At 35.2% G+C, this 144179-nt stretch overlaps 2 long non-coding RNA genes across 16 annotated transcripts; one reads left to right on the forward strand and one right to left on the reverse strand.

Moving 5' to 3' along the window:
- Positions 1 to 28193: 28193 nt before the first annotated feature.
- On the reverse strand, positions 28194 to 49040 carry LOC102154090. Of its 3 annotated transcripts, none has more exons than XR_005376303.1 (5): positions 48364 to 48960; positions 42124 to 42181; positions 40987 to 41027; positions 38176 to 38293; positions 28194 to 28842 (listed from the first exon to the last, which is right to left on the reverse strand). It is a non-coding gene; the product is annotated as an uncharacterized LOC102154090 (long non-coding RNA). The 3 variants fall into 3 exon arrangements; XR_005376302.1 differs by lacking the exons at positions 28194 to 28842; positions 48364 to 48960 and adding exons at positions 36911 to 37071; positions 48967 to 49040; XR_005376301.1 differs by lacking the exon at positions 28194 to 28842 and adding an exon at positions 36911 to 37071.
- A 202-nt stretch (positions 49041 to 49242) lies between these two features.
- Positions 49243 to 105480, forward strand: LOC102154168. Of its 13 annotated transcripts, none has more exons than XR_005375998.1 (8): positions 49243 to 49437; positions 59665 to 59902; positions 62612 to 62748; positions 72395 to 72508; positions 74605 to 74713; positions 75171 to 75354; positions 104023 to 104146; positions 105261 to 105480. It is a non-coding gene; the product is annotated as an uncharacterized LOC102154168 (long non-coding RNA). The 13 variants fall into 13 exon arrangements; XR_005375997.1 differs by lacking the exon at positions 49243 to 49437 and adding an exon at positions 52864 to 52911; XR_005376002.1 differs by lacking the exon at positions 59665 to 59902 and having other exon boundaries at positions 49254 to 49437; positions 62615 to 62748.
- The last annotated feature ends 38699 nt before the right edge of the window (positions 105481 to 144179 follow it).

A 144179-nucleotide genomic window follows, 5' to 3' on the forward strand; every position in this document is an offset into this window, starting at 1 on the left:
ACTTCTTCCTTCTTGAAACCCACTATTTCTTTGGACTTGGTGATACTTCCCCTTTTATTATGGTTATTTTCTGTCACATTCAAAGAATATTTGTCTTCCTCCACAACCTCTAAGTGCTATTCCCTTAACCCCTATCAACCGTGACTGTCTCATAAGACAGTCTCTTCCAAACACACAACTGTGGTTTTCACATAGAAGTTAAAGATTTGCAATTTTATCTTCAGCTGAGATTTTTTTCCCAGGGCTCCAGATTTATATTTCGACTGTTGTCTTGGTCTCACCACTTTAACACTCCAAAATCTCCCCAAACTAGTAAGTCAAGAATTGAATAATGCTCTTCCTCATTTCTCCCTGAGAGCCATTTCTCTTCTAGTGTGTCCTGTCATGATGAATGGCAGGTACTCTTAGGTGAGACAAAAAACAAAGAGTTGTTTGTGACAACTTTTCCTTCTTTTCCCATATCTGTGTGCAATGTTGTCCTGTTAATTTCATTTTCTAATTGTGTGTTGAATTCATTTTTTTCCATGTCTAATATTGTATCCAAACCTGCTGCTCTTGTTCATGCACTATTGCAATAGCCTCCCAATTTCTTTTTTTGTTTGTTTGTTTTTGTTTTTGTTTTTTTTTTTTAGCCTCCCAATTTCTTGATTGCTTCTATTCTAGCCTTAGCTACTGTACTCTTCTCTCTTAGATATTCTTCTCCAGTCATTTAGAGCTGTGGTTATAGTTGTGCAGGTTGTGTTTTGGACAACTTTAGATAGCATCCTTCACTTAGTAGTCTTGTTTATATAAGTATTTGACCATTTTCCTGCAAATGTCATTAAATTGTCTTGGAGAAAGGACCCCTTTGCTTGATTTACACAAAGTCACCCTTTGAGCTAGTAGTTGAGTGCATGTCCCTTGCTCTTTTGCTTAAAGCCATTCAATTTCTCCTCATTTATTAAGGGTTAGGTGTAACATACTAAACATGCATGCACTAGAAATTTTCACACATGGACTGACCCTGCCTTTCTTTCCTATTTTATTTTATACCATACTCCCCTTATTCTCTTTGGCTCTATCATCTTGACCTTTTTAAACTCCATGAAACGTTATCCACTCTGCGGTCACTTTGCGTTTTCACCTTTAACTTCTGCTCATGGAGTGCTCTTCCCTCTCTGTTCACCTAATTAACTGTAGTCTTTCTTTACATCTCAGCTCTACTTTCAGTTCCCCAAGAGGATATTCTCCAATTTTCTGTCTGGGTCAAATTTCTCTGTTATGTTCTCTGATTGATCCACAAAGCTCCCTACTCATAATATTTAGCACAGTTAATAATTTCAAAAATTTGTATGGTTTTTTTTAAGCTTTATTTTTTAAAAGGTTTATTTATTTATTCATGATAGACATAGAGAGAGAGAGAGAGAGAGAGGCAGAGACACAGGAGGAGGGAGAAGCAGGCTCCATGCCGGGAGCCCGACTTGATCCCTGGGACTCCAGGATCGCACCCTGGGCCAAAGGCAGGCGCTAAACAGCAGAGCCACCCAGGGATCCCCCTTGTATGGGTTTTTGATTAACATAATGTATTCCTTTCTAAACTGGAACATTCATGAGGGACAGTGACTATGTCAGTTTTGCACAACACTGTATCCCTAATTCTACCCAGTTCCTAGACCCACATAGATTGGGCCTCAATAAATATGGAAGGAAGGAAGGAAGGAAGGAAGGAAGGAAGGAAGGAAGGAAGGAAGGAAGGAAGGAAGGAAGGAAGGAAGGGTCTTTGCTACAAACCGTTGTTATGAGTGATAGAGATGGATAACTGAATTATATAAAAAGTTTTATTAGAAGTTTTCTGAAAATAATGGCATTAGTTAGAGAATAGATATTTATGTAAAATTTAGCATATAGAGAACATAAATAGGTAAAGGTTTCTATTTAATGCAGTTTACAAAGTAATTTTATGTTAAAACCATGATAAACTATTTAGAATTCCTCACACAGATATGAAATCGAAACTTTTCAATTGTGCATAATGTACTTTGAAATTAAAAAAAAAAAACATGTTATTGACAATAGACTGGCTTTAACTACTTAACACATTAAATATGTTTCACACATTTTCCATTGAGTATACTTATTTTTTTCATATAAAGTTTCCTAAGAAGACTTTCATTAAAATTTTACACTTCAGTAGCTGGAACATTAATAACAGGTGAAGATATCTTTTCATTATCCATTTTGGCTTCAGAAAATTAGTAAGAATGTTATATTTGAATAATACTCAATTTTTGTGGATGCTAATGAAATAAGAATTCAACCTGCCTGTGACTTCATTTTTCTTTATTATGATTAAATAATGTGTTAAAAATAAATGCTATGTAAATTCATTATATAAGATAGGTTTCCTTTAGATTTAAAACCTGCAAAATTAGAAAGATGCAATAAATTTATTAAAGGGATTACTAGGATTTTTATTGGCCAATAAAATGGACAGTATATTCTAATGTACATTCTTCTAATTGCTCAATAAATGTATACAAATTTAATATATAAAAATATTATCATACATGTATTTATGTACATATCTGCCATATATATATGTAACTATAGTCTATGCTATGTCATAGACTGGGTTATTCAGCACTAACTGCTTTCAGATAGCTTACAGTTTCATTAAAGAGACATGAAAGACTGCCATAACCAAGGTAAAGGGCCAAAAACATGAGATAATCCCATCTTAAGATCCTTGGAAGTCTAAGTTACCTATTAGAACCTAGAAAACCATCATGGTCCTTGACTGATTTGTTTGTTTTGAGGAGACCATGCAATTATTGAGTAAAAGGACCTTCATAGAAAAAGCAGATAAATAGAAAAAAATTAATAAACGAATCTTAGTTCAAGGTAAGGCTAAAGAAAGGATTTGAGAAAAATGTAAACACCATATTCATATTTAAATACAAAAAGCAAAAGTCATACTTCTAAGCAAAATTCTCTTAAGTGAAAATTTTTTTAAATGAAGTAGAAATCCGAAAGTAGACCCTCAGGGCTGAGTTCCTCAGTAATCCAGAATATCTGTAGCATTCTATTTAAAAATAAATGTGTCATTCCTTGACACATTTACTTCTTCATCTTGATCAGAATTTATACTAGCAGGACTTAGTAGTAGGTTAATAATAGGTTTTCTTTAGAGCCAGCAAGAAAACTTGAGTCAGTCTTGAAAAAAGGATCCTCAAAGAATATAGAAAGTAATGGTTGCTTTAAAGGAGAATAAAAGGCAGCTTTGGTACAGAAATAAGAGAGAATGTGTTGCCACCTTGGGGCTGAGAAGTAGCCCTTGGGCCTACTGGTATATAAACCCACAAGATTAGGAACTGCAAAGACAAATAGCTCCCCAAAGCCTATAAAGATTATGGAGAATTGAAGGCTACAGCCAAGCTAAGAACTATTCATGAATGATCAGCAATGCTCTTGCAAAAGATACACTAATTGACAGAGAAGGAGGGAAATTGTTAATGCTTTTTTGACAGAATGGCATCTGACGAGCCAGTGAGCACAAAAACAAGATAAAGGTCAATAAAACTGCAGTGCAATCCACCAATCATACAAATGTCAGATTTGGAAGCCCAATGTTGTTAGTTTAAGTGCCAAAGAAAATTCTGAAATCAACGTACTTGAGTGTGATCTGTAACCTGACATAATGCAATACGTGAATCTTCTCTTATATCAAGTGGCAACATATTTGAGATGTGTTATGTACTTTATAAGCTATGTAAGATGAAGATTTTATTTTAAAAAAAGCTAATCAAATGAAAATTTTAGAAAACCCACAGAACACCACATAATAGGATAAATTAATATAATGTTTATATATCTGTCAATATATTTTAATATGTTAACACCTTTAAGGTTAAATTCAGTAAAGTGAGTTTCAATGACGGAGGTGAGTTTTATGGGGACCTGAAGGATTATGGAGATAGACAGATGGCTAAATAAATAATAAATAAAAAGATAGACTATTAGGTAAAAAGGAGATACTCCCCAAAAACAAAATATTGCCTCCACTTAAATAGTTTTTCAATGACTATTAACTCCCAAATCAACTGCCAGGCTCTTATACTGGGAAAATGCAAAAACAGCTTTCTTTTGTTTAAAAAAAATCACTCTTACACATGTTCCCTTTAGAAGAATCTCTTTGTTAAGTGATTCTTTCCTACTGTTAACCTTTTGAAAAAATAAAATAGAATATTAGTTTTCTATTCTTTGAAGAGTTTATTTATTTATTCATGAGAAACACAGAGGCAGAAGCAGAGGGAGAAGCAGGCTCCCCGCAGAGAGCCAGATGTGGGACTCATCCCCAGACCAGAGATCAGAACTGAAGGCAGACACTCAACCACTGAGCCACCCAGGCGTCCCATCTTCTGTTTGTTGATCTCATCATTCATTGGTTCTAGCATATTTGGGACTTTTTCAAGATGTAGAATGTAGCAGGGCATCATTTGAGTATTCACCTTTCTCATAATGTTTATTGATGCCCTTCGATTTGTATTAATAGCATCTGAATTGGCAACTTTATTCATCATGAAGTGAATGTCAATACAAACCTTTGCTACCGCCCTGGTGTCTGATGTCCCTGAGTGGGCCCAGCTGCCTCCAGCTTTTGTACTCAGCACCCTCTATATGCTTATTCCCCGAAGTAGAGGGATTTTCTTGATCTCTAGTTTGTACCCTCTAGCCTATTTGTATGGGGTTCTTAGAACCGGTTTTGCCTTTTCGAGAGAGAGAGAGAGAGAACAGAGAGCGAGCAGAAAATTTTCCAAAAAAGCTTCAAGAACTGGTTGGGTATTACTTCTACCAAAACAAATTTTATAAAACCTTTCAACAGATGACTATCTTACTATATTTAAGACTTGTATACTTTTATGTATTTGTCAGTAAATGATACCTATGGACACTGGGATCTGGAAGGAAGACCATTCTCAAGGAAGACAGTCAATCCCACAACTAGGTTGGTTTATCTCAGATTCAGCCGTAATCTTCCTCAGATTATTCTATCTCCATACTATTTTGTCTCGCACATAGGACATAATAATATGTCTGTAGTTTTCAAAAACACTTGGGTCATGTTTCCGTATTGAGTCTTTGTCTTGTAACATTGTATAATTTATCTATTTATAAATATGTCTCAATCATGGGCTTCTCTAGGGTAGAGATATCTTTTCCCTTAATATCCACATCATGTAAGAGACAATGTGGTAAATATTTAATAGACTGCTAAAAGGATGCATGTCTGAAGTGTACAGCAATGACAATAATACTGGAAGAAATAAAATTAAATCTTTGTTATAAAAGTACTTAGATAACCAGATCTATTACATCTTAAAGTAATTACTGAATTTCGATAAGAGATCCATATCAAAGAGTTATCCTTTTTCTTTCATAGAACAGTTGTCTTTTCTTTTTGTTGAATCATTAATACATGTTGCTTAATTTCATAGCTAAGAGAAAATTACTATCAGAATTTTATTTCTAAATATCCATTCAGTTATTCTCTATGTATGTTACATACATGTGTGTATATATATATTGTGCAAATTCTAATTTATTATCTGATTTTTTAACGTAAAAATAAAATCCATGTTTTTCCCCCCGTGTCATTATCTTCACAATGTAATTTATAAACTTTGCTCTTAAGAAGTCTTTTATAGTTCATGTAACCAAAAATGAACTAATCACATATTGATGTATGTTTAGGTTTCTTAATCTTTCCATTTTTTTGAATAGTGTGTTGATGAATGTAACACAAGCTTTGACCTGAGCCTTATTCTTTCATGATAAATAGCTCTAAATGTATTGGTGGGCAAATGATATACATTTTTTAAAAATCTTAATATACATTACTAAATATATAAGTATGCTATCAATTTAAAAATTCCTAACAGCAGTTTATCTCTCACTTTCTATTTCCCTCATCTACTCATGCTCAGAAATACACACTTATATTGATCTATTCTTCAGATTATTGCACACTACAATCATTGAGTATCATTTGCTTTATTTTAGTTTTTCTTATTTCCCCTCCATCCAGACTCTCCAATCCTATCTCTCTCCCTTACACAGATACCCTTTTGAATATATTTGATGTGTGTATTTCTAAGGATATATTGAATATATTTGATGTATGTCCTTAGAAATACACACCTCTAAAATATTTCATGCCCCTTTGTATTTTTGACCTAAAGAAGTGATATCTTGCTATGAAGCTCATTCTTTTTTTATTCAATTACTCTCAACAATATGTTCTATAAAATCTATTGGTACTTCTGAGAGTTCATTCTTCTAGCACTGCATCCTTTATATTTGCTTCTCCAGTTCCTTTAGTAATAGGGAACCCAGTTGTCTCCAACCCCTTCCACCTGGAAGAGTGATGCAATAAATGTACAAATATACTTTATACAGAGCAATACGAATAGTTTTTAGGACAAATATTCATAATAGGGTAGTCATAGGTTTTAGATATATTTAGTTTGAATGATTTATCACACAATTTTCTCTAAGATGGATAATTGTCTAACTATGCTTCACTCTTAACTGCAAGATATTCATAGTTCCTTTCCCCCCATCTTTATCAAAACTTGATGTTATCCGACTTTCTCTTTTTTGCCAACTTGATGTATATAAAGTGGTATCTGATTGCCTTCTTATTTGCATTACCTTAATTAACAGTGGGAATGAACACTTCTTTATAAATGTGTTAGTAATCTTATTTTCAGTGTCTGCTAACTCTTATAGCTGAAATTGTTGAGCATCTTGCAGGGCAGCCCGGACCTGTTACACAGCTTTCTCTTGTGTGAGGCCCCAGTCAAAACTAGCAGACTTTCAGGCCACTTGCTAACTGGCTCAGAATATAAAACCAAGTGAGGGAGGGGATCCCTGGGTGGCGCAGCGGTTTGGCGCCTGCCTTTGGCCCAGGGCGCGATCCTGGAGACCCAGGATCGAATCCCACGTCAGGCTCCCGGTGCATGGAGCCTGCTTCTCCCTCTGCCTGTGTCTCTGCCTCTCTCTCTCTCTCTCTCTGTGTGACTATCATAAATAAATAAAATTAAAAAAAAAAAAAAAAAAAAAAACCAAGTGAGGGATACATTTCCACAAAAATCCAAAGAGGCCCACTAGCCACTGCTTCTTTTTTTCTTATGAAAGCAGAACAGATGCAACAAACTATCCTTCACCTTAGAAAAAATGTCTCAAAATGCCCCACATTGCAGGCCTCCTGGAAATTGTACTAAGGTAAAAGTCCCCTAAATTTTTGTGGAATGTATTTCTCACCTTTTGACATGCAAATGTTTTAACAATAAGTCTAGATAGTAGCTACTTCTTGCTCATTATACCTAATCAGCATAATATCATCAATATAATAGACTGGTATAATATCTTGTAAAAGGGAAAAGCAATCAAGCTCCCTACAGACTAAATCATTACTCAGAGCTGGAGGTAACCCTGAGGGAGGACAGTGGAGGTATATTGCTGGCCCTGCTGGCTGAGAGCAAACTGCTTCTTGTGATCTTTACTACCACTCCTCAAGGAAAAAAAAAAACATTTGCCAGATGGATAGCTACATACCAGGTACCAAGGGATGTGTTAATTTCCTGAAGCAATGAAGCCACATCTGGAATAGCAGCTGCAACTGGAGTCACCACCGTTTGGTTAATTTTATAAAATTCCAATGTCATTCCACAAATCCATCTGTTTTCTGCATGGGACAAATAAGGTAATTTGAATAGGGATGTAGTGGGTATCAGCACCTCTGCAACTTTCTAGTCCATGATGGTGGCATTAATTTCTGAAATACTTCCAAAAATGTGATATAGCTTTTAGTTTACTATTAATCCTAAATAGAGACAGTTCTAGTGGTTCCCACATCACTTTTCCTACCACAGCAGTCCTCACCCCACAGATAAGGGATCCTGGCAGTTGCTAAGTATGTCTATTCCAATTATACATTCTGCAACTGGGGAAATAACTATAAGATGGTCTTGAGGACCCAATGGGCCCAGTGCAAGATTAATCTGACCTTAAACTCCATTGATCATTTGACACCCCCCCCCCCATAAACTTTTGCTCTGAGTTATAAACCACAATGACATATGGATCTCCTGGAATTAGTGTCACTTAAGAACCAGTGTCTAGCAATCCTCAGAAAAATCTGGATATTTCCTTTTCCCTTGTTTGTAGTAAATGTACTAAAAGGCCATATGTCCCTTTTAAGAAGTCTAGGAGAAAAATCAACAGTATGAATTTTTGGCAATGCATCTGGACTCTTTCCCAAAGGAAGCCGGCCTTTTCTGGGTCTGTAAACTGGTTCACATCTGGGAATTGACCGAGTGAACATGGTTCTCCATTTTGGTGATTCAAGGTACTCAACATAGAACTCTTCCATTACACTTCATTAAGCAAGAATTTCATAGACTCCCTATCTCTTTCTCCACTATTCTTGTTACTGCTCTGACTCCACTGTCCATTTTGGTAACCAGACCCACCTTGTCTTTGGCAGTTGAGCTCTGCTCCTTGTTCTCTGGCACCCTGACATCAGTTATCCCCCTTTCACGTAAGGATCACTGTCCACTAGCAGCACCATCCACTGTAATTTCTGGCCCATATAAAAGAGAAACCAAAGACCACTTCAAAGAGTGAAGCTGGGGCTCACCTCAGAAATTATTTTTCAAGGTAATATGAGAGGCAGCAAGGCGTCAGGAGGGCCACACTCCTTCCGGAGGTTCTGAGGGATTACCCATTCCTTTCTCTTCTAACTCATTGTTGCTATTGTCTTTCCTTGGCTCCTGGCCCCATCTGTCTTTCCTTGACTCACTTTGATCCATCTTTATATCACTTTCTTTATGGATTTGTGTATGAAAACTCCTTCTGTCTCTCTCTCATTTATGATGGCATTTAGAGTCCACCTTGATAATCCAGGATAACCACTTCAAGATCCTTAACTACATTTTTTTTTTTTTGCCATATAAAGTAATAGTCACCAAAGGTGATATTTACAGGTTCAGAAACTGGGTTATGACATGTATTTTGAGGGATCACCATTCAGCCCCCTATACTCATATTATTTATAAGGCCCTATACCAGTCAGTTTCACCATTTTGCTTAAAGCATGGCATTGTCATTTTGCCTTAGTATTTGATAAGAAAAGTTGTCTGTCTGTATCAACTCATTTTATTAGGTTATAAATAATATTTCATTTTTAATTGACTATTGATGGTAGAAAAAACACAGATGGCGGGACGCCTGGGTGGCTTAGCAGTTGAGCGTCTGTCTTCAGCTCCAGGCATGATCCCAGGTCCTGGGATCGAGTTCCACATCAGACTCCCTGTGAAGAGCCTGCTTTTCCCTCTGCCTGTGTCTCTGCCTCTCTTTCTGTATTTCTTATGAATAAATAAATAAAATCTTTTAAAAAAAAAGAAAAATACAGATGGCTTCATAAGTTGATCTTGCACAATAGGATATTTGCTAAATTTTCTATAGCTCTATAAATATATTTTGATCTAGTTGAGTTTTCTATATAGATAATCATATCATCTACAAATAGAACTTTGACTTTTCTATACCAATCCTAATAACTGTTATATCTTATTTTAAAAGATAATGTTGCTGGCTATAAATTTTAATCCTATGTTTATTAGTAGTTGCAATAGTGAGAATTCTTATCTTGTTCAGGACCCACAGGAAATATTTCCAACAATTTTCTATTAAGAATCATGTTTGTGGGCAGCCCAGGTAGCTCAGCGGTTAAGCGCTGCCTTCAGCCCAGGGCATGATCCTGGAGTCTCAGGATCAAGTCCCACATCGGGCTCCCTGCATGGAGCCTGCTTCTCCCTCTGCCTGTGTCTCTGCCTCTCTCTCTCTCTCTCTCTCTGTGTCTCTCATAAATAAATAAATAAATAAATAAATAAATAAATAAATAAATACAATGTTTAAAAAAAAAAAAAGAATCATGTTTTTTAGTCAAACACATAGAAGCAGAAAGTATAATGGTAGTTACCAAGGGCTGGGCTGGGCAGGGGGGAAATGATGAGATGTCAGTCAAAGCATACAACATATCAACTACACAAGAAAGATAAATTCTGGTGATCTGTACAATACAGGGCCTCAGATTAATAATACTGTATTGCATATACTGAAAAATTCACCAGGGAGGTAAATTTTATGTTAAATGCTCTTACCACAAAAGGAAAAACAAAAAGAAAATCATTTTTCTTATTAATTTTTAATATACACATTAGGTCAAGTTAAGAAAGTCTCTTTTTATTCTTGGTTGTGTTTTTGTTGTTTGGTTTTATTTTTTTGGTTTCAAGGATATTAATCACATTATTATAATTTTGTATATAGATTTCTTTTTATTATGTTATTGGGCGTATTTCTTTCTGAGAGGTAAATTTATTTTTTTAAGATTTTATTTATTTATAATAAATATATAATATATAAATATAAATAATAAAATTTATAATAATAATATAAAGAGACACAGGCAGAGGGAGAAGCAGGTTTCATGCAGGGAGCCCGATGTGGGACTCGATCCTGGGACTCCAGGATCACACCCGCTGGGCTGAAGGCAGGCGCTAAACCACTGAGCCACCCAGGGATCCCTGAGAGGTAAGTTTAAAACTGTAATACTTTATTTGTTCTTTTTCCCTCTCTAACTTTAGTTCTGTATTTATAAAATTGGGGGCTATATATTAACAATTTAAAAATGTAACTTCTTAATCTATTTTTCTATTCACATGTATTTAAAGTATTACTACTCATGATACTTTTAGGTTAAATTATGTTTCATTTGATATTAAAATTTCTACAATGAGTTATTTTGGGGGCTTATATTTGCCTGTTGTATCTAGCTATAACAATTTATTTATTTATTTATTTATTTATTTATTTATTTATTTATAAAGATTTTATTTATTCATTCATGAGAGACACAGAGACAGAGACAGAGACAGAGGGGCAGAGACATAGGCAAAGGGAGAAGCAGGCTCCATGTAGGGAACCTGATGTGGAACTTGATCTCAGGACTCTAGGATCATGCCCTGGGCTGAAGGCAAATGCATAACCACTGAGCCACCCAGGCATCTCTACCTATCACAATTTAGATTCAGAATTTTGTATCTTTTTTTGCTCAATGAATTTCTTACAGACAACATATTACTGGATTTCTGGCCCCCACTTCTCATATACAGCTCTTCTGATTGATGGGGTCACCCTATGTAGTAGGCTAAATGATGGCCCTCAAAAAGATGTCTACATCCTAACCTAGGACTTGTGAATATTATTGTTCATAGCAAAGATGGAATTAAGTTAAGATTATAGAAAAGAGGAGCTTATTCTGGATTATCCATGTGGGTTCTGAATGAAATATAAAAATCATTAAACTGTTTTGTGTCCATTTTCTTATATCCTAAATGGGAATATTAGTGCCTAGCTAGTCTTCCTGATAGCTTCTTAGTTATTAAGATTCAGTGGTTAATTGGCCCCAAGTCATTTGGCTCTACCCCAACATGGCCCCTCTTCCGAAATCTACAACCTTAGCTTAAAACCTTGGAAAACATAGGCTTACATATTAGATATAGAGATGCTGATTGTAGAAAGAAAAACACTCTTATTCTGAGGTTAATTTATATGAAAAGTTAGTCATGAAATACATGAAATAACTGGGATAAATATGGAATGTATATATAAGTACAACAATATGGTAAAATAGGTATGGTAAAAGTATTCAAAGCATAAAATGCAGCAGAAATATAGTAACCTAAGCAAACCAATATGAAATAAATGAATATGATAGAGTACCCATTACAATTACTTATGGTGTTTCATTGAAGACAAAGATTTGTTACAAACACAAAGAGTAGCCATGAACCTCAGTAACCAACATAGAAGCAACTTCATCAAAAACTATTAATATTATACTCTACATACCGCCACGCATTTCATAAATGCCTTGGAATAATCGTAGATCACAAATGTAACTATGTCATTGGATTTTTAAAAAAATAAAATTATGATATGACATTTGGATGAAGAAGAGGAAAAATTAAAACCTACATGTTTTAATGATCGAGAAGTGATAGAAAATTATTTTATTCTTGTTGGTTTTATCTCTTCTCAGTTATACAGAACAACATAATTAAATAATAAAAACTATTAAAAGTATGGTTTTTAGTACCATAAAATTTATGTTTCTTGGAATTTGAAATAATTAAACATATGTAGAGTACATGTTTTATCTCTAAGTAGATGAAAGCTTCATGAAAATATAAGAGCTAAATTAATTGAAAACTGTTAAATTTAAATTAAAAATGTTTAATATGTCATAAAAGGATGGGAACATATGCCCACATTTATACAAGTCTGTGAAGTTCAAATCATAGTGAGATCTTAAAATGGCACACTTAAACATAATTTGGTTAGTGTTCATAGATTTTTTTTATGTATATAGAAGTTTCAAATTTATACATAAACATAGGTAAATCTAGCCAGAAAAAAAAATATTGCTAAGGATGCATTTGCAGAAAGTACTACTGCAAATAAATAAATATATATAAAGGTTTTATGTTCTTGGCAGATTTCAGTCTAAGCAATATGTAGCGTAAAGCCATATGCATATTACTAAATATCCACCATATTCACTATTTTTTGAAACTTGGTAACACTTACTCCTTAATTAAAATGGGCTATGCACTGTTATATTTTTTTATTTATTAATATATTTAATATTTAAAATAACCCTGTAAGATATCATCCACATTTTACAAATGAGGAAATAGTGAGAAAAAAGTTAAATAACAGCCGAATTCACACAAACTAGAAACAGTTGCCCAGATTCAAAGATTGGTAATTGGGTTCTAGAATAGACACCCTTTGTCATTTTGTGACATGGCCTTTGCAGGCTTTTAACAATTAGAGTCAGTTCTCCAGTAAAATGTTGATAGAGACAAAGTTTACAGTCCACACACTCAACATTTTTGTCAAACCCCTCTGCTCCCATAACTCGAAGTTGCTCTGAGGTTGCTGCCCTTTCTAATTACTCCCATGGTGATAATTAATAAGAGAAGTATCACTAACTGCTACATTTGTATTTAATAATCATACTAGAGATGTACCAACAGATTCAAAGAAATAGATCTGAAACTGTTAAATTTGCGATGCCATGCAAGTCAATAGGGATGATAAAGATAGAAGCTTGGCCGGTACATAACTCTAAGCAGATCTTATTTAGTTCTCTTGGACTACACCATAGTATTATTTAATTTTTTAAATTTATTTATATTATTTGGCTAGCACTGAAAGTATAATATTCTTGCATATTTGTGTTAATCAGGGTTCTTCAGAGAAACAAATCTAACAGTCCAGTTCAAGGATAGGAAAAGCTGATGTATGTAGCAGCTCAATCAGACAGGTAGGCAGGCAGGGAGGGAATAAATCCTTCCTTCCTCCACCTTTTGTCCTGTGCAGGCCCTCAGTGGATTAGCTGATGCTTTACATGAGGAAGGGTAATTTACTTTACTGAGTCAACCAATTTAAATGATAATCTCATCTGGAAATAGCCTCACAAACACACCAAGAAATAATGTTTAATCTGAATACACTGTGTCCTACTCACATAGACAAATAAAATTAACTCTTAGAAGTCTATCCCTTGTCAACTTGGAACTCATATGAATCTCCTTAAGCCATATTTTTTTTCCAAATAAATAAAAGAACAAGGTCATCATTCTGCCTAACATGTCACAGCTATCCAGCTTAAATTAAAAGTGCAATAATCCCCCTCCAGAAGAGAGGAAATAAAGTCCTTGAGTGATATTTAATCTTCAATTTGGTGCCTCTTAAGTTAAATAAATAGTACAATGTAAAATTAACAGTAATTAATGCAGTGATGTAAAGTCAATACATCTTTTATATCCGATGTTACATAATAAAGGAATAGGAGACAAGGAAAACAAATAAATCTAATCTGTGGGAGTCACATGCTCATGGTTAGTTACTGACAACTACCTTCTTTCATTACTCACTCTGTAGTCCCATTGATTTCAGCAAGCCTCAGGAAGTTGTGGTTCTTTACTGGGCATGGTGATCCAAACTTTCATTCCTGAAGAATTTTTGCCATTGGCAGTATTGTCTGGATTGAATTGCTATATTTTTCTATTGACCTTAATTGCAGAGCATGGTAATACTAAGAGATCCCCTAAGGAACCTCTTGTATTCCAAACGTCCTCTTCCTTTACCTACACTGGAGTAGTAGTTCAATTTCCCTTGGAAGTCAGAATCATTCCCCCCAGTCAGTACAGCATCTTCCTTATTTGCCTGATGATTCAGAGGCATGAGAAACTCAAACTGCTTGAGTGGCAGTCTTTACTTTTAGTTTAACAGATTATTTTTGTGTCTCCTGGTAGAAGCATTCCTCCCCCTAGGACTAAGACTTTTGGGACAGCAGAACATAAATTCGTGAGAAAAGCAAAAATTTTTGCTGCTTCAGGATGGTGGGGAACATGATGAGACCGGTGAATTCCATGAGCCATGTGGCAGCACATATTTTGTGGTGAAGTGAGTTCTCATGGTTAAGCATTCAGTCTCTACTAAGACCCAATAGCAGGCAAAAGCTATTCCTCAAAAGTAGAATAGTTATTTGCTGAGGATGACAGTTTTACTTCAAAATCCTAAGGGTCTGTCTTGCAATGCACTTAAAACAGCGTGCCAAGGGCTTCAAAAGCATTTCTATCTGCCACCAATTCTTAAAGCACCATAGAACTGCTGGATCCTATGACCCAAACTACAGAAAATCTTGTTCTGTTGCAAAGCCTTCTCTTTTTCTGGGTCCCACTCGAAACTATGAGATTTTCAGGTCCTTTGGTAAATGCACCGGAGTAACACATCCAAATGAGGAATATGTTGCCTCCAAAATCCAAAGAGCTCCACTAGGCATTGTGTTTCCTTTTTGGTTGTAGGAGGGACCAGGTGCAACAACCTATCCTTCATTTTAGAAGAGATATCTCAACATCACCCATACCAGAGGGCTCTTGAAAATTTCACTGAGGCAAAAGTTCCCTGAACTTCTATTGGATTTTTCACCCTTGATATGCAAATATATCACTATTAAGTCTAGAGTAGTCGCTCCTTCTTGCTCACTAGCTGCAGTCAGCATGTCATCAGTGTAGTGCACTAGTGTGACATTTTGTGGAAGAGAGAGGTGATCAAAATCTCTGTGAACTACATAATGACATAGGGCTAGTGATTTGACCTAATCCTGAGGTAAGACAGTGAAGGTGTATTGCTGGCCTTGTCAGCTAAAAACAACTGCTTTTGGTGGACCTTACAGAAAAGGTAGAGAAAAAGGCATTTGTCAGATCAATAACTGCATACTAGGTACCATGGGATGTGTTAATTTGCTTAAGCAATTAAACTGCATCTGGTACAGAAGCTTCAATTTGAGTCTCCACCTGGTTTAGTTTACAGTAATCCAATGCCAATCTCCAAGATCCATCTGTCTTCCACACAGGCTAATTAGGAGAGCTGAGTGAGGATGTAGTGGGAATCACCACCATCTTTTAAGTCCTTGACGGTGGCACTAATCTCTGTAATGGCCCTGGGAATGGAGCATTGCTTCTGTGAAGGCTGAGAATTCCCATAATCTGCTGTCTGGAAACTGGAGGCCCAATAAAGCCAGTAGTATAATTCTAGTCTGAGTCCAAAGGCCTAAGGACTATGGGAACAAAGGGTTTTATCCAAGTCCAAGAGCAGAAAACTAATGTCCCATCTCAAGCAGGCAGGCAAGAAGGAATCATGCCCATCCGTAGTGCTGGGGAGGCATTACGGAGTTCAGCTGTTCAAATGTTAGTCTCATCCAGAAATACCCACACAGACAACTCAGAAATAATCTTTAAACTGTGTACCCTGTGACCCAATCACACTGACACACAAAATTAACTATCACAGTATTTTAATGGCTATACAAATGCATAATTTAACCAGTTTTCCCAGCATTTAGGGGGAAAATGTATTTAACCAATGTCTAAAATAACTGTACCCTTGAAGTGGAACCATACTAAGACATTACCTGAAATGGTTACATGTCATTTTGCAATTGCACATAAAATCATATTTCTTAAGTGTCTTGTCTAAATTCAGTATTTGAACGTGCCACCCTCACCCTTGAAATAAGCTATACTCTGACTAATGGAGACACAGTAGCCATCACACAGACAGGCTTTTCAAATGAGGCTCATGTCCCTGCAAGTTTGAACAGCTCCAGTGTGTACAACGAAAGGCTTGTGACCTTTGCTATTGGGGAAAAAAAAAAAAATGTCTGTTGACTCTTGTGCTCATTATTTCACACATACAGCCAGTTGGATTAAGGTTTCCTAGAATGGAAATACCAGTTTTCAACACAAAGTGATTTTTTTTCTGTTGCAGAAATGTGCTCTTTCTCTTACTGAGAGCCATTTTTTTTTAACTTCTGTGTAATAAACTTCAAAACTACAATGTATCTTCAGAAATAGGAATAGATAATTCAGCTTATCAAATCATATTTTTCTATGACTTCCAGGTCAGATAGTAATGAGAGAAATCAGCAGGTTCATAAAAATAATTTTACTTCACTTATTCTAAAATTTGTTTTAAATCTCTATAAAAATCCTGTGCTGCTCTTTTCAAATATACATACTTGAAATATACATATGTATTTAACATATACACTTTATGTTTTTTTCTGATAATTCTCATTGTTTTTAAAATGTATATTTTCTGTTTCCCTTTGTTTACAAAATGCATACTGTATTGATTCCCAAATGAATAGTACAGTTTTTTTCTTGTGGGAATCCTAGAGATTCTTTCCCCTGTGGATCTTAAAACATTTTCTGAAACATCCGAGGGGAGATGTTTCATCCTGGATTATACAAATATATAAGAGAAAACCTATAAATCGTATTTATGAACTGATGATAAAGAGGCATCCAGTTGACTGCAAAGATACCCTTAATTTCTTTCTACATGCAGATTGAAAAAAAAAAAAAAAACAATGCCAATATTGTATACAAAAAAAAAAAAAAAAGGAATCCTAGCATGTGGTATTATTTCCAAAATAGCAGCTGCTTGAACAGAGGTATCCAGTTCTCTTATTCCAAGATCTCTGTTGAAATACCAAATGTAATTTTCCAAGAAAACAAGAAAAATCCCATTTCAGCCATAGAAACAGAAGAAAAGTTTGTCTCATATCCCAAAACCTTTGGGCTTGAAATGAAAATGATAGCAGAGAAAATACTGGGGAGAGGACTCACTCTCCTGACATAAGCACCAGAGAGGAATCATGGAAAATGAGGGAAGAAAAGAGGAGGCTTTTGTGCAACTTCAGGTTCACCACTTTTTCAGTTGAAATCTACATACACACACCCTTGATTTGGAAGGAAAAGCTCAGGGAAGTGGTCCAGGTATAAGGAATGAATCTCTTGGGATCTCAGTGTGCAGAAACAGCTTTTCTTGCAGGTCTACATTTTGTGTGGTGGCTATCACGTTCAGGAAGCTGGTAGATTTTGTCCAGAGCTACCTCTTGATGTAGTGGCCTTGTTCTGTTAGCCTAATCAAGAAGGAGCCTGGATGTGGCCAAAAATGAAGAGGCTAGGACAAAGGATGGTGAAATATCTAACGTTTCCTGGCTCTCTCACTTCACCAAACAGAAATAAAGATTTTTATGCTGTTTGGAAAGCTCATGGCCCTAAACCATTCTCCTCAATGTTTAATTTACAACAAGTAAACCATTCAGCTTAATGCCTATGTCTACATTTCTGAGAACAGTTAGGTAAAAAGGGAGAGGACAAGAGGGAAATAATTCATCATATTGATGAGTTAGAATCAGGTCTGAAGAGTATATTCTTTGTTTAAACATGAGTAAGCAAAAAGAATAAGTAAAGAGAAAGTGGAACCAGTGAATCATGAGAGTGGAGTCTCAAGGAAGCTAAGGAAAAAGTGTTTCAAGAAGAAAACTTTTCCTGGCCTGCATGGGTGGCTCAGTGGTTGAGCGTCTGCCTTTGGCTCACATCGTGATCCTGGGGTCCTGGAATCGAGTCCCACATCAGGTTCCCCGCAGGGAGCCTGCTTCTCCCTCTGCCTATGTCTCTGCCTCTCTCTCTTTCTGTGTTTCTCATGAATAAATAAAATATATTTTTTTTTTAAAAAAAGAAGAAAACTTTTCTTCTTACAAAGAGTTGTCAACTGATTCAGATACTGGGAAGGATATAAGGACTAAACACATTTGTGCATTTAGGGGAACCAGATCCATGGTAATTTATTCAGGGGGGGTTTTAGTGGAGTGATAGGAGCAGAAGCTAGGTTAGAGAGAATTAAGGAGTTGGTGGGAGGTATGCTGGGGGTTAAAAAGTGCTTCTCTCCAAGATGTCCTGAGATTAGAGATTTCTACCATTTGGAAATGTACTGTTTTGTTAAAGGGGGATAGCTCACAATGTATACATATGTTGAATGATCCCATTGCACACTTTAAATATCTTAAAATGTTATTTGTCAGTTGTACCTCAGTAAACCAATAAAAAAGAGGAATAACTGTTGGGTGACCAGAGATATATGTGGTTATGAATACATGAGTGCATATATGCATATAATTATATGTGAAAATATAAACATGTATAAAAATCTAAATTGTTTTAGTGGAACACTTATTTCCTTGAACGTGCTTTAGTAAAAAAATCTTTTTCATCTATGCTTTAGAATAACAACCAACAAAGAATAAAAGTAATCTGCTCAGTTATATATAGTCATAAAAATGAAACTAAAGCTACTAAACCCCTCTTCTACTTACTTCTCATGGTGTAAGGCTCTCAATTAGTGGAAAATCCACCATATGCTTATATCCTTCATTTGAGCTTAACTCCTATTGTGTCAAATTTATAAAATAAATTTAATTTAAAATTTACAGACCATATGTTGAGTTAAACTTGAAATCTCCTAGGACGCCTACAATAAGATAAATATTCAAATTGGTGAAGTAAGTTTCCACAGCATAACCCCTACTTCTCCTTATTGCATATCCAACCATTTTTATCCAAGCTGCAGTGCATAAAATAGACATCATATCATCCTAGGCCTGCCAATCATTTTGCTCTAATTGTTGCAGAAAACTTAATGTGAATTTACCTCTGCTAAAATTGTTACTCCACAAAGAGTTTCTCAAAGTACTTTATCAAGATTCTGTGGTATAGAACTTGACGATGTAAAATGACATTCTAAAATAGAGTCACTTCCTGAAGAAGCAGAGCTTTCACCCTCGTTTGAGTTATCATCACTCAAAGTTGAGAGAGAAAAGCAAAAGAAATAATTATCTTGCATGAATGAGCAGATTTCTCTTATTTAGCAAACTCTATTGGTGACCTCAGTTTGCCTACATTTTGCACACAAATGAGCTGAGTACCTTCTTGCAGGGAGGTGTTGGGAAAGTAATAAGAAATAAACGACTGAGGGGATCTCGGGGTGGCTCAGTGGTTTAGCATCTGTCTTTGGCCAGGGTGTGACCCCGGGGTCCTAGGATCCCGGGATCGAGTCCCACATTGGACTCCCTGCGTGGAGCCTGCTTTTCCCTCTGCTTGTGTCTCTGTCTCTCTCTTTCTCTCTCTGTGTCTCTCATGGTGAAATAAATAAAATCTTAAAAAAAAAAGAAATAAACAACTGAGGGTTAGGGTAAAGAGAACTAGAGGTGGAGGTAAAGAAAAACTCCCTCTTTAGACTTCGTAGAAAAAAAAATCTTAAACCAATCTGATACCTTTTTCTGATGAAAATAATATATTTCTTTGAATATAGAAGCTGTTACAGTTGCTAAGAGAACACACTTGTATTGTTTTTGAAAGAATACAGGAAGTATCTGTGTGAGGTCTTTCTTCAGCCAATCCAAGCTGCAGGCAAACTGGCCTATCACTTGAGTTTTATGTACTGGAATTTTCTGGAATATATGGGTATTACAGGAGCCCCTGACAAGTCTCAATATGATAATCACAGTGCAGATGTCTTGGACTTTGGGATAAGGCCATGTCCTCCTCAGGAGATGCTATTCCATGGTTGAAAAGCAGCTCCATGCTTGCAATGGGGCCTCGACAGAGCCTAAATGCTGGACCATGGGCCACTACACAATGACAATATCCAAACAGCCCACGGTGGTCCTGGTATTATCTGATTTTACAAATTTGAAAAATAAATAAAAAACAATGAGAGTATCAACTGTTTTTTCGCTAAAAGGATAATCAATGTTTTCCACTGAGTGCTGCATTTCCTCTCACTCTGCCTATTTTCCCCGTTTCTATCCTACAAAAGAGTGTATCAATGGCAGCCAATGTTTCAATTTAGGTGTTGGGGTAGGATTGTGGTTCCATTGACATCAACCAGGTATAACATGATGACTAATATACAAAGAAATGTGTATCCTGAGGGGCAAAAGGAAGAATTGTACTTACCTATTCTTATTTTCCATTCCAGATCCACTCTCCATTGTTCTCCACAACTTTCTTGGCTCCTAGAAGTGTCCTCTATCTATAGATTCAAATGAGTTCCCTTACCTTATAACCGGATGGATTCAGAACTCCGCTCTAGCTATACTCTCTGAGTTTAGAGCTGTGGTGGCCACAGCTTTGCATGGCTGCTTCTTGTGGAATGTTCCAGCAGGCCATGTCTTTCCTTTAACCCTGCCTAAATATGTGTGAAAGCTCCTTTCTTAAACTCTCCTTAATTACCTTTTGAGGGTACCATCTGTTTTCTGATGGTCTCTAACAGAAGCAGCTGTTTTGATACAGCTGTAACAAAATGGCTGGTAAAAAATGTAAAGAAATTGTTCTTATGAATTACATCAGATACAAACTGCACATCCCCTTAACTTCATGGTATCTCCAAGCCTTGCCCTACTTCTTACACTCCACTTCTTCTCAGACCGTTGGCCCACATCTCTCCACACTATAAGCTGTCAAGAATTCTCATTGCATCCTTGATCCCAGTGTTTCTGAGAGTTAGGGACGTGATGAACATGTAGTGAGGGGAAATTCAGGAGTGCAGTGAGGATGTCTGTTATGTACATGACATGGCCACTTAAAAAAACTAAAAAACTAAAAAAAACTTAATTTTTCAAGGTCTAAGCAGAATAATTCCAAGCCAAAGTTGTCGCTGTGCCAAAACAGCGACATCCAAATGTCACATTACTATACTTAGAAGTGTTTCAAGATATTATTATCCAGGAACATAAATAGATAGACTAACTTCTATTAAACATACTATGAAATCAAGAAAAGGGAAGTTTCAGCCTTCAATTATGGCATGTAAGCTTCTAAAGAAGAGTAGGATTGTGAAAGGGTCTTGTCTGATGAGAATACATTTTCTTCGCGGATTTTTGCTGGGATACAAATCCACCATAACACCTTGATAGTATTAGAAATGCCTTTATTTACTTTTCAATGTTTATTTGATCCTGACTGCTTAAAAATTCATATGCACTTGGTCAAGCATATGCAAGAAAAAAAAAAAACAAGTTTAGAATAGGTGAGTAAACACGGAGCATGTGAACTTTTATAAAGCAGAAGATGTGTTGAATTTAGATCAACTCTATTTTTGTAAAAGTTTATAACTATTTGCCAGCTTCTTTAAAAGCAAACACAAGCAAACATACATTTTCCATAGTTCTTATTAAACTTTGCTTGTACCTTTCAGGTGAGTTTATCATTTTTGTTTCTGACAGGTGGTATCTGTGGAACCATGATTTAATTGCATGCTTTTTAAACTGACAACCGATGGGCTGAAAGTTAGGGCTTGATAATACAGAAAGATCTTTGCACTCACTTTGCTCTGAATACCAACCTAACTTTTCTTTCTTTACATACTTTAAGCTCTTTCACTATACAATTCCAGTTTTGTGGCACAGAGCAATAAAACCATTATAGGCATATCTGCTTTCTTGGAATCTTTTTGTTAGAGTATTTGAGGCAAAATTTTTTTTTCCACACATGCCATTAAAATCAATTCATGTTTCTGTGTACGGTTGAAATTGGACCTCAATCGACTCTAAATAACAGTGAAATGGAAAGCTGATCTCCATCCACCATTTTAAACTTAATCTTTTTAATGGGGTCTTTGATCTCCTTTTGATCTTATTTTTTTTTTAGAGTTCTGCATTTGTAAACCACTTTCCTCAGTGCTTGATTTGACATATTTATAAAGCTGAAAAAAAATAAGTGCTGCGATAGAGAAATAATTGCCAGTAGCTTAACTTTTTTCTCCTCAAGTTTGTCATGCTTTTCCTCTCTCAATCCAAACTTACCCTCCTAGGCTTGCTCTCTCTCTCTTCTCTCCCTTCCTCCTTCCTGCCCGTAACTCACTCAATGTTACTCTTACTCTCTCTGTTACTTGAGTAAAATTTCACTTGTATGAGGATCCAACTAATACTATAGTGGTTGAGTCTGATGCAAACATGAGACATATATTTCAGGTACCTGGATCACACTCCCTCCTCCATAGTCTTCTAGTTCAGTGAAATTTAGAGGAAATTACTAAACTGATATTCACATATAATTCAATACACATCTAAAATAGATTGAAGAACTATTTACAAATGGCTCTTTTTCCTCTTACCACAGTTGTTTTAGTTTGAAGACTAGTCCTATAGAGTTCACGGTTAAACGTTCTTAGGACCATGCCACATTTTGAGGAATTTTTACCTGTGATTAATTTTTATGTAATTGTTCAACAGATAGGAGTCCTCCAAAAAAATGTTTTTATATGTAATTATATGCATAACTGTATTAATTATAGCACATAATAGATGCATAATAATGTATACACTTATTATAGATAATTAAATTACTGATTAAGCACATCATTGTATCTCTAGCGATCTCAAAATAAAATTCACTTTTATTATTAAACGATTCTAGGGATGCCTGGGTGGCTCAGTGGTTGAGCATCTGCTTTCAGCTCAGGGCATGATCCTGGAGTCCCAGGATCAAGTCCCACATCAGATTCCCTACTTTTCCCTCTGCTTGTGTCTCTGCCTTTCTTTCTATGTCTCTCATGAATAAATAAATAAAATCTTTATAAATAATAAATAAATAAATAAATAAATAAATAAATAAATAAATAAATAAATTTAGTCACGTACAAATTAACCAGCAGTGTGGCTTTTAACAATTGATAATTCTCTTACCTTCTCAGGGTTTCCTGATTTGTCAACAGGGAATAATGTGGGTCCTATGAATTTATTCGCTGAATTTAAATACAGAATATATGTGGCCAATTTTTGCAAAACGTCTGCACAGCTGAGCACAAACTAAGTGGTGGTGGCGGTGGTGATGGTGGTGGTGGCAGTGTATGTTGTCCTGATTTTGGCTCTCCATCTTTCCAGCAACTCCCCAAGGTAATTTAGAACTGAAGAGATGGATGTTTCCAATTGCTGCTGTAATAAGTGACCACAAACTTACTGGCTTAAAACCATTCAACTTTATTATCTGTAAGCTCTGAATGTTAGCAATCTAAACTGGGCCGTAATTGGACTAAAATCAAGATGTCAGACTTTTATTCATTCTGGAGGCTGGAGGGGAGAATCTGTCCCCTTGCCTTTTCCAGCCTGTAGGGGCCGCCTGCATCACTTTACGCATGTCGCTATGCTCCATCTTCAGGCCAACACACCTGGATCTCTCTATGCCTTTCTTCCAGACTCATACCTTCCTCTGACTCTCTCTTCTGCTTCCCTCTTCCACTTTAAGGACTCTGATTACATTAAGTCCACCTGAAGAATTCGGAATAATGTCTGATCTCCAGTCCTTTTACTTAATCACATTGGCAAAGTCCCTTTACTATGTGAGGTAATATCTTCACAGGTCGCAGGGATTATGAATAGGTGTTTTTGAGGGATCATTTTGTCCCAAGAGACCTCTCCCAGCTTACAAAAACTTCAGCTGCATCTTACATTGTAAGATGTAAGAAATGTAGAAATTTCATTTCCTATGAAATGCCTGTTTTTATGTTTTGCTTGATATGTCTATTTTTCTTATTTATTCAATTATTTATAAATTCTGGATAGTAATCTTATTCCAGTTACAACTGCTTAAATGTGTGTTCCTAGTTTGAAACTGATCTTTCAATTATCTTCCTTGACAAAAGATTGTGAAGTCATTCTCCTGTATTTTCTTGTATTTTAAACTTTTGCCTTCATTATTTAAGTTTTTGCCTTCCACTCAAACCTACAAAGACAAGATAAACACTACAAAATATCTCTCTAATCATGCTGCCAGAAGAACCTTAGTCTTCCAGACTTGCATACAAATTTGTTTTGTGGAAGATAATGAAATGAAGATCCCTGATTGGAAATGAACCTAAACATTCTACTTCCTGTTTTTTTTTTTTTCTTTTTCTATAGAGGGGCATACAGAATACCATACTACTGATGTATTGAGTGAGTCAGATGACCTGAATGAGTGACAGGTGCTACAAAGACTGTCGAGGTAGCCATCAGCACACGGGTTAAGATGTCCTGTAAATAGATGAGTTCATCAAGGAAAATCGCGAGAAGGCTGAGAAGGAGCAATCAAAGAAGGCGTAAGAGAAGATCCAGAAGAGCTTAACATTGAGAATGCTAAGGAAATTTTGGGTTCAAGGAAGAGGTTGTGGTGTACAATATTAAACACTCCCTGGAGACTTGACAAATGAAAACTCAGAATTCATTGCATATAGCAACAAAAATTTAGTACTAGTCTTCCCAAAAGCTCATTCAGTGAATGACTATGAGATGACATTGATATTGCCATGATCTGTACAATAAATGGAAAAAGAGGAAGCAGATATAGGGACTTGGATGTCTTTTTCAAGTAGCTTGGCAGTGCCAGGGAGTAGAGAGGGAAATAAAACTGGAGAAAGCTTGAAGTATAAAAACAAATGGAAAAGATATTAGGAGTTTGCAAAAATGCAAGTAGATAAAGAGAGAACTTATGGGAAAAAATAGGAGAAGTTCTAATAACTGGAATGAAATTCTTGAGGTAGCATTTATGGGATCTAGAGAACAAGTGGAGGAGTTAGCTTTAGTCAAATGAGACATTTACTATCACAAAGAGGGAAGTTAGTTATAATTCACCATCACTTTTACAGATGGGGTGTCAGAAATTTGAAGGAGTTCTTATCTGAGTGTTTCTATATTTCTGTGAAGTGGGAGACAAGATTTTCTGCTGAGAATGAGTGGGAAGGTATTAGGTTAGGACGGTTGAGGAGATAAGAAATGGTTTGATCAGATATTATGGAAAATGGAGAAAAACCTTATCAGAACAGAGAATTGGTGAGCCGGGTAAATGGCCCTATTGAGCTCAGAGAACATTAATTTATAGAGGCAATTTTCTGAGGATTTTGTGATTTTCTCCAGTTGGATTCAACTGCCCAGGTATAGGAACAAAGAAATCAGTCTGTTGGATTGCTTCAGCTTTGGTTTGTTAGGTGGGTTCCAAAATGGAAATTGAAAATGGAATTGAAAATATTAACAAAGATGTGGTTGAAGAAATTAATCAGAGTGTATAGGCTTACAAGGAAGAAAGTAAAGCTGACATATAAGATAGACAGTATATCACAGAAGTGAATCCAAATTAACCTGATTGAATAAAAATAATGCTTGTTTTGGATACACTTACTCCCCTTGGTCTATTTCTAGAAACATTAGAAAATTAGGGAATACTGAAGACACATGTATGCCTTCTCTATCAATTTCTTTGATTTGTTTAGTCATGTTCTTCCTAATGTCCTTCTGATGAGAGAATGTGAGTACATATTTACAAAAAGCATCATGACATATTTTCTAAACTATTAGTTCCTTTTCCCTGGATCACTAATCAATGCTATATTGTCCTTAGATCTTCCTTCAGCAAGTTTCTTGTGTGACACTTTTAATCTGGCGTTCAAGCTCATGTAACCAAGAATACATATTAAGGGGTAACATAATTTTAGAAAATCATTACCCCCTTGATCGACAAAATCTCATAACTTTAAATCAGATTAATGTCACTTCTGACATTTCTTTGTGAGATCAAATGTATTTTGGTCATTTATTCTCATTCAGTATATATTCTTACTCTCCTATAAACCCTTGCTGAAGTTTAGTTGATTAAGGTAGTGATTCAGAACTCACTGTAAGACACAGGTAAGTGTTGGAGGCTTCACATAAGATCCTTAAATTGGCTTGCACAGCAGTGGGAAGCTTGCTAGGACAGGACTCAGCTTACTGTGCGGCTGAGAAATGGTGCAAGAACAGAGGATTTTACTAACATTGCCCTTCAAAATCCTTACCAAGGTGTTAAATTACTACTTCTAAGGAAGTACCTTTGCTGTTGTACAGGCAATATCTTCAGATTGTGATCTGTCCTTCTGATTCCTGTGATGTTATTATACATTAACCAAACCAATTCTGATTTTATTTGCACGCTCTTGCACAGATTCCATCCCACCAGTATAAACAGAGAAGCCTAATGAAAACTGTATGATTTACTCTGGAGTTGAAAATATCCTCGCCCTCACATTTTGTATCTTCATCCTTCTTACAGATTATGAAATATTCAGTATTTTTATCCTGAGACACATTGCTCTTAACATATTTGGCACAGAAGGTTATCTTTAAAATCCCCTCTAAATCTCCCAAATTAATGTTCTGTGTAGTGAGCACCTGCCAGCTTTGATACAGTTATGGGATTAGACATTTTTGAATGATTTTTGACTCTGAAGGTTGTTTGCATGCTGTTACCAAATCTGGCTGTGTTTCAGCTCCAGTATCTTCTGTTTCATAAAGGATTTTCTGTGAACCTAATAAATGTTTTCATCTAATTTTATAATTATCATACCTAGGAAGTGCCTTTATTAGAGCTCGACACTTTCCTGCATATAAACTGTGGCCCCTGTAATTGACTTTAACCAAGTAAGTACTAATCCACAGTATTTCCTTGGAGGTGGGCTTGGTGGCTGGGGATGCTCTTTATTAAACCTCTTTTTCTCAAATAAAATAAATAAAAGTTTATTTAACTTCTATATATCAAAGTAGATGTCATAATGAGACAAAGTTAATTCAGCATCCATATGCTGTAACAGGTTATAATAATATTATTAAATGGGGAACTAAAACTGTTCAGAGAGAAAAATGTTAAGAAAAAAACACTAAGTCTGATGACAACAATACATTGTGTGTAACTTGCACATCACCATTCAAAGACTCTCAGGCCCATGTAGGCATATGGCTCATTCATCTTGCTCTATTTCCTAAACTAATGAAAGAATGTATTTTACTTTCTGAGACAAATTTTATCTCAAATAATCTGTATAAATTCGTTTCATGGGGTTTCTGGATCCTCTTGTAACATGGAAGAATTGTTCATCTGAAGACGAGTGCTCTCACAGTCAATCTGCATAATATTTTCTTAATAAACATTGAATATATTGAAATGAATATGTATGTTATATGATAACCAAAGAAAAAAAGAAAAAACTCATTTAGCTCCTTGTAAAAAAGCTAACATTAAAATATATGTAAGTAGAAATTGAGAATGAACATTAAAATTTTATTTGTAGACTCTATTTCTTGTATATCTAAAAAATATATTCAAAAATATTCCCAACTCCTTTATCAAAGCAGGTGGTTAGACCAGAGAGAGTATATCTCTCTCACATCTCCATTTAACTTAGTGGGACTAATTTCCCCCAATTTTATTTCATCAAGATTCCATTATCTTTAACTTATGGCAACAAGTTTTTAGTTTTGATTCTTAAACTATGGATACTGAGCTCTCCTCAAAATTGGTACCTGCAATTGAAGCTACCATATATGGAGTAAGTAAAATAACTAATTAAAATTTAATAAAACCAATGTCGTAAATTCAAGTAGGGTATCCCTGAATATCTGGGACAAATAAGTGAACTGGCAATTGCACTATAATCTACAATAAACAATGAGTATAATGGGGGTAAATAATGTGATGCTATTAGAGCATAAGAGATTTTCAACCCACGGTACAGGGATCAGAGGCAGATTAGTGAGGAGGTGGAGTCTTTGCTGAATTCTGTAGTAGTTGTCCAGGTGAGGGGCGGCCAATTCTGATCAATAGAACACGCCGAATGATCACATGACAAGAAAATCAGCTTTGTGCAACAAGATAGTTCGTAGATGCACCTTTCATTGAGATGGGAATCGATACACGGTAGCATGAAAAGTGTGTGAATTTCCTTAAACTATTTTAGCCTGTAAACATTTAGAATGTGGGAATCATTGGGTCTCAAATCCCATGATGCTACATCTGAACTAGAAAAAGAAATGACTGCAAAGTAATATTTGTTACCAACATACCCATTTAAATTAACGATGTGTTGTTGTTTTCCCATCATACCAATTTCTTCCCTGCCCCTCACGGAACAGTTATCTCAATCTGTATTTATTTTGCTCACGCTACTTCCTAGAAATGATCACCCCTTCTGAACTTGTGCAAAATGATGCATATGCATACACACGGTTCCTGTTAGACTCGAGTCCAGTTCTAATGCAGCCATTAACGAATCTTCAATTCTCACAGGTGAGAGCTTTGTTCCCCCCAACCCCACTCTTCTATTTCTCTCTTGCCTAGTGAAAGAGGACAGCATTTGAGCCATGCTACCACTCCATAGGTGATGCTAGACTCTGATGACACAGAGTAGAAAACCAAAAAACCTCACTCTCCCACATGGTTCCTTTTGGCCATGAGGTGTGCCATGAGGGGTCCATCCAAGTCGCTGGAGAGCTTTCCAGAACTCTCATGCTTCAAGCCCCAGGCCTGGGAATGTCTGTTAAGAAATAGGGTGGAAATTTGAAAATAAATAAATAAATAAATAAAAGTTCTCCAAGTTATGTTAATGTATTCTCCTTCAGTTAAGCTCCTTCTAACAGTTTAAGAGCCACTGGTTCTGAGCTGCAGAAACATTTGGAGAGCTACGCGTCAAGGGTCATAAACTTAGACGGTAAATAAGAAGGAGAAACCACAATTTGGAGTAAACATTCAAAGGTCATAATCTAACATTTATTTTTGGATCAAAGTGTAGTAGGGACTCATTAGAAGTCTGCAAAGAAAGAGGCAACATGAATAGCCATTTTAGGGACGTGGTGTAAAATGTCATAAGCAAAGAGAAAGCTATAGTTTTGAAAGCTTATTATAAGGCAGAGATGGACCTCACCCTGGGGAAAATGCTGTCAAGTCAGGAACTTTACAATACCATAGTAGGTATATGAAAATAGTAGGAGATGAGTTTGTTTCCAAAAAGATTTGAATTTGAAGCCCGGTCCCTTTGTTTATATGCCGTGTGACCATGAACTAACTACTTTCCTACTCTGAGCTTGCCTTATAACAGGTTAGACATATTTAAATACACGTCACAATACTAAAATCAGATCATGCATATTCAAGAAATGGGAGTTTTTGTTAAAAGCTTTATTTTCAATATCCTGTGAAAAATAACAATAGGGCCATACTAGGAACATTGGACGATAGAAAAGTCATAAAGGGTATGCTTCATTTTGCACAACTTAAAATCTCTATGTGGGGACTCAACACAGACAAAACATCTAATCCTGTTTTTAAAATATGTTGAAATACGCAGTGCTCTCAGGTGTCACTGCCAGCACCAAAGCCATACTCTAAGTATTTGACTTCTCTATAACCTATAGCAATCCGAAAAGGAGCATCTTCCCTTCTCCACTGGGGAGAAAACCAAGTGCAAAGAGAAGAAGCGTTTTGCATCTGGCCACACAACCACTAAGCTGGGAGTCTGGGATCTGAACCAGAGACCATCTGCCTTCACTGCCCATCCTTTTCCACCATGATCCATACCTGAAATAATTGTTTGTATTTAAGTATTAATCTTTCCTGTCTACTCTATTCCCACCTAAGTTTAGCCCTTATTTTCTTTCAAATTATTTATTATAAGACACTTTCTTTTTTTTTTTCCATGAGAGATACAGAGAGAGAGAGAGAGAGGCAGAGACACAGGCAGAGGGAGAAGCAGACTCCCCACAAGGAGCCTGATGTGGGACTCGATCCCAGGACCCCAGGATCCCACCTTGAGCCAAAGGCAGATGCTCAACCTCTGAGCCACCCAGACATGCCTACAAAACACTTTCTAATTAGTCTCTCCAAACCTCTAGTTTTATGTCCATTTGCTTCTTCCTATACCTATGTATTGAGTAACTACTACATGCCTGGCACTGTTTAGGTACAGAGGATACAGAAGTTGCTCTATCTTTTTGTTGTTGGGGCAGCCAGTCTAGCAGAGGAGACACAGCAAGCACATAAGCAAATGTGAAGTACATGGATGTACAGTATCTAGTCTAGGATGATAAGAGTGATAAATACAAATTGAGCAGGGTAGGAGGATTGAAAGTTAGAAGTTACCATGGAGTGATTATTTATAATAAAGTTAGGGGAATTGGAACAGACACTTGAGAGAAGTGAGGAAGTGAGCCATGCTTAATTCCAGGGAGCCAGTGTTCCCTCCAGCAGGAATAGCAGGACAGCATGTATGTGTGCTCTGGGTGCTAAAGGAGCAGTGTGGGTGGAGCAGAATTTTTGAGAGGGGATGGGGGAACAAATGACAAAGATCAGGAGATAATAGGGACTAGACCTGGAGTCTTAAAGGCCAGAAGAAGGATTTTGGCTTTTACTCTGAGTTGAGAAGCCACTGCAAAGTATTAATTAGAGAAATGACACCATCCAGCCTCTACTTTAGAAAAACAAAAAACAAAAAAACAAAACAAACAAACAAAAAAAAAAACACCAGTCTATGCTGTTTTTAAATGAAATGTTTCTAGCTTCCTTTCCAAGATACAACATCAATGAAGCTTCTTTCTTACTCATAACCCAACAGTACCTCATCCTCCCAGCCCACTGGTTTCAGCTTCTTGTAGTAGTGGCAATTGTGTCAGTGGTGATAGTGGTCAGAATAACAGTTCCCACTCCATGACCACTAGCCCTATTGATCTCTTGATCTACAGAGTTTTTGGTCTTTCACAAATGTCATTCTTCTGGAGAATCCTCTATTTCTAATGGAATATCCATTTTCATCTCAATAGACACTGATTGTTCTTCTACACAATAGTTTTGGAAATCCTGTTCTGCAGAGTTAAGATAAAACTCTTGGCATTCATCCTGTTTTCGTTCCTTTTGTTTTTCTCCCAGGGGATGGACTTCTTTTTATCCAGATCCTATAACTAAGTTCTTTCGTTCTTCAAATTGCTCAAATTCTACTCTATCTAGGAAGAGTTACTTGATTTTTCTTCTTGAAAGTAATCACTTTCTCTTGTGATCTCCCATGATACAGATTCATACACTTTTTTTTTTTTTAGCTTAGTCTTACATCCTCTATGGGGGTTAAATTCATGACCCTGAAATCAACAGTTGCATGGTCTACTGACTGAGCCAGCCAGGTGCCCCTTGTACCTTTTTATATGCCACTTAATACTGGTTATATTCTGTCCTGCACAAGATCATCCACATCTTATTTCTAGAGCAAGGATCCATAGGGGAAGGCTGTGTGCCTAATTCATCTTTATTCCTAATACAGTGTCTTAAACTCAACAGGAAAGAGATGACTATGTCAACAGTCAGTTAAGTCTTAATGTGATCATATCTATTCTGATTGTGTTTATCATTTATCTCCATGATTCAGTTGTAACCTCTTTTAAGTAAGAACGTACATTTGTCCCTTTCATATGTTCCTCATGTGCTCCATGTGGACATCTGTTGCTTTCCTTCAAGTCTTCAAAAGTTTATCAACTGAATAGTCAATTAATCCTCCAGGATGGAGAAATTTGCCAGCGCATTAAAAGATTTAAATCATCCCTAGAGCTCCATGCTGAAAGAGAGACTTCTTAGTTTCCAAATGTTTGTGGAATGCCTCGTGAACTGAAGAGAGAGAGCCAGATAGTGAGAACAGGTTCAAAGGCGTTCTCCAGTGGCTCTCTAAAAAGCTGAGATGCCACAATTGGGGTCAGAAACCTTAATCTTTGCTATCAGAGTTTTTATTGCTCTGGCGTGTTTTGATGCACTCCAGAGGGAACTGTCATCTTGCTTATTCCACAGGTTGGGAAACAGGCTTGTAGAGAGTATGTTGAAATAAGAGAAAGAGGTGAAATGAAATCTTGATTTTATTCAGTCTTAGAATATCATATGAAAGTGTAATACCTGGATTATTCAATTTTAGAGGTGTAGGTAAGTTGCAGAAAAAATCAATTAATTATGATATATAAATATATTTTTAGCTTTGATATTTTTACATTTCGTGTACAAACTAATGCTGTGTATCAAATAAGTTTAGCATAAAACTAAATAAAGGGAAGCCCCAGTGGCTCAGAGGTTTAGTGCACCACCTTCAGCCCAGGGTGTGATCCTGGAGACCTGGGATGGAGTCCCAGGTCAGGCTCCCTGCATGGAACCTGCTTCTCCCTCTGCCTCTGTCTCTGCCTCTCTCTCCTTCTGTGTCTCTCATGAATTAGTAAATAAAAAAATATTTTAAAAAAATAAATAAATAAAACTAAATAAATACAAAGTAACGTTTTCCTAAGACATTACATCAAATAATTAAGAACAAAACCTACATCTCCATAATGAAGTTACTGCCAACCTGCAAATAAACACAGGTAAATGATAATGAAAATGAAAATGAAAATGAAAAATGTCAGTTCGTGGTTTAGGTAGACCACAGCCTAATCATTTTATGTACAAATATTAGCTTTACTATTTAAGTCATACATTACTATAGTCTTATTATTTGCTCATCTACTGCCATACATCTCCACTTGACCACTTAAGCCTTGTTTGAGATTCAGCCAAAGGGATGCTAAATGATTCACTGTCAGGTTTCCTGCATCCAGGAAAAAGTCAAAAGGTGGGATAGAAGGCAGATGTAAATTTGGAAAAGATTGAGAGATTCAAGAGTTCAGTCTAGATCATGGAAGTAAGAGCACAGATGAGAAAGGAAAATTTATTCAAAGATGCTTAGAGCAAGTGAGAATGATGCAATTTTTGGTCCAAGTGGTAAAATTATATGTCCTAGCAATGTCGGTCTGCCAAAATATTAGAAGTTTAGAAGTACTGTACTTTTTTTCTCCTTTAGAATCATTTGGGTTTACAATTCCATTAAGAGAATCATTTGGGTTTACAATTCCAATAAGAGAAAAATAGGAGTTTATTGAAAATTTGAATGGCGTAACTTAGTTCTTTTATAATCTAAGGGAGATAGCAATGATTTTTTTGGAGCAGAAAGAAAGGATAAAATGTATTTCATTTGATGGAAGTAAACTTAGAAAGGAATAACTTTACTAGAGTTATAAGAGAGAAGAAATTGGCTTATACTTAGCACAGAAAATAATGGGAGTATTAAAATACTTTTTTTTTTAAGAGAATGAAGGAAACACTAAATCTCTTTGAATACTTACCTTTGGATTTATTTATCTGATCTATAATGAGGCTTCATCTTGAACTTGTTTCTCCTAATCTGGTAGTCTTTTTTCACTTAACATGCTGGTATCTTGTTATCTATAATTCATTAAACTACTGCTGTGTAAATATTAACTAACTTTTTTTGAAAGCCCTAGAAAACAGAAATAATTCTTCCTTATAATAAAATTCATTGGCTGCTGCTTTTTACTTTTTTCCTACTGTGTTCTTTCAGTTCTGAAAAAAATTAAATAAATACATAAATAAAGTGCCAGCGTATCTCAGGGTAATGTGGGAAGAATAAAAGACAACTGAACGCTCTGCTTTTTCTTGTCCCTTGTATGAAATGCAAATTTGTCCCATTTATCCTTGTAATTTTAGAAGACTAAATGTTACTTCGGTATTCCCCATTCGAAACTTTTTATAAAATAGCTTTTTTTTTTCTTAATATTATGGTTTAGAGATTTGCATCTGGTTCTAGAAAGGCAGTATGACATTCATCTTGCATTCTTTAAGGTTTAGGGTACTCCTAATTTAAAAGGAGACTGAAGTAAGGTAGAAACAGGGGTATCGATATTTTTTAAATTTTTCTAACTTGGCAATTATTCAATAATGGTTATTCCCTTATCTGTAATTTTGAAATAAAATAGGAAAAGAAAATAAGTTTAAAAATAATTTAAAATGATGTGTTACTGGAAATTATTTTTTGTCAGTAATATAAATACATTCTTTACACTAAGTTAGGTTTTTATCAGATAAGACAGGCACTTTTTTTTTTTATCTCAGCAGTAACCAGACAATTGTTATCTACAGCAGTAACAATTGTCTGGCCTTGAAATAAATTCATGGTAACTACAGAGCATTACAGATGATTGCATATTCCTAGGGTTGGATGTGAGTCCTGGGCTGGAGAAGCTTAGATTAGAAACATTTCTCCAGAAGTGCGAGAGTGCAAAGTGGGAGGATTCGAGTCTTCATAGGTTGTGCTGGTTTAACGTGAAGGCTTTTTCATCCTGAGCTTATGAAACTGTGTACTAAGAATTGAAATTTCTTGAAATGTAAGGAGGCTAGGTTGGTTATGAGATTTTGAGCCTATGAAAGTTCAGATAAATATAGGAGATAAGTTCAAGCCAGCCAATAACAGATACATACTTAATGATTGAGCTTCTCTTTAGGCAAAGTCCTGTGCAAGGTGCTGGAGACCATCACAGATGAATGGACCATTTTCCTTCTTAGAAAGCTTTAAAATTGTTGAGGGAGACAACTCGGAAGGCATCAAAACCCAAAAGAGGGTGCATAGTAAAGATGCACTTAAAAGGCATATACAATCCATTTTTGCATATAAGCAGTCTTAAACAATATATCATTCAGTAGCGTCTTCTGAAGTAAAAGGAATGTCAAGTATAATTCTAAACACCTAGAATTTTAACTTTAAATTCTTTTTTTGTGTGTATGGAATAAAAAAAAAAAAAACTGCCCTCTAGATTTTTAACATCCTATCATTTTTTAGTGTTGTCCTTATCATCATCCATTTGTTTCCCCTTCTATTTACTAGGCTTCTCTGATTCTCAAGTCCCTACAGGAAAAATGAGGAGATGATTATGCTATTTGTAACACTTCGACAGTGACAGGGTAACTAATGGCACGAAAGAGTTAATTAATCGTGTTCTCTGATGTGCCTTCTGATTTCGAAAGTGTTGTTTCGGATTTAATTATTTCCCATTATGTGATTTCATTCATTTAGGGAATAAGTTGAGAAGACTCATGCTTAAAATCTATTTACATAGACAATGTATGAAGGGAAAAAAACAACGCAAGAAAGGGCCTGATTAAGCACAAAAGAAATAATGAAGACCATTGAGAACAAAGACTTCCAAACCTTTCGCATCATGGAATCTTTTCAAATACCTATCACATCATCTGTGAAAATTGTAAGTAGAAATTCCTTCGCTTGTATCCAGAAATATGGACAGACTTCAGATAGAAATAGAATAAATTGAGTGAGTTGGAGAGCTAACTCTCTCACTCCTCTCTCATCTTGTATGACAAGGGACAATGATCTTTTATACCTTGTCATACAAGAGCTTTTAAATGATCTTATAGCAGATCATTTTAATTTCTCTCTCTCTCTCTATTCACCACTATAACATTTGGTATTTTATGTGGTTCAGTTTCAAACAACCTCTATGTAGGGAAAAGGCTAAAGGCATTTTACTGGAGAAGCACAGGTGGTCTTTATGCTTTCATTCGCTAGCTTTCAGGGAATCCTAAATTCTGTTGAAAAGCATTTTACGATGAGGGGTGCTCTTTGGGAAATAAGTTTTCTTGAGGGACACAGCTGATTTTGAAAAAAAATATTATTTAGCCCATAAAATTAAGTATAGATCAAGTGTTATGCCAACAATGGATCTACCCTCTGCGGGTTTTTTTGTTTGTTTTTGGTTTTGGTTTTTTTTTTTTTTTTTTTTTTTGCTATGAAGTCTTTAATTCTGTGTTTCATGTGTCTAAACCCAGAGAGACACATTGGGCCAGAATATCAGTTATCATTTGCAGTTAGTGTGATTTTAAAAGAGAGTCAAGAAAATCAAATTCTTTAGAATGTGCATGTAATTTTATTTTATTTTTTTAAGATTTTATTTATTTATTCATGAGAGACCCAGAGAGACAGAGACAACGGCAGAGGGAGAAGCAGGCTCCCCATGAAGAGCCCAATGTGACACTTGATCCCAGGACCATGGGATTACGCCCTGAGCCAAAGGCAGATGCTCAACCACTAAACCACCAGACATCCCTGTACATGTAATTTTAGACTAAAACAATTTTACTCACTTTCATCGTCTACCTTGTTAAATGTGTTAGGGCACAATTAACTTTTGAATTCTTCAACATTTTAAATGTTTATTCAGAAGGCAAAATATGATCAATAAAGGTTTGTTTTACTTTGAAACCAGAATGTTTGGCTGCTGCTTCTTCTTCTTCTTTTTTTTTTTTTTTTTTTTACTTTTTATTTAAATTTCCATTAGTTAACTAACAGTGTAATATTAGTTTCAGGTATTCAGTATAGTGATTTAACACTTCCATATGTCACCCGGTGCTCATCACAACAAGTGCACTCCTTAATCCCCAATCATCAATTTCACTCATTCCTCTGACCACCACCCCTCTGGTAACCATCAACTTATTCTCTATTGTTAAGAGTCTGTTTCTTGGTTTGTCTCTCTCTTTCTCCCTCTCTCTCCTTTCTCCTTTGCTTGTTTGTTTTGTTTCCTAACTTCCACACAGGAGTGCAGTCATAATGGTATTTGAATGGCTTTAAATCTCAGCTATTCCATGTTCTGTAAATTCAGGCAATTATTTTTTTTAAGATTTTATTTATTTACTCATGTAGACAGAGAGAGAGAGAGAGAGAGAGGCAGAGACATAGGCAGAGGGAGAAGCAGGCTCCGTGCCAGGAGCCCTATGTGGGCCTCAATCCCAGGTCTCCATGATCACACCCTGGGCCAAAGGCAGGCGCTGAACTGCTGAGCCACCCAGGGATCCCCGAACTCAGGCAATTATCCTAAATATCTGTGATTCAGCTCTGTGCCTGAAAAAAAGATATTGGAAAGAATAATAATAATACCTATCTCACACTTTGAAGATGAAATTAGTGTGATTGTGTGTGAGCAAGAAAGAGAAAATATATGTATATGTGTATCAGTATATTTGAGGGAGACAGAGAATGAGAAAAAGAATTTACAAGAATACAGACACAGAATGAGCTCTAATTTTCATTGAAACTCTGTAAAAAAAAAAAAAAAAAAAGCCCTAAAAACAAACAAACAAACAAAACAAAAAGCCCTGCTTTTTTTAAAAAAAATGCAAATTAAATACACGAATTGATATTGGCAGTCATTCTCTAAAAGAGGCTTATTCTGGTCATTTTAGTAATCTAATAATGTAATCTCTCATTCTATAAATTTATAAGAATCTTTTTATCCTTTCCTACCAGAAATATGTTGAAGGATCTACATTATGTTTATATGGACATATACATAAACATATACATACTATTATTCTTTTTACAAAAATGAAGCCCTTTCTGGCATAAACCTGTATATTGATACCTATATCTACTAATATCCACATTTCAATATCTCTATACATATTTTTCCTACTGCTGGATAACAAATTACCACATGTTTATCAGTTTAAATGTAACACGTTATCACAATGTGTAGATCAGGAGTCTATGCATGGCTTAGATGAGCCCTCTGCTCCCGGGAGTAAACAAGGTGCTGATGGGGGCTAGGGTCTCATGTGACACTCAAGATTGTCTTTCAAGCTCGTGTACTTGTTAGTAGAATTCAGTCCTTGCTGCTAGATATCTCATGGTGGCTTGTTTCTTCAAGACTGACAAGAAAGTCTGATTTTTGATCTTTTCACCCTCTTTTAAGGGTTTTGCCTGATTAAGTCAGGCCCACCAGGGATAATCCTTTGATTGTGTTAAAGTCAATTAATCAGGGATTTGACTTACATCGAAAATTTTTTTCAGCTTTGCCATCTGATGTATCATAATCATGGCAGTAATAGCCCATCACCTTTGCCCATATGATATTGGTTATCAGTAATTGAAAGTTTCTACCTACACTCATGGGGAATGGGATTATACGAGGTCGTGGATCATTGAGGATCTTAGAATTATGCCTACCAGAACTTTTCCGCCACCTGGATTAGCATATTTGAACTTCTTGTTGCTTCACTGGTTATTGAGTTTGTCACTCTGTTCTGACTCAGCTTTCTTCTTTCTTTTCCAATTTTGATTTAGGCTTTAAAAAAAAAAAGATTTTATTTATCGACTCATTTATTCATTCATTCATTTATTCGAGAGAGAGAGATAAAGACAGAGAGCAAGTGTAGGGTGTAGGGCGACGGGGTGAGGAGCAGAGGGAAAGGAACAAGCAGACTCCTTGCTGAGCATGGATCCCCACCAGGAGCCAATCCCACAACCTGAGACCACCACCTGAGCCAAAATCAAGAGTCAGATGCTTAACTGACTGAGTGACCTGAGCATCCCTGACTTAGGCTTTTGAACGAACATATAAAAATGGGATCCCTGGGTGGCGCAGCAGTTTGGCACCTGCCTTTGGCCCAGGGCGCGATCCTGGAGACCCGGGATCGAATCCCATGACGGGCTCCCTGCATGGAGCCTGCTTCTTCCTCTGCCTGTCTCTCTTTCTCTCTCTTTCTCTCTCTCTCTGTGACTATCATGAATAAATAAATAAAATCTTTAAAAAATAATAATAAATAAATAAAATTACATAAGTAAGAATCCTATTATAACATATGTGCACCATATGAAATGTTTGAAATGTTAGGCAAGACTCAGCTATGTGTGTCTGTTTTACATGTGCTTATCATGGAGTAGAAGTCGTACAGTAACATGTAAAAGTAAAACAGATTATGTCACTTTCATATTAGATAATTTTAACAATGATTGTAAACTTTTGGTGCTTTTTGTCTGACTTTTTTGGTAAATAATGAAATCAGTTGTGAGGTATTATTAGTGATTTAATTACTTAGAGGCAAGCATTTGTTGCTATCCTCTCAAGCATCTAGACCAGTTTAATTGAAGAATATATTCAGTTTTCAATGAGTCCTGATAAAAAGAAATACCATTTGAAACTACTTATCTCTGTGAATCAGATTTCTCAAAACTGCAGTTCAAACAAGACCTAGAAATGTCTGACCTATCAGCAACAATAGTTCGCGAACGCTAGGTCCCTGACGTGGCCATTATTTTCTAGTTATATTATTCACTACAAGGATTATAAGTATAACCTTAAAGGTAAATATATGATCATAAGATTTGGCATATATCAACGGCAGGGGCAGTGAATGAGATGTATATTTTGAATGAGATATCAGTTGATTAAAGGGTCTATTGCTTTAAAAATGTTTGAAAGCCATAAAAGAGTTTGAACAATGATAGTATTAGAAAGACAGGATCCATAGCTAGTAAACAAATCTAGGAAAGTCAGGGGTTCTCATCAAATAATAATTAAATTCAAATATCTCTTTGATGGGACTTATGAAAGCTATTTTATAATCTGACCATGTCCATCCAATCAGATAAAAGGACTACTGATATCATCTTACTCCAGCTAAGGGCTTCATGGCACAATTAAGGCCCTGTTGGTACTCATGCTCTCCTACAATGATGTATGATCACGTATCTTGTGTAGCTGAGTAATCCATATATCTAAATAAATAACTCTCCTACCACCAAGATCAGACTGTATGCATTTTATCAGACAAGGTCAGGTCTTTCAGCTGTAGTTTCCAGTCAGCATAGGGTTTGTGATATGATTTTCCAAACACAGCAAATCACTTAGTATATGCTTCATAAGTGACAAATACTCCTGCCCTGGAACAGAGCCAGTAAAGCACCTACATCTAAACATCCTAAAGTTGTTAGGTTTCTTACTGTGCTTCTGTTTTTCAGTCTTATTGAAGCACACTAAATCACACACATTTAGAGAGTACAGTTTGATCAGGCTTGACCTATGTACATTCCACAACCAAGAACACAAATATATCTAGCAGCCTCAAAAATTTTCTTGAACCCTTGGTAATAGCTCAACCCACCTCCTCACAGAGCTACTGATCTATTTTCTTTCATCATAAATATTAATGATTAACATTTCTGGACATTTATATAAATGAATCATAGCATATGTGCTTTTTCCGTGCCCAGCTTCTTTCACTCAGCTGCTTATTTTAAGATTCATCCACATTGTGGTAAGCATCAATAGTTCATTCCTCTTTATTGCTGAGTGGTACTCCACTGAATGGATATAAAACATGTTTTACTATTTTTTAGGATATATCTTATAGATATATTTTAATGTAAACATCCAGAAAGCTACCTGATTATTTTGTAATGGATGCAGAGTATTAAATAGCATGAAGATACCCATTGTAATCCCTTGGTGCTGCAATAAACTTATTAGTACACAAATCTTTGGTGCATGTGGACATTTCCATAGAACAAATGTCAGGGGGTGGATGGGTTATCTCAAATGGTATGCCCAATTGAATTTAGATAGATCATGTAATACGACTTCAAAAAAAAAAACGTGTACTATAAAAAATTCTGTATGTACTCTTGTCTCTAAAGGAATAATAACCAGAGTTTTAATAGTCATGCAAATGCATTCATGACACTGTATGGCATGGGATCAAATGAAATGCAATCCGAAGGATGAGACAGGGGAGTATTTTCTTTCTTTTAAAAAGATTGAAGTGGAAGCTCTAATGAAATACAATGGAACTCTAGCACAGTGATGATCAATAGCAATTATGTTTATAAAATGGCCCTAAAGTACTAAGAAGTTCTCTCAAGTGTCTTCTGAATATTCAAAGGCATTTAATAATAATTTAACTTAGTTTTAATATTCATTGCATTTCAAATATTTTTAGAATTCTTTTGGAATTTTATTATTTAAAATAATTGACTCACGAGACTTTCTGGTTAATCTCTTGCCGTTGGTCAACAGCCAACTGTTTGGAAAAAAAGATAGAAAAAAAAAAAGCAAACAAATAATATGAGAGGTTTTTCAATTTGGCTATATTTTACCAAGTTGGGACTATTTGATTTTGGGTGATTTCTTGTACTGTTTTTTCTAGTCTCATGAACCAATACAACTGCATAAGGTCAAAGTCAGATTTATTTAAATTACTTGGGTTAGTCAAACTTATTTGTCCATCTAGTGAAATAATTGTTTTTGACACACTTTTTTTTTTTTAATTTGAGACAGAAAGGGAGAGCAAGTGGGGCGGGGGGAGCAGAGGGAGAGGGAGAAGCAGACTCCTCATCACACATGGGGCCAGACGGGGGGCTCCATCCCGCAACCCTGAGGTCCCTCACTGGGCTGAAACCAAGAGTGTGTCACTTAACCGACTGAGCCATCCAACATATTCTTAGTAATTCTTCCTATGTGTTTTTTATTAGGCCTATCTCTGTCTCTATCTCTTTGTATCTATCTCTGAATCTCTGTCTCTCTGTCTCTCTCTCTCTCTCTCTGTCTTTCTCTCACACACGTTAGGACCATGTGTTAGTCCTCTGTCCAGTGGATGAGTATTCTAAGACTTTTGTTTAGTCCAATGGGGTTGACAATGTCCCACCCCTCTTTGAAAACAAAATGACATCCTAATTAAAACTCCAGAATAAAAAAAGCATTCACTTCTTATATTTCTCTTTTTCTGTTGATACAGGAAAGAGACAGTTTTCCAGTATACTATCCTCTGTAGCATTTGGGTGGGCAAGCAATCAGTGGTCTTTGTTTTGTATTTTTTGACAGCAAGGCATTATATGGGGGAGATAGACTCCATTCTAATTCCTTACCCTTTCTCCAAGTTTTATAACTAAATAACCTTTTTAAATAAAATATTGCAACAGTCCTGCATTTTGAGGATGAAAGTGCTGTTTTCTAAAAGGTCAATTCAATCTGGGAAATGTTTTCGGTTTAGACAATACATTATACACTGCAGAAACCCGTGGCAATTTTCAGCACCACTAACAACGGGAAGTAAACTTCAGTCATTCACAGTAAGATGGCAATGTGGTGACATTTGAAGCCTGGACGTGGCTTCTTACATTCATTGTAGGTGACTGATGCTCTGTGGCAGAGGCCTTTTCCAACGGCAGATGAATTCTAGATATAAATGAAAAAAGATGATCAGAACAATTTACAAAATGAGTGAGACCCCATCATCTGAGTGACAATATTCTTCCTTTACAGCAGGCAAGGATTAAAATACATCAAATTAATAAATCCCTAGGAAACCAATAATCTCACATTTGCTGAACAATTGTATCTTCTAGTAGTTATTATCTTTGAATTACAGTGAGCCACTATCTTTGTTTCATTTTCCAGATATATGTCCTTGTCCATCAAAAACTATGGCAGTTGTACTACACAGCTAGGCAATAAATTTATGAAACATCTCTCTGAAGTGCATGCTTGTTTCATAATCCTGATTCCATATCTTTATTTACTTCAAAATATATGGAACTGTCAGCATGAGGGTCAGAAGATTACAGCACTTTCTTTGTTTCTTTGCTAGTGTTTTTTATTTAACTTGAAAAATAAGCTGCAGCACCAAGGGAGTGATGAAATAAAGGATATATAGAGTCACAATGGCATAAAAACGGTAAACACACAACTGCAGATAAACCGTAAGAAAGATCATTGTATCAAATCATAAAAAAAAAAAAACATGTTTACTTCAGTAACTCACACAAAGAACTCATAGAGGTAACTCACACACCACTTTTTTTAAATTCATAGAAAATAGGAAATGATATATAAGAGCTTTAACATGAACAGACAAAGCTTTCTCTTTTTTCTCATGGTATTGCCTGGCTTCGATCTTAAGACATTGTGAATAGGATTCTCTTTGATATTTGGTGATGGCCTAATTTAGCATTTAATCTACCTGGGCTTAGAAACAGCAACACTCATAAATTAGCACATCACTTAAATAACATGAAAAAATTATCAATAACTAAGTAGGCAATTTTAAATTCAGGAGCAATTCCTTGTGAAACCAACAGAAGTGGGCATACAGATGGGCACCAACAACACATTCTTACTATAGAGTGCTTTGATTTGGAACTACTTACCATTTTAGAGTTCAAAATATCCTTTAGCTTAATTCTACCAATTAAGAAAGCAGGCTTTTTTTTTAATCTTCTTGACATATATGATATTGCATGAATTAAATATGTTGAAATCAATTTTATTACATGGTAAATTTCCCGAGGTGATGGAAACATATCAACTCTACACTGCTATGATTAATTTCTATAAATATTTGATGGAGTGTGTGTGGGGGGGGGAGACCGGGGAATATTTGTTATTGTTTTATGTCATTTGATTTTTAAAATACTGCTGTCATTATCCATAATTTACTAATACACAATTATGACTTCTGATTTTTCATCCAATCTGTATACATCCAAATCTGTGTAACATTTTGCCAATCTTTGATTCATCTATACAATTTTTAAAAGATACTGGCTTTTACAATTTGCCAAGGATTTCCATAACAAGAGTAAATACATTAAACATCCTTCAGGCTCCTCTGATAATTTATCAGCATTTCCCTAGGACCGAGGAGAGTTATTCAATTTCTTGGAGCCTTGGTTTGTAAAGAGTCTGGTTCACAACCTTATTATCTGGTTTCACCACTTACATTATGTTCCGCGTCTTTGGGGAAGCTATGTTGGGCATTCAATACACTTAGAGGTGAGTATAATTTTCATTCACAAGCAAAGCACAAATACGAAATGCCTGGAGGCTCTTTGTTCTCCATACTTAGAACTAAGTAAAGTGTTCAGAGAGTCTTAAGAGACTTTCAGGTCAAAGCTTCACTGATAATATTTTCTGAGCAAAATGCAATTGGTTTAGGAGCAGTTACCACTGCTACTAATTAATAATGACCTTTTGCTCCATTTTTTTTTTTTCTAATCGGTTATATTATTCTCCGGAGCTTAGTCCTACCATTTTAACGTTCCTAGTTTGCAATGGTCTCAATGTTTGTGTACTCCCAAAATTTATGTTAAAATCTAATACCCAAGGTGAGGATGTCAGAAGGTGGAGCTTTTGGGAAGTGATTAGATCATGAGAGTCCAGCCCTCATGAATGGTATTAGTATCCTTTTTAAAGAGGCTCTCCTTATTAAAGAAAAGGTCCCTTGCCCCTTCTATCACCTAAGAACACAAGAATTCTGCAACCTGGAAGAGGTCCCTCACTAGGCCATGCTGGTGCTCTGAGCTTGGGTTTTCAGCTTTCAGAACTGTGAGAAATAAATTTCTGCTATTGATAAGCTATTCTGTTACTTTGTTGTAGCAGCCTGAACAGACTAAGACAGTTGGATAACTAACTAGCATTTGAGACATAATGAAATGCAAAGAAAACTAATGACTCTTACTTCCCCTCCCCTATGTCCATCTCCTATCTCCTGACCTTTCACAATCTCAGTAAGTGGCATCACCTTTATTTACCAGATCATTTTTATTCTGCCCTTTGTCTCATATCCCATACCCAGTTCAACAGTATATTCTTTGGAATTTATTTCCAAAATAGGTCTTAAATTTTATTGTTACCACTGTCCTGTTCAAGACACCACCATCTCTCTTCTAAATGTCTGCAATGGTCTCCTGACTGGTTTCCCTTTGTCCATTCTTGCTCTCTTCTGGTCCCTCTGCTCTGTCTGTAGATTAAACCCTACCATGCCATCCTTCAATTTAAAACTCTCTAGCAGATCTTCATTATTACGAAAATAAAATCCAAAGCATTTATGGTGCCAAGTATCTCTTTTACCTCTCTCCTCCATCTCCCATTCACTGTATTCTGGCCATGGGGCCTCTTTTGTGCTTACACACATGGAGTAGGGCCCCCCTTACAGGACATTTGTAATTGTTGTCCTTTTTAGAGCAGCTTTAGAATTCACTCTCTCACATTACATTTCATCTTATTAGCATATATCTGCACTTAGTGCTATGTCTTATTAGACTATTTAAAAGATATGTAAACTCCTTGAAATCATCTATCACACTCTACATTGTTTATATAAAACTTAGAAGATGTTGAGTAAATATTTGTTGACTGAATGATTAACTCACAAAATTCATCTTGGGGCCATTTGGGAAAAGAAACATTGTCTTTCAAAACATTGCACGTGTTCTATTTCGGGAAACTAATAGATTTAAGGGAAAGCCTATTGAATTGAGAAATGTATTATGTTGGCAGAGTTGCATATACATCTCTATAGAAAAACTACTTTGTAATAAAAGGAACCAAAAGTATTAAATTGTTAATTCCACTCTCAAAATTATATTACTGTTTGCAGCAATGCATTTGAGTTTTTAAAATAATAAACATAGTAAAATATCTTGTTCAGTAGAAAATAAGTGTTTTCTTATGGAATATGTTAAATTGAACAAACAGGAAAACCATCTTTATGTCTTGCATCTGGGCTAAAGAATATATTGACACTTGTAACTTGTATAAGCTATTGTTTTGGTTTTGGTGGGGTTTTTTTTGGGGGGGAGGATTTTATTTATTTATTCATGAGAGACACAGAGAGAGGCAGAGACATAGGCAGAGGGAGAAGCAAGTTCCCTGTAGGGAGCCTAATGTAGACTCGATCCCAGGACCCCAGGATCATGACCTGAGCCAAAGGCAGATGCTCAACCACTGAGCCACCCAGGCGTCCCAAACCATTGTTTTTTAATTTCCGATTTTGTCAATAACATGATTAACCATACAGTCTTAAGTTAATGCTGGATCAACACTTATCTATTTAAACTTGCTAGTTTTTAAAAAATAAAGAATATTGCTACTGAAGGAAATATTTCCAAAGAAAAAAATACAATTATTATATAAATGTATCAGCACAAAAGGGTGTGCCTTGGCTCTTGGCACCTACATAATAAAGAATTAGAGATCTCTGCCCAGAGCAAAAGTAGAAGACAGTTTTATTAAAGACAGGATACTCTCAAGGTGGGAAAATGGACAGGCCCAGAGGTGGATCTTTTCCTTTTATGTGAGTGGGGGTCTTGTGTCATGGACAGGTTGGTCTCTAATGGAGGCAGCTTCCAATCTTTTGGGGGAGTCCTCCTACAAGTTGGGAGGGGGACTTTTTGACCCTACACAGTTTGTACAGGAATCATCATGGTAGCCTTCTTCCATGGTGCGGGGGGGAAGGGCTATGACCTCAAGCAATGATTATAGTGAGTGTAGGGGTTACCCTGAGACAGAGGTGGAAAAGGAGAAAGCATACTCTGGACCTGTGGCTATTGTCCTGTTAGCCCCAGTGTCTTGGAAGCCACAAGGTCAGAATGTTATAAGTCACAAAGTCAGGGTGTTGTGCTCTCAGGCTTCTGATGAGATACCTATACATCACCATCCTTGCTTCCAGCTGGTGTCTAACCACCTACTTTACTGTCCCCCCCTCAAGAATTTAGGACTCTATAATCTCCCTGGTCAAGAGATGAAGGTTTCTTAGGACTTTCCTTCCACTGCTCATACCTAGCTTCTTCTACCTAACAAACATAGTATATACTAGATAAAATGCATTGTTGAATTTTGTGCCTAAGATATCTATTTCTCATAACTTCATTATGAATCTCTTTTGAAGCATAACTTTTTTGCTTATCTTCACGAAATTTTTCATTTATCTCTAAAGCAAATCATGCTATACTGAGGATTTTAAGATGGGCAATATGATGAGAATATCTAATCCATGTTTATAACACCATATGTATAATACCATATATGTATTGCATATAGACAGTACGTCTATCACATATACAATGGTATTATGTAGGTAAATAATATGTATAAAAATCTTTCTACATAGAAGAATAACTGAACTCAAAACACACTAATCTCTGTACTGAAATGAAGCATTTCATTTTAACATAAATAAAAATCATACTTAAGGAGAAAGTTCCAGCTAGATGAATTTAAAGTGCTGAATATGTTCAATTCAAAATAATATCTGGATTTGAGCCTAAAGCATTTTCAGCAGATCACATATTGGACAAAATTCTATAATCACCATACCAATGCTTCTTGGTATTTTGTTCATCTAAGAGGGGGTGACATATATTGATAGTGTCTATCAAATTGTCACCATTAACCAAATAATTAAATTCGATCGTATTTTTGTTTTTAAAAATTTCTGCTAGCTAACCCATTATTATTTAGTAGCCATATAAGAAGTGTTAATCATAAGCTATATTGTTTCTCATACTGTCAGCTCAAAACCTGTTTCTGTTATAAAATAATCCAGACATTTTCCTTTACCCGATGAAGCCTTACCCTGACCTCACCCTAAGCCTCAGGTCACTTTCTGAATTTGCTACTTTTTGCTTTGAGGACTCTGTGACAATGAGCTAGTGAAGGGTTTCAATTGTCCATTATAGAAACTGACATCAACCTTTACTCAGCAGCTACCAGTTTTTTTTATTAGACAAGTTGAGTACCAACCGATTTGGCCATTCATCTGTCTTGACCTTAGGAATCCCATGATCTATTAGACATTGCCACAGAACTCTGTAGCTGTAGACACTGATTGCTCTTGTGGTTTTAATGCCTATTATAGTATAGCAATTATGTCCCTTTTGTCTCTAATAGGAATTCTAGGGAGTTTGTGTTTTGTTTTCTAACATCTATGAAAGGTAACTCCAGCTTACTAAGGTCACTTACCACAGTGCTTCTCAAAAATGCCAGTTCCTCTATTCCCTCTGTTGGTACAATTGATATGAGATTTCTGCAGGGAGATGGTCTGATCCTTCACAAGAGAACCTACTTATATGGCACATTTTGGGATCTTTCATAAAAAATCAATTCTGATTCTGATATATATATTTTTTTCTGATATATATTTTTTCTGATATATATATATATATATATATATATATATATATATATATATATCTTGATATAAGCTATTTGCCCAACATGGGGCTTGAACTCATGACCCCAGAGATCAAGAGTTACATGCTCTACTGACCAAACCAGTCAAGCACCCCCAATTCTAACAATCTTATATTCTTGAGACTCCCTATACATCTTATAACTTGCCAAAAATATCTGGATCTCTCTCCTAACTCACTATGGCTCATTGTCCCTCTGAGGTTTCAGAGAGCCATCCAACAAAATCTTGAGACCAATTTAGGTCCCCATGCTAAAACTCTAATTTCTGAATCGTGTTTACATGCTCCCAAATTTGTAAAACTTCTATCAAGACTTAAATTCTTTGTGACTTGGTAAAACATCCTGTGATCCAATACCAAATATATTTACAGGGTTACTAACATTACCTTTTGGTTAGGTCCTGAAATTCTTTCAGCATGTGGGCTATTCCTCTCAGAGCTCCGGTTCTGCAAAGACTTTGCTGTGGTTACCAAGCTGGAAACACTAGGGGTAAAAATTTAGAATCCAAAGAGAACAAGAATCTCCAGTAAGGGTACGCCTTTAGGAGAAAAGAGGCCACTCTGCTCACTCAAAGTGAAGAGGACTGTTCTTCCTGGCCAGGAAGATTCAGATGATGTAAGGAGCACATGAGTTTCAGGCTCAGCCAGTCAAATATTCCTACATAGAAGATAGAAATCTCCAGGATCTTTTTTTTTTTTCCTAGTAGAGCCCTGACTTAGACAGTGGAGGCTTTTCAAAGCTATATATTCCGTTTCCTTTGAGGCTCTTTGTAGCTGTGTAAATAATGGGTTCAATTTTAAGCAGTTTGGCCTGTGCTTGCAAGAAATGAGTTTCTCCTTCAGAATTGCCCGTTTTCACAGAATATCTTCCTTAGCAGTTGGCTTTCCTGACCATCATATTCTTTTTCAAAACCTCCTAATACTGTCATAAGAATAGAGCACAATTTATAAATAACCATTGTCTCCATATCATTTAATCACCACAGTTACCTTTCATGATGCTTCCTCTGTCACCTGCAACTCATTGCAATTAACCTCAGGCAAAAGCATAGTAATTATGATGTCACTGCATGTCAGGTCTTATCACAACCTCACTGACCACCAGCAATTAAGTCTTTATTGCCATTGCATTGGTGGGCAGTCTAACTTCGATATGGTTCTATGTCAGCAATTATCATCAGTGCTAAGTAGAATCTCTCATTATCATAAACAGAGAAGCCTGAGAATGGGAGACACAGGGTGAGAGCATAATGTGAGGCATTGTGAGTTTGTACTTGCACAGTTAATCAGGGCCCTTACATTTGTGAAACAAATACAGTTGAGGCAGATAGAATATGAAGTGGTGCAAAAGAGGCACCTGATTCAGTTAGTATCTCAAAAATGTCTCGTGAGTGTATTTGAGGAGACATGATAATAATATGAGGGATTTTTCATCTTATAATGTCAAGTGAGGAAAAGCAGGTATGAAATTTCATGTACATTTAATATATATTGGAAATACTAACTGCTATTTTTGTTCCTACCAAAATGACCTCATTGTACCTTCACTATCAAAACCGTTTCTTGAGCTCATTCTTTCATCGAATTAAAAGCATTCAATACCAAAAGATAATGTAAAATAATCTTTACAGACATAGCAGGGTCACATTTTTTGAAAGCTGAGATTTCTGAATAGCTACCATAGGTATTTGAAAATGAAAATAGCTAAACCCTGGAGGAAGCTAAATGTAGATTTCAAGCAATTAATAATAAATATGAGAGAAACTCATATTCCTCATTTTGGACTTGACCAGCTTTTTCTGAGCTGGAGAAGAAGGAGCTTTGAAGTGGTAGAAGGAAGTAAAGACATAAAAATATGCAAAGAAAAGAGATACCTAGAATCATCAGAGTGATTCCACCAAGAAGACATCTATCCTCAAAGGTGTGGCCAAACTTTCAAGTTTTGCAATCAGAAAGTAGAAAGTAGCTAGCTATTTCTATTTCAGCCTGAGTCAGGCTGAAACTCTAGGAAGCAGCATACCTGAGGCTATGGTTTGTAAGTAGCATGTTCTATCTGAAGTTAAAAGAAGGTACCAACTACTGGCAACAACTGCATATCACCTCCATATTACCATATTACCTTTCAACAAAGCAGAATACAGTGGCCAGGTACCACTTTGTATGTATCTGGGGCTGTCTTATGGAAAGTCCCTTCAACTGAGATTGAGAAGCAACGAGTTGTTTTTTCCTATTCACTTTAAAATTGAATGGGAGGGAGGTGGGCGAGGGGTGGGGGTGACTGGGTGACGGCACTGAGGGTGGCACTTAATGGGATGAGCACTGGGTGTTATGCTATTATGTTGGCAAATTGAACTCCAATAAAAATAAATAAATAAATAAATAAATAAATAAATAAATAAATAAATAAATAAGAAAAAAATTAAAAGCCAAAACAAACAAACAAACAAAAAAAACCCTAAAAAGTCTGGAGACAAGACTAGATATACTGCCTTTGAGAAGTAAAAGTTTGAGCACGAATAGAGGCTGGCATTTAAGGTTTGATGGGGAGGTAGTGGTGGCAATGGCCTGGGGAACAGCCACCATGAGGCTGGAAAAGCCAGTAGGTGACACATTGCCTGCCCAGGGTCTTGCATGCTCTTTTTGTAGGAATCTGGGCTTCAGCTTAAGGGCTGCACAGACTCCCTGAAGAAATTTCTATTCTGTTTAATTTTTAAAAATATTTTAATAGCTTTTGTTAGGTAAAATTGATGTATGATAAACTGTACATACTTAAGTGTACAATTTGATACATTTTGTCATGTGTATACACCAATGAAGCTGTCACCTCTATCAGTAATGAGTATATCCATCACTCTCCCCCAAAATAAATAATAAAATAAAATAAAATGAAATAAAATAAAATGGAATGGGTATGATTCTAATATATTATTAAACTTAACAGAGTCTTTCCCCTGGTGAAACAAGACCTAAGACAGAACGGCTATGTCTTAATAGTTTTCTAGGGAAGTTATAGACACACCCACTAGTTCTAACCAAACCAATAGCTTGGAGGGCCAAGGGAAGTTAGATGCCAGCCTACTGAAAAAGAAACTTGGATTGACTTGTCTTACCCAAAAGGGACCAAGTACAAGCCTGAAATAAATACATCAAATTCTCTGTCATCAGGCAGGACAGAGGCTAGAGTTAGAAGTGCAAGTCTGTTAAGGAGAAATAAAAAAAAATACAATTATTTCACACTTGAGTTCGCATGAATGTAAAATTCATATTTGCTACATTTAGTGAGATGTCAACTATGGAAAAACATGCATATTAAGATATAGGAGAAACTACAACTGAAATCAAGAGGTTGCATTTATCTTCCAAATTTTTTAACGCAAATACATTCATTTTATTATCAGAAGAAGGTTTTGTAAAGAACTTTGAATATGATTTTATTTTTTTCTTTGAAATATTAAAATGCCTGAGGAATTCAGCGTGGTTATAGACTGTGCTAGTTATTTTGGTGCTCCACAAAAAAAAATCTAACATTGGAGGGCACAAGTAAGTTTAACTTTACACAATTTCAGGACATAAAAATCATGTAAAATTTACTAAGCAAGGCCATGGAAGTCCCCACTGGCATGATGGATTTTTATAATGATATAATCTTTAATGAATTATACTTCCAGTTAACAAAATTTTAATAAGAAATTTCTTTTGCTTGCATTGTTATTAATTCTCTCATCTGAATTGCCTTGGGCATGTCTGCCGTAAAATTGTTCAACGTAATATTTCTTTCTGTGTCAATCATACAGTACATGCAAATCTCCCAACCATGAATAAAACAAACTTCATTTTCTTCAAAACACATACCTAGCTTTCAGAAAAATATTTACATTGAAAATTAAGATGTGCCGAAAGAAAACCATGACTCGTGTTTAATGGACTAATAGAGTTCTAACCACAAACGCATTACCTTATACTACTTTCTGCTACTTTTTAGAAATGAACATAGATGGAATCTACATTTTACTTTTCACATTAACTCCCTTTTTCGATCATGCATTTGTTAGCTTTAATTTAGTTCATACTTCTATGAAAGCATTTGTGTAGCTTCCATTTCCATCAATGACTAAAATAGACCACAGAAGATTGTAGAACACCTGCCAATAACAAAAATAGTGATGGGAGAAAAATTCAGGAATTGTTCATTATCGTCTATTTTCTGAGTCCTAACACTTTAATTTACGATTCCCTGTCAAAAGTTCATATCAAACAGAAGCAAAACCAGCGAATCACTTAAGTAGTAATTAGTGAAAGCTTATTGCACACACACCAAAAGACAGCTTGCAAACTGGGAACACTCAAACCAAAAAAATGAATGAGGCGCAGAGGTATATTGTTATAAGGCAGTTTTATAGTGTGAAGGCAGTGAGTGTTTAATTTTTTCGGTGATTGGTTACAATATTAGAATTTTCTGACATGAAAGAGAGTCAATTAGTGGTGACTTCATATCAATTTGGAGGACCTATTTAAGTTTTGCTAATGATTGTCAGACACATAAGCAAGAAGAGACTCAGGTCAAGTTGACTTCATTTGTCTTATAAAATAAGTGGAATTATACTTCACTTATATGACTAACTGGTTTTGTGTGCATAGGGAATTTTTAAGTATGCTTTTCATTTGTATTTAACTTTAACAGTGTCCTCGTTTTGGTCAAGTTCTCAGCAGGCTGAGAGCATGATCAACCAGTAGCATTGCTCTCAGTTACCCAGTTGGTGTAGTCTGGGTGAAGACTCATGTATTAGCTGTTGCCATGAGATGAGCTGGAGGCTTAGGTGGGAGGGTCACGTATGCAGTCACCATCTTCATTGTTTATGTGGTGAATGTCGACTTCATCCAGTTGCCTGATCCCTATGGACAGATGCCATTTGGTGTGTGAGTGGCTACCAACAGGTATTTAAAAAACCCTCCAGAATGCACAAAGGAGAGGTTAATATGAGGTCTATAAGGAGAACACTTGCCAAGAATTTAAAAATTCCCCAGAGCAGAGGTTACCAGGAGCCAAGGTTGGACAAATTGAACTAGATCTATAGAAGAGGTATCATTTATCTGATGAAAAAAATTTTCTAGTCTTTAAGATGCTTTAGATTTCGGATAACAATTGTGATAAATGATTTGTCAACATAGAAACCTTTTTCACCTATTATAGCACACACATCTCTTTGTTGAGCAGTAAGGACATCAAGGACTCTCCTGTTTCAGAATATCACTGAAGATAAACCATTTATTTCAGTTTGTACTGCTTGGAGAGCATTTAGGGGATTGTTGAAGGTTTTTTCAGTAGTTGCAGAAATATTAATAAGTGGCGTTTCTAATTCATCACCTTCTAATTGAGGAAAAAGCCTTCCGGCAAATGTGTAGAAACCAGAGCTTTTTTGAATAACAGGGTTTGGAAGCTCATGAGACTCTCACTTATGAGGAGTCATTTTATATACAAATGATCCTGAGTTTAGAACCTGGCCAGCATTTACGGATTCATCTCTAGTCATTTGAGGTGCAAGATAACCTAAATCACAGTGTCCACTTGAATAGGAAAACTGTGTATCTAATTACCACTGAGGATGAATAATCCAGTACTGTTAAGAGAGACCATTAGCATGGATCCCGTGACCCGCTAATCAGAGAAGAGGTGGAGGTCATAGCTATTCTTTGTCATATAGGTATCAGCACACTCCCATCTTAAAGGGCTGGTGTTTAAATTTTAATTGAAACAAGAACAGCAAAAAATTCCTATGAATTTGGTCTAGCAGTCCATTGTCATATAATTGTTTATAAATGATTGATTTTGTTTCTAATGGTGCCCTCAATATTGGTCTCTCTAAAAAGTGATTATTACTTATACTATAAGTGATTATTACTTATACTTATTACTTATAATTACTCTTATTACTTTATATAATGGAGGCATTATGGAAGCATTCCATTTATCTAGTGATTTTTCATTGAACCAGTGTATAGCTTCACTAATTTCCTTGAAAATTTAATTAAAGGTATATTGTTGTCATTATCTAATTGTAAATATGTTCCATTGTATATAGGAATCTAGTCTTCTTCATCTGAATCAAACTATGGGGTTTGGTTACAGAGTGAGTGTGGAACATGCTCCAGATCAGTTCCGGTACCATTAAGGTTTTCTATTAATAAGGACAGGATACAAGCAATGAATTTAACAGTGGTTATGGCCCATGCCTTGACTTCTGAGGCTTCTTCCCAATATCAGATTAGTCAACCATAAAGTTGCATGGCCAAGAAAAGTATATTGGACCTTTTCATAAAGCTGTATTCCTGAATTAGTCATCCAAATATATATAGGAGCTTGTTATAATATTAATTGGGATTTAAACAGCTACAAGACCAACAATCATTTTAACTAGTAGAAAAGCTACTCCTTGACTGGTAAACCTCAGTGGGCATTCAGTCTAAGTGGGAAGAGTTCTCAACATAAAGAAAAGCATAAATTTAAACATTTTGAGTTACTTTGCAAGGCACTAATAACATAATAATCACTGTAAAATTAAGTCCTGGAAAAAAAAAAGGAATTTTACAGAAACTTGTTCCATGATCTTGGACAGAAGCTGTCTATATTATGTTATTATTTTTTTAATCCTTAATTTCAAGTCAGCTGTAAGGTGGCAAATCCAAAGTCCAGGGACGCTCTCTTTAATTGAGCGATATGGACAAAGTTAGATGGACCCGATAATTCACTATGTGACAAGTTAAGAAAAAAACTAGTAGGGCCCTTGCCACCAAGACTCAAGTGCTATTTTTCATTGATGTCTCTTCCAGAATAGCCACCCTCCAGGTTTCAGTGTACACAGTATGAAGTCCCCAACATGTGGGGATCTTTGAAAGCCTCTAAGACCTATTAAAAACAGGAGATCCCCCAGGTGGCTCAGTGGTTAGCACCTTCAGCATGGGGCGTGATCCTGGAGTCTCAGGACTGAGTCCCACATCAGGCTCCCTGCATGGGGCCTGCTTCTTCCTCTATCTGTCTCTGCCTCTCTCTCTCTCTGTCTCTCATGAATAAATAAAATCATAAATAAATAAATAAATAAATAAATAAATAAATAAATAAATAATAAATAAATAAATACAAACAGTATAGTGCTTTATAGTATTTGGGTCAAATCAGAATTCACAAGAACAGGTTGTATATGGGTTCTATCATTAAGGACACTGGTCCCCAGAGATGATCTCATATAGTGTCAATTTATGTTTCCCAAAAGGTGCTGACCTTAAAGTCATAAGGGCTAATAATAACACTTCAAACCATGGTGATTCTGTGGTTTCAGTTGGTTTGCTGATTTCAGTTTCAAAATACCATTGGTTCAATTTCCCCTGAAGACTGAGGATGACAGGGACAATGATAGTGCCACAGTGTCTGAATAACCTTGTTCAACTGTTTTATGTCCTGTTCAGTAAAGTGAGTGCTTCAATCACTTGAAATTTTGCATGGAGTTCCCCATAGTGGGAAAACATTTTCTAATTTCTTTGCTATGGTAGCAGCATCAGCTTTCTGACAGGAAAAGCTTCTACCCATCTAGAAAATAGACACAACATTATAAGTACATGCTGATATCTTATATTAGGAGGCAATTGAATGAATTTCAATGGTAAATGTTCAGATGGTCCTGATAGGGAGGGACCAATGCCCGGAGGTACTTCAATAGTTTTATGTGGGTTTGTGGCTGACAGGTTGACTGATTATAAACCTGTCATGCCAGATTAAAACAATCACCCCACAATTGTTTTATATATAAAACAATCATCTCTCTACTGATAGATATATTTAAATATATAAATTAAGTAGGCTCCACGCTGGGTTTGGAGCTTGAATGTGAGGCCTGAACTCACAACTCTGAGATCAAGACCTGAGCTGAGATCAAGAGTGGAATGCTCAACCAACTGAGCCACCGAGCCACCAATATTTTCTATAATTTGGGTCATATTGTTAATTACATGGTGGGTTGTCATGTGAAATGCTCATAAGAGTGGCAATGTGAGAGATTCGGGAAGCAACAGACAGCGCTTTTTTCATTAAATTTGCAGCCTTCTGGGTGCCATTTTTGTTTTTCGATATCTGACACAATTTTTCATCTGTTACACAAGTTGTCAGAGTAACCTGATTTGGATCTATCTTATGAAGTTCAGTTAAATTACAGAGTTTGGGTGCATCAAAAATGTCTCAGCAGCCTTCCCATGAAAGTCAGCCATAGCATTTCCCTGATACTCTGACCAGCATGCATGAACCTCAATTTTGATAACAGCAATTTGTGAAGGTAATAACAATGCAGAGAGGAGATCAGCAACCTAAGATCCATTTTGATAGGTGCACCATTTGATGTTTAAAATCCTTTCTGTTTCCAGAGGCATACCAAAGTCATAGACCACTCTGAAAGCATACCTGCTGTGAGTGTAAACACTTGAAGCTTTGTCTTTTGCTAATTCATGCTTGAGTGATGGCAAAGAATTCTGCAGGCTGAGCTGAGTTAAACTTTCTAATAATTCATATTTAGTAGTTCTAGCATATGCAGCTTGATATTTCCCTTCAGGATTTTTGGCCTAAGAGCCATCACTATAGATTACTAAGTCTGGATTAGCTAAAGGAGTTTTTTGTAAGTCTAATAGAGGAGTCCGATTTGGGGAGACCAATTCAACAGTTCCTGATTTAGAAAGCAGATTTCTTCAGAGGAATTTGCAGGAGCAGTGTCACCCAAGAGAAAGGCAGGGTTTTCAGAAAAAGGGCTGAGGACAGAGGTTATAGGTTCTGATAAGGGGATGCTTTAAACTCGATTGGCTGGTCCCACCACTGAAAGATTTTTATTACTCCCAGGAAACTCTTGATATATCATGGTGAGTTTTTAAAGTGGAAAGAATCACTCTCGGACCTACTAACACAGTGCAGGCCTCTATATGTTTCAAATTCCATCCCATTCTCTTTCCCACTTTGGCTATTCCACAACTTTATCATTCTTCTTATGTTTTCCTTCATTGCAGCAGACAACAGTGTTTTCTTCATAGAGCTATTAAATTTTTCAAAAAAAGTAATTTCCTGTGTTTCCACTTTCAAGTGAACCAATAAAAATAATGATAAAATCCTTACTTTTCTTCCAGTTTCACCAGTATTTTCCTTTTTCTGTTCCTGGCCAAGGAGTTCTTCTAACCAGATTTTAATTTCCTTCCCCTCCTGTCACAATTGTGTTTTTTCTTCCCCTGAGTTAAATCCTTTTTATTTAAATGTACAACTCTGATACATACTACCCTTCAAGTTAAATATTTCTCAAACTTTTATAGAAAACAAGTTAAATGCACCATTCCTTATTTTCAGATAGCTCTTTAGTTAGTTACTGCCCCAAATCTCTTCCTCCTGTTCAACCAATGTACTTGATACGCATAGTGTGTTTACTATAAACTTCTCTTTATCCACAAAGAAGCCCTCTGCTACCTTATTGAACTACACAGTCAGTTTTCCACCCTTACTGCTGTATCTGTTTGTGATTGACTCACACTGTCCTCTCTGCTCAAAATGCTCTCACTTCCTTTCTCAGCCTGGCTAATTTCTTGGTAACCTAGATATCCATCTGGCAAACACTTACTTGGCATGCCTTGGGGGGTAATCTACTACATTCCAGACCTGTCTTTCTTTGGTTGCTGTCCTTATGAGAGTCATTTAAAAATCTATAGTACCTGGGACATATATGACAGTTAATAAATATTTTTAAATGAATGGAGGGAAATGCAATTCTGATACAAACTATGAATATCCGTGAAAACATTTTGGGGGAAATGACATCTAAATTGAGACCTGAGGCTTGAATGGGAATTCATAGATGTAAGGAAGAGTTTGGACAGAAAAAGTTTCAGAGGGAAAGCATGTTTGTGGGGCCTGGAAAAGAGAATAATAAAAGTGATGTGTTCAAGAAATTGAGCTAGATAAAGCCAATTGTCAAGAGCTGTTTAAAGGAGACAAATAAGAGTTGTCTTTGACAGGGTGTTGGGAGCGAATAGAGGGCTGAGTCAAATAGGTTTGAAGATAGAGAAATGATTCATTCAGTTTTAAACATTCTCAGTTTATGGAAAATATGCATTAGAGATGTAGAAGAGGCAATTGGAACTATGGACATGCAGCTCTAAAAAGATGCTTGAGCTATTGATCTAAATTCGGAAGCCATAGGCTTATGCTTAGAGGGAAAGAAATTTCCAGTAATGAGGAGATCAAGGGTGTGGCCAAAATGTCATGTATAGGAGAAAAGAGGAGCAATTCTTCCAGCTTTTCAGAATCTCTTTTACTAATGGAAGGATCAGAAGCCTTAGTGAGAGTATGACTTTTTTACTTTTACCCAGATAATGCTGGGCTAAAGTGAGAACTTTCAAAACTTTGATGATGATGACAATGATGATGATGATCTCAATGATGATTTCTTACTCTAACTTCTACATATCACAATCAAGATTTTTTCAAGCTTCATATTTTTATTATCAGTCACAAAGAAGTCTAACAACGAAGAGACCAATGAGCCACATGGGTCAGCTACCTGGTTACTGAAGTTGTTCATCAAAAGATTAGACTCAAACATCATTTATCAAACAAATTCTTCTCTGTAATCCCTGGTATTAAATAGGTATCCTTTCCTCAGGCAACATTATTATTCTCTGCTGGCCATTGCCAGAGTGTTGGCTACTTTTTATTCTAATTACTCCTCATTGATGAGGGATCCTCCCAGACTCTGTGAAGGCAGGGACTCTGGTTTTCTCCTTACCATCCAGCCAAATGGTTGGCACTAGGTAAACTCTTATTAAACCGATTAATTTTAGCTCTTGATGTCCAGCATATCCTAATGCAAAAAGAATCAGCCACCATCAGCCACCCGTCTTAAGATATTTATTTATTTGTCCTCCATATTTTTGCCTTTTAGGTCTTCCATTGAATTTTCAATCCAGTGCTATCACTTCCCAAGACTTCAAAAATTTTGTTTTTCCATGTAATCTTTGGGTCTTTTAGTTTCTTAAGCATATATTTTTTCTTAGTTAATATAAATCATTCCATGATAAAAGACAATTTTTTTACAATAAGGTGAGGTAGTATCAGAATGAAGAAGAGTAAGAAGAAGGGAAACCCCAAAGGCAGAAGGGATAGCTACCTTCCTCAGTCCTGCAGTAGGGTAAACATGCTCTATCTAGTGGGCTGAAGCAAAGCGTTCCTCCAATTTTAGGCAGATTTTCCAATCAGAGAAAAGTTCCTCTATCAGAGGAACTGGGTTGAACAATATAAAGCAATAGGAGGGAGTTACTGGGACGCTAGGTGGCCCCAAGGTCCAAAAGATCTTAAGTGAAGGAAGCCAGGTGACATGATTTTCTCTGCCACAAAGAATGAGCAGCTGCCAGAGAAGCCAGTGGCAGGAGGAGAAATTTGAAATGTAGGCATTGTAGACCTAGAGTCCTGACACCAACACCTACCAGATTGTGACGTTAGTAAATAATTTAATCTCTGTAAACCTCTGTTGAGGTTTACTGAGGTGATCATTTTATTTTTGCAATAAATAATGTTTGCATTAAATGTTTGGCTACTATTAGCATTGATAATATGATGACTAACATTTACATGATGAAAAAATAGAGCTTTCTGTCTCCCTTCTTCTTTTCCAGCCACCAAGATTGGAATCATGGAAGAGTAATTTCAAATTCTATTTGCTAATACAAAGAAAAGTTATGATATTCCTGTTGAACACTGTTCTCATGGAATTTGGCATAGTATGGAGTCCTGTGTTGGTGTCAGTACAGTCACCACCAGGAGCTAGGAAGAGGTCAGCTCTGACAAGTAACTGAGATTGCAAGGACACTGCCTTCACCCTCCCCACCAAATGCCCTTATTAACATGCACAAGGTCTGCAAATTCTTTCATAGAAATTACATTACATTAGCGGCACCTTGCGGATTTTTTTTTCCTACTCTAAAAGCACAAGTAACTAATCTTATATGATTTTCAGTTTGTCTTGTTTTTTCCTCCCTCGCCAGCAAACATTATTTTATCCTGTTTGTTTATGGCTACTTTTCCAAACTTTTGAAGTTATTTTGATGTCTGATATGGTGCTGTCTTTCCAAAGTGTTACCCATTTCACCCAACTTGAGCTAATCAACACTTTGTAAGCATATGTTTTTTATGAAATCTTGTTACAACAAAGAAGAAAGTGAGAAGACTGAAAAAGGTTTCTGAACATCAGACAGATATATAATCATAAATAAAATTCTGCAGCACTGTTTCAAAAATATATCAGTTTCTTTAGAATAGTGGAACATTAAGCACTCTTGTGGCATTGTGAGATATCTACTTTTGTCCAAGCAAAACAGTATATAATCAAGTAAACACCTACACTCAGCTGCAAGTATTTTAATGCTTGATTCAAAGTATCAATATTTAAAAATCCAACTTTCTTTTTTAGTATATGTGCTGCCAAAGTGAGCTCTAAAAATCCAACGCTTAATAATTATGTGTATATAGACACACACATACACAAATACTTACAGATATATAAAATTTTCAATTCAACATTAAAAGAATGTGTGTGTGTTTTACTCTAGTGTTTAAGCATTCCCCCAAAATTAAAATGCTCATTTTCATACCTTGTTCCTATCTCTCTTTGACTTACAAGATAGAGGAAGAAAAATATAAGGAGAGAGCATACCAAATTTGGTCTCAAACACGCTTGCCTTAAAATACTGGCTTTAGCACTTAGCTGAATGACCTTTTTCAAATTACTTAACCTCTCTTATCTTCAGTTTTCTCATCCACATGTGGGGATAGTAATACCTTTCTCATAGGGTTTCTGAAAAATTAATTAGATAGTCTATCCACAGTGCCTGCCACATAATAGGTACTTACGACATGGAAACTATAATTATTATTAGAAAAAAGACTTCTGGAGAATTTGCATAAGCAAGCCATTTGGCAACAATACAATTTCATGGTCTTATAAAACTTATCACAACAGTTATCAGCTAGACAAAAACAAAGTCAACCCTAGTCAATCAATTTTCTGACATAACACTTTATTCAAAATGAAGAAAATAGAGAATGAGTCTACAATTGGAATATTTTCCTGCTTTGCTCTCTCCCATAAACAATGATAATTATTTTGATTACATTTCCATATAGTAGGTGATTGTTATTTTGGCATGATTTTAGGCTCAAAATCCTTCCTGACCCAAAAGATTTTCTTCTACTTAAAATTTTCTTTTTTTCTTTTTTTTAGGATTTTTTATTTTTATTTATTCATGAGAGACACAGAGGGAGAGAGAGAGAGGCAGAGACATAGGCAGAGGGAGAAGCAGGCTCCACGCAGGGAGCCCGATGTGGGACTTGATCCTGGGACTCCAGGATCACACCCTGGGCCGAAGGCAGGCGCTAAACCACTGAGCCACCCAGGAATCCCCAAAATTTTCAACCATTGTATTATTGTTTGTGATTAAGGATTACTTCAGATGAAATTTAATATGTAAAATACATTATAAAAAGCTAGAATTATGACCAGGATCCATAATAATATATGCATAGAATTAGATGAACAGATTTTTTGAAAATGTTTCCTAGGGCAGACAAATTATGGTGACGGGGTAAAGATGATTTTTATTGTTGGGGGAGGGGATAATGGAGGAGGAATTGATATTCACAATCAATAATCACACCAAGGGAGGATGGTTAACTATATGTTCCAAAATTATGAATAACAAACTGGCCTAAGAAAACCACTAAGAATTCAGACTGAATCCTTTACCTCCATATACATAAAACCTCCAGATGACCCTGTTAATTATAATGAGATACCAAGAAGATAAATTTCCAATTACACCAACAAGCTAGGTCCATATATCATAATGACAGAACCAAAGACTTGGTACTTTTGGCCATGTAAAACTTAAAAACAAGCATTTTGATGTAAAACATCAGATATCAAAATATGAAAATAAACTTTATTATAAAAATGGCAGCATATCCTATACAAGAGGTAAAACTATTGACTTGACTAACGAACTCAGCTTGAGTAATTTATGAATAAATGCAATTGGAATACCTTATGCCCTGATAAAGAATAGATGAGATAGCCTAGATCCTACAACCTTAACAGATATGAGATGGCTGTATTTTTACCTGGATCCATAGAGTGAGGATTAATTTGTAAAGTTATTGTTACATTGTTAGGACAAATCTGTGAAGACATAAGTAAGAATTAAAATTAGACTAACAATCAGAATTAGAGTAAGGATGAAACAAAATATCTAACTTAAATCTATGATGTCAGCTCTTTTAAAAACTCACTTTAATATGAAGGTAAAAATCAGCTTTAATTAGTATATAGTGATGTTTCTATATTTTTTAAAAGATTTTATTTATTTATTCATGAAAGACAAAGAGAAAGAGTCAGAGACACAGGCAGAGGGAGAAGCAGGCTCCATGCAGGAGCCCAATGCAAGATTCGATCCCGGAACCCCAGGATCATGCCCTGAGCCGAAGGCAGAGAGGCTCAACCACTGAGCCACCCAGGTGTCCCATAATGTTTCTATTTTGAGTGCAATTGATTTTTTTTTTTTTTTTAAGAAGGCTCCACACCCAGCATGGAGCCCAACACAGGACCTGAACTCATGACCGTGAGATGAACAATGTATCTGGAATCAACAGCAGACACCTAATTGACTGAGGCAACCAAGCACCCCAAGTACAATTGATTATTTAAGGTATCTAAAATGTTGAGTGTTTAGTACTACTTAATGCTAATATATTGTACATTAAACAAAGTACAGAAGAAAAAAAAAGAAAAGAAAAAAACAATTGAGTATCTACTTCTTATCATAAAGACTTGGAAATTAAAGAACATATGTTCAATCATTATAACTTACAACATGACTAAGTTATATGTACAAAAATTTCTACCTGTAGAATTATTTCCATAGGAATAAATTATCAGATAGAGGTATAAGCCAAAGATATGATCAGTATTGGAGTTTTTGTTTTATATTGCTAAATAGTTCTCCAAAAATCATGTTTTCATGTGTAATCTCCCAGCTGTATGTAAACCTACCTAATTTACACTTAGCTTATTCCTGACCCTTACTAGAACTTACTTTTTTGGAGGTGGGGGGCTTCTACATCGGTAATCTCCTCTCTCCTGGCCCCTTTCTCTGTTAGCAACCGTCCTTAAGTCTTTCCATCTTGAAAAGGGAATCCTTGTCAGACCACCTGTTTCTCCCTTTCAGAGTTGGCAAATGCATCTTTGTTCACTGTCTCTACTTCCTTACTTCCCTCAATTCTCTATTCAAACCATCACTATGCCAGTGAAATACCCTAAATGCTCTGGGACATTTTTGTCAAGTTTGGTTTGACTTCTTAGTGACTATAGGCTCCCTTAACCACTTCTCTCTACTTGAAATGCCACCTCACTTTTGTTCTGTGATGTCTTTTTTCTCCTGGTTTAAGAAGAAATGCTTGAGGAATGTTTGTCAAAAGATCAAAAAGGTCTTAATTTACTAATTTCTTAAAATTAGTATTTTAAGCTTCACTTACAGATACTTAATCCCAGTTATCTTGTCAAAATTGGAATAGTGAGTACCTAACTATTTATATAAGTGATTTGCAAATAGTAAATGCTGAAGTGTTGCAGCATCAAAGTTTCTCAAACTGTGTGCTGCGGAAAATGAAATGAATAATCCATGCTACATTAGATGATGTCTTATAAAGGACATTGTTATAAAATAAGTTTACGGAATGTTGAGTTAAACAAGTAAGAGCAGATTTCTTTTTCTTTAGGAGTGAACTGAGCCTTTAATATGCAAACACCCAATTTACTATTCAGCTTTTTTGTTCCCCTAAACTAATTTAAAAGTGCAACCCTTATTGCATGAAACTCATTGTAATTATCTAGTTAGTAATGACCCAGGAAACCAAGTTCTGCAAACGTTGATCTAGAAGAAAGAAGAAATTGTGTACACGTAGGTTCATATCCTAACTTAGCCTATTTTTCTGGCTTTGTGATCTTTGGTAAATATATTTAACTGCTTAAAGTTTCAAGTTCATTATCTCTGAAGGAAGGCTAATAAGGGATAGATTAAAAGACTGTAGTGAGGGTTAAATTTGTTAATATAATGAGACTTGGATATAATTATAGTGCAAAGAAATTAGTTTCTTTCTCTCTTCTCCACACTATGAAATGGAAAATTTTTGAAAATAGGTTTAACATTTGACAAATTTGATAAGAAAGTAAGCTGATTTTATATTTTGTTTACCCTTTCTATTTCATTTACCCCTCACTCTATATATTTCAACCCCAGTCTAAGCACAACTATTCTTAAAAAAAAAAAAAAAAAAAAAAAAAGATAAAATGTAGTATTTAATCTCAGGACAAATTTATAATGATGTATTCCCTTCTCTAGAATGATGAAGTATTTAATTTTGTTCAATTTGTTATAACATCTCTTGTGCAAGACTTTCACAGACCCTTTGGCAGACACCAGGTAAGAAAAAAAAATCAAAGTGAGTGAGCCCTCACGCGTCAGGAACAATAATCAAAAATATAAATTAAAAGATCGATTCCCTTTAAGAGAATAAGAAGTAGTCTTTTGATGGAGCAGAGAACATGAGATTCATTTTTCCTGGTCATCTTAGTACAGGATTATGGAAGCAAGTAGAAGAAAAAGGGAAATGGAGAAATGTATAGACTACCACCGTCCTCACATTCCTGCAACGCTGGCGACTTGCCCCCATTAACAAAGCAATGGTTTTCACAACTGCTTTAGTAATTGCAGAATTTTTTTTTTTTTTAGTAATTGCAGAATTTCTGATTGAAAATAGTCTTATCTCTATAAGGAAAAGGCAATGCTGATCTGATTAAAACAGCAATGGGGTGCCTATAGCCAGGCCTACTTGCCTTCCCAGTCTGAAATACATGGCCTGAAGAACAAAACTAAAACTCCATAGTATTCAAGGTTCCTTCACAATCTTTCCAGTCTATACATTTAGGCTTATCCCCACTCTCCTCCTCCATTATGGCTTTTAAAAAGCCAGCTGTATTGAGGTGTAAATGGCATGCAATAAACTACACACATTTTAAGGACACCATTTGGTCATTTCTGATTTGTTGCATGTATGAAACATGGGTTCTTTTATTGCTGAATAATATTCCACTATATGGACATATTGTATTTTGCATCTTTATTCATCTGTTGATGGGCATTTGGGTGTCAAGTTAGGTTTTAGTTATTAACATAAACGTATATGGACCTTTTAATTTAAAATAGATCTTTTCAGAATAACATATTATGGAACTGTGTTTCCAATTTTTTGTACCTGTTCTTTGCTCCCTTGTTTCTCTTTTCCTGCCTCCTTTTGCATACTTTTCAATCCTATTTTATTGCATTTGTTGGCCTATTCATTATAACTCTCTGTTGTATTATTTTAGTGGTTGCTTTAGGGCTTAGAGTATATATCCATAATTTATCACAATCTACCTTCAAGTGATGTTATATTACTTAAACTGATATGGTTTTATCCCCTCCCAAGCATGGTATACTTGGTGTCATACATTTTATTTCAACATATATTTTATAGTACCTAATATATTTTAATAATTTTTAAACAGTTGACCATTTCAAGTTGATTTTAGTAATAAGAAAAAAATGTGTTTGTGCACATTGTTACAATCTCTAGTGCATTCTATTTCTATTTGTAGATCTAGAACTATCTCTGCTATAGTTTTGCTTCTGTCTGAAGGACCTACTGCTACATTTCTTGTTGTGTAAGCATGCTAATTATTTGAGCTTTTGTATGTTTGAAAATTTCTATTTTTCTCCCCTGGGCAAAAATATCACTATATTGACAGTTTGAGTTTTGAAGTTTTTTGTTGTTTTTGTGTTAGTTTTTTTTTTTTTTTAACCTTTTCATACTTTAAAGATGTTGCTCCACTGTCTTCTAGCTCATATTATTTTGAATGAGAAATATGAAATATGTTCCCATCCTCATCTTTTTCCTTTGTGTGTAATATGTCTCTTTTTCCTTTGGCTGGTTTTAAATTTTTTTACAAATGTGTATAATTGCTGATTTAAAGCAATCTTTTTATGATGTAACTGTATAATTTTCTTCATGTATCTAGTTACTGGGAGTTTTAGAGCTTCTCAGATCAGTGCTTTTATAGTTTTTATTAATTTGGGAACTTTTCTGCCTTTATTTCTTAAAACACATTTTCAGTTTGCCCCTATTTCTTCCAACCATGCTGCGTGAAGTGGTCCCACAACTCACTAAAGCCCTGTTCACTTATTAACACTTTTTTTTCCCTCTGGGTTTTATTTTGGATAGGTTCTACAAGTTCACTCGTTTTTCTCTCTGCCATGTCTATTCAAGCACAAATTCTATCCAGTATATTTTTCATTCCAGATATTGTAGCTTTCAGGTCTAGAATTTTGTTGTGGAACTTTTTATACCTTCCATGTCACAATTGAACATATTCAATCTTTCCCCTAGCTTCCAGAACAGGCAAAATTGTTACATGAGTTAATGTCCTTGTCTACTACTAATCCTTTCATCCATGCTGAAGGGGTACAGGATGAGATACCCCCAAATGTGCCATTTAAGCACATAAATTGTTTCAAATTAAAAGTAATTAAAACCCAGAAGACAGAAAAGGCTCTCTGCCTCCCCTGTAACTGCCTGAATTTACATTGGAAAGGAGAGCCTGTACTGGAAGAGAGCTATTAGTAGATGCTCCCCTTTACCTAAGAAACTTACATTAAAAATTTAAAAAAATGGGGATCCCTGGGTGGCTCAGTGGTTTAGTGCCTGCCTTCAGTCCAGGGCATGATCCTGGAGTCCTGGGATCGAGTCCCACATCAGGCTCCCAGCATGGAGCCTGCTTCTCCCTCTGCCTGTGTCTCTGCCTCTCTCTCTGTGTCTCTGTTTCTCTGTCTCTGTGTGTGTGTGTCTCTCATAAGTAAATAAAATCTTAAAAAAAATAAAAATAAAAATAAAAAAATGATAAAAAAAAGAGGGCGGCCTTTGTTTTTCAAAACATCTTTCATCTTCCTGCTAATGGCCTTCCTCCCCTCTTATCCTCAGACCCTCCCCATCTCTTTAGCTCCTATAAGCTTTCTGTTGCCTCACTGTCTTTGGAATTTCTGGCCTGTGAGAATTCCCCAATTGTACATCTATTAAATTTGACTTTTTCCTATTCATTTGTCTCATGTCAATTTGATTCTAAATCCAACCCTAAGAAGGACCTTAGGGCAGAGGAAGCCTTCCTCCCTGGTAATGTCAATCCTGAGTCAGTATCAATTGACTGATTTTTCTCCTCATTACAGATAATAATTTCCTTCTCTGCATGTCTTCTAATTTTTGATTGGATACTAGCAATAGGGACTTTGTTGTATACTGGACATTTTTGTATTCCTAAAATTATATGTATATATGTAGTCAAGTTACTTGGAAACAGTTTGAAAATACATTGATGTCTGAGAGTTTAATCCTTCAGAGTCTTGCTTTTAAATTTTGCTATTTAAGAGAATGAGTCTTGGTCTAAAATGAATTTTCCCCACTAGTTAAGCAATAGAAGTCTGATGACACATTACCCTGAGAATTACAAGGTTTTCTACACAGGCCAGAGAAAATAGACACTATTCCCCAGTACAATGTAAGTGCCAGAAACTGTGACTTCTAATCCTTGTGGTTTATTCCTCCTACCCACCCCCCACTCCCAACCTCAGACAATTTCTTCACTTCCTGTAGTGATCAGTACTGTGCGAAATCCTCAAAGGGAGCTTGATGGAGTTCCATCCCTCTATTCCCTGAACCAGCAGGGTTCTGCTTGGGTTGCTCCTTCCTGCACTACAGTCTGGGATTATAAATTGCCAACTGGGACAACACTGAATTTCACCACATTTATTTTATGTCTCTCAGGCATCGTGTACTTTGTTGTTTTATGTTTAGTGCCTTTAAAAACTTATTTTCATTATATATTTTGTCCCTTCTTTTTAGTTTTTTCAAGCTATAGGATAATTTCTGTCCTTGAAAATTCATTTTTTTCCAGAAGTGTAGGTCTCCTTTGCAGCCTAAAATCTAGTCAAAACAAACTTTTAGCCCACTAAATCTACCTTGTTCTTATACCCGCAGAAACCAGCATACACCCTGTGCCCCTCACCACTCCCTCTCATACACCCTTGCTCCTCTCTCTGGATTAACATCAACTGAATTTTCAAACTGCACTCCAATTCTCTGATTAGTTTTTCTAAATGCTCTCAGGCACAGTTATTCCTTCTTTCCCTGCTCACACTGCACTTTACCCATTATTTTTTTAGCCCCAAGAACAGTTTTATAATTATTTATTTAGTTTTCTTCTCTTCATTCAATTAAACCATATTATACTGTCTTATGTATTCAGAATATAGCACAATGTCTGGCTCATTAACAGAACCTAGTAAAATTTGTTGACTAAATAATACATCCAAAGCGTTGCATCTTTCCTCTGTGATCAGGAGCTCAAATAGCATAAAAAAAAAGGAGAAACTGAAGCAAGATGTGTACATTTTTCATGACTCCTTTAAGTTTCAGTTTGTTATAAAATATTCATTTATTGGTAAATAGTAGTCAAATATATGTGCCTATTGTCTAGGAAAAAAATAATTGTTCACTTAGATTTTCTTTTTAAAAATTGTGTCCTGTTTCCATATATTTTTTTGATTTCTGGTATACAGAAAATTTGCATAAATTTATACAAACACCAACATAATATATCCTTCTGATTTATTAAAGCTATCACAGGCTGAAATATAAATATACTATCACGCTATATCATACTATACATAATAAAATATTTGATTAATGATCAAAAAGTACTTGGAGAAATATGTCAGTTGCCAGATAAATAAAAGCAGTTTTTAAGAGCATGATATTCTAGTACCATGACAAAATAAAGGGGAGGGAATATTTGATGAAACTCCCACAGAAAAGTAAGAAATGTGCCCTGGCATATTATTTGAGTGTCTCTGCTCAATATTACAACACTGAGCTAATCATTCCAAATCACTCAGATCAGTATTCATATTTACCTATATCTTGAACTATAAGCTATCTGTAGGTGTTCACTATCAACCATGCCTTTGTTCTTTGATTTACATTTTTTCCAATATCTTCAAGTAAAAAAATAGAATCCTCTACTTCCCCACCACCCATTCATATTCAGTATGTTTATTTTGGGATCTAAAAATCTGTTTTCAAAAGCACCATAGACAATTCTGATACAGATAATCTGGAAATAAGTGTCTGGAAACACTGTCTGCCTGAGGTTGATAATTTTAGAGTAAGTCCTACAAAGGCCACACGGCAATATTTGGGGAACTTACCCTCTAAGAGCAGTGAGAAAGGGTCTTGATTGAATTGTTAATTTAAAATTAAGTGATTGCTTATTTCTGCATTCTTCCTAACTTATGTCTCCATTACTGAATATTTTGTTTATGTGGGGTTGATTGAAACCTACAGGAAGAGAGTATTTCTATTAGAGGACTTCCTAGATATGAGGACCACAACATGAGTATGTGAGAAAGGGCATTTCGTGCTTAGAGATGATATCCTCTATAAGCTTTGAGTCACAACCATATGTATACATCCAAGATTGGAAAAGAACTCACAAAACTAAAAAAAAAAAAAAAAAAAAAAAAAAGAATTCACAAAACTAAAACTTTCACAAGATGACAATTTAATGATTTAACATTGCCATTATCACTCACTAAAATTTGCCCAATTCTTGCCTACGTGATTCTAGACCATCTCTGATTTTACCACAGATTGTTTTCTCTTCAAAGAAGAGTTTACATCTCTCATTGCTGAAAATCTCCATATTCTGTACTGGTGATACTTCCTGTCCATGTCTGTCATTCAAAAAGTTTTAGATGGTCGGGCAGATTCTGTTATATATATTCCATTAAAATCCCCAAATGTTAGTCAAATATATGTCAACTTGGATTCTCAACAGCCTTTTGAGAGATTTTGGTCAGAAGACTAATTTCTAAAAAGTAAAAATATTGTGTAAAACTACTTGCCCTTCATTCTTCCTCTTGGCTGGAATGTGGATATAGTAGCTGAAGCTCCAGTGGCTATTTTGTACTTTGCAGAAAATGACCATAGCTGAATAGTGAAACTAAAAGTTGTAATGAGTCAAGTTTCTTGCAACTTTGTGAAACTTATATAAGTCCTTGATTGCTGATCTTTGACCATATTATATGAAATAATAAAGTCTTGTGTGTTTAGGCCATGGCTAACTTGAATCTACTTTTGTCTATAGCTGAACCTAATCGTAACTGATACCCTGGGGTACCATATCATTTTACCTTTGGTCAAATCTTAAGTCTTTATAAGGAACAAGATACTCTAGCGCATAGACTCTGTCAAATAATTGGTGATTATTGTGCAGATATTTTACTATTATTACATCAATTACTGTTACTATTACCATTACATGGATTGACTTTAGCTGCTTTCACTAATGTAATCACTAATATATATATGAATATATTTGAATATATTATATATATTATATTATATTGGATATTTCTGCTTTTGTGTTGACATTGGAAAACACAAGTAGTTAATTCAGTATAAAAAGCCATAATATTATATTATATATTATATATATGAATATATTATATATATATTATATATAATATATTACCTTGTATTGCATTTCCAATTTGTATTGCATTTCTCTGCATTTCCAGGCAGAGATGTGGTGGGATAGGCGTGAGGCTCAGATAAACAAACAGAAGAGGGATATGAGCTCAGTGGAAATATTCTCAGGACATAAGGCTGGGTGGGGATGGGCAATTATTTTAATTTGCTAAGAAAAAATAAGGAAGTCCCCAGAAGGAAATGAAATAGTTATAAACCACAAAATTTGTCTGATATCTCACCGGATTCCTGATATTCCATGCATCCTCTCGGGTTCAAAGCAGATTCCAGGCATGGGTGTTGGTTTGGGGGCTTCCTAGCCCTTTGGTGACAAAGAGGCCAGAGCTGGAGGTGCTGGCTATGATATCAGGTCTTATGGAAGCTTTTTCTAGAATCCTAATCCTATCCTTTTTCCAGAATCCTTGAATTCAGTGAACTATCTAGCTAGTTTTTCATTTATAACTGGAACGCTGATCATTGCTACAAATACAGCTAAGGAAACAACATTCAACAATGCAACATATACTGGACACATCATGTGGTCCAGGATGCAAGTTACAGGTCAATACAAAAAGGAAAGACACTTGGAGGACCAGATAGTGTTTGTATAAATAGCCAGAGACTTGTGACCACATAGCTAATCATATTCTAATCATAGCTGTGTGTATTTAACAATACATGATCAATGAAAAGAACTTCATGCTAGAAAGTAGAAGACAATGTCCTAGTACTTTCTCTGTCATTATCTTAAGATAGAATTGTTTTTAAAGATTTTATTTATTTATTCATGAGACAGAGAGAGAGAGAGAGAGGCAGAGACACAGGCAGAGGGAGAAGCAGGCTCCATGCCCGGAACCCAATGTGGGACTTGATCCTAGAACTCCAGGATCATGCCCTGAGCCAAAGATAGATGCTCAACCACTGAGCCACCCAGGCATCCCAAGATAGAACGTTAAAATTACTTAGCATCTTCAGGCATTGCTCTCCTCATCTGCATGTCAAATGTGTCACACTAGATTATGACTGAGGTCCATTTTTCCTCTGAAACATTTCTAGTATAGAGAGTTTAGATAATGATTTACTTTCTGCTTTTGTGTTGACATTGGAAAACACAAGTAGTTAATTCAGTACAAACAGCCAAATCTTGTATACACAGCCGGAATGGGATGTCCATTCCAGAAACAGGTTTTGATAGGCTTAGTATGGCTATTCCATATAATGAAATAGTTCAAGGCTTCAAATTCAAGCACCCCAGCAGGAAGATGCAAGTATCGTAATCACATACATCTTGACCTTATGAGAGGAGGAGGTGGAGGTTGAAAACCAAACTAAAGTGACTCTACAAGTCAGGAGGCATTACTGAGTCATTTTCTGCAATGGCCATCAGAAATTGCTAAGCAGAGTTCCTATTGTACTTGAACAGTTTCCAGCATAATGCATAGAGATTTTAAATGAAAATGTACCAGGCTTCATAAATGAATAGTAGCTAGGCTAAAATCACTAACAGCATATTTTTCTTGAGCTGTCAATAGGAACAATCATCAACATTGATTTTATTTGTCTTCAAATGATTTCCACCTTCCTAAATTCTTATTATTAGCTGGTAAATTACTAACAATATGGTTTAAATGCCATAGGCAACTAGAAGTCATTTGTATCTCTTGTATATCTCAATGACAGGAATGTCAACAACCTTGATTTCTTTCCTGAACCTATGGAGCAACAGTAACAATCTCTGATTCACTTAAAGGCACTTGCAGATTTTTCCCTTCTTCAGCAACCTATAAGCAGCAGGTGGGTTTCATCATTTATTCACAACTTTCTTTGCATCCCATGAGCAATCTCAATTAAGACTGTGGAGAATCTATTCCTAGAATAGATACTAGAAATTGGGCGAATGTTCTTAAAGGACAGATCTTGATCACCAGCAGACTTAAATGGTGTGCATGGGCAGGCTATTGATGACAAGATTTAGGTCATGAGTTTCTACTTGTAAGTTTTAAAATCTAGTGCAGAATTTTATCCCTTAAGGTATAAGTCTGTTGCTTTAGTAATCTTTGTTTGTTTATTTATTTTAGTTCACCTCCAGAGAATACAATGGCATATCATCTCCAGTCTGGTTTCGAAAAATCAAAGTAGATTTATTTAGTCTTTTTCATTGGAACACTTTATGTTATCTATAGTTAATACTATCTTTCAGGTACAAAAGAATTTTTATTTTACTTTTGTTTTCTGAATTCAATTATGTTTGGCTTTTCTTGAAATTCAGTTAATAAATAAATGTCTTGGGAATCCAAAGCAAGTTGGGAGAAAATCAAAGAAATAGACATAGTTTCTTTTCTCAAGAACTTTGCAAACTTATGGAGATCTATCTATCTACATAGGGAGATATAAAGATAGATATAAACACATATACATATATATACAGCTATAACATATAATAACATCACAAATACATTGGCCAAAAGAGACATTATATTACTCAAGGTTTACATTTTTTTAAAGATTTTTACATTTATTTATTCATGAGAGACACTCACAGAGAGAGGCAGAGACACAGTCAGAGAGAGGAGCAGCCTCCATGCAGGGAGCCCGATGCGGGACTCAATCCTGGAACTCCAGGATCACGCCCTGGGCTGAAGGTGGGTGCCCAACTGCTAAGCCCCCCAGGTGTCCCTAGGTTTACATTTCAGAGTCCTAATTTCACTATTTACTAGCTGTATGAGCATGAGAGAATTATTCCATTACTCAATTCCCCCTCTGTGAATGGAAACTCGGTAGATATTTCATAGGATGATAGGAGAATTGACTAAATAGGAATGAAGCAGCTAGCATAGTATTTGAATATAACAACTTTTCTCTGTCAATTACAATTATATAGATAATCTATACATGAGAGGAGAGGACTATGGGTTAAAAGGTTAACACAAACTAATTTAGATTAGCTATGGGAGAAAGCAATACATTCAGATTTTGATCCTCAAGCATTAGAGAATAGGACACATCCTTCTTCTTTTGCAAGTGACAAGAATAAAGAAAAATAAACCAAAGGCCAAGGAGGCATTGTAGCAATTATGACATTGACATTCTAAATACCTACCTTAGGCATATGCAATAGACCCTGAAGTGACCACTCAAAAGAACCTTTGGGGTTACAAGGACACCCCAAAGTTTAATCACATTTCTAAGATCCCATAGCTCCTCCCATAGATCAAACACTAATGCCTTCACAAATCACATCTCTGTCAGGTTTGATTCAAATATACATGTCTTCTATGTCCTACCCTTCCAGATAACATTTCCAGGAAAATGCCTTATCAGCCCTTTTTCTCCCTCTTTTCTTGAACCAACTTCCCTTGCAAGTATTTTGTTATGTGCTTCTTTAGCAACCTGGTCTTTCCTGTGAAATAGCACCTATTACTGTGCACTATGTTTCTCAACTCATAGTTTGTTTCTCCAATAAACTATAATCCCCTTGAAGCCAAGGATAATATTTTGTCATCATAGTGCACACCTAGCACATAGTTAATTCTTAATATTTGTGTAAAAGAAAATAGCATCTTCACTTTCTCATCATTTACATCGGTATTCTGTTCATAGAGGAACAGGTCCCTTAGTTTTAACATTCTAATAAGATACTAGTCACAGTCATAATAATATCTTAAATTAATGTAGACATTCTTTTGGTTTTACTTTTCAAAAATGCAATCATAGCTAAAATCTGTGTTCCTGCAACATGGCCTATTATAATGAAAAGTAGAAAAAAATCACAAGAAGATTTAAGAAGACTGGAGACACATTAGAAACTTTTAAATTACTTTCTGTCTCAGATTCTAAGAACATGTATTTTATTACTTTAACACTGCTGATATTTGAAACTAATTCCACAGATATGGATGATATACATGACATCATTTTCTGTATTATCTACTGAAAACACAAAATGTCCTTTGGTTTCCAGAAGCAGACTAAGGGAAATTACACTAATTATCCTAAAGGGTAAGTACTTGCTTCTCATTTATTGGGTTTGCTTCATGTTACATATGTTATATTTGGCATAAAAGAAAGAATCTTAACCTGAAGGCATCTCTGTGATTGATACAAAAATAGAAGTTCACATTAGCCTTCACAAAGTATTTAAGCTTTATTGTGTACTGAAAATTCTTCCCAGATCAAACAGAAAATATTTTTACTGAGACATTATGTCAAATGTTTACAAATAATATCAATTTGTTTATTTAAACTCTGTTCTTTAAGGTTGGTATTTAAATATGTCACGTTTCATATATGTCTTCCTATATATGAAATAAGTGCAGTTGAATATCTTGGAAATTATGGGATGTGCTCAGTGGATTTTGAAGTGTATTTTTAATACTCCAGAGCAGCACTATCCAATACAAATGTAATAGAAGCCACAGATAATTTTAAATTTTCTAGTAACCACATTTTTTTTTAGCAGACAGAAGGAGAAAGAGAGAAGAGAGAGAGTTGGGAGGGGCAGAGAGAGAGAGGATCTTAAGCAGGATCCATACCCAGTGGGCAGCCTGACACAGAGCTCAATCACAACCCTGAGATCATGACCTAAGCTGAAATCAAGACTGAGCAATCTAGGTGCCCCTCTAGTAACCACGTTTAAAAAGGTAAAAATGATCAAATGACATAATACATTATCAATCCAATAGGTGAACAATAAAAAATATTTGTGATATCATAAATTCTTTTTTTCCTACTTAACTCATTGAAATCCAGTGGGCATTTTATCCTGACAGTACATCTCAATTCAGATGACCCCCATTTCAAATATTTAAAAATGCATGTAGCTAGTGGCTACCATATTGGAAGTAAGTGTAGAGCACAATTCTATATATATCTATATAGTAGCAGTTTACAACCTATTTTCCAAATATCTAGCTATCATCCATGTGTCTATATACTATAGTATGTACAGTGGAAGCATGAAAAGTGACATTAAGAAACTATATTTTCAGAAGGAAATGTTATCAGTGACATTGAAATTTTACAATTTCTAAGTATATTTTCTTTACACTTGAAAATGACAATGCATTTTCTTTACAATGAAAATACACTAATTTTTTAAATAAGGTGATAGGTAATTAAGGTAATAAGACTTACAATTAAGACTATAAGATAATAAGATTTATAGTTTTGGCCCCTCTTTACATCAGTATTTTTACAAAATCATCAAACACTTCTAGAATATATGAAATTCACACTGGATGAGCATGTGGAAAATATGATATCCTGATTCAACTATATATGTCATCCATTAACTGGTTTGGTTGATTTAATTATGTCTTTAGAAAAGCTGCCATTCTTTTCCTCTCTCCTTGGCTCAAGGAAAATAGCACTTGCTTAAAGAAAAATATTTTCCAGTGAAAATGGGAAATGTGTTCTTACTCAAAGAAATAATATCAAATGTTTACATAAAATAATAATGTGGGTTTTTTGCAATGTGTTTTTGAAGTATTTAAATATGTTTTGAAATTCAGAGGAGTTACTGGCTTCATGCCAAAGACAGTATTTATTCACATGCCAAGAAACACACTGACAAATCTATAAATACCAAAATGATAACTTTTAAATTGTATTGAGATACACTGTAAAGTTCAATAGCCATTAGGCACATGTGTCTAATATGACTGATAATTTACTTTTTTTGTTTTAAGTAACTTGAATGAATTTTTTTCCTAGCTTCATTGAGATATAGCTGACATAGAACATCCTGTAAGTTTAAAGTGTACAGTGTGATGATTAAATACGTGTATATGTTGCAAAATTATTACCACTGGTAATAATTAGTTTATACTAATTATAATGGTAATGGTTAGTTTATACTTCCACCACCTCACATAATTAGCATCATATTTATTTATTTGTGGTGAGAACATAAAAGATCTACTCTTGTTGTAATTTTCAAGTACATGATACATTATTATTAACCAAAGTCACTGTGCTATACATTAGATCCCCAAAAGTTACCCATCTTCAACTGGAAGTTTGTACCCTTTGACCAACTTCCGACCAATTTCCCAACCAGCTGCTACTGGCAAGCACAATTCTACTGTGTGTTTCTGTGAGTTCAGTTTTTTTTTTAGATTCCACATATAAGTGATATCAGACATCTGCCTTTTTCTATTTGTCTATTTGTCTATTTCTATTTGTTTTTTTGTTTGCTATTCAGTTTAAGAGTATCTTATATGCTTTGGATATTAACCCCCTTATCAGATAGATGGTTTGCAAAGATTTTTACTTACATTTTAAAACTAATCCTCCATTCAGTTTGATTGCTGGAAAACTTTTAAATATTTAAGGAGAATTTTTAGCATATGAATCTACTTCTTCACTCTAAATTTTATGAAACCTAAGTACAGATCAAGTATTTCCAATGAAAATGTCATGTATAAATTGAGATGTGTTATAAGTATAAAATATACACTTAGTACAATGAAAATTGTTTATAGGCTCATTAAAGACTTTTATACTGATTACATGTTGACAATATTTTGGGTTTATTGGGTTAAATACAATGTGTTATTATAATTATTTTTTTCTGGTTTCTTTACTTTGCTTAATGTGGCTTCTAGGATAGTTAAAATTATATGTGGCTCCCATTATGGCTCTGTTAGACAGCACTGGCATAGGGCATCACTATCCTTTCCATAGATATTCATTATCTCAACAAACAATGATAGACTTCATGAAGAGAAGGGTGATTTTTCCAAGACAGAATTATCTTCAAAGGGCACTAATTCAGGGCACTATTATGTGTTAAATTATTCAGTAAAATGGAAATAAGAAAAAAACAATTCTATAAAATAGTGTCATGTAATTAACATAAAGAAAAATCAGGTTACAGCTAATGGCTGACGATTACAACACAGTTAAGCAATAAAATCAGAAGTCACTGCTCACCATTGTAGCCTTATTAGAAAAGAAAAGAAAGCATAACGTGTCATCAATCAAAGCATCTTTTATCCACAGCTATTATTAAAATGTTTCATGCCTATTTATTGTTTATTTTCAAGGGAAAGAAAAACATACAAAATCATACTATTTTAAAGATAATATGTAGCTTACAACATGTAACCACATAGTATGATAATGATACTTTGACACCAAATATAACATAAGAAACATCAATATTTGGCATTTATTTAAAACTACCAAAATCCTATTATGTGCAAAGCATTGCAGTAGACACTTCGGAAAGTTAAAAAAAAGGAAAGGCCAGACTTCTGGAAGATAAAGACAATTAAAGCCAAAATAATTTTGCATGTTGTGTTGGAGGTGTTGTATTTTGGGAAATATTTTGAGCTAGAAGAATTGAAGACGGAGTCAAAACTAAAGTGACTTCTTTAGTTGCATCTTACTCTTAGCATATTCTATGTCTGCAAGATAACTTTTATAAATTAAATGTAGTGTCATATTTAATGTGGAGATGTATTCAACGCTTTAATCAATTCTTCTCCAAGTGTGCGTGTCCCCCAAAGGCTCTTTCATATGGTCCCTAAGGTCCTCCTTTTCCTCATTTACATATCTGCATAAGCCTTGATTTTCATCAGTTACAGAACCTGAAATGGCATACGATACAGGTCGTATCCAGGACCTGATATGAGGACCCAACTGTGTTCCATCAAAGGAGATGTTAGAAACATCTTTTCATTTTTGGGAGTGGTTGTGGTGGTGGTAAAACAATACCTCTTTTTCTGATTATTTATTTATTCAATTTATTTAGTTGGCTTGGAAATGTTTTTCATAAAAATGTATTATTTATGTTAATGTAGTGACTTTAGTATTTTTTTTAACAAATAAACATCTTTTAAATTCTAACAGGAAATTTTGACAGATATAATCCATGTAAAGATAAGCTCTTAGAGGTTCCTTATCATTTGTTTAAGTTTACAAAGGTCCAGGATGAAAGTGATTCACAACTGCTGCTTTCAGATGATTCTGTTTTTACTATGTGGTTATCGGGGTGGCAGAAGCCATGGAGGTCCACTGCTCCGATCTCCTTTCAAGACAATTTGCTGCAAAAGGGTGGGTGCCAGCCAGCTAGCCTCCAGCTGCTGCGTACCTTTGGATCATCCACAGCACTCATGCCAAGGCAAAACCTCTCTGGGCCCCAGGCAGTGAATGTCCAATGCGGTACTCAACACATGTGGATATTCTTTGCTTAGGCTCTTGCTAAGACTTTCTCAAAATTAAACTGCAGTCTGGACCCCCAAACCTTCTCCTTTTTCCTTTTATAGACATCAGGCTGGCCTCATGGTCTAACGATTCCCTCACCTACATCCTCCTTACCCTTCTATTGTTCATAGACATCCTACCACTAAGTGTCTTGCACATTGAATTTCATCCTGTCTGCCTCTTGAAGACCTTGAACTGATATATAAGGTTGGAAGGGAAGCTACTTATAATTAATGATTTTACAATTTTTACATACTAAGAGTGTAATATTATTTATGTAAGATAACTGTTCTCCACTTTTGCCATCTAGGATTTCTTGTATATTTATATGGAATATATGATTGAAAGTAGAAAACATTTCACTTCTTATAGGCTATAGCTTATTTACTTTGTATCCAAACACTATCTCATTATCTATGCCTCAATGAAGTAGTTTCATATTGTTTTACTTTTATTTGTTTATGTTCGGGGCTTCTGAGATGCATCTTCAGGAGTGACCATTGTTGAAAAAAATAAATAATGAAAGAACAAGACCTTAGTACGACAGTTCCATACTTCCTTTTCCAGTCCAACCAAAGTGGCTCTTCTTTATAGAATTCATAAATTTGAATTTGAGGAAAGATTTCATTTTAGGTGTGCAAATGCTAAGAAATGAATGAGTAAAAACACTGCCAGCTTGATGCGAATTGTACATTTTTAATAAATACCTAATATTGGTCTTTACTTTTTTAGACCACAGTAGCAAAATGTCAAACCTACAAACACAATTTAATTCCATTATGATTTGATTCATGGAAGACTGTATAATTATATCCATTGCCTTTTGGCCTGAATATGAAACATTCTCATCATTAGGATGAAAGTGTGCTCCTAAGTGATGCATAATGTACAGCCGGAAGAAAACTTTCTCCATGTGTGCAAGAAGTGAAAGAAATAATTTGTGTCATTTGACAAGATTGTCAAAATCGTTTAGTATTTTTTTCTTAGATGGCAGTGTGGCAGTTAATACCAAAAATCAAAGGATAAGCACAGGGAAAAGTGCTAGATCCTTGAGTTTAACTAAAATTCAATATCCTGACTAAAATTGGAGATGCAGAACGACATTGGTGGTTTTTCTTTTCCATCGTCTTTGATAAATGCATCTGAAATCTACTTCAGACTTAAAATTTTTGCGAGAATTTCAATCAAGTTAGAAACCTGTGTAGTTAATTTCCTGGAAACTTAATGAGCAGAGGCCTCTCGGTGAGGGCCTTATTTGTACACAGAACATATGTGCAACTTCTAATGATATTATTGCAAAAATACAAGTGGTTATATGATAGATTTTTAGTATTATAAAGATATCAATGCAGGGATTCATACTTAGTAGATGATCAAGAATGACACAAAGCAAGAAAAAAAGGAAAGATTACAATATGCAGGAAAATTAGACAAAACACATTTACTGATGATTCTTTTTGGTACATGTGTATCAAGTGGTTAATTGCTCAATGTGAAAACTTTCTATTCTTGTATCCAGGAGATAATTTGTCAATCTTCATCTGACCCACTGGTTACTGTTTAAAACCACTGCCTGATAATGCAGAAATATCTGTTTATTTCTAGTTATCCACAACAGAGAATCATAAACAAAAAACCACAGCTATTAGAATGTTAAAGGGACCTGGGATTGGAGCATCTGACTGTGGGGCAGCAAATGAATATGCAGTAGACCTGGCCATTGTGAGGTGGATGCTCTCAAGATCACCAAGTTGCAATAAGAATGAATGAATCAGCAGCTATTATCATGAAAAAGAATGAGTAAATATGGCACACAAATATAGGAAATACTGTTTAGCCACAGTACTAATCAAGTAAATGCAATTTAAAAGAACACGGCAACATTATATCTTTTCAGCAAAATTCACAATCATATGCATAGACATGAAATAGGTAATCTGAATACATTACTATTGATTGCTTAGATTTGGATGTCATTTCTGAAGGACATTTGAAAATTGGTATTAAAATTCTAAAAATCGATCGGTGCTACAATTTCATTTCTTGGAATGTATGTTAAGGAAATTATTTTTAAAAAATGGTTTGAATGAATAAATGCAAAAATATTCACATGGCACATATTTGATAGGAAACACTCTGTACAATTTAAAGTTCCAAGAAAAGGGTCAGAATTTGGGGCACTGAATTTGATTTTCCTCCTGGCATATGCATTCTTCCTAAATGTCTTGATTCTTTTGTATTACTTCTGTGATTGTGTTCTCTACCTCCCATTCACCTTACAACCCACTCTACCATGACTTCTGGTTTCACAACCTTCCCAAAACAGCCCTCCTGTCTTCATTAACAAGTATTATTTGTCATGTAAAGAGTAATACCAACCTCACTTGCAGGTTCTGACCATTACTTTTCTCTCCTGCCTTGTCTCACCCATCCCAAAGAGCTTTTATCTCCATCTGGCTCTCCTGCTCACCATCCACTGTAGTTCATTTGCTTAAGAAATCTCTTTCAGGGGCACTTGGATGGCTCAGTTGGTTAGCATCAGACACTTGATTTCATCTCAGGCCATGATCTCAGGGTCGTAGAATAGAGCCCTATATCCAGCTCGGCACTCAGAGGGGAGTCTTCTTAAGATTATCTCTCTCAAAAAAAAAAAAAAAAAGGTTCTCTCTCTCTCTCACTCTCTCCTCCCTCTGCTCCCTCTCTCAAATAAAGAAACATATCTTAAAAAGAGAAATATCTTCTATATCTAGGCGTGTTTGTATCTAAGTTTGATTTACAGGGCTCTAACACAAGAGTATTTTCCATTGGACTTCAGATAAAGCACAGCATCCTTAAACTGATTGGCAGGACCCTTCCATAGCATGATCTCTTCCTGCTTATCCGATATCTTCCAGTCACTTTCTTTTACTTTCCCATAATAGCTATCCTTCAGTTTCTGGAACATGCCCTTTTCCTATCAATATGGATCTTCTTCACACACTCATTCCTTCCTTGTGAAGCTTAATTTTAGGTCATCCATTTGATCAGTGATCTCCTTCTTTTGCTGTGAACAGCAGCTAAATTCTGATTTATTTTTAATGCATTTCCTGATCCTCCAAACTAGGTCAATTTTCTTAGTTACACTCAATAGAATCATGTTTTCTGTTCCTCTTTGCCCTACCTTTTCTGGGAAGTAGCTCACTTCATAATTTTACAATAAGCCTTGGATTAATTGATTAAAATCTATTTAAATTATATATTTAAATATGTCTAAATTTTTACGCATATGGTTATTTGATTAAAATCTAACAGAACTAGAATTACTGTTAGAACTGATGTTTTATTTTTATTCAACATTTTATTCCTAGTGCCAAACACATAGTAGGGGAACAAAAAATATTTTTGAGTATCTTTTCCTTAGTTAGTAAGCTATGGACTTTGTTCCATGCACCAATGAAAAATAACTGCTTTTGAGGCTTTCTTTTGGTAAATTGGAAACATGCTCAGTTATCAATATAAGGACTATTGTAATTTATTGTCATGATTATAGCTGAGGGCACTAGCAGAAAGTATATAGAGATTTATTTTTATTTTTAATTTTATTTTTAGTTATTCGTGGGAGGCCTAGAGAGAGAGAGAGAGAGAGACAAGCAGAGACATAGGCAGAGGGAGAAGCAAGCTTCCTGCAAGGAGCCCAATACAGGACTCGATCCCAGACCCCAGGATCATGCCCTGAAGACAGATGTTCAACCACTGAGCATCCCGAATATAGGGATTTATATAGGGGTTGATAATTTTGTGATTTTCTTCCAATTCTCCGTGTCCTAACTAAACTTAGTACTGCCATGGTCATTCCTTGACTGAGAAGATAAAAACTTTACCAAACTCTTACAGTGTTATGCCTACCAATATTATCAAGATCTCCTAAAGAAATAAGAGACTAATAATGTGAAACACTACCCTAAATGTTCACTAGTGTGTAAGAGTTTGTGTGTGAATGTGTGCTCCTGTTTTACTTCATCTTTTCTTTCTTTCATACTATTGCCTCCTGGAATAAAACTTTTTTAAAAAAAAAAAGATTTTATTTATTTATTCATGAAAGACACAGAGAGAGAGGCAGAGACACAGGCAGAGGGAGAAGCAGGCTTCATGCAGGGAGCCGGACATGGGACTCAATCCTGGGTCTCCAGGACCAGACCCTGGGCTGAAGGTGGCGCTAAACCGCTGAGCTACCTGGGCTGCCCAAATAAGACTTTTATAGAAATCACTTCTTTTTTTTCTTTTTTTAATGTTGTTGTTTATCTTTTATTCCTGTGATGCAATTAAAAAACCAAGGAGGTGAAACACTTTAGGGCCATAGAGACATCTTCAAAAGAGACAAAGACAAATGGAAAACTGATTTGTTTTCATGAGTTTCAAATGGTTGGGGAATATGATAAAAGTGCAAATTTGATAAAATGTACATTTACAGATAATTTAAAGTATGTTCACATTAACAGCATGAGCTTTATCAGAATCTTAGTGCTTCCTCTGATTTCCTGAATTTTAACAAGCATAAATTATATTTTCATTTGATCACTATCACAGGCACAAAGTTTTTTTAAAAAAAATCTTCACGGACTTCAGCACATTCAGAAATTTCACATCAGCTCTTGGGTAAAGCTGACTATCCAAGCTAGAGTCCCCATATGCAGGTCTTCATTGCTGCTCAACGTGTCACAAATATTTAATAAAACCTTTCAGAAAGAGCTAACTGCATGTGTAAGGAGAACCCGAAAATGCTCAGCACTTAAAACATCTGAAAGTTTATGGATATGAAAAAAATATATATCTCCTAGGAAATATGTCCCCTACATAGGGAGGTTTTAACTTAAGCAGTTAAACGTTATAAACAGATGGGATCACAGTGGCTTCTGTTTCAGGACACCGTGTCATTCTGAATGTGTCACTGTGCTACAGCATTTTCTTCCCACTAGCCCACTCATGCCAGTCATTCACCTTCTGCTACATCAGGGTTTCATTAGCTCATAACTGCCTGACCTTGTGTCGGGCACAAGTCGACAGGTAGTTCATAACCCTTTGCTGTCAGAATTAGCATTCATGATACTTCTTAAACTGTGGTGCAAATTTAGAGTTCATTATTAAATGATGCATATGTTACTACACTTATAACTGATTCCGTCTAGTTATTTTTAGTTTGACCTTTTCTGTATTCATCAAATCAGTTTTGAAATAGACATCGAGGTACCCTTTACAGTTCGTTATAAAAATTTCTATGGCTGATATTTTAGATAGAGTTTTCCAGATTCTCAATGGCTCCATAATAAATGTTAGACTTCAATGTTAGTTTAAATAAAAGTGAAGTAAGCATGGATCCCCAGGATATTAATGATCTTTTTCTCAGCCCTAGAACAGCTTCACTCTCCAAGTATAACTGGATTTGAAAGAATATACCTTCCCTTAAGTATTAAAAGTGACAAAAGTAGAACTAAAAAAAACAATTTATGATATGGATTATTATAAATTATTAATTCTTTCCTGACTTTCTCTACCTTTCCCTCATTAAGCTAACATTGAAAAATATCAAACCCAAAGAGACAGATAATATTCGGCACAAGGTATTACAATTCTTCTTCTTAACCATGGCTAAACCACATCTTAATATTTTAATTAGGAATTTCAAAAGGATGATTCCTAGAAATTATTCCTGGAGCCAGAAAACAGGACTGCAAGGAGCTCTGTTTCATCAAGGATGGAGTCTAAGAACCATAGGAATAAAAGCCAATGACAAGGGAGAAGGGGACCCAAGTGCACAATACAGGAGAAAGACAAGATATTATGATAAACGTGAAGCAGAAGATACAAATCTTAAAGGGTGCCTTTGGCCTTCCCCTATTTTTAGTGAAATTAGTTACAGATGCTATAGGGAAAGTGTCGAATTTTGCACCGATTCCCTACTTTATCAATTGTATGGATTTACACTCGCTTAGTAGCAGATCATATGTAATAGAAGTTGCATGCACCTAATTATTTTACTACTTTTTTCCTTCTTTACTATTATTGTACAGCAATTTAAATATGATTATGTGGATTTTATTATGCTTGTTACTAAATGAAACTAAAGGTGATGTTTGCAGCCTAGGGAAGTTCAGACAGCCCCAGGAAGTATTTTTAGATGCTGTAGGTGAATTCTTCAAGAAATAAGCAGATGGAGAGAATACTTCAAAAGGCAACTTTTCAGATAATAACATGACTCGATCTCAGTGCCAGCTTACTGAAGTAGGATCACAAGAGAAATGTTACTAAGGGGTCAGTAACAGGCCTTGGCTTTTTCTTCACTTGCAAAGTTACCAGTAAAGGACAGAATATTTGTTTTTAAACTTGCAAGATTTTCTTGCATTTCAGATAATGCATTGTCCATTAAGTTGGACACAGACACATAAGAAGGGCTTACTAATTCCTTATCAGTTCAGATGCTTTAAAATACACTGTGTTTGGAAAAGGAGTAACAGTGAAACTAAAATGGCAAGAACTGGGCGTCTCTTGTGAACCTGATTTGAAAGGGTGAAAGGGTCTATCGAAGTGGTTTAAATCTTCCTGCTTTTAAGGGTATGTACATTTTCTCACTACTCAGTTCTCCATGTTTGTTTCTCTTTGTAATGTTCATTGTCTAATATTTCTTTTCACATTATCCTTCCTGCTTATTCATGATGCAAAATGCCACAGCTTCACAAACACTGAAATCTAATACGAATAGTTTCGCTCTTCAAAATGCTGCACATTTGCAATTGTTGTATTTCCTTACCCTCTTGGGAAGGTTACTTTCACTTCAAGCTCTTAGTCCTTTTAACATCACTCTGAAACAGAAATTATTTTTTGCCATAACCCAAGAATTTATAGGGTGCACTGGGAATTGGTTTAAGGTTATCATGAGCCGTTTTACTTTAACCTTGCAAGAGGCTCAAAAACAACTTCTTAAGTATCAGCTAGATACAGTGCACACAAAATAGGGTAATTCAAATGCCACAAAGATGAGGTGCACTGTACAGTTTAAAATACTAAAATCTATTATGTTCTGAGATGATTTTTTAGGGAGCTAATGTTTTAATAATTTCTTCAGAGACAGAGATATTTCTAAACTGATAGTAAACTTCTCCATACCTGCCTAATCTATGCTTCAAGCCCAGGATGACATTATGGAATATGTTTCTTGACCATGTATCACTAAAGTCAATTTACTCTACTCAAAAATTAAGAATAATAGGGACACCTAGGTGGCTCAGCAGTTGAGCATCAGCTTTCAACTCAAGGCGTGATCCTGGGGTCCTGGGATCTAGTCCCACGTCGGGCTCCCTGCAAGGCTCCTGCTTCTCCCTCTGCCTATGTCTCTGCCTCTCTCTGTGTCTCTCAGGAATAAATAAATAAGTAATCTTTTTTAAAAAATTAATAATAATAAATGATTTATTTTTTATAGATGCCTGATAGTCTCCCATTCCCTCTATTTACATTACCTACAAATTACATGTAAAATGAAGCTGATGTTCTTTTTCATATAGAAATATGTAATAAATAGACTTTAATATTAAAATATATCCTATTGAATCATATTTTGATATTAAGTTGGCATTTTTATATTGGCAGAGAGACTCTAAAATCTCCAGTATTCCCTGTTTACATAAAACTTTAGAGAATTGATAATCACCACCTTTGTTTATTCCAGAAGTGATGATTCAGAGAAGTTTGCCAAATTCCTAGCAATTTACAAATCTTCTGTTACTCATTTGATACATGACAAAGATCCTGCATTGTTAAAATATATTCTTTCTTGAACACCCATGCTCATTGTAGTATTCTTCACAATAGTCGAAATGTGGAAGCAACCTAAATGTCCATTGATGGATGAATGGATAAAGGAATTGTTATATATATATGGAATATTATTCAGCCTTAGAAAAAAGGAAATCCTGTCACATAATACAACATGGACGAAACTTGAGGATATTACCCTAAGTAAAATAAGCTAATTATAAAAATCTATTTTTATTTTTAAATAAATTATTACTGTAATAGATCAAGGTAATCTGGCTCATTGACTCTATTTATATTCTATGAGAAATAAATTAATTGAACAATCAAATTTCAAAAGTATGACATAATATCAACATGTGACACCTTGGCCTAGAAATTGAGATTTTTGCCAAACTTACCCAAATGCCAACACATACATACACACACAACTTGTTTTTACCTGTTTATCCCCATCATCTGACTAGAAATCTTTTCCTAAGCACCATTATCTTTGATTCTTTTCAGCTAATCTGATTTTAATCACAAAAATTTTAAATGCAAGAAAATAACCTAAGTGTTTTTAATATTGTAAAATATAAAATAATAAATATTTAGCTGCATAATAAAAAAAGAAAAACTGGCCAATTTTGTACATATGAAATGATTATTTTAGCTTGTATTACTGAAGCAACAATAATGATAATATCAATAAAGCTGGTGATGTTTATTTTTAACTCCTTCCCAATTCCTCTTTACTCAATTTACCTATTTTTTGTGTAAAGCAAGTTGAAGGCTTTGTAAAAATTGTAGAATAATTTGTGTATTTGATGTAGAAAAGAAAAACTTCAAATAAAATCTATAATGTGTTTTAATTCAGAGACTAATTATGAAAAATGTGCATTTTTTATTAGATCTATTACCATGGCTAAGTTATAACTGTTATGATCCTTCCTACCTCTCAAGTTAAAAAGGGAATGATACTAAACTTAAAGGGCTTTTATGAAGTTTAAATGAGATCCTAGTTACATGTGTAACATGAAGTTTGTTTTTGTTTCTTTATTTCTTTTCCAAAAGTGAATATTAGATTTGATGATTTGAAACTTGGAGTATAGTTGCTTATATAAGATGCAGAATAAATATTTTATATTATAATAAATATTTATAATATAATAAATAGATACTTTTTATTTCAGATCTTCACAAAAGTAAAAGATCATGAAAAGATACCTATTATAATTATACAAACCACTATATAAAAACCACTGCTATGGAAAATCATTTCCAATTCATATATAGGACACTAGATATTTTTGTTTATGTATTATTTGTAGTTCTATTTAGATCACTGTCTATATGATGTGGTAGTAGATAAATACTTATAAATATTAATAAATCATTAATTCTATACATTTGCAAAAGCAGACTTCTTAATCAAATCTTAAGTTCAAATTCAATAATTATTTAACTCAAAAAAAAAGAAAAACAAAAAAAGACCTCAGACTCTGATTCTTAAGATACCCTTTTCCTCACACAGATTGATGCTAAATCCAGGGCTGTGAGTCAAGAGCAAGCTGTACATGAAATTGCAATTATGACCATGAATCAATTTACCAGGTCATTAAGCCTAATAATCACAGCTTCACTTTTTATTATTATTATAATATAATTATTAATATGATTCTTAAATAATGTTAAATATTATCATTAATAATTCCAGGTAACAACGCAATAGAATGTGAGTTGTGGTGTAGCCCTTTGCTGATTTGAAACAATTTGGAGAATGCTAAGGATTGTGAAATAGAAAGAACTTGAGTCACTGACCGCATTCATAAGCCACTAGATCCTTCCTAGAATGCCTCCTCCCAGAACTTCTCACATACATAAACACACATACACTTCCAGCATGCCATGCCAAACTGTACTTCCCCTTGGAATTCCATATTTCAAAATTATCTACCTCTACTTTAGTCACAATTTTTTAATGTATTCAAGCAGTATATCAGTAGTTATTGCCAAAGAAACAAACCCTATATTCAATGACTTGAAAGAATGAATCACTTATTCTCACTCATCTGCATATTTGCATGGGATTGGCTAATCCAGCCTGGCTAACCTGATGGCTCTCTTGATCTCACCTACACTTCTTTTGCTTTTGGGGAGTTGGCTGTCTTCAGCCAACTTGTTTCTGTTCTTCCCACAAAGATAGTAGAGGCTGCAAAAGAACAAGACGAATTGTGCAAGCGCATTTCAAATATCTCCTTGTAATAGGTCTATTAACATCCTGTTTGTGTTACAGAAAATCATAAGCTTAATCCATCATCAAAAAAAGTGAGAAAGTTTCATTTCCCAGGGTACTGAAGGGAAGAAAGTGAATATTTCTGAGCAATAATCTAATCCTTCTTTAGCATCTTCACATTAATATAAGAAGTGGTTAAATTTGTAATATGTATGTAATAAAGAGAGCATTAGACCTCCAGGTATTTCCAGTAGGATCTCTGCTCTGGCTTCCATACATCTAGGAGGAAAAATGGGGCCCTAAGCCATTCTGTGATCTTAGCCATAACTCCTTACCACTTGCTTGTACCTGGGTAACAGTCATCTGTTTAACTATCACAATCTGCTTGAGATCCCAAGGATTAACTTCATTTTGCCCTTTGTTGGAAGATTCCCCATAGGCCTTTTGCCTTTCCAAACATCTTGTGAGTAGAGTCACTGATTGCATTTGTTATAGATTTTAGTTACCTTTTCTTTTTTGCAATCATTTTTCAGTGAGGTTCACTTTCCCTCAATCACTGTAGGTTTTAGATTCTTACTAATTATAATTTTACTGAAAACTCTTTCTGCCATTATGCTTGGTGTTTGCAAAAAAAACACATAGATGCTTTTTTAACTAATGTGATCTCTCAGTAACTAGACCTCTATTTCGCTAACAACTTTCATAAATTCAATTCTATGAATCTGACTTTTTTTTTCATTTCCACTCTATCCCAGTTTCCTACCGGGCTCCAAACTGCTATTTTTTATTCCATCTAAACCTTTTCCCTTTTATGCTCCTCATTTCCTTCAGGTATTCATTTGCATCCTTAACTAGCTTCAATTCCTCAGTTCATAATTTAATCTGTGTTTTCAGCATCAATTCCCTCATCATGACTATGCTTCCTTTTATACTTATCCATTGTTAGAGCCAATTCTTTACCTACTCTTGAAGTTTTAACTGCTGCTGAAGAAAATCAAGTCCTGTTTAGTGGCTTTATTTTAATTTCGTGACTATTAACATCAAGTGGGCCCTTAGTGCTGCCAGGGGGACCTCCTACATTTCTCTAGGCATTCATTAGCCTGCTATTTCCCATCTTGTCCTAACCACCTCATAATTCCAACTAGTTTCTGCCCCATTCTCACCACTAGCTGATGATTTCACTTCTGAGAAAGAAGCAATCACAAATGGTATTTTTCTCACCATGCATATGAGCCGTATGTTCTGTGTTCCCATCTATGGTCAGGGATGAAAAGTCTGTAATCTTTCTGAAAAATTACTCCTCCACTTAAGTACTACACTCCACCCCTTTCTAAGATTACAATTCCATCCGTTTCTCCCTGTCTTCACTATCATTTCTCTCCTGGACTCCTTCAATCAATTCCATTAGCATACAATAATGCTATACATCCCCTTCAAAAATACAAAACAAACAAATAAAAATCTTTTGATCCACATATTGCTATAGCTACCGTCTTTTTACATAAACCTTGTAAAAGAGTTACCCACACTCATTGGTTGCAGTTCTTTTCTTTCTTAACCACTTCACTGAAGCTTTTCCCTTTACTGCTCTTCCAAAAATGTAAGTCTTTATCTCTGGTGATCTACACATTACTAAATCCAACAATCATGTCTTTGTCAGTGGTGTGCTGGTTGATATTAACAACGACTCTTAGTGGGAGAAAAATTCTCTAGTTCTGAGTCTGCTGATGCTCATGGTATAAATACTCCAACCAGGCCAATTTCAAGCTTCTAACATGAGGCTGATGAACACAGCATGAAGAAACATACAGGATTGGCTCTCATTTGCTAGTAGAGTAGGTTCCACTACCCAATGGGTTGATCTTAATGAATGTTACCTTACCTGCAATATTTCATGCAAAAAAAAATCACTCAAGACTTTTTGACTCAATACTACACACATTCCTGGAAAACTACTTTCTCCTCCTATTACTCTTATATTGTGGTTTACCTCTATACAGGGTCTTTTGTGGAACATGTTCATACCCTTGACCTCTAGATGTTGGAATTCTCCATTGCTATATATTGCTAACTGTTTTCTTTTTCTTTTCTTTTTAGTTTTTTTTTTAAGATTTATTTTATTTATTCATGAAAGACACAGAGAGAGGCAGAGACACAGGGAAAAGGAAGCTCCTTGTGGGGAGCCTGATGCAGGACTCGATCCCAGGACCTCAGGATCATGACCTGAGCCAAAGGCAGACGCTCAACCACTGAGCCACCCAGGTGCCCCTCTTTTCTTTTTCATTTACAAACTAACTTGAAGATCTTCCTCCAGGCCTTGAAATTAAATAGCCCCAATATATCCAAATATCTTGTCCAGATTTATCTCAAATTATCTGAATTCATATTTTGAATTATGAACTCAATATATTCACTTGGATATTGAGAAATTAAACATGTCTACTATTAAACTCAAGGCATTCTTTTCCCAAACCTGCTCGAACCACAATATTTTCCATTCTTCCAGTTGCTCAGTCCAAATTTCTGAATGGCCTTCTTGACTCCTCTTTTATTCTCACATCTATATGTCAATCTTGAAATCTTTGTTTTCAAGCAATATTCAGAATTAGCTGCATCTCAGCATCTCTATTATAACCACTTTGCTCCACATCGTCATCATGTTTCATACACATTTCAATTTGTCTTCTAGTCTCCCTGCTTCCACCCTTTCCTATATATTCTAAAAACAGAAACAAAAACCAGCATTCTTTTGAATAATATGTCCTATTATACCACTGTTTCGTTCAATCTTTACAATGGTTTTGTAGCTCACTCAATGTTACATCTTTACATTGCCCTAGAAATTTCCATGTGGTCTGACCCTCCCGATCTTGATAAGCCTCATTTGCCATCACTCTCTTTTTTCACTTATGCAGCCTCAGTTAATCCGGTGCTGTGGTGCTCAAAGCATGCTCTCTTTCAAGTACCTGAAATGTTTTTCCCTATATATCCACATGGTTCATGCACTCGCTTCCTTAAGATGCTTGCTCAAGTGTCAAATTCTCAGTGACACATTCCCTGACCACAATTTAAAATTGTCACACATCCATCCCAAGCCACTTGTCATCTTTTAATATAGCAAAAACACAAACATGTACAACATACACACAAACAACATAGATGATAGATGGATGATAGATAGGATGGAGATATATATATATATATAATTTTTAATCTGAGCCTACTGGACTCTAAATCCTATGACATTAGGTACTTTTTATATTATTACTATTATTTTGTCTACTGATGTATCTCAAACATCTAGAAAAGCACCTGGACATAACATAAATAGGAACTATAAGAACTGTATTGAAAACATTTTAAAGAATAATTTAACAATGTTTCATGCACTATGATAAATGCTGTTGCTATGTCATCTTACATACCTCTCACCAATAAAGAAGGTAGGGTGCACTACTGAAATTTAATGTTAGTTCTGCCTTCCAATCCACAAGTGTGTAATAAAAATGTGGTCCTTGATCGTCCATGACTCTTTGTGTTAGCACATTCAGCAGTTCATACAAATGTGTCTTTATGTGTATGTGATTATGACTGTTTTCTTTTACTGTGTATTCTGCAAACATATCAACTAAATATTTTTATATTCTGCAAGCACAACAACTAAATATTTTTTATTCTGGACCTAATAAGCCAAACTATTAGGATTAGATTGTCATATGGTCTAATCAACTTTTATCAAATCAATATGCTTTTCCCCAAAACATCCCTCCATACAGGCAAGAATATTTTGGATTCAGTAACCCCATAGTTTAACATTTTAACACCAAGCATTGATTGGGATTCATAGGCTCATGTATCATAGAGAGGTTGTTATTTGCTTAAACTTACCATCTTCTAATTCAGAATTTCATCCCAATTATCCTTTACAGTAAAAATAAGAAAAAGACTTGCCCCAGTCCACCATACCATGATTTCTTTCCTTTTTTTTTTTTTTTAAATTTTTTTTTAATTTTATTTATTTATGATAGTCACATAGAGAGAGAGAGAGAGGCAGAGACATAGGCAGAGGGAGAAGCAGGCTCCATGCACCGGGAGCCTGACGTGGGATTCGATCCGGGGTCTCCAGGATCGCGCCCTGGGCCAAAGGCAGGCGCCAAACCGCTGCGCCACCCAGGGATCCCCCATGATTTCTTTCTGAGAAGATTACAAATCTGGGGATCATTTTCATTTCCTTTTAATTGGTATTTATCTGTGAACTTGATCTCATTTTCATTAGCTTCTCTGAATGTATGTTGAGGAGGAATGTGCTGAGAGGAGATAATGTTCACGTTTATAAATCCCTACAGCTATATGGATATGGAAGACCTTATGATCTACCATTGCATAAAAGCTCTGGTTCCTTGAATGTAAGGTTAAACAAAGTTTAATGGGAAATATAGACTATTGTTGTTTTCATGGCTCAAAAGTTATGGTTTTTAATTATAATCATTTATGCTATGGAGAAAAATATGGTTTAATAAAAAAAAAAGGTTTTTGTTTTGTTTTGTTGTTTAATCATCAGGTTGTCCAGGAACCTATATTACCTCCTGAGAGCAAAATAGGTCCTTAGAGAAATGAATTGACTCTTTCAGTCTACTAAGATACAGCTTTGTAACACTGTTGAGCATTCTATTAGCAGGCCAGAGGAGGAAACTGATATATAAATACAGAGAAAGGAAATTAATATGGAAGAGAATATAGAGACAGAAGGAGGAAGTCTGAATGTAATTAGGGAAAATGTAAATGAGATATAGGACCAAGGGTTGTGATCTCAATAACATATTTCTGTCTAATTCTCTCCTTTTTTGAATCTATGTTTTTTCTACGCATAGCTTTTTTTTTTAAGATTTCATTTATTTATTCATGAGAGACACTGAGAGAGAGAGAGGCAGAGACACAGGCAGAGGGAGAAGCAGGCTCCACACAGGGAGCCTGATGCAGGACTCTATCCCAGGACCCCGGGATCAGCACCAGAGCCAAAGGCAGATGCTCAACCATGGAGCCACCCAGGTGCCCTTTCTACACCTAGCTTTTGACCATAATAGGATGGTACAAAATACATTTCTAAGAAACTGACATCAGTTAAACCCTATTCTGCAAAATCCAAGCTAAAAATAAGGACAATAACATATGGACTTCTATAACAAATGAGCTTGCGTGATTATTGTTTTATATTCTCTCACTGTGAATGAACAAAGAGCAGAGAAACATCCATGGGCAATGGTGTATAAACAGAGGTGATGCAGAGTAGACTAGATCATACAGATGCAGCTGGAAGAAAATGCAATAAATTAAGCATGAGTCCACAGATCATGGTATGCAACAGGGAACAGAGGAATGATTTATTGAAATGTTATGATTTGGCAAATGTTATTAAGCCACAAGTCAACGTTTTGTATAAGATTATCTTGAAAGTTAAGCTGGCTCTCACTTCCTCATGTACTATAAAAGAAATTCATTTTAATTAAATTTGGTTGATTCATTGACTCACTCTACACTCATTCATTCATTCATTCATTATTAATTAATTCAAAGTATATTCATTAAAAAACTACTATAAGCCAGATACTTTGCTAGATATGGGGAGACATGAATGGAAAAGCGGAATAGGTTCCTGCCCTAATGTAAAGACATAAATAAGATGATTTCAGATAGCCATAAAAGTTATGAAGAAATGAATTATGTGCTGAGATAGAGAGAAATGAGAAAGGTATGCCACTTTTTTTTTTAAGATTTTATTTATTTATTTATGAGAGACACACAGAGAGAGAGAGAGAGGCAGAGACAGCCAGAGAGAGGGAGAAACAGGATCCATGCAGGAAGCCTGACATGGGACTCGATCCCAGGTCTCCAGGATCACGACCTGGACTGAAGGCAACGCTAAAACACTGAGCCACCTGGGCTGCCCGAAAGTATGCCTCTTTAATTAAGACAGTCTGGAAAGCCATAAGTGCTGGACTTTTTTAACATCAGCTTGCTTATCCAGGACCTTTAATAAATGGTAATTGTGAATGTGCCAGAAAAACAAAAACAAAAGATAAACATGAGGAAAACGATTTAGGTCAATATTAATCTAAGTGTAACAATTTTTATGACACAGCACTTGCAGTTGGATAGAGAGTATTGGCCACCTGTACTCGAACTACTTGTGACAACTATGCAAAATTATTTAGAACCATAACTCAGAGACGTAAAATTACCTTGAATATGTTTCTTAACAGGTCTTTGTAGAGCCTAAGCTCCTCAGTTTTTAAATTGTATCATGTGTGTTAATTTCACTTGGAGCCCTCATTATAAAAGAAAATGTTGGTAATTTTATTGTTGCTTGGATTCTAACATGATCATAATACCATGTTTTTAAATCCTAGAAATCTCTCAAAGAGGAATTTTATAAGACGTATAATTTCTACAGTGTGAAGACATAAAAAGGTGACATTGGAAAATTATGCCAAAGAAGGGAAAAAAGAGGGAGGCATCTTCAGATTCACATGTTTAGGTTACAAAGGAAAATCAATTATGTAGAAGGGGAGAATTTTGAACCAAGTGTTGGTATAATTTGTAATGCTATGCAGGCCTTAGACTTAAAAAAGAAATAGTCAACCTATCATTGTTTCTAAGTCTTCTCAGCTTACTTTATTATTGTTGTTGTTATAAATGACTACCTTAACCTCCCCTTTCTTTTAATATCTAGGTTAAGAATCATTGCCCATATGTGTTCTTTAAAGTCATCCCACTTTTGTCTTGCTGTCCTTTTCATAGCTGTATTTCCCATTTGAATTCACATAAGTGTTATCTATTTGCTCTCTGATTTCTAAACTTACTCTTTGGATGACTTACTATATTTCTATAATAAAGCCCTGACTGTTTACTGTTGTTTGTGCCAAAAATTCTGTTAATGATGCTGATGGTGCTGATGACGTGTGTGTTAAACCTTTACCAAGAGAAGAAACAGGATGGATAGTACTTAGTGATTTAAGGTGTCTACTATTCAGATAAGTGATGAATTCCTGGCACTCATTTATTAGGATTTATTTGTTAGGACGAGTGAGCCCTTTATTGTCTTTCATAGAAGTTGAAAGAATGAGAGGAGGAACTGCTTATGGAAAGTTTGACTTGCTACAGATGGTTATTGGCTGAATTGGACAAGTTTTGGAGAAGAAGATACAGATAGAGATACAGGAATATGTTTTTCCTTCTTACAATGCTTTTACACATTTTTAAATTTAAAAAAAGATTGATTTGGAACATTTGGGTGCATTTTGAATAATGGCTATTGCTATGGATAGGGCAACAGATGGTCAGAATAGGATGAGGCATCTATGTGCCAGGGGAGGTGGTTTGTGGTAAGATCAATTTCTAGCTAAAAAGAAAGAAATGAATAAAAATGCACTTAAACTTGGAGATGAGTGGATTCTCCTGAATCTAATAGCCTATCTGCAATCTAATAGGCCAAATCCTAAATATTCGTTTTAAAAGTGAGAGATTCCCAAATAAAACGTTTTACGTAATGGAGATCTGGATACTTCTTTGGATTTTTCAAAACTACCCAGATACTTCAACAAATCTATATAGGTTGCTAGGTAATTTCACGTGTATTTTTCTTTTTATCTCTTCTTTCCTCATCTCTTCTTCCTGAGCGTAGTAATTCAGAACCAAAATGAATTAAATAAATCTCCTGGTATTGTCCAAGTTTTGACAGAGACACTGGCTTCTCTAGAGTTGGTTTTTGTTTTCTGTAGAAGGAGGAACATTTCTGCAAGGAAGATACTGAGGTTATTTTCATAGAAGGAATACAATTTAAATCAATATTGATAGTCTGTGTAGTGGCACTGGGTGCTTTAAATTCTACTTTCTGTACCCTGTCTTTGCAAGTCTACTTTTACTTTTAAGAAATGATTAGATCTAAGGCAGTCCTGTATCCATTTGGAGATAGATCTATATGTATCCTGAGGGCTGAACTGCGGTCTATAGAAATCATACCTTCAACCCAAGGTATGATGCCTTTTGTGACAGGTTCTTTGAAGTCTTTCTTCAATCTTTCTTTAAAGAGAAAAAAAATAGTTCAAACACACTTTTTTTTTTTTTTAAATTCAGAGTTAGGTTTAAAAGTTTACCTGATCATAAGATGGGGGGAAGGAGGAAAAATTATTTTTTCTTAATGACATTGGTTTCTCTTTGAAGTCCAGCTTCTAGACAAGTCACATCAATATCAAAGAATCCATAAGCAGATTCAGAAAAGCTCAGATTGGAAATATCAGGATAAGTCAGTTTTCTGTCTCTGAGCTTATAAAACTTTACAAAATCCTGAAGGTTTTTGGTATTTTAATTAACAATAGATGAATAATATTTTTATATTAACATCATTAAATAAATATTTTATAGATGAAAATACTTGGCTGAAAAACACAGATTACCACATAAATTAAAGCTTTTGATCCTTGGCTTCTCCTCTTCCTTTAGTAAAGCCTGCTGAAGTGAGTCAAACTCTTCTCCTTTTAAGAAACACGGAATCTAGATGCAGAAAACAGATTTAGGATTCTAATGCCAAATTGTTCTATCATATCTTACTACTAATCAGTTTATCTATATTTGAAAAATCCAAAACAAAAGTTCAACTTATTAAAATTCTAAAACCCCTTATTTAAGGTTTGTAGCAATTTTTTAGAAGGTATTATTACTAAGCCCATTAGGTAAGGGAAAACCTATGTGCATCATTGATTACAAAGAAAATGTCAAAGTCTTAGAGTTATTAACTGGAATTTGAACCAAAGATAGTTTAACTCCAATGCACATGCTATTTCCAGAATACAATGACTTTCTCAAGCATATTTAGTTTTCTTACCATGTGTAGTCTTCCAGTTTCCCCAACCTATCTTACTGACATTTTCTCCATGTTGATGTGATATAGCAAAAAACTTTAAAGTTGGATTAAAAATTAAAAGTTAGAGTATTGGCACGAAGTATTTCGAGAATGGTGAAATAAAGATGTGTGAATGTCTGTACCTCAATAAAAGCAATGACAACAGTGGTGAAACAGTCAAAATTAACATTTCCAAAACTCACTTATTTAACCAAAAGCTTGCAACAATTCTTGGACAATCAATCCAAGATAAATAGCTAAAGCAGGGTAAGAATTTAAGTGCTCTGGCATTAATGCTCTCCCTATTGCCATCTCCCCTGTTCCCAACAGGCTCTGTGGCAGCCTTATAACACCTGCAGCCTAGAAAACACAATAACTGTTAAAACCAGCAGACAGAATGTTTTTGGAGTTCCCCCAAAAGCCTAATCCCCTGAAATATCTCACTATTTAATCTGTCTGGCAGTTCCCTGGAAAAGCCCCCATTCACAGGGTTTTGCTTGGAGATGACTCAGAGGTCAGTAAATGAAGAAAACCCTTATCCCCAGGGCATATATGAGTGGAAATTGCCTAACATTGCAGTGTGTATATGATGCAGCACTACTAGAAGGGACAAACTGTTAACCATTCTATAGTCAAAATCGTAAAAGGAAAACCTTGAAAATGAAATGTCCATAGAAGGCTTTGAAAGATATATAAGGCCATACACATATGCAGAGCTGTGCATATTCTCAGGAAAGACTGGAGAACGCCAGAACTGCTTACCACTGACTGATTTTAAGGATGCGTGCAAGCAGAAAGTCACAACTAAGACAGAGATGTAAACTGCCTGCCTGAGCCTTGAACACATGGGGCCCTTCATCAAACAGTGGGAGATTTACTAGGTCCAGGAACCTAAAGGAAGATCTGCCCAATCATTAGTGGACAAGTAGGCTAACTGGACAGGGACTTCAGAGGCCACTCTCAAACAAGAATAAACTTTATAGAATTAGTCTAGGAAAGACAATAAACAAAATAAAACAACATATGGGAAAAAACAGCTAACCTCAGCTAGGGTAAAATGTGATTCTCAGAATTGCCAGATTTTTATTGTTTAAAATGTCCAGTTTTTACAGAAAAATATTTATGAAAACTTAAAAGAAATATCAAAGTATGTTCCATACACAGGGAAAAAAAAGTGCAGTCATTAGAAACTGACACTGAGGAAACTCAGATGTTGGGCTTGCTAGACAAATACTTTAAACAGCTGCTATAAATGTGTTCAAAGAATTAAAGGAAACCTTACCTAAATAATTAAATTAAGTAGAAAACTATGTCATGCCAAATAGAGAATATCTATAGATAGATAAAAGTCATATGAAAAATAGATATTCTGGAGTTGAAAAGTAGACTTGAACAGACAGAAAAAAGAATACTTGAAGATAGTTAATTTATGTTATTCAGTCTCAGAAACTGCATAATAAAAGCATAAGAATCTGCATAAGAGAAACATAAGAGAAAAAGGGGAAACATGAACATTTCTCAAAAAAAGCGAATTATGATTAAATGTATGTACATCATCAAGAGAGTTTCAGAAGGAAAAGGGAGAGAGGAAAGAGTGGAGACAATGTTTAAAGAAAGAGTGGCCTAAACTTCCTAAATTTAATGGAAAGCATTAATCTACACATCCAGGAAGCTCAACAAACTCCAAATAGAAGAACTCAAAGAGATCCATAACTAGCCACATCATAAACTCTCAATAGCCAAAAACAATGAGAGAATCTTAAAAGTAGCAAGTGATAAATAACTTATCAAAAGGGATCTCCAGCAAGAATATAAGCTGACTTATCATCAGAAAGCACAGATGCCAAAGGCGGTGAGATACCATATTCAAAGTGCTGAAATAAAAGGACTATCAAGCAAAACTTTTGTATAGAGCAAAACTATCTTTCAAAGAGGATGGCTAATTAAGACAATTACAAATAAACTTAAAAAAAAAAAAGCAAGAGAATGAATGTAAAAAAGACTAACAATGCAATCAGTAATGAAAAGAAAGCATGAACTGCTGCGCTAGTATCAGGCAAAATAGACTTTAATATAAAAATTGTTACTAGAACTAAAGAAGGGCGGTTTATAATCATGAAAAGATCAATCTATCCTGAAAATGTAATAATGATAAGCACATATTCACCTTTCAGTACAAACCCTAAATTCATGAATCAAAACCTGACAATTGAAAAGAAAAATAGACAATTCAACAATAATTGTTGAATTCAATGCACTTCTCCCAATAATGCATAACATAACTAGACAAAAAGCTAAGGAAAGAGAAGACTTGAACAGCACTATCAACTAACTTGACAAAACAGGTGTGTAGAACACATCAGCCAACACCCGAATACACATTCATCTCAAGAGTACATGAAACATTCTCCAGAATAAACCATGTTAGGCAATACAAAATGCCTAAAGAATTATACAAAGATCAAAATTATACAAAATATGTTTTCTGACAAAAACATAATTAAATAGGAAATATATAAGAGAAAGAAATTCAGGAAACTTATAAATATGTAGATATTAAACAATACACTCCTCAACCAATTAGTTTTGCAGGAGCTAGTGGGAATAGGGAACGACTGCTAAGGGGCATGGAATTTCTTTTTTAGCAGATGAAAATATTCTAAAATTAGGTAATGATGATTGTACAACCATGAATATTCTAAAATATTCTATTCTATCAATATCTGAATATTCTAAAAACCATGAATTATATAAATCAAAAGCTTATGTTTATAGTTAAACTATATCTCAGTAAGCTAGATAGATCATAGAGAGCTAGAGAAAAAAATAGGTAGATGATAGATAGATAGATAGATAGATAGATAGATGATAGACTGACATTTGTGAACTATGGAATTCTGAAACTCAACCTGTCTGAAATTCTTAGCTGTAAAGTGGAAACATGAATGCCTTCTATTAACTCAGAGACTTAAGTGTCATGATAGTTAAAAATCTATGCAAATATGCTTTGCAAATTGTGGCACCTTCTTACAAAAAATTTAAGCTATTATTATGTTTGACCAACCTACCATATAAATACTCTTGTATTCTCATTTGCATGCTTAAATTTCTTGTGGAATGAATTTGTTCATGTATCATTTATTTATCTTAGAAAAGCATAAACAAATTTCTTTGGACTTTCATGAAACTGAAAGTCATATATATGTGAAGCCTTTTTGAGTCGATATCTTGATTAAAAGATATTTATTGAGTTTCTGTCTCAGACAATATGTAAGAACTGTACTCCTTGGTGGTTATAAGTGAGTTCAAATACAAAATATTAGACATACATATATATCTTTATACATATGTTTATACATACCTATAAATACAGATAATAGATAAATGAGAAGCACAAAATTAGTACCAAGCCACTCAAAAAACTTATGTGAAAACTCTTATGAATATTTAAGAGGTTGTTTTGTGGGGGGGGGGGGGATTACAGGCAGAGACACTTTATGACTTATTAAACTTTCTAATTTTCCATCCATTTGATTGACCTAACAATAAAAAGCTAAAACAAGTAAGTACTGATAATTATATTGAACATTGGAAAATCATAAACTCTATTGGTAAGTATATGGTTTTGTACAACTACTTTGAAAAAAATTTTTGCTTTATCTATTAAATTGTTTATCTATGCCCTATGATGTTGCAAGTCTCAAGAAATAGGATATACATTCTTTATATATCCTAGAGAAACTCTTCATAGCAAAATAAAATTACTTGTACAAAAGTTTTTATAGTGATATTATGTATAAGAACAAAATATTAATAAACCACCTACATGAGTTTCAAGGATTGGACTCAAATTGGTGGTGTGGGAAATAGGCATATTTGAGCACTCATAAGTCTCAGAATTTAAAAGGGGAAATTTGGAGGGATGGTGGTAGTGCAATAACAGGGTATATAAAGGTGCTGTAACAGGTATATATAACAGGGTATTTAACAGGGAATATAAGGTGTCTATAATGGGGATATATAAGATATATAACAGGGCAGCACCTTGGTGAGAGTTTTCAAAATATAATGTCTCCCAAGGCACAGCTGGATGTATGTGACTGATAGTAGTTATTCCTTCTGTCTTCAGACTCTGCTGTGTTGACAACCTTTAAGTCTCAAACTCTTATAAAGAAGTAGCGGACGCTTGAATGGTGATGGGCAAGTAGAATGTTGAATGTATGGAATTAGATTTCAGGATCAATCTCAACCAACGTTTGTGGATCTGCAATTGCTTTAGTCCTTAGTCCTGACAGTGCCCAAACCTCTATTTTTGTACTCCTCAACTTTCTTCCGTGGTTTCAGAGGGTCCCAATTACTTACTGCCTTTTTTTTTTTTTTTTATGTCAAAGTTAATTCAGTTAGAACTGTTGAATTAGGCCTTATTTCAGTCAGGTTCATTTATTTCTAAATTCTACTCATCAGAAATATGGGCTCTTTTTTTATTCATTCAACTAATTTACTGTGATCCCAAAAGTATGATATTATCCTTAAAAATATAGGTTGAAATAATATAAATTTCTCCAATGCAGTGACTTGAAACTATTCTTCTTGATTTGGCTTGATCTTGACAATCATCTTTCAAAAGACATAGGGATCCCTGGGTGGCGCAGCGGTTTAGCGCCTGTCTTTGGCCCAGGGCGCGATCCTGGAGACCCGGGATCGAATCCCACGTCGGGCTCCTGGTGCATGGAGCCTGCTTGTGTCTCTGCCTCTCTCTCTCTCTCTCTCTCTCTCTCTCTCTCTCTTTCTCTCTGTGACTATCATAAAATAAATAAAAATTAAAAAAAAAAAAAGACATGTATCCCATAAAGGCCTGTGGACTTCTCAGGTGTGCTATTTATGATAATTATTCTGTAACTCTTTGTTAATTGTTTATCTGAATTATATTTAATACAGAGGCTCTGAATAATGTTCATGCTTTTGAGAAATACATAATTTACAGCATCTGAATGCAGGTCAGGATATGCCTTTGCAAATTCTTCACATTATTTCATAAAGATTAGTTTTTTAAAATGTGAAAATAAAAGTGATTGGACTATTTTTTTTACCAAAGAATATATAGAGATATATATTACATATATGTATAATTTATTTCCCTTAAATCAAATAAAGAGCTACTGAAGAACAGGCTTTGGATTTTTGTTTTGTCTGACTTCTTGAAGTCTTTTCTGTGAGTTTATTTCAAAATAATGCAATCTTCAACCTCATTTGTTGTTCCCACCTTGTCTCATAATATACCTAACTATATGAGTCGACTTTTCCCATAGCATGTCTGTATAAATGTGACATTCCTTAATCTCTTTGTCCCACAGTGAATTTTGGAGATTAAAGAAATAAATGGGATGCAGTTTAGAGATTATTTTATTGTGATTGTATGCACACCCTAGTACACTCTATGAAAGCAGAAGAGTGTATTTTTAAGCATTCTTTGAACTACCTGTCAAAGTTAATTTGTGTCAATTATACTGCTGTTGATATACACTTTCAAGGTGGAGAATCATACAGCATATTTTAGTTTTTCAGGACTTACTTTTTTTCAAGGAAAAGTATTTTTCTAGCTTATTTGTTTTTTAACTACTGAAAGTTGTCATACCTTGATCCACACACCATGTGAATATAAATGCAGATTTTAACGTATAATTACTTCCCAGTACCTTGTCTTTGTAGCCTCTTTGTGTCCTCAGGATATAGTGCTCAAAAGGTTGTTTTTTTTTCCTCAGCATAGCATCCCCAATTCTGAAAAGAGGCAGAATTTCTGAGAAGGAAGAGATATCACTCTCTACGAAAAACACTTGATAAGAACTCCTCGCATTCGAGGTTGGGAAAAGAAAAAGCATTATTTTTGGTCTGAAATATCACCCATTCACAACGTGTCAAAAGAGACCACTGCTGTCTGCATTAGTCAATTTTTTGGAGCCATCTGCCCTCACTGTGGGATATAGTATAGCCAGAATGAGCACTGCAGGTACCTGAGAAAATGCCAGAAGTGGTCTCAGTCAAGATAATTCATTGGCTAGTAGAGAGAGAATTCCCTGGCTTTAAGGAGATAGAGATTGAAAACTAAGAAAAAGTTGCCCTTTAAAAGAGTGTAGTGTATCCCAGAGTTCCTGTACTTGTCTTTTGGCTCATAAGATTTGCAATTCTCTCTCTTCAAAGTGTCAATAAGGCCGTGGAAAGAATAAAACATACTATTTGGTGGAAAGAGCTAACTATCCTGCTGCAAATGAACACCCTATGTATCTCTGACTAAATTGACTACATAATAAAAGCAAAGCAAATGGTGAGGAAAAGCACATTATATCTCTTTCAGGCTTGTTGCCTGATTTTACTAACTACAATATGTTTCCTTTTAATCTTTTAGTATATGTATTTATTTTTAGAATACTCAAAGAAACATTTATGTCAACCAATTAAAAATATTATTAGCAGGGAAACCTCTATATATTGGTTTCTTGACAAGTAGATAGCCCCAACTACGTCCTACATTTTAGTTACAAAACACTCCTGAAAAGAAATGTATGTTAATATGTTTACGCAGTTGTCCCCCATAATTAATTATTCCAGGTTATTTAATAGCTTGGAGGGATATCTTGTTTCATTAATTTACATTAAATTAGTTTAACAAGTATATCATGTCAATCTGAGCCATATGCTTTATTACTATCTTGGTATTAGAGAAGTAGATAAACTATTTCTGAGCTCAGTGAAATATAGTACATTATATTAGGTATTAGAGGTATTAGATATCTGTTTGTTAAGTGATTTACTCCCTTCCTGATGCTTTTAGAGGTAAGAATTTTATTGCTTTGTTTTTGTTTTTGTTATTATTTACTTTGTCTCTGTAGTGCTTTGGGAACTAAAAGGAATGCATATAGAAAACATAAAACATTATTCTCTAGATCTTACCACTTTATTACTGCATTGAATGGTCTAAAATAATATACTAAAATATTATAGAAGTTTGAAGTTTGTAAAAAATAAATATAAATTAATATTTAATATTATATACTTGTACTATGGGTTATCATTTCTATATAAGAAAAGGGAGATCATTCCTAGCAAAGAAAATATAAGATGATTTTCTTGGTAAATGGGCAACTGCTCTGAACTTTCACTCTAACAAAATAGTGTACATTTAATGTTAAATATGTAGTTTGTCACAGTTTTTCTGTGATAAATTACTCAAGATGTTTTTAGCTACAGGGTTATATAAATCAATAGATATTTGACTTTTTTCAAATCTTTGTATAAATGTATTAAATCTAGATATATAAATATTCTATATTCTACATCATACATTATATAACATAGAGTCTGTGTGGGTGTTATGTATGTATCATCTATTGCTTGAAAACATACTTTGCAAAGGATCCTGATCATTTTATTTTTCTTAGTTGACAGATATTGGCTGGAAAATATGTCACGTAGAAAGGGGATTTCAATGTGCTTCACTACTGAAAATATTTTGCTGGATTTTGAACCAAGAATAAGCTAAGTCTGAATGATCTATTCAATTGTATCAAGCCCATCAATTTCAGAAAACTTGCTCTATTTCTATTGTTGGCAATTGCCAACACTAAACTCCTAAACTCACAAACTCACAAAAATTAAAGAGATAACCTTTCTCACACAATTCCTTTAATTAATATAACTGTAAAGATATTGGCCCCAAGGAATAAATGTTATTTCCTTACATACACTCTACCTGGGCCTAACAGAGGGTATGGTATCTCAATTTTGGTAATTAGGAAGTAATACCCACAATGTTGACATCATTCTTTCTTCTTTTTTCTTTTATCAAGTTTGATATGGAAAAAACATTTTTATCAAAACAATGGCAAAGGTAATAGTTGGTTACAAGTGCCTAATGGGTTGAATAATGTTTTTCTAAATTCATGTCCTACTTAGAATCTCCAGTGTAACCTTATTTGGAAATAGGGTCTATGCAGATATAATGAAGATAAGGTTTCATGAGGGCCCAAAATCCAATGTCAGTGCTCTTATAAGAGAGAGAAAAGGACACACAGAAACAAAGAAGACTATGTGGAGGCGAAGATTATACAGTGATGAAGCTACAAACCAATGTACACCAAAGATTACTGAGGGGTCACCCAATGCAAGGGAGAGGCAAGGAAGTATTATCCCAGGAAGAATTTTTCCCCAGGGACTTTATAGGAACACAACCCTGACAATACCTGGATTTCAGACCTCTAGCCTCCAGAACTGTGAGAAAATAAATTTCTGTTGCCGTAAGCTACCAAATTGCAGTAATTTGGTATAACGGCTGGAGGAAACTAAGAGTGACCTATTTGGCATTGTGGGGGTTTTGATGTCCCATTATCTGAATCTAATCATCTTTTATGGTTGAACTATATAGTTTTATCTACTGCTCCACCTGTGTGCCCAGTCCTATTTCCATTAGTCTCTATAAGAACAGGGTTCCAGCAACCTCCTTGCTTTTACTGAGCTTTCCTATCTACAGGACCCATCTCCTTAACTATAATACATCCTAAGAAAAAAATGGAAAATACTAAACCCATCTTTTGATTTCACATTGCTTTCCAGCTAATATTTCTTCTTTCTGCTCCTTTTATATAAAATTGCATCTATATCCATTGTCTGTAGTTTTCTTCTTCCCATTTTCCCTTGAGTGACTTTAATAGTTAAAATAGGTAAGCTTGTCCACAACATTCTAGTAAAAAGATCCTTTGTCAGGGTAATTACCACATTGTCAAGCCCCCTGGTGAATTCTCAGTACTTCTCTTTTGCTCTCTCAACACCATTTAGTACATTTGAATGCCACTTTGAAAACATTCTTCACTTTGTTTTGAGGAATCACACTCTCCATGTTCTTTTTATTTGGCTATCTTCTCACTAGCCAGAAATCTCATCTCTTGACCCCTAAATGGTCAAACTTCAGTCCCTATATCTTTTTTTTTTTTTTTTCATGGTAATTCCATTCAGTGTCAAGACCTCTAAATATCTTCCATATGGGGGTGCCTGGGTGGCTTAGGTTGGTTTCACCTCAGATAGTGATCTCATGGTGGTGGGACGGAGCCCTTCACTGGGCTCTGTGCTCATCAGGGAGTCTGCTTGAAGATCCTCTCTCTCTGTCCCTCCCCCCATTCTTGTGAATGCACTTTCTCTTTCTCTAAAATAAATAAATAAATCTTAAATAAATAAATATCCTCTATATGCTAATATTTCTGAAATTTAAATAGCTAGCATAAATGGAACTAACTATAAATGAATAACCAAATAAGTGAGTAACAAATGAATTTTGGGGGTATAACCTAATTAAAACATTATAAGTTATATTGAAACTATAAATTCAGGTTTCTAGCTAAGTTTGTAATGACATGCCTGACCATAATTTGTTAAATTCTTTCACTTACTTATGGAGATTGATGTGATGAAAGGAAATGGAAAAGGGTTCTGGGATTTCATAGTTCTTAGAGATTTTAATTATAACAGACTGCAGAATTCTTGTTTTTCTACTCAGTGAAGGAACTTTATTTTTGTTTTCAGGTTTAATGCAAATAATGCAAATAACTGTTACAAGAATACATTTCCCAATCTTCTAGAATGTACATATGACAAGTGACTATGAAGGCCAGTGAAATATAGCTAACTTCTGTATAAAAGAAAGAATAAATCATTTCTCTTTTCTTCATCATTTCTGCTGCCTTGAATATAGATAAAATGCCTGAAAGATTAGCATCTGTCTTAGCTCAGGAAGAGCCATGAGGATGAAGGTCATGGATAGCTCACCAAAAAGAAATAGAGGGAAGTAGTGACTGTGATAAACTCAAGGAGTCCCCTATGCCAGCCTTGAACTACTTCCTTGCCTGGTATGTCTGTATTACTGTCCTTAAGTCTCTATTACTTTAATCCAAACCTAATATTAACTGGCACTTTACTTATATTTGCAAGTAAAGTGCTTGAGTGTAAAAATACTAAAAATTCAGTTTGGTTAAATAAAGGACTTGAGACATTGGGAGATTATAGGACAAAAAGCTGGGAAGCTTTACCAATCTGTGATAGAACATTCTACAAGTAACTTACTATATACTATTTCTAAGAGCAATGATTGAAGAAATAATGAAATTTGGTGTATGTTTGCACTTCTTTATCAATAAAAATCTATGAGATAGATAAAATCAGATTGAAGCCAGAAGCTCTTCAACAAAGATGGATAAACTAAGTTAAGCCTATTTATAGCATGCAAAGTAAGTTAACTGAATATTCTATAATTGGGAATTCTGAAGGCTGAAAAAGTTATCAGTTCCTTAAATTAAAAGTGTTATAATGGATGGAGGTAAAATCACAGCCTTTGAAGATGTGAATGACATCCAATCATATAAAGGTCTGAGAAAGAAAATGGTAGCTGTGTTGGCTTTGCATTCAAACTATTATTTTAAAGGTCTCAACACAGCTACACCTTTTTTGAGAACTAGATTGAAGCAGAATATACAGACAACTAATACAAAATAATGATGTTCAAGATTAAAACCTGTGAGCGTGTAGAGAAAATATGTTTCATGATTCTGCACAGTGATTGCTTTTGGAGCAAATTTTACTGAAACTTAAGTTTCCTGGAACTTTTATCTATGACTGATTAGCAAATGGGGACTCCAAAGAGATTTACTTTCTTAGATTTCTTTCCTTAGAGAGATATTTCAAGAGAGGATAAGATTTGGGACTATGAGACACTATAGATTACAAAGCTGGAGACACTTATCTCTTCTTAGGAAAAATTTACTTATAATCCAAAGGATCACAGTAACAACTCAGAATTATCCCCATTGTGTTTCTAAAGAGACTCTCAGTTAAGGAGAAAGAACAATTGACCCTTTTTTCTTTATAAACACCTAGATTCATTTTATTGATATTCATTGCCTATAGTAATGAACCCATACATGGAGAGTGACAGCTGTCTTTCATTGCCTCGGGATAAGAATTTGGGCACAGAAGAACCACATAGTTATTATTTGTATTCAGCAAATAATAACCTATTCTACACCAAAAACCTTGTGTGTACACTTAGGATATTACCAATAAATAAAGATACTAAAAATGTAAAACAAATATCTTACAAAAGGTTTGATTGTCAAATTTTCCTGTGGAACTTATAAACAGCAAACAGGTTAGAAATTGGTTGGGTTTTTGATGGAATTATAGTGTCAGAGAAACCGAAGGCTGCCCTGAAACAGACCAAGACTATTCAATGTTTAACAGAGCACAAGATCTCTTTCTCCTATTAAGAAGTTTGCTGTTAGAGCTTTGAGGCCCCCAGGTAGCATATACTCTCTAAACCCAATCCAGATAAGGGCACAGAAAATAAAGGACAGGTAAATCCTTCCCAGTAAATGAAGTAAAGGCTGCAAAGAAAGTAGGAAAGATCAATGAAATGAAATATAAAAATCATATGATTATCTCAATAAATGCAGAAAAAAGCATTTGACAAAATTCAATACCCATTGATATGCCATGATAAAAATTCTCAACAAACTGGGTATAGAGGGAACATGTCTCAACATAATAAAAGCCATATATGGCAAGCCCACAGCTATTACCATACTCAATAGTGAAAAATTGAAACATTTTCTCTGAAATTAGAAACAATACAAAGGTGTACATTTCTTGTAACTTCTCTTCCACATTATACTGGTAATCTAAGTCATAACAATTAAAGAAAGGAAAAAAAGATTCAAATTGGAAAGAAGGAAGAAGAATTGTCTCTGTTTGCAGATGACATGATTGTATATACTGAAAATTCCAAAGACTTTACTGAAAACAAAACAAAACAAAACAAAATGAAAAACCCAAAACCTGTTAGAACTAATAATTTGATTCAGGAAGTTTCAAGAGACAAATCAACACACAAAAATAAGTTGCATTTCTATATACTAATAACAAAATCTCTGAAAAAGAAACTAAGAAAATAGTGTCATTTATAATACCATTTAAAATAATTAAATACTTAAGAATAAATTTAATAAGGTAGAAGATCTGTGCACTGAAAACTATAAAATTTTGATGAAAGAAATTGAAGAAGACACAAATAAATGGAAAGGAATTCCATTTTTACAGATTGGAAGAATTAATAATATTAAAGTAATACTAACCAAAGAGATCTACAGATTCAGTGAAATTCCTACCAAAATCCCAATGGGATTTTTCACAAAAAAGGGAAAAATAATCTTAAAATTAGAATGAAACAACAAAAGATTCCAAAAAGTTAAAGTAATCTTGAGCAAGAAGAATAAAGTCATAGACATTATACTTTCTGATTAAAACTATATTTCAAAGCTATAGTAATCAAAACAGTATAATAAAATAATATAATATAAAATCAAAACAGAGACACCTGGGTGGCTCAGCAGTTGAGTGTCTGCCTTTGGCTCAGGGTGTGATCCCAGGGTCCCAAGATTGAGTCCCACATTGGGCTTCCTGCATGAAGCCTGCTTCTCCCTCTGCCTATGTCTCTGTCTCTGTCTCTCTCTCTCTCTGTGTGTCTCTCATGAATAAATAAATAAAATCTAATTTTTTATATTTATATTATATATATATATTTAAATCAAAACAGACACATAGATCAGTGGAACATAATAGCCCAGAAAGAAACACACATCTATGGTGAAATAATTTTTTAGAAAGCCACCAAGAATATATAATGGAGAAAGAATTGTCTCTTCAATAAATGGTGTTTAGAAAACTTTATATCCAATATTGGAGCACCATGATTTGCATATTCAATAGAGTACCACTGGATCATGCAAAAGAAGAAATTGGACCCTATCATTCATACATAAAAATCAATTCAAAATTGATTAAAGACTTAAAAATGAGATATGAATATGAAAACTTGTAGAAGAGAACAGTGAAAACCACATTGACATTGGTTTTGACAACGATTTTATGAATTTGACACCAAAAGCAAAGGCAACAAAAGTAAAAATAAAAAAGTAGGGCTATGCCAAACTGAAAATTTCTGCACAGCAAAGGAAACAATCAACAAAATGAAAAGGCAGTCATAGAATAGAAGAAAATATTTGCAAACCATATAGTCAGTAAGAGGTTAATATCCAAGATATATATAATGAGCACTTACAACTGAACAGCAAAAAAAAAAAAAAAAAAAAGTCAAATTTTTAGACAAACAGAGAATTCAGCTAAGCACCTATCCATATTGAATTTGTCAATGGACATGTAATTGACTTGAACAGAGGTTGCATCTTGGTTAATTTTAACAAATTTATTTAGAACAAGTAAATGAGAGCATGAGGGAAATTGTATTTATTTCCAGTTGGTCTATTATAGTTTCTTAGTTGGGAAAATTACACATATCATTTAAGTAATAAAGCAACATATTTTTCCCCTCCTCCCAGTATATTTTCTATGCTGTAGTCAAAATTTTATTTTTAAAGTTGAATTTAATCTTGTCCTACTTCTACTTAATGCCATTCAATGTCATCCAATTGCACTTAGGATATACTTTTAAACTGTTAATGAAATCTATTAAGGATTTTGCCTTTCATATAAATCTGGCCATAGCTTCTCCTTAGCCTCATATCTTACTCCTATCTCCTTTGCACTACGTACTGCAGCAGTTTAAATATCTTTCAATTTCAAAACACACTACTGTATTTTTCTTCTTATCCATTGCACATTACTCTTTTCCACTTGTTCGTTGGCTAATTCATACACATTTTTCAACATCAGTTTAGATGTCATTTACTCTGGGCAGGCTTTTCTGACCCTAAAGTCAACATTATGTCATTCTTTTCATATACTGTTATAATTGCCTGTCCATTTTCCCTCTAGATTGTAAACACCATATCTTATTTTCTCCCTGTGCTTGTTTCCATATGAATAATTGAGGATCAGAAAGGTTAAGGTAATTGATCTAGTTCACACAGATAATCAGTGGCAGAGTCTGGCCCTTTCACAGATTATTTAATATATATATATATATATATATATATATATATATATATATATATAACTGTTAAACCTCTCCTAGTTTGTACACAATTTTTCTTGTATTTCTGATAGCTAAATATATCATTTGCTCTACATGTTTTACAGTGTATTTTATGAATATGTGTTTTTCACACTTGTCTTATGATCATGATTTTAAGTATATGGCCAAGAAATTTATCATTACATTAAATAAAATGCTATTTTTATGAGAATTTTTATAAAAAATATAGAGCTCTTTATCTTATCATGAAATCATTTGTGTTTTCCTAAATACATTATAGCTAATTTTCCATAAATAAATATTAATTACACATTCATTGAATTGGTTAGGAAAATTGAACTCTAACATATATGTTAAATTTGAAAAATCAGAATTTTTAATAGGTTGTTTAAATAACTTTTATTGTGAATTCATTTTTCTTAATTTATTCAATATATAGTAACATTAGCTTCAGCAAAATATGTCACTTACTCCTTAAGTTTTTGTCTTTTTTAATATTTTTTGTAAATGTAGTGTTTAGAATATAATAAACCTGCATATGATCCCAATTTTGGCATTTAATGACTAATATTATTTATTGACAAGAAATTCCATGTATTAGAGCCTCAGTTTCTCCAAATGTAAACTAGTGACATATTGTTTAATTGAAAATTTATTTGAAAATTATTTGAAGATTAGTAAGCACATAAATTTGTAAGCTATACATAATAATGGGCCATAGATAACACCTATTCAATTAAAGTTATCTATATTTAGAAAAAATAAAATAAGATATATAGATTTCTATTTCCTTTTTTTTTAATTTATTTTTTATTGGTGTTCAATTTACTAACATACAGAATAACCCCCAGTGCCCGTCACCCATTCACTCCCACCCCCCGCCCTCCTCCCCTTCTACCACCCCTAGTTCGTTTCCCAGAGTTAGCAGTCTTTACGTTCTGTCTCCCTTTCTGATATTTCCCACACATTTCTTCCCCCTTCCCTTATATTCCCTTTCACTATTATTTATATTCCCCAAATGAATGAGAACATATAATGTTTGTCCTTCTCCGACTGACTTACTTCACTCAGCATAATACCCTCCAGTTCCATCCATGTGGAAGCAAATGGTGGGTATTTGTCATTTCTAATAGCTGAGTAATATTCCATTGTATACATAAACCACATCTTCTTTATCCATTCATCTTTCATTGGACACCGAGGCTCCTTCCACAGTTTGGCTATCGTGGCCATTGCTGCTATAAACATCGGGGTGCAGGTGTCCTGGCGTTTCATTGCATTTGTATCTTTGGGGTAAATCCCCAACAGTGCAATTGCTGGGTCATAGGGCAGGTATATTTTTAACTGAGGAACCTCCACACAGTTTTCCAGAGTGGCTGCACCAGTTCACATTCCCACCAACAGTGTAAGAGGGTTCCCTTTTCTCCGCATCCTCTCCAACATTTGTTGTTTCCTGCCTTGTTAATTTTCCCCATTCTCACTGGTGTGAGGTGGTATCTCATTGTGGTTTTGATTTGTATTTCCCTGATGGCAAGTGATGCAGAGCATTTTCTCATGTGCATGTTGGCCATGGCTATGTCTTCCTCTGTGAGATTTCTCTTCATGTCTTTTGCCCATGTCATGATTGGATTGTTTGTTTCTTTACTGTTGAGTTTAATAAGTTCTTTATATATCTTGGAAACTAGCCCTTTATCTGATATGTCATTTGCAAATATCTTCTCCCATTCTGTAGGTTGCCTTTGAGTTTTGTTGACTGTATCCTTTGCTGTGCAAAAGCTTCTTATCTTGATGAAGTCCCAATAGTTCATTTTTGCTTTTGTTTCTTTTGCCTTCGTGGATGTATCTTGCAAGAAGTTACTATGGCCGAGTTCAAAAAGGGTGTTGCCTGTGTTCTTCTCTAGGATTTTGATGGAATCTTGTCTCACATTTAGATCTTTCATCCATTTTGAGTTTATCTTTGTGTATGGTGAAAGAGAGTGGTCTAGTTTCATTCTTCTGCATGTGGATGTCCTATTTTCCCAGCACCATTTATTGAAGAGACTGTCTTTCTTCCAATGGATAGTCTTTCCTCCTTTATCGAATATTAGTTGCCTATAAAGTTCAGGGTCCACTTCTGGATTCTCTATTCTGTTCCACTGATCTATGTGTCTGTTTTTGTGCCAGTACCACACTGTCTTGATGACCACAGCTTTGTAGTACAACCTGATGAACATGGATGCAAAAATTCTCAACAAGATACTGGCCAATAGGATCCAACAGTACATTAAGAAAATTATTCACCATGACCAAGTAGGATTTATCCCTGGGACACAAGGCTGGTTCAACACCCGTAAAACAATCAATGTGATTCATCATATCAGCAAGAGAAAAACCAAGAACCATATGATCCTCTCATTGGATGCAGAGAAAGCATTTGACAAAATACAGCATCCATTCCTGATCAAAACTCTTCAGAGTGTAGGGATAGAGGGAACATTCCTCGACATCTTAAAAGCCATCTATGAAAAGCCCACAGCAAATATCATTCTCAATGGGGAAGCACTGGGAGCCTTTCCCCTAAGATCAGGAACAAGACAGGGATGTCCACTCTCACCACTGCTGTTCAACATAGTACTGGAAGTCCTAGCCTCAGCAATCAGACAACAAAAAGACATTAAAGGCATTCAAATTGGCAAAGAAGAAATCAAACGCTCCCTCTTCGCCGATGACATGATACTCTACATAGAAAACCCAAAAGTCTCCACCCCAAGATTGCTAGAACTCATACAGCAATTCGGTAGCGTGGCAGGATACAAAATCAATGCCCAGAAGTCAGTGGCATTTCTATACACTAACAATGAGACTGAAGAAAGAGAAATTAAAGAGTCAATCCCATTTACAATTGCACCCAAAAGCATAAGATACCTAGGAATAAACCTAACCAAAGATGTAAAGGATCTATACCCTAAAAACTATAGAACACTTCTGAAAGAAATTGAGGAAGACACAAAGAGATGGAAAAATATTCCATGCTCATGGATTGGAAGAATTAATATTGTGAAAATGTCAATGTTACCCAGGGCAATATACACGTTTAATGCAATCCCTATCAAAATACCATGGACTTTCTTCAGAGAGTTAGAACAAATTATTTTAAGATTTGTGTGGAATCAGAAAAGACCCCGAATAGCCAGGGGAATTTTAAAATAGATTTCTATTTCCAATAATGGCAGAGTAGCTTTTACTGGATTAACTTTCCTACTAGGACAATTCCAAACACTGGCAAACACATTTTATTTTTATTTTTTTAAGATTTTATTTATTTATTCATGAGAGAGAGAAAGAGAGGCAGAGACACAGGCAAAGGGAAAAGCAGGCTCCATGCAGGGAGCCCGACATGGGACTCGATTCAGGGTCTCCAGGATCAGACCCTGGGCTGAAGGCGGCGCTAAACCGCTGAGCCACCCTGGGCTGCCCAGCAAACACATTTTAAAAACTAATAGTTTTGAGGTCTTTGTGAGTGACCAAAATCAGACAGAAGCTCCACTAATTTAGCCATAAAGGGCAAACAAACAAAAAGCCCCACTTCACTTGATAAAATGATGACTTTGTCCCGAGGACACTCCCAAATTTGAACAGTTAACAAAATCTGGTTTTATAACCATTAAAGCAAAATCAAATTGGCCTGAATAGTCAAAGGATGAGTCAGGATTGCAAAAGAAGCTGTAAATTGGAAACCCAAGAAATGAGAGAGCTACAGAGGATGAAGACCCCAAATCTTTCTTAACTCTTCCCAAATGCTTGGATGAACCTTGAAATGTTAATGAAAGGGCAGGGGTCCAGAGACTACAGGGAAAAATGAGAAGAACAGGGAAGCTATTTCAGTCACTGCTAAATCAGAAAAGACATTCAGTATCACCAAGTAAAGGTGACTTTGCAAATAACTTAGGTTTTCTATGAAAACAACACCAGTTCTATGCCTTTAAGGTAAAGATCATCTGCAAGCACTAAGGGATTTGGCCAAGGAAAAAAAATCAATTTTAAGGTGCTCTGCTAGTATTTTAATTAGTTACCGGATAGAATAATACTTAGTAGTATTAAGAGACAAATATTAAATGCATGATACGTAATGTCCAGAGCATAATAAAGATTATTAGGCACACAAAGAAAAATATGAACTATAGTTAGGAAAAGTTAGCAGACCAAGAGTTAAATATATATTGGAGATTCTAGAGAAGAAATAAAGGATATAATGTGTAAGGTAATGATCAATTTCAGGAAAGATTTGGTTCAAAAAGAACCAAATGGAAACGGTAGAAATGAAAATATAATATCTGCAATTAAAAGCATTTTATAGGCATTAATATCAGCCTGGACACAGCAGAAAATATAATTAGTAATAACTGAAAACAGATCAATGGACATTATCTGCATAAAAACACAGAGAGAAGAAAGATGAAAATAAATGATTCTACACTAACAGTAGTAGAGCGTAACTTCACACTCTTGAATTGAACACTTGATACAATGACTTTGTGCTCCAAGACTACAGTACCTGCAGGAGGTAGGCAAAATGGTGAACAAGGTTAACATCATCAGCCACATGTGATAAATAAATAAATATGTGTGTGTGTGTGTGTGTGTACCTTTGATATAATACAGTGAGAATGGCACCTTACCTTTGTGGACTTTCTTCCAAAATTTCATAACTCTAGTCAAAAAATAAGGAAAACAAACAAAAAATAAGGAAAACAACTGTCAATCCCAATGGAGGGATATTGCGCAAAAATCTGACCAGACCTCCTTAAAACTGTGTAGGGCATCAGAAACAAGGAAAGCCTGGAAGCTGTCACAGTCTGGAAAAGCCTAGGAGGCCAAAGACTAACTATACTATAATATCCTGCATAGAATTCTGGAAGAGCAAAAGGACATTCATTTAAAAATAAGACAATCTGGGTAAAGAGTAGACTTTAACTGATAAGTCAATAGGAAAAGAGTGCTAAGATGTTAGCAAAAGGGAGACAGGGTCTGAGGTGTACAAGAACACTATGTGCTACCTCTGCAGCTCTTTTGTAAATGTAATAATATCCTAAAATAAAAAGTTTATTTTAAAAAGCAAATGAAGAAAGCCAGTGCCTTGTGAGATAGAACAGAGAGAAAATAGGGCACCAAAGTGGTTTATTGTAATATTGGCTTCAGACTTGCCAAATATGAACAAAAACATTAACTTCAATATCTCATACACCGAGCAGGTTAAATAAAAAACAAAATAAATTTTGAAAACCTAGGGCCATGCTGTTCAAACTGCTAAAAACACAAAGATAACAAAAAAAAAAAAAAAAAAATTTAAAGCAGCAAGAAAAAAAAAAAGCTGTGTGTTCCGGGAAACAATGATAAGTGACTTAATGTCACTTAAACATAGCTGACTCCTTTCTAGAAACAGGAGAAGCTAAAACACCATGGATTGGCATATTTAAAATGCTTGGGGGAAAACAGAATAAAAAATCAAAGCAAAATAAGGCATTTCCAAATATACAAAAACAGAGAATTTACCATTAGCATCCACACATTAGACAAGAAAGGAAAAAATAGATTCTTCGTTAAGTCCTTCCTATGCCATGGAAATGATATGATGGAAATTTGGACTTATAGAGAGAAAGAAAGAACTAGATAAGATGAGTAAGCGGATAGTAAATATAATAGACTCTTTTCTTTCTTTTATTAAATTTATAAAACTACTTTAAGCAAAAATAGAAGCAGGGTATTAGAGATACACATATGAAGTAGTTTAAAACGGCACAAAGGATAGAAAAGGAGTATAAATGGAAACATAGCATTATACATTTCTTACAGATCAGAACTTATAAAAATAATCCAAGATATAAAGAGAAACTCATAAAGAAAAAAATAAAGAGGTTAAAGAGGTGTTGCTAAACCCTCATACAGAAGCTTGAATAGAAGAATAAAAATACTCAACTCATGCAAGACAGGAAATGAAGAACAAAGGAAAACAATAATTAATGTGTTAAACAAAAAATCTGACATATCAGTAATTGTATTGGATGTGAATAGACTAAAGATGCCAATTAAAACAAAATCTTGTCGTATTGGATAAATAGGAAAGGTCCAATTATATGCTGACTTGAATTTTATAAGGCATAAAATTTTCATAAGTGTATTTTAAAAGTAATATAATGAAACAAGGGTGATAGAAAAGCCAAACTAATCTTGAAAAAGAAGCACAAAATTAGAGGATTTATATTACCTCATTTTAAAAATTACCGTACAGTTACAGTAATCAATACTGTGTGGGATTGCCTTAAGCATCAATAAGCAGGCAGCAGAAATATAGTACAACAGAAAAGAGCCCCTCAAAATGTGAACAATAGATAGCTGAATGTTTTTTGAGAAAGGTACAAGACAATTCAATTGAGAAAGATATTATTTCAACAAATGATTCAGGACCAACTAGTTATCCATATGAATATTGATAAACCTCTTAACATTTACACACATGAATTTACAATGGGTGGTAAACTTCTTTAAGAAGACATAAACAATATGGCTTCTCACACAAAATGGGTAATTTTTTTACTTTTGGGTAGACAAAGATTTCTAAGACACAAAAGTCACAGCAAAAGAAAAAAACTAATAAATTGGACTTCAGCAATATTAAAACTTTTGTTTTTCAAAAGACACCATATAAATGGCTTATCTATCAAGAATGCTCTCATTTGTAGTTTCTCTTTGTTCCTCACTGAATGGATAAAATTCAAGAATGATAACTTCAAGTATTAGTGAGGTTGTGGAACAACTAAAATATTACATATTTGCTGGTAAGAGTAAAATCAAACATAACACGTACATTAGAAAACAGTTTGTTAATTTCTCAGAAAGTTTATCTTTCAATGACTGTATGACAGGAGAATTACACTTCTGGGTATTTCTCCTAAAGAAAGGAAAACTGCTGTACAGAGGAACTATTTGTAAAGAAGTGGTCAGAACAGCTATATTTAATGTTGCCTCGACCTGAAACAAAACAAATGACTATGCACAGGTGATTAGATAATTAAATCGTGGCAAAGCCAAAGTCATGGATTATTACTCAATATGGTCAAAGCAATAACATTAACTAGTCTTAAAAAACTGGTGAGCAAAAGAACCCAGTGAGAAAAGAGGAGAGAATCTTAGTTGTTGAGTCTTAGAACAGGCAATCATTCTAGAAAAAGTGTATTGGTTTGATCTGGACTGGATGTAATGGTGGTTGACTCAAAAGGCTACCAGTGAACTCACTTACAGATTTGATGGAAATGTTCTATACGTAATTGGCATGTGCTTATACAACGAATATATTCATTATATTGCATCTAACTATCCAGTTTCAAAACTGCATTTTATTGTGTATAAATTAACCTTCAATCTAAGAAAAACTCTATCAACATTATTAAAGACTTGCTCTCTTTTTTTAAAGATTTATTTATTTATTCATGAGAGACACAAGACTGGGAGGCAGAGGGATAGGCAGGCTCCTTGCAGGGAGCTGGATGCGGGACTCGATCCCCACCCCGGGATCACAACCTGCGTTGAAGGCAGGCACCCAACTGCTGAGCCACCCAGGGGTCCCTCATTTTTCATTTTTAACTACCTTTACATACATAAATATATTATCACTGTAATTTTAACATCTGTGCAGTATTCCATTTATTTTATTTTTTAAAAATTCTATTTATTTTGAGACACAGAGAGAGAGGCAGAGACACAGGCAGAGGGAGAAGCAGGCTCCCTGCAGGGAGCCCAATATTGAACTCCATCCCAGGCCTCCAAGAACATGACCTGAGCCAAAAACAGAAGCTCAACCACTGAGCCACCCAGGCTTCCCTCCATTTAGTTTAAATGGCCACATTTATTTAATCTTTCCTCTAGTGGTGAGTGAGACATTGAACACTGCTCCTCAGACAGGCTATCCTAGCCGATCCTTAGTAGATGCTAACTTTATGAAGCTAGCAGGTGTGTGTCTGGTCTTCACAATCTCATCTGTATTTACATCAACCGAGGTACGCAGAAAATTCCTCGTAGTCGTTGCTGCTGCGCAATGTCGTGCCCCTTGTACATACATGCAGTGAAATGGAGTGCGGATTAAGGAGGTGATGGACACAAAAGTAAAAGAGGGAATTGTGGATAAGGAAACCAAACTGGGGGCTGTCCTAAGCCCTAAAGGAAACTATACAAGTGCCTTGTACATTAGAGGCTCTTCTTTTTGCTCATTCCACCGAAGTTGTATGAAGAGTATAGAATCCTGACATCTTACAGACCAAGCCTTCCACTGTGTGCCTCCATAAATGAGCTAAGGGAGTGGTAAAGCTCGGTGCTAACTTTATCTCATTCAGAATGAGAAATGATAAAATAGTTGAAAGGGAGCAATTAGAACAACCAGAGATGTCAGCCTAAGCAGAGAAAATACTGGAAGGCACAGATCCGCTTTTAATATGTGTAACCAACATCCCACTAGTGGGTGAGGTGCTGTCTGAAGACAAATGGCAAGGGAGCACCCAAGAGCAAGAGGAGCTGCAGCAAATGGGGCAGTGCAGAGAAGCAGTAAGTCACAGCAAGGGATTTGCTGCATCCTGGGTGGTACAGCAAGCTGCATTAATTGGCGGAATATAATGCAAATATAATGTCTCAGCCTCCAGACAAAGCAGTACAGGTAGGTGGTAGGTGGCAGACAAGGGATAGTGGTCCTGAGGTCAGGCAGTTCTTTCCATTAGAGAAAGATGAATAAGTATCTTGCACCACGGGACAGTGGAATCCGAAGTATTTTGTCATCTTTATTACTTCAAAGAGCTTCTCATATGAAAAAAAAATGTTAGAGAACAATTATATTGGTGTATTCAGTTGAGAAATTATAATCACATGAACTCATGGTATATGTTAGAGGAAAACATAGGCATTTAGGCTTTCTTTTTTGGGTATGTATTATTTTCATTTTTCCACCAAATTGGAGTTTCAGCATGGAGATTAGTCTTTTTTGTGGAGAAAGAATAAGTGTGTATTCGAACTTAAATGTATGCTTGACAATACTTGCATCATATATAGTCACTATTGTAGATTCATACATGCATACGTCTAAAAATGTGTATATATGCAAATGTGAGCATTGGGTAACCGCGCTAGGATTCAATGTCTTCTTATTTGGCTTGCAATCTTATCTCCAGTGGGATTCCTGTTTTGCTTGTCACCTCTTGTAGCTTCTACTAAGTGAGAAGATAGAATCACTGATTAACTTTTAGGTGTTGTCACTTAGGAGCAAACTGTAAACACAGGATGTTTTCGAGGTTTTTCGAAGGGACTATTTTTCCAGAGTTTAAAGGACCTGTGCTACCTTTTTTTTTTTTTTTTTTTTAATTTCCTGCTAAACTTTTTCCATAAGGAAAAAAATAAGTTTCTTACTTTAATAACACCTGAAATTGGTGTGAATAAAAGCCAATTAAGCTTTCACAATGGAATCCAATGTTAGTAAGCCAGAAGATAGCACATCTTCACATCTGAAAATGCTAATGAGATTCATTGTCATCATTAATAATAGTTTACTTAAAATATCATTATTTTAGGGTCAGACATGTCAAAGGAAGCATAAAATATTTACTAATATCTAAATCAAACAACAGTGCAAAATTTGCTTTTTTATCACCTAAATTTTCTTCTAGAGAACCTAAATGTGTCAGAGACTCAAAATTGGGATTCAGTCAATTCTCTGAAAACCTCCTATTATGCTGGCATAATGGAACAATAGCACTCAGTTGTTGAGCTCCATTTTAAATGGTACATCTATTATTATACTAATGATTACAAACCATATGGTGTAACCAATAGGGCTGTCTTTAAATACACTAATTACATCAAGTGCAGGCAATAAAACAGGTGCTAAAACAATGTTCTCACACACTGTTTTTCATTTACAGCTCCATAGAAGACCTTTAGTACAGAGATTGGAATTCCAATCTATTTCCATAGACTCCCATTTGACGTTTAAAGATCCTGCATAACTATCCAGTCAACACCGATTAAAACAACAAATATGCTATTTGTTAGTAAACCTAGATATAGATTTTTGTTTTTTTTAATGGAGGAGAAGAGCAATCTAAAACAAATAATGTCAATTTTTATTGGGAGTTTTAAAGCCAATTTTATCTATTATATGTTGTGCCATTCTGCATTTATGGAGTATCTAATTTCTTACATATAGGATAATATGTAAATAATCCAATAAGAGACAATAATAGTGTAATGGCAAAAGCATAGGGCTAAGTCATTGTCTCACGTCTTCCAACAACCGAGTGACTTTGGGCAAGCAGCTGCACATGAATGTTCAGCATTTTTCTCTCTAGAGAGGATGGGTTGATTCAAGTTATTTCTCAGGTCCTCTCAATCTATAAGATTCTATTATTATTATTATTTTTTATTTTTTTAGAGAGAAAGAGCACACACACGAGCACAGGAGAGGGGCAGAGAGGGAGAAGCAGACTCTCTGCAGAGCAGGAAACCCAATGTGGGGCTCCACCCCAGGACCCTGAGATCATGACCTGAGCTGAAGGCAGACTCCTAACTGAGTGAGGCCACCCAGGTGCTCCTACAATTCTATTATTCTTGTGGTGAATTTGTTGGATGCAGTTAGTTTGGTTCTATCAGGTTGCCTAGAGGCCAGCAGAAAGGAAGTCAAGGCCAGCTGTGGGAAAAGTCAGAAGCCTATCCCAGCAGCACTCCAAAGCAGAGCCATAAGAAGCCAGGTCAGACCAGATAGGCCCAAGATGACTGACAAAGTAGGCTGGAAACCACTGACCAGATAAAGAAGAAAAGGCAAGGAGTTTTGCTTCTAAATCTCTGCTCCAAGTAATGAATATTCTATCTGCAGTTAACAACTGTCAATAAAAGATATCAACCCAAGCCTCTGGGCACATAGCCTTCCCACCCTGTACTCACATCTCAAGAGAGAATTTGGCTTTAATAAACTTTCTTGCTTGTGTCACTCATCTGCTGTGCTGTGTCTGTCTTTGAATTCTTTCTCATGACAATACTAAGAACCTTCAGCTATATCTTCGGGATGGGTTGGATGATGTCTTCAGGGCACAGGGTGGGTGGGCAGGGGTCTCCCCAGTTCACCTGGCAACACATTGATAAGATGCTTTATTTGGCCAAACTTTAGTTAGGGCCCTTTAAGACCTTTTCTTAACTAGGGCTCAACCTTGGCCTCTATCCCTATCAGGCCTACATAGCTCAGTTTTAGCAAGAATCTTGCTAGGTCAGTTTAAAGGGAATCCTTCCATCCTTGATATCCGATCAAACTCTTCATTCCCCACCATTGATACCTGAGTACCCTGGCTTGCTCTCAGTAAGAATCTTAAATGAGTTTGGCCTGAATTGCCCTACTCTTGATGTCTCCTCTTAGTATCTCCCATCCACTGCACTCCACACCACAACCTGCACTTTGGCTGTAAATCCCCACTTATTATTGTATTTGAGTTAAAAATGATCTCTCTTCTAATGTCAAAGTCTTGACATCTACCACAATAGTTGCAATAAAATCTTCCTTATCATGTTAACAAGTGTCAAAATAATTTTTTCCCCTAACAAAGTTAGTGATAGTATTCTTGAAGCCCAAATGCCAAATTTTCCCAAAGCAGTGAGTGAACCTGGAATAATCAGCTTGTGGTCAAATTCCACTCTTGCCTTCATTTTTATAATCTATAAATCGTTTAGAATATTATTCAGTATTCCCTGCCTCAGTTTCTTCACATATTTAACACACTAAAAATATGAATACCTATAAATATATTCTACAATAAAAATAAAAAAAAGTTAGCTAAAAAATGTATTAGAACAGAGAAATTGGGAAGCCTGGGTGCCTCTGTGGTTGAGCATCTGCCTTTGGCTCAGGGCGTGACCCCGGTCCCTGGATCAAGTCCCACATCAGGCTTCCTGTGAGGAGCCTTTTTCTCCCTCAGCCTGTGTCTCTGCCTCTTTCTCTGTGTGTCTCTCATGAATAAATAAAATCTTAACAACAACAACAACAACAAAAAAAAAACCCAAACAGAAATTGTGGATGACATGCTATCTTTTTTTTAAAAAAGTAATATTTACCTAAGAGCTTATCCAGATGCATTGTGTACATATATATGTGTGTGTGTGCATGTGTGTATATAATATTTTTCACCAGCAAATAATTTAAGGTAAAACATGTACAGTCTAGATTGAAAAAAAAAATGTGCTTTAAAGAATTAGCAAACTAAATTACCTATTTGCAAATTACTGGTTGGTGTATGTTAGTGGCCTAAAATGAAAATTGGTTCTCAAATTACTAGTCTTTAATGAGATAAGAACTTTAATGAGAGAGTAAGTAGTTACCAGCATGTTGGGGAATAGGAGAGCACAGTTGGTCAAAAATCTCTATTAAAGGATATTTCTGTTTATTTAGGCTGAAATGACACGATAGGGAGGAGGTCATGGGGTTTCTGGCAAAGGGATGAACTTTCTAAGCCTGCCTCATCTCTGGCGTCCATGGGTTTGCAAGCATTCCTGCAGGCTTTGCTTCTGGACATGATGGTGCCTCCAAACACAGCCTCTCTTGCAAGCAGAGCCTCAGCATCCCTTTTTTCAGACCTGCCTGACATTGACCTCTTCCCAATGAGAGATGAGAAAGTAATCGCTATGTCAAAAGAATATTCATGGAAAATCCATTTAGCTGAAACATTAAGTTAGTAAAATGAAGCTCCAGAATCGTATTAGGAAATTAGAAGTGATTGTCAGGGTTTAGAAATTTCCAGTCCATCAGATGTCAGTTAACACGAAGTAGCAGATTCAATGAACTTCCAGAACACTATGAAATCACTTTATGTGAGGCAGCAGCAGGAGGCCCTTCACTATCTTTTAGCCATATTCTCAATCAGCAGGTAATATAATCAGCACTGCCAGTATCTTCTTTCCTTCCTTCTTCTCTCTCTCTCTCCCTCCCTCCTTCCTTCCATCCTTCCAATCAGTGCTACTCCCTACATAAACTTTTTCATAACCTCTACGCAAGTTGCCCTCTGCCTAATTACACAGCATCATCTATAAACTGCTCTTGACAATATCATCGTTTCTAGCCATAGATCTTTTTGTCTCTTGAACATGTAACTTAGAGTCTTTGTATTTTGTATTATCTGTCTTGAATATTCTTCCCCCAGAAATTTCAGTTGAGGTCTTTTTAAAATTTAGGACTCAATTTAAAGTTTATCATCTCATAGAGAACTTATTTTCTCCCCCCAGCTTTATTGAGATACTATTGGCACAGACGTCTTATTTGGTTGCACTCTGGAGAGAAGCTCACAAAATCAGAGCACAAAATTAACAACAATGAGTAACTTCCTCTCAAGCACATAATTAATTCCTCTGTGCTTGGTACATAGTAGTTATTCAATGATTATTTGTTAAATAAATGGTTTTTCTGCCATGCCTTGTGATAGCACCGAATAAGCACTATGAATAAGTTAGAAGTAAAGCTCATAGTTGAATAAAAACAAGCCATATATATGTATGTATACATATATACATTCATATACATATGAATATACATACATGTATGTATATAATGGAATATACATATATTCCGTTAAAAGTAACAAGTGTAACAAAATAAATAAATTGAGAAATAAATTGCTGGAGTGGAGAATCGAAAGTTAATTTTAAACAGGGAAAAAAATGTATGAAGAATTTAAGTTAATACTTGAAGATTCTTGGCCAGCCACCCAAAGAAAATATTACAAGGACAAAAACAGCATGAGCTAATTCTCTGAGCAGATAAAAGTTTAGTGCACAATGGAGAAAATGATTCATAAGCATGAGGAAATTTGCTTCGGCAGAACAATGCAAACATTTGGGGCCTTGTAAGCCATGGAGTAATGTTTGCATTTTATCCCAACTGCAATATGAAAATATCAAAGAGTTGAAGCTGGTGAGAAACTGATTGAATTTTCTTTTTTTGTTTGTTTGGTTTTTTGTTTCAAATTTAAAAATCCTTCTGACTTCTGTATAATGGAAGATAAATTGGAGGCTAACCATGATTGAAAGAGACAAACATGTTGGGGTTCCTGGCTGGCTCAGTCAGTAGAAAATGTGACTTTTGATCTCAGAGTTGTAAGTTCAAGCCCCACATGGGTGCAGAGGTAACTTAAAAATTAAAAACAAAAAACAAAACAAACACTTTTTTTAAAAAATGGAGGGAGAGCAGCCCCGGTGGCCCAACGGTTTAGTGCTGCCTTCGGCCCAGGGTGTGATCCTGGAGTTCTGGGATCAAGTCCCACGTTGGGATCCCTGCATGGGGCCTGCTTCTCCTTCTGCCTGTGTTTCTGCCTCTCTCGTTCTCTGTGTCTCTCATGAATAAACAAATAAAGTCTTTTAAAAAAGAAAAGGAGGGAAACATGTTTAGAGGTCACTGCAATAATGTAACCCAGATGTCATACATATAGCTGGAGAATAGTGATTGGAAGAATCAGCAGAAATTAATGATAAATTTGATAGGAAGTTTGTGTTAAAGGGAAGAATGAGGAACCTCAGATTTCAAGCTTGAACAAATAACTGGACATTGGATAAGGGTGCCTTTTATAAAACAGAAAAGAATTTGGGAGGAATAGATGGGGCAATTGTGAGACAACTTATGAAAATTTACATTTGAAAGAGCAGCAACTGGTCAAACAGAAATGTCACGTGAATGATTGAATACATATGACCAAAGCTCAGAAAAAATATATGGGCTTAAAATATAAATGTATGAGTCATTACTGTATTGATATTTTTAGAGCCAAGGGAGGTATGTTATCACTTAGGGGAAGGGTATAAAGAACAAAAAGAAAAGTATTGGGCCCAAACTTTGAGGAACATCAATATTAAGATTTAAGTTGCAACACAAGAACAATCAAAAAAAGATGGCAAAAAATAAACAGTAAGAGAATATCACATATTGTAAAAGAGAAAACTGTCTCAAAAGTGAGTATGTTATGAAATATTTGAATAATTTTGATGAGGTACAAAAAGATGAGAGTATAAAAGATTCCCTTGGATGTGGTAAATTTCAGAGGATCTATGAAGACGGAAGCCAGATTGGAGTCAGTACATAAATCATCCTTTCCCAAAGCATGGCTTTGAAGGAAGATAAAGAATTTAAAGGGCTGAGGAAAGGGAAAATTGGAATCATAAGGGCTTTTTTTTTTTTTTTTTTAAAGATTTACCACCCCCTATCTCCCAACCATAACAATCTATAATTACTGTTCTGTTTGAAATGCTACAGTTGGAAGAACGGAAAGCTCAGATAATAGTGCTTTAAGCCATAGAGTTACTTAAGAAGGATTCCTGATGAGGGTAATCTGAGGCTTGCTCAGCAGCTCAGTATCACTATCAAGGACTTAGTTTATTTCTATCTTTCTCCTCTGCTTACATTGGCCTGTTGTCCTTGAACGCTTTGTGACTGCTCATCATACACTTCCAAAGACCTGATATCACATCTACTTTTGAGGCAGGAGGAAGGGAAAAACTCAACGCTTTTTCCGTTTATAAGGAAGCAAACGACTATCTTCTCGAGCCTCAACATGGACTTTCACTGGGGTCTTGTTGCCCAGAACTTCGTTACACAGCAATTCCAAATCTAGAAAAGTGAGTGGCATTCTTAGCTTCTCATTTATTATGGAAATAAGCAAGGGAGAAAAAAAAAATACTATTGATTAACAAAGAAAATCTACATCAGCTGTGTCATAGAAAAATATCAGCAGAATGGAAAAAGTAACTTTAAAAATTGGAAGATGAGTTTTATATATTAATATAAAAGGACTTTTGAAACATCTTTTTTCTATAGGATTTTTTTTTTTTTTTCTATAGGAAGAAGAAAGCATTTATCAAAAGGGCTTGTCTGTGGGGTTCTAGTCAGTATGTTTCACCTATGGGACATACTACCCAAAAAGATCAACATCACTTATTTTGGGAAATTTCTAAGAATTTTGAGGGCAGACACTAACTTCAAGCCCAAAGTGACCACTGTTTTTCAACAATGATGGCTGATTGATATAACTCACTAAACCCCCTGTACTTTTAGATTTGGTTTAGGCTTCCTTTTCTGTACTTCTGGATATTACATTTTATGTTTTATATTCTTTTTGAATTATTTCACACATATTCATTGTTTTCTCATCAACAATACTGGTTCCTTGTGAAAGTTCTTTATCTTGTGTGTGTAAGATTCTCTTTTATGCTCACAGGACACTTTATAAATCTCTGTCAGTAACTGAGAAAATGATTGATTTAATTAATGAACAATTCTGACATCACACTGCATATTTTAATTAGGTTTATATGTGAGCAATGGAGTTTGAAAAGCATGTTTTCATTATCCAAAGAAACACTTGAAATAATGACATGAAAAAGCTCCAAGGAATAAATGCTTATTATATTTCCCATGTTAAATTAACTGCTAGATGTCATATAATAAATGTTTTTGGACTTGCCACCAGAACACCAGCATATAACTTTGTATTTCTAGGTCCACTAGCCAAAGAAGGTGCATTCAAGGACCACCGTCTTCCCTGGCTTTTTCTCCATGTAAGGTCTACATAAATTGTCCACTAGCATGTGAAACTTCCTGTATGATTTTTATCTCACCAACGTGATCTTATTTGTTTTGCTGTGGTTGGAACTAGATAAATCGCTTAGACACATTATAGTATATCTGCATGCACAATAGTAATAGCAAATGAGCTCTCTTGAAAGAAAGAAAAGTTTTTAATTTGTGTTATTTGCTAATTTGTCTGCTATGAAACCTCCAGACATGATCAATTTCAAGCCAAGAATGATTTAACAATGGGCACGCCAAATTCCTGGCTATTTGACAAGCGGCTCTCCAGAGCTCCAGAGCTAGTACCAGCCAGATCCAGTTCAAAGGTAGTTCAAGTTCAAAAAAAAAAAAAAAAAGGTAGTTCAAGTTCATTAACCCATATGGCTGTCTGTCAAACTCCCCAAGTTCTACAGGAAATAGGCAAATGCAACCGTTCATTTGTAAACACAGTCTACCTTTCAAGAAAAAGGAAGAATTGTCTCAGAAGCCAGAGCCATAGGTGAAGAACCTGAAGTCATGGGTGCAGAGGGTAGATCTTAAGCCACAAAGGATTATTTCTAGGCCTTGAGACCTAGCAGAATTTAACCCTGCTAGATTTTTTAATTTCTTAGGAATGGTGATCACTTTTCTCCTTCCATTTTCTTCCTTTTGAAATATAATCTATGATTATTATCCTATGCCTGTTTATAACTGTACTTTGGAAGCAACTAACATGTTTTTTTTACATTGACAGAGTCTACAGTTGGAAAGGAATTTTGCAACAGGATGGATATTACCCAGAGTGTCACCCATATGTGAATTAGATGATGAGAGTTCAGACTTTTAAACTGATGGTATTCAGATGTGATTTTGGATTTTAGTTGATGTTGTAACAGTTTGAGACTTTGAGAATGTTGGAGTTGAGATTAATCTATTTTGCAATTGGATGGACATGAATTTTTAAGGGTCAGAGTGCACTGTGGCCCGCTGGAAAGTGTCTCCTCAAAGATATCCATGTGAGTAAGGGACAGGCAGGGCTAGATATGGGGCCACAAAAATCCTTGAAATGTGGAGATGAAAGGAAATCAGGGATAAACAAACAAGACCATCCTGTCCCAGGTGCCAGAAGGTGGGGTCTTGTTAAAACAGCTACTTGTGACCAACAATTAATTACCTGATCCTAAAAAGGAAGTGTTAGGACCCCTCTCACTTCTGAAAGCTCTCTCTGTATCCTCAATAAACTTCTATCGCTTTACTCACTCTCCTTTGTCCCGGAGACTTATTCTTCGACTCCATGAGACAAGAACCAACCTCTCCTGCATCATATGTCTAAATGATGAGACTTGTGAGCATTACTTTGTACGGCAAAAGAAACTTGCACCTATAATTAAATTAAGATAAGATTATCTCGAATTATCTGGGTGGGCCCCCTAAGGGCAATCATGAATATCTTTATAAAAGGGAATCAAAGGAGGATTTGACACAGGAAAAAAAAAGAAGGCACTTAGTCAATAACTAAGGAGTTGGAGATTGGAAAGATTGGAATAATGTATCCACAAGACAAGAAATGCCTGCCTTCATGAAAAATCAGGAGAAATAGATTCTCTCCTAGAGCCTCCAGAGGAAGCAAATCCATGTCAATATAATGGTTTTGAACAAGTGAAACTAATCTGGATTTCTGGCCACCCAAATTGGAGAGAATAAATCTCTGTTGTCTTAAACTATCTGGTTTGAGGTAATTTATCACAGCAGCCACAAGAAATTAATTAAATGACTAAATATGATTTATCTCAAGAATACATGATTGGTTTGAGATTTGAAAACTAATTAGTGTAATTCACCGTATTAGTAAACCAAAAAAAGGAAAACCAGGATATTCTCAGTAGATGTAAAAAGAAAAGAAAATTGGCAAATCCAACATCCATTCCTGTTTTTAAAAACACTCTCAACAAACCAGAAATTTAAAGGAAGCTTCCTTAATGTGACAAAAAGCATTTATGTAAATCTACATTTATTTCTCCTTGATGAGAAAAGAATGAATTCCTGTTAATTAAAAAACAAAACAAGGGAGGGGTACCCATTCATCATTTCAAATCTAAGATTTCTGGCCATTGCAGTTAGGCAAGTAAAAGAAAAAAAGAAAAAGCATACTGATTATAAAGGACGGTACATCTGATGTAGTTTTGGCACATAGGTAAGGTTTGCTGGGCTGAGGTCTGGAGCTGATGGCCCAGAAAGAATTATTGAGCTTTCTTTGGTGCAAAATAGTGGTTTTATTAAAGAATGAAGACAGGACCTTTGGGCAGAAAGAGCTGCTGCCCCCGGGGTCCTGAGGAGTGGCTGATTATACACTTAAGAATTGGGGGAGATAAGGAAAAGGGAGGTTCTCAAAAGGATTTTCATATGCTAAAGAGGACCTACAAGATACTGGAGGCCTTGCCATAGTCAAGCTAAGGTCATTTTTCCCTGAGTAAGGCATTGACTTTAAGACAGTTGGGAGCTTCCTGGAGGAATGTCACACATGTCCCACCCAGGAGTATCAGGGAGGGTTTGTGGAGTGTCAGCTATGCTTTGTCCTCAGCTTGCCTTCAAAACAGCTGTCTTTATTTACATATAATATAAAATTTAATGTAGAAAATGACGATATCTAATATCTAAAAAAACACTGCTAGAAACAAGTGAATGTATCAAGGATGCTAGGCACAAAATCAATATATAAAAGTTTCATGTTTGTAACAAACAATTAGAAATTAAGATAATATCTTTTAAATACTGTCAAAATATGAACTATTTAAGAGGAAATGGTAACATATATGCAAGGCCTTTACATTTAAAACTACAGAACACTGCTGAAAGAAATTAAAGATGAACTATATAATGGAGAGTTATAGCACATTCATAGAGCAGAAAACTCATTATTGTTAAGATGTCAAGTCTTTCTAAATTGAAGTATAGATTTAATGCAATACCGAACAAATCCCAGGAGTACTTTTTTGTAGAAATTGATAAATTGATTCTAAAATTTCGTGGAATTGTAAAGGTCATGGCATAGCCTAAAAGACTTTTAAGAAGAAAACCACAATTGGATTATTACCTGGTTTTATGAAGTACTTTAAAGTAGCAGTAATAAAGGCAATGTGGCCTTGGTGTCAAACAGATCACTGAAAAAAAAGGGAGGGTCTAAAAAATAGACACATGCATAAAAGTGATGGAGAACCGAGGGCTAGCTGAGGACAAAGCTGATACCCCACAAAGGATCCTACCATTATGGGGTGGGATATGTGTGACATTCCTCAGGAAGTTCCCAACTGTCTTAATGTTAATGCCTTGTTAGAGGGAAAAACAACCTTTAACTTGACCATAGCAAGGCCTCCAGTATCTTGTAAATCCTCTTTAGGATATGATAATCCTTGGAAACCTCCCTTTTCCTTACCTTCCCCCAACTCTGTAGGTACATAATCAGCCACCCTCCCGACCCGACCCGGGGCAGCAGCTTTTCCTGCCCGTGGGTCCTGTCTCCATGCTTTAATAAAACCACCATTTTGCATCAAAGACATCTCAAGAATTCTTTCTTGGTGGGCGACTCTGAACCTCAGCCCAGCAAACCTCACTTATATTCCAAAACTGCATCAAAAGGACACGTGATTTTTGGCAAAAGTGCAAAGGTAGTGTAGGGGGAAAAGGATATTATTTTCAACAAATGATTCTGAAACAACTGACTATCCTCTACAAAAATTAAAATTAGTTTTAAATTAATGCACACTGCACACCATAAAAAAACATATTTCTAAATAAAAATAAAGAGGGGCACCTGGGTGGCTCAGTGGTTGAGCATCCACATGTGGCTCAGGCTGTGATCCTGGGGTGCTGGGATCAAGTCCTGCATCAGGTTCCCTGCAGTGAGTCTGATCCTCCCCTGCCTTATGTCACTCTATCTCTCTGTGTCTCTCATGAATAAATAAATAAAAATCTTAAAAAAAAATAAATGAAAACAAAGAAAAAATATAAACATTTTTATGACTTGGGATATATAAAGGTTTCTTACATACAATACATTTGATAAATATTTGTACCCAGAATATATAAATTCTTTCAAAACTCAGTAAGAAACAACTCAATTAAAATGAGCAAAGGGTGCCTGGATGGCTCAGGTCATGATCTCTGGGTCCTGGGATAAAGTCTCAGCGGCTCCCTGTTCAGCGGAGAGTCTGCTTCTCTCTCTCCCTCTGCCCCTCCCCACCCTTGTGCTCTCCCTCAAATGAATAAATAAAATCTTAAAAAAAAAAAATTGGGCAAAAGATTGAACAGATACTTCACTAAAGAAGGTATATAGACAGATATGCACATGAAATAATACTCAGCATTACTAGTGACTATGAGTATACTTACTAACTCTGTAATAAAATCCCAACACACAACTATTAGAATGGCTAAAATTAAAAACATTAACCATGCAATGTGTTGGAAAGGATGTGGAGAAACTCGAAGTCTCATAAACAGCTGACCAGAATACCTGACAACTGCTTGAAAGCCAGTTGGCAATTGCCTAAAAATTTCCCATATAGCTAGCTACTCCATAATCCTATCATTCTGTATATCCATACAAAGACTCATATATTGAAGGTTCATAAAATTTTATTTGTCCTCTTTTGATTAGTTTAACTTTTTTTAGTTCCACGTATAAGTGATACCATGTGGTATTTGTCTTCCTCTGCCTGGCTTATTTTACTTAGCATAATGGGCACTCAGTTCATCCATGTTGTCACAAGTGGCAGGATTTCCTTCATTCTAGTAGTTGAATAATACCACAATGTGTGTGTGTGTGTGTGTGTGTGTGTGTGTGTATGTGTGTATGATATATATTAAATACATATATATATATATTTCCTTCTAATAGTTGAATAATATCCAATATATATATATAGAAGATGTGATATGTGGGATGCCTGGGTGGCTCAGTGGTTGAGCATCTGCTTTGGCTCAGATCGTGATCCTGGAGTCCCAGGATCCAGTTCCACATCAGGCTCCCCACAGGGAGCCTGCTTCACCCTTGCCTATGTCTCTGCCTCTCTCTGTGTGTCTCTCGTGAATAAATAAATAAAACCTTTTAAAAAAGGCATGATATGTCATATCACCTCTCACACATTACGTCTTCTTTATCGATGCATCAGTTGACAGACATCTAGGTTGTTTCCATATCTTTCTTGGCTACTATGAAATAATGCTGCAATGAACATGAGTGTGCAGAGATCTCTTTGGAATTGTGTTTTTACTTCCTTTGGACCTATAAACACTTTAAATATGTTTCAATTTAATTGTCAATTATACCTCAATAAAGCATTTATTTGTATTATCCCATATCTAGAAAAAATTGAAATGTCCTCCAATGGGTAAAGGTATAGATAGACACACTGTGTTGTCTGTACAATGGGATTCCACTCTATGATACAAAGGAATGTAAATACACATTACAGCATAGATGAATCTAAATGAATTATGTTAAGTGAAATAAGCACACACATACAAAGAACTGATACTGTACAATTCCATTTGTATACAATTATATGAAATATCAACTAATCTATAGGGACAGAAAGCATGTAAGTGGTTGCCTTAGAGTAGGGTAGGGAGAATGCTGGTGAGTTGGAAAGGGCATGTATATTTCAAACCATATACACTTTAAATATGTGTAGTTTAATGTCTATTGGTTATACCTCAATGAAATTTATTTCTTTTCTGAGTCACCTCATGAGCAGTGCCAAAAAAAAAAAAATCCTAGTCAACAAGAGAAGCTTGTATAAGACTCAAGAAGCCATTTCTGTCTCTTAAGGAAGAAAGATGTGAGGGCTGAGCAAATAGAATGGGAGATTAGATTGAGTCAGTTATGGATCTCAGGTTGAAGAGGAACAGTGCTCCAAATTTAAGAGTGACGGAAATATTATCGTAATTCTGGTGATGGTTTCATACGTAGTGATATCTTAGTGGTATATCCTTAAGAGCTCTACTTCGTATATTCTTTTTCAGAGAGTGATTTTGTGAGCTTGGTTTTGTTTCATTTGTTTGTCTCATATTTTCTGTGCTTTACTTAAAGAACCCCCCGGACTTTAGGTTGTCCCATTGTCACTCAATGACAATTTCTCACTTAGCATCCAGCTAGGGTCTGTTGAGAAACTGGAGGGAACTGGGTCAGAACAGCAATGTCAATGCGCTACATATTATGTGAGATAAACTCTTGGTGGAGGCTAAGACCTCACCTTGAAAAAAAAATAGGATGACTTTTCTCTCTCTGTCATAACCTTCTAGAAATCATGTTTCTCTCATTTTCTTTTTAGTGTCAATTTCAAATTGTTGTTATTTAAACACAAATATAGCATTAAAAGGATGTAATTGTCAAGCATAATATGACCATACTCCAGTTAGGACACAATTATGAATCTCTGTGAATCTGAAACATAAATGCATTGCTTACTATATTTTCTTTATTTTATTATGAATCACTAATTGTCCACATTGTGTTTTGTCACCCTCTGTAAATTTCCTATCAAAACTTATTTCCATTTAATATTGCAAGATCTATACACACACACACTGTACAAACTCTTTCCCAACAACACACTACAACTACAAGATTTCATACTACATACAGTTCAACATTGAAAATAAACTATGCATTTTTCTCAGGTGCTGATAAATATATGTAAGGCACTTATTACAATGGGAAATTTATCAGCTACAATACATTGCAAAGATAATGTGGGGGCATCTGGGTGGTGGTTAAGTGATAAACCGTCTCCCTTCAGCTCAGGTAAGGATCCTTGACCCTGGGATCAAACCCCATATCTGGTTCCCTGAACCTCTCCCTCCGCCTGCCACCCCTGCTTATGCTCCCTCTCTGTCAAATAAATTAATTAAATCTTAAAAAAAAAACAAGTTATTGTGGAGACCCAAGAATGTTAATTGGAAATTAGACCTGCTGTTGAAAAATGGGGAAAACTAAGCATGAATTAACAGCTAATGAATCTATAAGTGTATTTATGTTACTATATACTAATATGACCATGCAATTAATGAGAAAAAATAGCTGTGGTCATTGATTTTATAGAGCCATTAGAATAGAGTGACCGCATTGAAAAAAGAAACTTTCTTTCCTTTTGTTTTTCTTGCAAAGATACACAAATGCAAAAAGGAACAAAAAGTCTTAATGGAATCCATAATACCAGATCTTAGGAAAGATCAGCTGTATGTATTCAACGTCACTGTAATTGCTAGAGTATACATTTTTAATCACTTTTGAATTGGATAAAACAAATATCCATACACATAATGACATCACTGTTACTTAACATTGCTAGAATATATGTTTATCATCTAAAAAAATCTTTTTTTAAAGATTTTATTTATTTATTCATGAGAGGCATAGACATAGGCAGAGGGAGAAGCAGGCTTCTTGCAAGGAGCCTGATGCAGGACTCAATCCCAGAACCCGGGGATCACACCCTGAGTTAAAAGCAGATGCTCAACTGCTGAGCTACCCAGGCGTCCCTCATCTAAAAAATCTTAATGCAGAGTCAAACACATATCCTATAAAATTGCGTTTTCACCTACACTGTTTATAGCAGGTGCTTCCATACTTTTACCAATGACATATAATTAGTTACCCATTTGTTCTTATTTTGTTTATACAGTAGAGGTAGATAAAATGATTCATTTAAAGAAGCAAGAAATGAAAAGAAAAATGGATAATTTTTTATGAATGGGACAATTTATTTACAAAAGCAACAGATAGCAATGAACAATACCTAAAAGAAAAAAAAATGTTGGACATCAGCAAAGAAATACAAATTAGGTCACTGAGATATTTTCATTATTTAATATTTTTCAGTGTTATTGAATAAGCAAACACATAAATCACCCATCTCAGTATTTATAGTAAGAGTATAATTTAGTTACCTTGTTTAGAAAGTCAATTTGGGAATAGGAACAATGCTTTTTTTATAACACAATCATCTTATTTTTTTAATTTCCTTTTATCAAAAATTCTCATGTAAAAGGAGCAAATGGTTGAAAAGAGGTTAAGAAATAGTGTTTTGGACTTTTTAATCTCTAACCACTTTCTCTCCAATGAAACAATTATTTTTTATAATACAATATAACAAGCACAACTATTTTTCTTTCAGGAATTTCAACAACAAATGTACTTTCTATATTTATTATACATTTCTTCTTATAAGTCAAATGTCACTGAACAAATCCACAGTTTTGTTAAGGTTAAAGAAAATAATTATTATTGAGCACAATTTTCCTGTGCTTGATATAGAGAAAATATAAACTAGCAAATCTTTAAGAAAAAACTGGTTAAAATTATGATGTGTTATGCAATATGATAGAATATCATTGTCAATATATTTTATTTCATGTGAGCATATTTTTACATAGTGTTTGCAACATATTAAAATAAAAATGATGTCTCAAATATAGAAATAATTTATAGAATTTTGTAATATATACTTATTTGTACATTTATTGCTTTGCATAATTATATCAATAGGTATTTGAGACAAGTACATAAAAAGAGTAGAATAATTTCTACCAAAATATTAACTGAGCAGTGGTTATAAATTGACTATGAATTATACAAAGTTTTCACTCTTTATGCTTTTCTAACATTTTCCAAGTATTTTACAATAGGTATATACTATTTTAACAAGTAGAAAACCTATGCATGGGACGCCTAGGTGGCTCAGTTGTTGAGCATTTGCCTTTGGTCAGGTCATGAGCTCAGGGTCCTAGGATCGAGTCCCATGCCAGGCTCCCCACAGGGAGCCTGTATCTCCCTCTGCCTATGTCTCTGCCTCTCTCTCTCTTTCTCTGTGTGTCTCTTATGAAATAAAATCTTTAAAAAAAAGAAAAAACAATATTTGTACTCTATGTTATACATGCAGACACACACACATTCACACAGAGTTGACCCTTGGACCACACAGATTTGAATTGCATGGATCCACTTAAATGTGATTTTATTACAGATGAGCAGTATAAATCAATTTTCTCTTCCCTATGACTTTCTTAATAGTTTCTTTTCTCTAGCTTACTTTATTCTAAGAATACAGCATACAATACATATAATAGAATGTATGTGTTAATCGACTGTTATGTTATTGTAAGACTTCTGTCAACAGTAGACTTTTAGTAGTTAAGTTTTCAGGGGGTCAAAAGTTATATGTGGATTTTCTACTGTGTAGAGGGTCAGTGCCCCTTATCCCTGCATTAAGGGGCAACTGTATATAGTAATGGGCAATGAATTTCCTCAAAAAAAAGAAAACTCCATCTAGGATTAAGTCACATATAGTTTTAATTTATGTCCTCTAACTCATCAGCAAATATTTATGTGGAACCCATTATATTTTGGTAGAAAATGAAACAAAATTTTTTTCTCTTGGTATTTGCTATTTGGAAAATTTAACAAGCTTCAGTTTATTTATTTATTTTTAATAAATTTATTTTTTATTGGTGTTTAATTTGTCAACATACAGAATACAAGCTTCAGTTTAATTCCATTTTTCATTGACAGCCTAATATTTCCATAAATCATTAACTTATTCATTATAAATCTTCCTTCAAGAAACTTTTTCCCAGACTTAGAACTTCTGTGTAGGCTTCCATGCCTTCCTGGCATGTTCTTCCTTTCATTCTTCTTAAATAATTCACATTCATCCTGTTTAAATATCTCTTCCTTATACTTTATGATAAATCTTCCCTTATCAAAATAAATAGAACTTCCCTCATTATAGTTCCTTTAACTTTCTGGTATGGCATATATAATGTTTAATAATTATGAATTTATTCATATCATCATTTATTTACTTTCTATTCACCACTATTAGACATTTCATTTTGTATTTTCATTTATTCATTCATTCAGTTAACAAAAACAAAAATGAGCTTTTACTAAATTCTAGAGGGGGTTGTAGGAATTACAAATCTCTCAGTAAACAAAGCTGATGACATTCCTAACCTCATGGAATATAACTGTAGAGAAGAAACAAAAAAAAGATATATGTGTATAACTTTATTTAGTGATAAGTGCTCTGGAAAAATGAAAAGTATGGGATGAAGACTGATGAAAAGAACAAGTTCCTGTTATCTTCGGGAATGGCCAGGGAAAGATCACAAGATTGATGATACCAGGGCAAAAATCCAAATGAAATTATGAAATAGGGATATGTGGGTAGAGAGTTCCAGACAAAGGACTTCATTTTGAAAGGTCTCAGCAAGACAATATGTTTGGAAAATACTAAGAACTGCAAGAAGGTCATTATCACTGAAGCAGAGTGAGTCAGTCAAAGTGGTCTTGGATAAAGCCAGAGAAGTAGAAATGGATCACGTGTAAGGTCTATGCTGGCCGTGGCTAGGAATTTGTATTTTAGTTTGAATTATGATGGGAATCATTGGAACACTTTGTGGATGGAAATGACATAATCTGGTTTAATTATTAAAAGATTACTCTAGTTTTCATATGGAAAGCATTTAGAAGGTTGAAACAGAGACCAGGTAAATGGCTATTTTAATTGTCTACTGAAGAGATGATTCTAAGTGACACATCTCAGGTTCTATTACAATGCATAGACATTATTGGGACTCAATTCAACAATTTTTTTCTAAATGAACAAATGCAAAAATGAAATAGTCTAGTCTATGTCTGGTTCTTTCTTTTTTGATAATTTGCAAGGACTTTTGTTTTTTTTGTTTTTTTGTTTTTTTGTAAGAACTTTTTAAGACTGTGTTCTGAGGACAGATTACATAGAGTTTTGCCAGTTTCAGCTATTGAACATTGTTATCCCCCATGTCACCTAGTAGAGAAATCTATCAAGAATAGCATAAGGCCATTGACAGTTCTTATTGACTTTTTCAGGCCCTGTGACTTAATGTACAAGAATCATTAATAGGCTAAACTGTAAGAGCTTAATATTGACATGATAATTTTACTGAACTGCACCTAAAATCTTCCAGAATAGTCAAAATCAGGATGCAATCTCAGGATGAATCAAGTAATAATTTCCAAAATGCAGATCAGAGATTCCATTTCCAACCATCCCCAAAGCTTTTTACATTTTTCTTCCACTGCAGTTTCTCATAGTTTCTCATTACCCCATACTCTTGTGTAATGTGGTAAAAGATAGATACAGCATCTTATATAATGATAATACATGTTCTTTCTGTTGCTATCTACCAATAACCTAATAGACAATTCACTCTGCTATACAATTATAGACGTAGAGTAAATAGACAAACACATCATTTTGAAATATGTTCTCTAATATTTAATTAACAAAATGAAAAACCACAGTGGAGAAAATCAGTTCTTTAGATATATATGGCTATATTTTTCCAACAATTCCTTTAAATGTCTCACCATGTTAAAAGATGGTTTTATTTGGACTGTGAAAAAGCTGATGGCTCAATGCATGGATATTTTAAAACTCAACTATTTTCAAATATTTTACATTTCCATGACTTGCTGATTTGAAAGAATTGATGGAGAAAAACTATAAGAATCTCGTATCAGGAACAGAGTTCTACAGGTCCTGATAACACACACTTCTTTCTGTCTAATAATTTTATAGGCAGTCTCCCTGGAAAAGACTATTGGACCCTCATTTATCTATTTTTCTGTGAACAGAGGACAGTAACAAATTTTGGAAAACATTTCCTTTAATGATGGCATTTCTTTGGCTCGACTTCATGCAAAAGTGAAAACATTTTCTATTCAGCCTCTGCTTTTGAACCCTCCATCTCCAAAAGGAAATGTTAGTTCTCTCTCTGCTCAGCTGACTTTTAAGCCATATATGTCTGAACTTAAGAGTAGATAGGCTATTTGTAATCTAGTCCTTTCTCTTGGGAGGGGTCACCTCAAATTTACTGCCACTTGTAACATTAAGTTGAAAAACTAAAATGGATGGAAGATTCTGAAAGATCTTACATTCCAACTCTAAGTGGTTGAGTACCTACCATTGAACAAAGCTGGGACAAAGTAACATTTTTATTACTGCATTTTTCAATGTGTTTTTTGTTTTGTTTTGTTTTGTTTTGTTTTGTTTGTTTTCACAGAAAACTAACACTGAAGGGCACTATTTTAAAAAATGCAGTGAAACTCCTATTTACCATAGGAGCATTCTGTATGAAATCTTATGATTAAATTTCATTCTGAACTCAGATTTAGAAAGAGTTGTACTTCTCAGCAATGTGCTGTTTTATATACTGTGTGACTCATTACTACTCTTATATTTCCCTTTAGTGACAGAGAAAGCATTTAAGCTTTCTTGCCATTTGTCTTGCTGTTTGTCAGGCCCATAGAACAAGATAACACAGCATTCACTTGAAGCATTTAGTTTACTTCATCTATTTGACTAATTAGAATATATCCAGGTATTATTGGCTAATATCAGTAATCTCTGGTTGTAAGAAATGAGGAAAAGTTTGGAGGAAAATATCTGGCCATAGGACAAAGATCTGTGCTCCTTTTCCTTAGTAAGGAGTTGTACTTTCTACATTTCCTGTCTTCTTGTATTTCCTGGAGCCATGTGAATACATCTGGGACAATAAATTGTGAGCAGAAATAAAAAATTCTACTGAACTCAAAGGTGATTCCCCATCCTCTCTTCTTCTAAGTGCCAGCTGTATATTGAAACTCAAGATGACTTTGAGAGCTACACATTAAAGATAACATATTTTCTTCTATATTGGGTTCCTGAATGACCGTGCTGAGCATAGCACTGCATTATCTTCACCGCCACCACCAACTGATATTTACATGAGAAAATACAAACCACTGTGACAAATCACTGAAGTTTTAGGGTATGTTTGCTTCATCAGCTATAGTTACCTTAATTACATTAAATTGGCACCTAACTGGGATACTGCTATTTCCAAAAACTGTCTCATGTTATCTAGTGGCAAAATATTTGGTAAAGCTGACTGAGATTACTTGGGAAGCAGACTGTATATCTACTGAGACCACACTCTACTGGCATATATTAAAAAGCAGGAAGTCAATGTTTGCTGATTGTTACTGGTAGTATTTAGCAAATTGTTTGAAAAAGATGTGCTTAAGAAGCAATCAGTGGGTTTGCAAACCAAAATAGGTCAAAATAAAAAACTATCTAGAAATTTGGAGACTTGCAAAGTGGGAAATTCCAGTATTAAATAATTCTAATCTCCAAAGAGTAAATTATGAGTACAAAATGTCTGAGCCACAAATCCCAGTAAGTCTTGTCCTGTAGCAGAAAATTAAAATGTGATTCTTGATTTCTAGTTTTGGGATTCACATGCAGAAGCTTGGAAGTCACCAGTCTATCCTAACAGTAACTGAAAGAATGAACAGGCTGAAATAACTCTCCTTGGATCAATATGAAAGGGGAAGACACAGGACAAGCCACTGCTCCCAATATTGGAGAGATCCATAGGCAAATATGGGAGTCATGTCCTTCTGGAGCAAAGACTTATTGTGGGAAAACTTGAACTGTAACTGACCAATTATGGAGGCTGAGTGTGGACAACCCTGAGAGTTAAAAATGCTATGGAAACCAAGTCATAGGGATCCCACAACACTGTGAGATTTACTGCGAGGAACACAACTAGATTCCCACAGTAAATATTTGAGGAAAATCTTCTGCCTCTGGCAGGGGCAAGTGGGAAGAAGCCATTTTGAAATATGCCAGATAATTCTTTTCTTAACAAATTCTGCCTTAAGGAGAAACTAGTTAAGCAAAATCTAACCTATGGGGGTATTATCAAAGCTTAACTTACCTGGAGGGAAGGAAAATACCCAACTCCAGCTCATTCTAGCAATCTTGTTTTACCTTAACAGAAAGCAAAAAGAAACCGAGAAACACTTCTGAAATTCAGTCTAGAGGCACAGGCTCACTAAAAGTCAGACCTAATTGTAGGACTATAGATAGAACAGTGATTTTCCCCCACACAGTTTGCCACTACATCACTAGAGGAGAATTTAGAGCAATTCCTTTTGCTTGGTACATCATGTTTACCTATCAAGGAAAAATTACAAGGCATAAGAAAGGGCAAAAAGCACAATTCAAAACAGTTATGATTAGTATGCTAAGTGCTCTCATGGTTAAAGTAAACAGCATGCAAGAACATATGGGCAATGTGAGCAGAGAGATGGAAATCTTATGAAAGAACCAAAAGGAATACAAAAGATCAAAACACTATAACCTAAATGAAGAATGCCTTCGATGGTATTACCACTAACCTGCATGCAGCTGAGGAAAGCATCTCTGATCTTGAGGATATATCAATAGAAACTTTGAAAACTGGAAAGCAAACACAACAAAGACTGAAAAAAAAAAACAAAACAATAACCAAGAACTATGGGGACAATTACAAAAGTTATAGCATATGTGTCATGGAAATATCAGAAGAAGACAAAAAAAAAGCGGGGGAGGGGAACAGAAGAAATATTTGAAACAGTAATGACAGAGTTTTCCAGGATTACTAACAGATAACAAATTGCAGATCCTGGAAGCTCAGAGAACAGCAAGCAAAATAAATGTCAAAAACAAAACAAAACAAAAAACATCACCAAGGCATATAATTTTCAAACAAATTATAGAAAAATCAAAGAAAAAGAAAGAAGCCGGAGCAGTGGAAAGACTTTTTACTTATAGAGAAAAAAAAGTAAGAATTACATCTGACTTTTCCTCATATGCCATGTAAGCAAAAAGAGAATAGAATGATATATTTAAAATATTTAGAGAGGGGATCCCTGGGTGGTGCAGCGGTTTGGCGCCTGCCTTTGGCCCAGGGCGCGATCTTGGAGACCCAAGATCGAATCCCACATCGGGCTCCCGGTGCATGGAGCCTGCTTCTCCCTCTGCCTATGTCTCTGCCTCACTCTCTCTCTCTGTGACTATCATAAATAAATAAAAATTAAAAAATAAAAAAATTAAAAAAAATATTTAGGGAGGAAAAAAATATTGATCTAGAATTCTGTCCCCCATGAAATCATACTTCAAAATGAAGGAGAAATAGACTTTCTCAAACAAAGAGAAAATGTGTTTTTTTATCATCTATTATTTTAGATGGTCACAAAATAGCCACTATTCTCTCATAAGAAAGATAATTAAGGTTGAGAAAGCAATGGAATATATAGAACTTGAAAGCTATGTCTGAGAAAGAATTTTCAGGGTCATTGTGGCACATTATTTTAGGAAATTATATTACAAAAGAAACCATGACACTGTTTATATTCAATGATTGTTAAAACAACTTTGGCTTCTTATACATGCCAGATGGAAACAGGCTAGATGGATTTCAGAATAGCTGTCCTTTGGGAAAGAGAGAGTGTTATGGAGATATCTGAAGAAGTAACAACAAGATTATTTGGTGATCAGTGGAGTGGACCAATGAAGAGATACATTTTTCCACTAAGGATTTTTGCTTTCCTTCATGATCTAGGTCTTGTCCAGCAGATAATATTTTATATTCTCCTTGATTCTCTATGGGGTCATGTCACTATGTTTGATCAATGGAATATGGACCAAATTGATCTATTCTAAGTCTAGCACTTCTGCTTTGATGTTAGTATCCATGGCAACCTTGGAAGCCACATATTGAAGATGGTGGAAAATCCATTGCTCTTGGTTGCAAATAAAGCTCTGTTGTGTTTACCCACTAAAATTTGGAGATTTATCTATTACAGAAGCTATCATTAGCATTTCT

This window comes from Canis lupus, chromosome 22 (genome assembly GCF_011100685.1).
Source record: "Canis lupus familiaris isolate Mischka breed German Shepherd chromosome 22, alternate assembly UU_Cfam_GSD_1.0, whole genome shotgun sequence".
NCBI classification, from domain to species: Eukaryota; Metazoa; Chordata; class Mammalia; order Carnivora; family Canidae; genus Canis; species Canis lupus.